Below are 144,179 nucleotides of genomic sequence, written 5' to 3' on the forward strand. Positions count from 1 at the left end.
ACTGGGATTAGAAAAACACTTTGGTTGCCTTTGAGTTCTTTACAGTCGGTATAATAGTTTGACGCCTGTTCACCAGTTCGTGAAGAAGACAAAGCTGGAACTGGAGAGTGAGGAAAGGCGAGGAATTGGTATTGCGAGGGAGGATCGGTAATATAAGAGAACAGGAGACAATCTCGGATATACTCAAGGTGGGTAGTGGAGAGCGGGTGAAGTGCAGAGGTGAAGAGAGCGCCGCTGTGTTCTCCGTTCGTTTGGGCGGGCGTGAAAGCAGGCGAGATACTTTGTGGAACTAGAGAGAATAGAACTGTCTCATCGGAGAGCAGCGCCTTTGTCTCAACGGTTGACAGCGCCTGGTACGAATCCAAACTGTAAATCACGGGAATAAATCTCGGAAGCGAAAAGATTAAAACGACGGTAAAGACGAGAGAGCTGTGAGAGGCTGGGGAGGGGGCGGGGGGGATAGGAACAAGGGCAAACCAGGGCAGACAAAAATACCACAGTCGCCCCCCAAACCTGCGCAAAGTTGGAGTAGAAAATCGAGAAATTAGGAACTAGAGTAACAAAACTTATAATTTCTTCCCATTGTTCGCGGATAAATCATCTGAAGAATTTCAAAAGTTATCAAGAATTATCGAAACGGGAAGGTGGTGAAAAACATGTGTATTACACGTGGCACTTATTTTGTTGACTGATAAATGGCGCGGAACGCAATGGCGGAGTGACGTCAAGAGTGCAGTGACGAATGAAAGAGACGATGCGCTTTGGGCGGAAGATTTGAGAGAGTTCTTTGTGGAATTTCGATAATTGTTTCGCGGGATATCGCGCGACTTCTGCGAACACAAATGGCGGCCGCAGTGACGTAATTCGATACTAAACTGCCAAGTGGTTGATTAATTACCTCACGTACATTCTGAATAACCTTATTTACTCGGATTTACATGTACCTCACACCCCGTTTCCGTCACCCGTTGACGGCTCTGCGGTGCAGCGGTGACGGAGGGCGGCTCGTGCCACCGCGCCGCGAGACTTTTGGTCGTTCCTAAGCCGAGCGATATCCTGGAGGCTGAGTGTACCGGCGTGGGGAATTACCAAGGGAAGCCATTAACCGGGAGAGCGGTACCCTTTGTGCTAACTTGATAATTCACCACCTGCTAACCGCGGGTCTCAGATGTGTCGAGGGACTCTGATTCGCTCGTATAGAATATCGCACGGAATCATCGGGGGTATCGAGTTCAGTAAATGTCGGTATCCAACTTCAGGGATGGAAAAAAAGACCAATCTCCCGCAAATCTAATTCGCTGAAACGCCTATGAATTACATTTGCATACAAGGACCGAATTCGAGCGGGTATAAAATGCTCATAGAACACAGGAACGGCGCAACGATTTCGCGTCTACAGGGTGCCCGAGCACAGACTGATCGCCGACATGCCCAGTAGCTTGTTTGAGAAATTTCGAAGCGAAACTTTTTCAGCGCGAACTTCGAGCGACGCATGATTGCCGAGTTTCGAGCGTTTTAAATTTGGCCTATCAGACGACCGTCACGTGATGCTGAGGGTGTGGGGCCGCGTCGCTGATTGGCAGAACTCGATGCTCTGTAACTCGGAAACCAAGCGTCGCCCAAATTTTTGGTCAAATAAACATCGGCTTGAATTTTCGCGAAGACTTCGATTCTGAATCGAGTCACCCTCTATACGCGAATGGCATTATAGAGAGTCCCGCCGGTTTCCCAGCTCTCGTGCCGCCGCTCGTTGTCGATTGAGACGTTCACTTGTGTGTGTTTCTGCGCTATTTGGAGAGGGCAGGAAGCTCACGCACACCTACTCGAGCCGAACAAACCAGGCTGCCGAGCCGCGCGGTTCAATCGGAACTCCACAATGATATCAGCGCATAGCCAAACAAAACGAAATATATTTCGTGCCCGCTCGGGCATACAACTTGGCCCCACCGCCGGCGATACATTACATTAAATCAACCAATCGCCCGAAGTGCAGTTGGTACTTTCCAGCCCAAAGTTACCCCGGAATGACGGCATAATCAACCCTCCCGCAAATCCCCGAATCACACTTGTTTTCACGCGCGGCAATTCTCAGATTTGCTTTTTGGTTCTCCGTACAGTCCTCGTTCTTTGTTTGTTTGCATTTCGAAATGCAATCTTACTTCAACCCTATTGGATTCAGGATGTATCCCCTCTCTTCTCTTCTTCTTTTCTGTTGAGGAAACGTTAAAAGGGTCACATTGAACTATTCAGAAGAAAAAGGAGCGAGAAAATCACTGTACTTATCGTGTCATAGATTCACGACAAAAAGGAAATAGTAATTACAATTTTCGTCGTATGATTGGAATATCAACTTGAATACGTTGGAGGGAAGGGAGAAGGGGGGTCTTGATATTGTCGGTCAAAAGGAAAGCTGGCTAGCAGGTACCAACATCCGCTGGTTATCCTTGAAAGTTTGAATCATGGTACACACGCCATTAACAAAATTAAATCCCCTCACCCCTCGGGCCTTTCGAGTTTTGAACGTAAATTTTCTTATTATCCACCGCGGGAATTCTCGATTTTCGCGTGTATCACACCCTTGTGTACACACATCTGGTATACATATGTGTATGCATGATGTGTAGCCTCGTCTTACAGCTGCCTTTTCGTTCGTGAAAGCAAAGGGCCCTGTGGCACGTTTCAGGCTAATTGACACGCGGATTTCTGACGTGCATATGCTTTGTGAAACTCACCCCGAACTCGCAGAAAATATACCGACTTAAAAGTATATGATACAACTTTGTGCAAGTATAATGTGAATTTTGTATTTATTTATATACATAGGTATCTATGCGTATAACGTTATAAGAACGTCTCAATGTTGGTGGAAAAATAAATTAGCATTCGGAAACTTTTTACCGCCGACGACTTGCCTTTGAATGCACACAGGCATACAGCTATATACTTACGGTTATATTTACACTACCTACAGGCATCTGAGTTACATTTCTCAATTTATTTCTTCGTAAGAAGAAAATTAAGAGCGTACAAGAAATTATCGGAGTTATACTTTTATCTGATATTTCCCTCTTCACCTTTTCGCCGCTCTGTATTCAGAGAAGATGAAGAAAAGGAAGAAGAAGGGAAGTTATTAAACTTGACAGCGTAGTTCTGAAATTAAGACACGATAAATGGTAACCTAATGCTTTCGGTTAATTTTTTAATAACTATTTTCCGCCCCGAGAGTTGACGAGAGCCAGTTGTTTCTCCCTTCTGGGTGCCGACCCTCGTCTAAAGCTTCCTCTCTTTTTCCCCCGAAAGCGAAGCATTAAAAACCGCGTATCAAGGGTGGATTAAACAGTATTTCATCACACTCTCTGGCGAGTTATTGTGGACTTAGTCCGAATCCTTTCCGTCACGGAGGGGGTGAAGTAACAAGCAGCCTGGCCCTTCAATGAGCCGGGGTAGAGAGGAGAGGAAGGGGAGGGTCGTTAGCGAGGAGCTCGTCAAGTGCCCGGCGTCAGAGTCGCGAGGCATTTAGCAAATCTGGGCTGCAGATCTCCTCTCGTCTCCATCCTCCGCCTCTTCGTCTTCTTCATCCCCATCTACTTCTTCTTCTTCTTCCTAGTATAACCTCCTGAGGAATTCAGCTCTGACCCCGAGAAGCTTGCAGTTCGAATTCCGGGCGCCAGGGTGGCTCATCCAGTTTTTATACTCGAGTCGACAACTCTCCGGAGAGAAAGTGGGATGGGAGGAAGAGGAGGGCGACGACGTTCCCCGGTATTATGCCAGGAGACGTCGTTCTTCTCCCCGGCTCTGTGAACCAGCCGCGGCGCTTCAGCCTACTGCCAGGGACTTAGTAGCTCTCGGCGTGCATTAACCTTAACGACCTTTTAGCCAGTTTTTTTCCACCGATTTTTTCCCCCACGGTTTCCTGAGATTGCCGTGTCGCAAGCTCAGCGCCTCTTAATGTTCGTTTTCGCCCCCCTTCCGCCGCTTTTCACGTGTGGCGGAGAGCCAGTCGTCACCCCAACAATTCACGGTGCATCGGGCCTCGTTCGATTCCCTCCTTCCATTCACGCTTTGTGTATTTCTTTTCATTTTTTATTACCTACTTCTCTAAGAATGGGACTAAAGGCAAATAAGTAAGACAGGAAGCCCGAGAATCGCTGGCTGAAATGCGTTGCTTTAAAAATCCACCCCAAACCCTCCGCCGCCGCGTGGCGAGAAGAGAAGAGAAAAGAGGATGAACCTGAGGTGAAGGAAAGAAGAAAACTTTACCGTAGTTGGATTAGTTGGCTCAGTTCGCTGGGCTCATTTTCTCGGCTAAAACCCGGGCGAAAGAATTCGCTATTTTCAAAATACAAACGTCAAATTTTTCCGAAAATTAAGAGAAAAACAGACACGTTATAATCAAGCGTGAAGCGTATCTTACCTCATGAATGAAGCAATAAGACTGAAAGTGCAGGAAGGGGAGATTCAGATTTCGCAATTAGCAAGTCTCTTGCAGCGGAATTATGCAGAGAAGTATGAAGAGACGAAGCTGATGGCGTTTTTTATTTCACCGCAGCCGTTCTCCGGCGACGTTTTGAATGCAGATTAGGGCTCTGCAGGTCTGCTTGGATGGGTGAAAATTTAAAAAAGTATGGCCGATTTCTACGCATGTGAACTTTCTTTATATACATACGAACCGCAGGTTGTTACGTGCCCAACGGCAGCCCCCCGCCCTCAGCCGCAAAGTTTAATAACATTTCTTCCAGTTTCTCGTCTCGTTTCATTCGCTCTCTTTCTATTCCTCGGCCTCTCGCTCCGCGATTTCTCACCTCTTGTTATGCATGGTATAGAATCCTGCAAGAAGAAAAAGGTAAAAATAAGATAACATGCGGGGTAAAATAAAATCGAGAATTTCGCTTATCGCACCCCGCGAAAGTATTGCGCAATGATCAATGCCGCTGTATCTTACAGTTGATTTCTTTATCGATGTTTCGCGAAAAAAAAAGTGAAAAATAAAAATTCACGATCACCGATCGAGTTTGGCGCGTGCGGATTTACCGTCTCGAAGCGATAAGACACCGAGTAATGAGTAATGGGCTGCTTTTTCCCGGGGAATAAGTTCTCATTCTTGGCGAAGAGATGGAGAAGAGTCGAAGGGGTCGAGAGGAGATAATGCGATTAATTTACTTCCAAGAATCGTAAAATTACGATGAAACTTTAAATTGGATATTTTATCCGGCCGAGATCTTTCGGATTATGCAGTAGTGTGTGTGCTTAACGGACAGGCGACCGTACACAGAGATCATTGATCAAAACTTGAAGATAGGGTTCGATTTCGAGCTGAAATTAACACGGGAAAACGAGCTACGGTAATGCTCAATTTCTTGAAATCGAGAAACGCGGACGATTCGCGATTATTCAACGATTCGCTGAAATCTTCAAATCACGCCTGAACAGCGTTTTCAATGCACGCACGCAAGAATAAATAAATAAATCAATAAATAAATGAAAAGAAAGAAGGAAGCAGCAATCATGGTGAAATCCCATCACTTGCAGCGCGAACGGATCGCGGGATGGGCTAATTAATCCACGTCTTCTCGACGGAACCGCGAAAGGGTGGCGCCAGGGCGGCAATAAGGGTGTCAAAGGCGTAAGCTACGGTAGCCTCGAAGGCTTCCAGGCTCGCCCGATCCGAGGACGTGGTCAGTGAAGAGGTGCCGAGGGTCGAGTGCCGGCCACTTCCGTTTGTAACCAGATCGGCTTCCACCCTGGCTGATCACGATCCTGCAGGATCGAGTGTGTCTGCTGCTCGAGGTCCTCGAAATGCCTTCAGGGAAAAGACTCCCTTCGGAACCGCGTTTAATTAGGGATTAATACCTCTCGATTAGCCTGTTCGACTTTGGCAATCGCATATACGTATTTTGCAAGTGCAGAACTTTCAGATTTTGAAAATTTTTTGGTCTTCATTTGATATTGGGAAGCGACAGGCGACAGGCGACGAAAGCTAAGATGTCAACAATTTGCGAAAAGCTCTTTTATTTGAAATGTTGAAAATGATTCATCTCAGGTGTTTTTATCCGATCTCAATGTTTTTAAACTTATTTTACTCACTGGCGAGTGCTTCACAAATTATCTTTTGAAAAATTTTGATGAATTTCACAAGATTTTAGTTTAGTCGTAACGTACAAATGTAATTATTGACGAAAATATTCTGTCGTACAGTACTAGTAAAAGTCTGATTTCAAATTAGATAACAAGGAATTTTTTATTACTCGAATCATCTTTTCCCCTGTACCGTTATAACAAACCTCCGTCAAGTGATTTTGAAATTTGGAAAAACGAATCACCCAACATTTAGGGAGAAATGAGGTATATACTGTGGGTAGAAACGCATGGATGGATTTGAAACTAGGTTGATCCGTCGTGTCTTTTGTGGGTTGGGGTCGTTTGCGTCGTGTCGTACCGTCGTCGACGGCTTTTGTTAGCGCGGCACTTTTTTCGCACGAAGTGGCGAAAGCGGGGCCATCATCATCCCCGCAAAGCGGTGGCGAACTGTCGGAGAAAAAGCGGACCTCTCTCTCGCTCTCTCTCTCTCTTTCTCTTTTCTCTTTCTCTCTCTCTCTCTAGCGGTGATAATGTGCAGCAGTCAGCCAGCCAGCCTCTCCTCCCTTCCTCTCCCCCAACGATGAATATTATTATAAATTTTACATCTCGTTGAACTCGCGAAACCGTCGCCTATATATCGCCGGGAATAAATGTATATTCCGTAAGCATCGCGAAAATCGACCGTTATATGCTGAATACAGTATATAATGTATATATCTATATTATAATAGAGCAAACTGCAGCGTATAGGTATAATAATTTTGAATCGGTTCAAAGAGGGAGCAAATCGAGGAAAGGGAGATGCGAAACTGAAACAGGTCATCGCTTTCGAACCGTTAATAATATAATTATTGTTATTCGATAAGAAATTTTAATTAAAATTCGATTCAAATGAAGGATCTACTTTATATATATATATATATTCTATAACTCGTGTCTGGACACATATAACACAATGTAATTACGTACCTGTAACCTGTTTTATTAAATAAATTTTTTCATAGTAAAAGGTATAATAAGTGTACAATACATAATTCATTCTATGTACCACATCTATTATACGTAGCTACATACATACAATCATGTACCAGTTATTGCTCAGCCATTATTACACGATCCGCTAAAATCTGCTGTGACAAAATTTCTATTCTCGAACAATTACGATATTAAATGAGGTAATTGATCTATTTGTGTTCGTATGTGTGTACAGAAAAATTTTGCAACGAAATATAAAATTTCAAGCTCTTTCTATACTGTGAGAAATTCGTAATAGTATTTTCATCACCGTCATAATAATAATAATAATAATAATAATTATTATTTTTGTTATTTTTCAACGGAAATATACTTCGGATGAAAAGTAGAATTTTACCTAAATCCCGCAATTTTTCCAAAGTGTAAACTTGAAGATTATAACAAGAACAAAGCTGAGCATCTTGTTTTTATTTTTATTTTCCTTTGGTTATTCTGGTTAATAGTTAAAAAAAATTTTAAAATTTGCAAACCGTCGTGAAATGAAATGGTCTCGGAATTATTGTTAGCGGTTGAGGTCCTTTGGAACTTAGTCAGACCTCCGAGGTGCGAGTAGAATTACTTATAGATAACCGCCGGAAATCGCGGGTCTTCCACGAATCGGCTATTATATACGTAGATATATATCCACATAATGCACGCAGTGAGATTCTCTCTCTCTCTCTCTCTCTCTCTCTCTCTCTCACTCTATCTCGCTCGATAGTTTGGTTTCGGGGGATAATTACACCTGGGTATTTGCCCGCTGCATACGGTTATTAGTCAGACCTATTACCTCGGGCTGTGCAAAGTCGAGTCGAGTAGAATAGATGCGGAATCCGAAACCCTCGATCCGAAATCAGAATCGCACGTCCCGTTCACCCCGATTCGGAAACCGATATAACTGCCGCCTGCGGCCGAGTGGAAGAAAAAGCTGAAGGTAATAGGCGAATCAGGAGAACCATCGCATCTAAGAATTAATCAATATTCTCTGTCCTCCTTATTTGCGAAAACAAGAATTATCGACGAGAAGATTTCCGTTTGCGCAAAAAGCTCGTGATGACTGGATCGAATTTTCTAAAAATCTGATCACTTTTAATCAAGTTGACTGTAGTTAAAACAGTGTACTAAATGTCACCCAAATCGATTCATTCATTTTCGAATTATTTCCAGACAAAAAAGTTCACACCTTCGTAAATAACTCAAAGTACCAAAAAATAAAAAGTCAAAAATTCGAAATTGATTCTCGATAGTCAAAAACGTCGAGTCAAAGTGAAAACTATACTGTAAACGTTTAATTTTCCAGAGTATTGTGAAACAGATTTCTTTTTGTCCGAAAATGAAGAGGAACGCGGGAGGTGAGAGGGGGAGGAAGAAGAGAGAGAGAGAGAGAGAGAGAGAAAGGAAGGGAGGAAAACGAAACTGACTGCAGGCCGCGCTGTAATATTCAGTTATTTCGCTCTCTAAATTCCCTCTGGGAATTTGCGCGACCCTTGAGTCGGGCGCGTCTGACTGAACGGCGACCCGGACTACTCGCAACTCCACCTTTGGACTCTCCGAGCTTTTGCTGTTGCTGTTGCTGTTGCTGTTGCTGTAGAGCTACACTCGCTGAGCGGCAGGCTCCGGTCGAGATTAGATTAGAGATTAGAGATCAGGCTAGATTAGAGTAGATTAGGTCAGGTCTGGCCGAGTTATCCCGGGCCATTCGCCTCCCTCCTTTTCTTGCTCGGTTTCCTCTTATTCAAAGCGTCGAAAAAGATCCTCCACACCTCGGCATTGATTATTCGACAATGCGTTTTCTACTCTTCCAATTTTATTTCATCATCGTACTTGTTTATCGCGAGATTTCACCTCTTATATTCCTTCAACCTTACCAGATAGAAAAATGTGTTTGGGGGAAATCGCTTTTAGAGTATGCAAGCGTAATTCCAGGGACTTATAACCCTCTTCAGGGGTTCCACGAATTATATATGGCGGCAGTACATCTGTGTGTGTGTAATACATATGTGCATCGTTTGAAGGATAAATCTAAAAACCTTACCCTCCATCACGTGTGAATTCACATGCAGAGGTGTATAAAATATGCGAACCGCTGCATGTGTGTATGTGTGTAGGCCTGAGCAAACGTCAAACCCTGCAGGGGCGTGGGGAGGGGGGGGGGGGGGGGATTTGATGCGGGTATCGCAGGTAATCGGTTAAAAGTTTTCGTTTCCGTAGGTCACGGTGATTCGAGTAACGCAAGTAAACGATACGAAGTAGAAGATGTGGCAGTGCCAAAAAGGCTGGCAAATTTCGTGCGTGCTTACGTAATTGAAAAATTTTAGTTCGATAGATAATGTTCTCGCATTCCATTGTCATGTGACAGAGTTTGTCTATATTTTTCAAGGGGGAAGTTATTTACAGTTATTAAAGTTTGGAGGCGAATTTTAGACTCAACAGATTTTGCTGATGAAAAGAAACGTCCTTTCTTTGAAACCGGCTTTTAAAAACAGAAGCTCGAGACTGGAAAGACAGAGGGAGAAATAAATACAGGAAAAAAAGTAACAACGGCTGGGAGCTCGCACGAGTTGCCGAAAAATAAATAAGGGAAATAGAAAAGCGTCGAGTCGAGTCAAGTCGAGTCGAGTCGAGTCGAGAGCTAAGGAAAGAAGAGGCGACCCGCCGGAATAAGAATGAGAAAACGGATAAAAATTACAAATCTCGGCCATTTATTTTGCCTCGAGTTCGTCTGCCCCTGACTTCTAGCTACCACTCTCGTTATAAGTAGCCACATACGTCACACACCCCCGACCACCTCTGCAACCCTACCCAGAATCCCTCGCAGTGTTATACCATGACCGGAAACCTCGCCGCGACCCCGATACGCCAATGACTCGACAGTATTTTCGTCTTCTTTGTTTTTACAACTTGTCCCGGCCTTTTTTCCTACTACTCCTTCCTTTTTTCGAGCGCAGGCGAGTGTTTAATTAATATTCCAGACATCGTTCGCAGTGACGGTCAAAAATCGTCGATTCATCGAGAGAATGGGAAAAGAGAGAAAAAAAATTGAATTAAATTCTGCAGGCCTTTACGCTTTCAAAAATACTCCTATGTAGCGGATCTTACTTTTTTTTGTCAGTCCATGTTATAAACAGATTATGCTGATGGCGAAAATGAGGGGAAATTCTTCATATCGGTATAGCAGATGAAAATATAATAACCAATTTAAAATTATAATTCGCGTTTCCGCGCCGACAAGTTGTGTTAATTAATGCTAGAGATATCCACTCAATGAGTATTATCCCTAAAAATGTGTATTAAAAATCTATGACGATGTTTTTTTGATTAAAGGTACGAAAACAAAACAACAAGTAATGAAATTGCAAGCAGAAGGCAAAAAGGGGTGAGGAAGGGGGAATTGGCGTTGTGTACGGGGGTGAATTTTTCATAAGGGTAAACGCCGAGACGAGGGAAAAAATCTTTTCCTGCACCCGAAGGCCGGTTAAGTCCGAGACTTATTCTAGGGGGCGAGGATACTATCTCCTGAAGGACTCGAGAATCCGTTCGCGAATTACTGAATGGTTCGGTTCTAGTCCCGTCTCGATTACCTGATTGCAGACGCGCCTTTCGCGGCGAAGTTTATGCGGATTCCTAGGGACCCGATGGCCTCAGTTTAGCGCCTAAAAACCAGCCCCTAAATATCTAACGAGGGTTGATTTAACCCCGAAGGCAAAGCGCTCCGTTATCTCCAGCGACCTGCAATCCCCTCCCTTGTTTTTCCCGCAAGCTCCAGAGCCGCAACTACGTCTTTCGTGAATTCAGAGATTTTATTATATATCGAGGATATCGGGATTTGCTTAATTTTTATATTTCGAGTGTTTATTTATTCAAGAAAATGAGACGTTATCGAAGATTTGTTTATTTTTATCTCTTTTTTTATATCTCACGTTTGTTCGGAACGCAAACACGTGAATATGAGATACAAAACAGCCGTCCCTCGGCTGCGAATCAGACATGAGATATTCCGGCTCTGGGGGAGTCTGGATGGCGCCTGCAGGACCCCGACGTCCCAGTCTGGATGGCGCCGCGTGAAACAGGATGCAGACATCACGACGCCCAGACTCGTAACCGTGGCGCCAGAAACTCTCTCGCCTCCCTCGCCATCAGTATACAGTCTTCACCGCATCCCCTCAGCCTCGCCGACGAGGGTCGAAGAGATATTTAGAGAGAGAGAGAGAGAAAAGGAGAGAAGAATCTCAATCCGACCTTAGTCACTAGGTGCGATTCGCAGTAATTTTTTTTATCGGTCATCTTTTTCCGATTTCTGTTTGCCGTTGTTATTCAATCTTGAATCACTCGCATCGATTGGCGTAATGGCAATATGGCGTCGTACCGAGTAATCAGCTGATCGCTTAAGGCGATTTATGCGAATACCAACGCACGGAAAAGTTCGCGCAAGTTAGCAGGTTTTCATTACATGACATTAAGTCGATATCGAGTAGAATACACGATAAAAACCACTTTTATAATCAAATGCGATTCACTTTGATACGGCGAATCATTTATCGACAAATATTCCATTTGGTACATCGATGAGATTAGGTGGCGGTGCAGTGAGCGGGAAATTCGAAAAAGTCGATACCTAGTCCCGACTACTTTACCTTTTCCTTCGCAAATAAATAGGCTGTAGTTTTAATTTCGTATCGAAATTGCGCCCGTTAGTGTCTTAAATCGTGGTGGGAACGTGGATGTTACTATTGTACGGTCCGATTCGAGAGCAATGTCTTAAATTTCGGGCCTACTTTCTCCGCCTTATCAAGAGCGGAGGTGTGAGAGGCGCGCAAGGCATTCCGAATTACGTTGCAGGAATGGAGCCAATATAGCATCGTTAAAGCTTTCTTCTTCTTTCTTTCGTTCGTTTGTTTCTTATACGCCCCAAGGATGGGTCCGAGGAGAGGAAGAAAGACAGGGTCGCTGAGTAGTCAACCGTAAGATAAAAGAAAATAAATAAAAAAATAAACAACCGAAATACGAGAATAAGAGAGAGATTCCTTCCAGTTTTTATTGCGCCTGCATGGTAATGTCATTGGAAGATTAACGTGAAAGTCTGTCAAACGATCGTAGAAGTGTTTCAAAGTCGGCGAAAGCACTGAAAAAATATCACGAAAATGTATAATTCGATTACGCTCAACGGCGGTGAAATTAATCGCGGCGGGATTTTTAGCATTTTAGCAATTCCACCAGCAGCTGAGAGGAGCGAAGTGTTGGCTGCATCGAGGCGATTTCCGGTTGGAGCTACTTTATTATACTTGACGCGAATCGCTCAAGAGTGGTCGGGGATTTCGCGAGCGTCGCGACGCCGCCTGGCCGGAGCTTAACAAGTTCCGTGCCTCTTAGCCACACCACTTTGGGACAAACTGAGCATTTAATTACTGCCTGTACGAGGTGCTTAAGCTCGATCGGTAAAATGGCTCGAGCTCCACCCTCGCGGACTCGAACCGTAATAATTTTTGACGAAGCGGGAACGGGGGAGGAAAAACTGACTCAGCTGGTCCACGCAGCATCCGCGAAATTCATCATCGAGAATGTGTAATATCCCCCGCATGTGCGTCGGGTTTCTCTACAAATTTATGCTCTTTTTTCTTTTACCCAGAGTCGAATCAGCTGCTCAGCGTTGAAAAGAATGAAAAAATAAAACGTAAAAACCAGCACTTCATTTACCTGATACAGCACCTGAGCACCCTTCTGTCTCTTCCCTCTTATTTTCCGTAGCGGCGAAACGAGGCAGAAGTTTCTTCAGCACACGTGGGGTATGAAGATTGACAAGATTGACAAGATTGACAGGGACGAAGCGGCATTTGTCTTGTTCTCAAGGGCCGCGCCCGCCGGCCTTGCCTCGATTCGCGTATCGCAGTTCGGCGCTCGTTCAATGATCGGCTTTCTTCCTTCTTTATTTATCCTTTATTTGACACGTGACGCCCGCTCAAGTAATAGAATAACGGATTTTGGCCCGAGAGATACGGCCCCGAGTTTCGCCGCCCTCTTCGCACCTCACTGACACACATTCGCATTTCTATCACCATTATTATTATACACGAGCGCGCATCCATAGCCGGGCTTTAAAAACAGCCCCTCAGTAGTCACTGGCAATTACGAACGTTTCTCAACAGATACCCGAGGTGAGAAAATATCGGGGCTATGAATTTCCGCGTTATTTTGATGGTTGCGAGACAGTAGAACCGGAATTACTATTTTCTTCGACCACTGTGGAAAGTCCTCCGTCACCGTTCACGTTTCGGCGGACATCGAGACGAACACAACGCACTTTTTCCGGTCGAAATTGATTGAACAGTTCGTGAAATACAGTGATTTGAAGAATCGCGAGACGCGTGCGACTTGCTACTCGCACGGTTAGCATAATACTAACTCGCGCTGATAGCGCAGTGCTAGTTTCTACCGCTAGAGCGCTACCGGTCAAATTGGAACTGCGATATCTCGGGACCGGTTGGTCCGATATGGATGAAACTGGGCGCGTTGGAACCTTCTGAGCACAGGCTGCAACTTTCGCACGAAAAGAAGGTTGAATTCTGTAGAAAGATGATCTTTTCATAATGTTAATATCTGTCAAGGAAGGCGATTGAATCTGTTTTCGCAACGCCGGATCCCTCGAGGCGAGTGAAGGTATTGAAAGGCGAGTAACGGAATAACCTGCCCACCCCCGAACAATCTGAATCTTAAGACCGCGGGGGATGAGCGGAAACGGGACTGGCCACGCGGCGTTTTAATTGCAGGTAGTTATAGAGGGCGTTTTACAACGACTGCACGGGGTGTAAAATCCGCTTTGATATCGGCGGGCGGTGTGTCTCGCTCGCGAGTTTAACCGCGACTTAACAAATCTAATTTCCGAACTTCCTCTCTTATAATTCCGAGGCGAGATGAGTCGGCGAACAAATACACCTACCTATACAAAAATGGCGCCTATTAACCGAGTGTAAAATTTCCAAGCATTACGTGGGCATCATAAAGAAGCTGGCGATACGCGGGCGAGGTGGAGGCCGTTTGAGGGTGCAAAGGCGGCTTCGCAAATAGAAGAAGAAGCGGCGAAAGAGAAGATTCTAATGATGCGGAAGCCCCCCGGGCGAGTATTCCCGATAACAGGAAAGCTAGACAGCCCTGTTCAGGGGCGGCGGATCGGGCCGCGGGATGCGGTTTCCGCGCAAAACCTGAAGCGGAGTCTGAAAAGAATGAAACAGCTACATAATACGGTTTCTACCGTCATTATTATTTCTTTCACGTCTTCGCAGCCGCCGCTTCGCCCACACAGACACTCTTATTTCTCATTTCTTCTTCCAATTCTTGTTTGCTTTCTCTTTTCCTCGTCTTATTCTCATTCTTAAACATCGCCGCGCGTCTTAAAGACTTTTATATCGGACTGCCGGTGCACACCGGTGGTACTTATAGAACTTCACATCGAGAATCAGAGAGCTGATATCGATTCTCTCGACTAATTTATTACTATCCGATAAGAGGTAAAAGATTCTGCCACCGGATGCACAGTCGTTATTATTTTCGACAGCCTTCCGCCGTCTGATCATCCCGCATTTCAGATCATTTTTTCCTCTTTTTCTTAACCCAGACAGCGCGGGAAGCTCAGCAATGAACTCATCCCGGCTTTGAAACTTTTTATAATTCATCAACTGTCTGGTGTAATGTAATGCCAATCGAGCGAGGATTCGTCCTCGGGAATAAATTCACCGTGACAAGGTTATCTCCATTTTATAATTAACTCGTGGCGAAGAACCAGACGTGCCTCCAGACAGATCTTGACGTAACCTAATACTCCTTCGCGAGTTCGACACCGATAGTACTACATTGTTATTGTCATAATATGATTGTCGAGATCAATTTTACGATTTTACATCCGTACCTCTTTTTTTTACACTGGATTAAACCCGCACGGGTGATTTGAGGCGTTCAGTTCCTGGCAAAAAGCACCGTGGTATTTCCAAAACGTCGCACAACGGAGGGAAGGAAGGAAAGAAAGAAAGAAATAAAGAGGCTCGCCTAAATTGTAACGTGTGCAACGAACCAGCTGTACCTGCACCAGCTTCAACGGATGGCAAAACGAGCGAGAGCGATGCGGCCATGAGGGGAATATTCAGTTCGTGAAGTGGATGGATATTTCAGGTTCGAGTGTAGCCGAGTGAGTCTGCTTTTCCGGCGTATTGGTAAGCCTCTGATGTATTACTGGCTGAGCTTGCGGAGTCAGCGGCAACCCAACAAACCGGACAATCCGATTTTTTCCTACCAACCAGCATTGGATAGGAGAAAAAGAGATACACCCTCCCGATGGGTACGGGGGAAGCGCGTGTTGTGCACGGAATGGGAATAGGACTTTTAGAAACTGAAATTGTAATCCCTCGACTGGAATTGGACTCGAAAATTTTTTTACGAATATAAACCGTGGCTCGCTCTGATCCACACACATGCTTTCATCCCTACGTTCGAGCTATCCTTGCCTCGGCGAAATTCGATGAGTCTGCACTTTGCTTTCAGGGACACATATAAAGGAAAAATCTAGGCAAAATCAGTTCTTTTCAATCCTACCACCGTAAATCCGATTAAGGAACGTTTGTCATCGCTTAAAATTACGCAATCTAATTTATCAGATAAATCTGCTGACGACTAACACTCTGTTCACAATTTCTCATCCAAGTACTGACACTCTTTTGACTGGACTGTTACATCCGATACATCCTGAAACTGGTGTCTCAGTAACGCCACCCAGCCTGTTTCCTTTTGGCTCGAAGTCCACGCGCGGCTAAAGGGCCTGAAAAACCCCAGTTAGCTCTAAAAGTTTCTAGTGGTTGGTCCAAAAGCTTCAGTCCCATCTGGAATTGAACAAGGGAAGTAGGTGGAGACTTGCTCGGCGGTAGCTAGACGCTGTGGACACAGAGGTCAGACGCTCGCAAGTAGCGGGACTCATTATACAGTCAGACCGGAGTCGCCTCAAAGGACGAATTGCACGTCTGTTCCACTCACTCCTGTTCACAGAGGCAGGAAGGAAGAGAAAGAGGGGGGAAAGGGAGGAGAGGGTTGAACCGGAAACCAGGCTTGTCCGTCTCTCCGATTATTGTCGGAGGTTGAGATGAGTACGCCTCTAGTCCGCTTTCACGGTATTCTCTCGTGTGCTCGGTGGATCCTTGTGTCCAATTCACGGAGAAAATTTGCTGGAGTGCTGCATCTATGGACGGGAGTTGATCAAGCACTGAAGAGGCTCTTCATTCTCGGGCATCCGAATCGTTCATTCGTACCTCCTAATAATTAATCGTTGCCACGACTATAGGCCAGAGGCCTTCAAGGTATACAGAATCTCACTTTTCCACACGAGTAGAAATTTCTCTTTGCCTGGCCGACTGCTGGCAGGTTTGAATATTTCAAGAAAGGCGACGAAGCGTAAGCGTGTAGAGTTGCCCGTTCGAGCTTTCTCATCCTCGTCGAAATCTGATTCTTCTCCTCTTCTTCTCGAGCCTCTCCGTGCAGTGAGTCCTTTACCCTATATTTATCCGCGTTCTCCGGTTTGTCGAGGGAAAATATTATTCCCATGTATAATGCCTGGCCGTTGAACGACGGAGAGGAAGATGAAAGGCGCTCGGCGATTTTGGCTAATTTAACCATCCTCCAACATTCAGCATAGTGTTACATGCATGCGGTGTAAGTAAGCACAGGGCGGCGGGTGCTTAAAAAATGCATAAATTTCCGGCCCGGAGCTTTTCCCGCGCGTTAGCATCATCATGTTGCAGGGTCGGGTGAGCGCGGGGGATTTCCGGCTCTACGGCTAAAATTTTTGAATTATGAACACGCACACGCATACCGGGACCAACACAAGCGGCTTCAGCACGCCGATTTGAATTATGAACGAAGAACGCGCCTCGGACCTTGTCTCTGCCGCGGGATCTCTCTCGGATTAGGTGCCCATAGACTACTCGCAGTTCTGTTACCCTTCCCACACTCAGCGCTTTTGTGGATACACAGAGAGAAGGAGAGAGAGAGAAAGAGAGAGAGAGAGAGAGAGAGAGAGAGAGAGGGGGCTGATCCTGCCTTGAATTACAGCCTTTTTACCTCTCCCGACGCACCCAGGGAAAGACCAAGATTACCAAATTACCCGAAGTGTTCGTGGGCAGCGTGACAGTAGAAAAAGTAGCTCGGTTCTTTATCAAAATCGACTTCCCAGCACCGGAAGAAGAGAGTCGAGAGTTCAGGACTACGTCCTCCATTCTCACGGATGAAAAAGCCACGGTTTGAATGAAATAACGTGCCAAGGACTTGTCGATTCGCAGTGCTGTTTAGGGGCGAGGATTGCAAGAGTTACCTACATACCTACACTAGTAACGGTGAGTGATGATATTGGAGTGCAGGGTGAGGTGAGGTGAGGTGAGAGCTACGCGGGGTTGCGTAGAGGACGTGGTTGTAATAACGACCTATCGATTTTCACTTAGAGAAGTCGGGCTGTTTGCTTTTATATTTTATTCAAGTTATCTTAGTGTCGGGTCTTAGTTTCGGAGGAGCTCCTCCTTCTCCTCCTTCGAGTCCTGGAATCGGCCGCGAAACCGTTGGTCGTTTCCATTTCTCCGCGGTATACACAGCTAGTCTACTATCACCCAGGTCTTATCATCGGGTTATTTACGACTGACAACCAAACGGCATTAAATTTCCATTACTTAAATATCGGCGTTTAATCGCGAGTGCGTTATTTATCACCATCACCATTCCCAACCCCCCGGCGATAATGACCCCGAGGAGAATTGAATGCGGAGTATTTACACTCGAACAAAATATTTACACCTAACAGGGGGCAAAAAGTCTTGGTTCTTCGGCTCCTCCTCCTCCTATTATCAACCGAATCGGAGAGTAAAAGAAAGAAGAATAGAGTCTCATTGTGTTTGTCAATCCAGCCTGAGCTAGCCGACCGACTCTGAAAGCGACCGGAGCTCAGTCAGGGTGAAAAGTTACGCTTTGTTGGCTCGGAACATTGGGACGAGTGATAAGCTCCCGAGATTTCATGGCACGTACCCGGGAAGTCTCAATAAAAATCTCGACGAAGGAGGAAGGAGAGGGAAAAAAGTAGTCAGGAAGAGTGTCGGTTACACGATATTATTGGCTTCGGTCGTGTGGCTCGATAAGAAAACTGTGTTAATCGACTCTCTTTTCCATATATTCAAGTGTACGATAGAAAGCCAAATGCAGAGATGAATTTGAATTCGTGAATGAGCGCGTTTCCAATCATTTAAATACATGTACTTGTGAGGGAGATGAGATTTTATTCGGTAGAGAGGCACGGCATAACGTGTGTGCTGTACGGTATGAACTTTTAATGTGCTTACCGTGCGGGGTGATGCGGTGAAGTGGATCGACGAGGTGGATGAGGGCTCATTGTAGGGTGGCGAGAGCGCGAATATAACGGCTGGAAGAAGCTGGAATATAACTTTTTGATATTCGAGCTTGGGAAAATATTGCCATTCGAAATCGTTTTCATTCATGGTCCACTGGTATACGGAGGGTGCAGGCGGGATAGAGCTGGGGATCGTAATAGCGGTGAATCGGCTCAACGCTCGCACAATACGAAAGAAGCGGCGCCTTTCCAGAACCCCCCGAATCTCCAAACCCTCCACTTCTTCTTCCTCAATTCAAATGAAAATTCAAACGTTTTTATTCACCGGTCAAACTTCGCGCGGTCAGGTTAGCTTATGGCCTCAGAAAGGTCGTGCGAAGAGTCAAGTTATCTGCGTTATACGGTAAGTTTGACTTTTTTTTTTATAAATTCGCGTTACGTCCGTTATGGAATATTGATTTTATTTGGGTCCTTTCCCACTCAAAGTTCAGATACACCTGAAGGGTGGTTATATTTTAGCATGATCTTGAGACGAGTGCTTGAATTATACACTCGTCGTTTGTACGAAGATATCGAATGATGTCTAATCAATTATAAACGAGAGTGAATAAAGGACGAGGACTGTTTCTTGAATGGTTTACTTGAAAAGTAAGAAGCGTAGTCGATGAAAGTAGAAATCCGAGTGCGTTAGTCACTGAAGCGGATGAGTGCAGGAAAGGTGCGAGAATCCAGAGCAGAGGAGAGTGGAGATAGGATGACAGGATAGAGTCTAAAAATAACTATAAGAAATGTGGGATAGTTAGCAAGTATTGGCAATAGATGGGGAAGACGTGTGGCGATACGCCGGACGTAACATTCGGAAGATTATTTTAATAAACGAGGTAAAGTCACTCGAGTTTCTTATTTTTTTTCTTCCTCTTTGTTGTTGTTCTCTACAGACAGATTCGATGTAACTCCCATATTGCCGATGGGATAAGATCAGAATTCGGGGAGGAAGTGGGCGGAGGCTTTAAGGGTCGTGGAAGCATCCCGAAAATAAGGGGATTCGCCCCTAAAAGTACCTCGACGAAATGTCTTTACTTCACGCATGTCGTTCGCGTAGGGCTTGCGGGCTTCGCGTGCTTGCTGAAGGACTTCCATCAATTCACCGTTTCTAAATTTTAACACAATTTTATTTCTCCTCTAGGTATGTAGAAAGTTTGCCGACGATGTTCAGACTGATAAATGTCTTCAAATATCAAGGGTTGATAGTTTGAGGGTGGTTTTTAGTCCGTGCACAGTGCATCGTCAGGGAACGAACGTCGGGTATAAATACACCTCCATTTATATACCACCTATGTACATACATAGATATATGTACATACCTATGCGTTACAGTGTTCGACACGAATTCGCCGCCGGTGGCTGTTCGCCGTTAGATAATTTGCATAACTGTGTTAAGGAGAGCATATTCCGTTTCAACAAAAACAAAATAACAACCCTGCAGCCAGGCAGGAAGCCAAAACTGCCATACAGGGCCGTGGACATCCTCCGCCCTCATCTAAATAACCAGAAATATTCTAATTCTATTGAATCTAGCCGTCCCGAAGTTCGCTCCTGGGGGACCCCGTCTCGATCCTGGGAATCCACCCACTTCTACCTTCGACTTCTGTTTATCATCCTTCCATTCCACCCCTCAAGACGTCACGCACATAATAAAAACTCGTTTGTCCAAAACTTTTACCTACTATCTGTCTCATGCGACACTCCAACTGTCAGTTATAAGGACGTATAGGATGTACATACGATCGGGTCGAAAAAGCTTTCCAACAGAGTTTTAGAAGGTCGCACTGAAGCTGTGTGAGACTCGTTAACCCAACAACACCAAACCCAAAAAGTCCCTGCGATAGGGGAAACAAATCTTTGAAATATCGAATCTTCAAAGGACTTCGAAGTCTTTCCAATTCATGACAGTGTTTACCCTCTTTAATATCCAGCTTGTTTATCTTCCCGGGCGGCGGTTCCATCACGCGTATTACATACGCAGATCGATTTTCATAGAAGGGAATGAGGCTGCAATTTTTTCAGCGTACCTACCTCTGTCAAACACACACTTACACGAACGCACGCACACGCCGGTACACGTATCCGATCGTGGCTTCCTGATGCTCTCCGAGGGGTGGGCGCCATTATAAGCGAGAGATTATAAAGGACCTCGTAATATTTTTATTACCAATCATTCTATCCGGCTTCTCTCCCCCCTCCGTCTCCTTTGCCTCATCGTCTTCGTCAGCACCGCGTATCTTTTCATAACCTCGTTATACAACCTCGTCCGTTGCACTTGTTGTAATCGGACGAACCGAACCAAACGACGCAGAAGAATCGCCGAGATTTTTCACCGAGTCCGGGTTTTGCGCCAAGTAAACGAGGCCATTTCGTGGCTCTCGTATTTAATTTTAAAAGTACTTTTATACCGTATTTTTTATTCGCCATCGGATGTAGGCGACCATAGAAAAGCTTGGTTACTTGCACGGCATTTCCCGTGACCCGATAATCGCACAGCTTAACCGAAACGATCAGCCGATTGATTTTTCGCCGCCATGCTGCTCGAGAGTTAGCGTAATTATAGAAATACGAAAATGCATCGAGTCTCGGGTAATCATACACGTGGTCGATTTGACTTATAGCTTCTAGTAAACATCCGTAGGCATATCAAAAATTTTTATCAAGCGATACAAAAGGGTTGCACCGAATTCAAGGAACTTGAGGCTAATTAGCGGGTGGGTAGAGGAATTTTTTCGTTTCCATTCAGGTTAGACTCTCTACGGACCGATCAATTTTATTTTTCCTACCCCAAAGTTCTTCTTCACCTTTTTCTTCTCCTTCTTCTTCTTCGCCCGCCATTTTCGGAACTGAGGATCAGTGAGCTTCTGATTCCTGTAATCAATCTTCATCCGGCTACTCGAGTGGTCGTCCTCGCCTCTGACGAGCGGTATTCGCTGCCCTCGAGAGCCGCTAGTTAAAACCCCGATGTAGCTAATAGTGTCTCGAGTTTCTGATGACATAAGTTTTTGATTGGTTTCACCGGAATTTCGAAATTTATTGATACGATATCGATAAACTTGCCAGCTCGGCTATACCCGTGGTAGCGTGGTATTAAATCAGCCTGACGATATTTTACCCCCATAAAAAATCGGCCCGAATCATTTCTAGTCGCAAGTTTGAATATCTTTTATATGCAAAAACCTATTCTTATAAATGTTTAGGCTCCTGAAATCTTTTTCCACCTTATTGTATGCAGTATTTTTAATTCAGGCACCGGAAGGGGGAGGATTTCAATGACCGTTGATGAGAAGGTTTTCCGAGCTTGCAGCACGGTGAAAGAAAAAAAAAAAAAGAAAAAAAAAGAATGAATAAAGAAAAGAAGAACATGATAAGAGGACCAGCGTCTCTATCAGAGTTTTGTATATGTATGGGGGTGGAAATCGAGTCCTTAAATTTCCATAGTGGAGTGAAGTGGGAAGCAAAGGAGGGGAGTAGAGGGAATATGAGGGGAAGCAACGCGTTGCGTCGCCGTCTCGTCTGCGAGCTTTGAGCTTCGTAAGCACATATTCCGCCCCCTTTCTCCTTCTTTCCTAGCATCCCAGAACTCGCCCGCATTTTATCGCCGTACTGTTATAGCCATTACCCGGTCCTGTAATTTTTTTTCTCCTCTTCCACCCTCTTCCGGTTCTTCCACCTTTTTCCTTATTCCACCCTGTTTTTCACCCTCCCGTCAAGTTTTCATTACGAATATATTTTCACGGTTACACGCGATGTTTATTAAAATTACTTGTGCTTATTACCAGCGGCCGGTGGTTATTATTATTACAAAAAGACACGCGTTCTCGGAGACATGCAGCTACGCGCAGCCTGGCAGACTTTCCAAAAATCTTTACCCTCGCTCGCTTTCATCGCGCATACTTCTTACCCCCGTCTTGTTTCACATTTACTTACTCCTGTTTTGCCGTATTACGGTCGAGTGCTCAGGCATGTGGATGTGCTCATAATGGATTCTTGATGGAAATTTAAACGCCAGGTACCCCGACCCTCCTCCTCCACTTCCTCCTCCTCCTCCTCCTCCTCTTCTTATTCCTCCACCCCCGCCCACGTCAAGTCTTGTAACCGGCACCGCGGGTCAATACTTGCAAATTAATTACCATACTCGACTCGTGCGTGGTTGAATAAACTTGAGCACCCGACGATGCAGCCGCGGAATATGAAGACTCGATATTTCCAACCCCCTAATCAGAAAGATGATCGGGCTTATAATTGAGTTGAATTTAACACCACGTAAGAAAGCGAATGAATTAATATTAAAAAATCCTCATTTATGCTGTACTGTCTTTTAATTCAAAGTTAAAATTAAACTCTTCATCCCTTTCTCTTTTTTCCAGAGATCACGGCTCATTTCGTTTTCGAGAATACAACGATGGGTTCAAGGATCGAATAAGTTGAATAAAACGATCCGCGCATCGGCGTCGGTGATTACAATATAACATTATGTTTATTATCATCATCGTAATTGTTGTTCGTTATTTCGTATTCGTTTACAATTGTTTTCCCTTAGTTATTATCGATGGTTTCGCGTAGTCCCCCTCTCCCCTTGTCTTTTTCTCTTTCTGCTTCTTTTTCTTCTTCGGCATCTTTCGTTTTCCTGACAAAAAAAAAAAACTGGCAACTTGGTTTTAAATACGTACCCAGAACTTATAGATAATGCTAAATTCCCATAAGAAAAACGTCGAGGGTATACGAATTGACACCCGAAGTTGAGTTTTTTTTTTTCGCAAGGGCATTCTCTTCCCAATTCACTATTAGCTTTTCATTTTATACAATTTTCTCTATACAAATCCTCCATTGCGCCCGTACATACCCGCGTGGGCAATATACACTTGTGCTAAACCCATACATATGTAATGCATACACCCAAGCGCGTACGTATTTACAAAAGCATTTTAATCCTCGACGCTTACAATATTATATAGTCTGCATAGAGTGTAATTATGTCGAAGCCCTCGCTTCACCCGAGCTTCCCCCGCATTATCACTATATTATTACATTCTTCATGATAAATTTCTCCCGTATACTCTTCGATATACAGCCTTAGTTTGCTGATCCAGATCTCTGTCTTCGTTTTTATAATTTTACCTATATGCTCAGATAATACTATACATGCGTTCTCGTCGCGGGGCGCCGACATACGTTTTCGTTTTTTCTTTTTTTTTTCTTTTTTTTTTCTTTTTTTTGGTGTAGATACATTACGCTAATGGATGTATATATTTTTTTGCGGTTTTTTTTCCCGCTTTTTCGTTTGTCTAATTTTTTCATTTTTTTGTCTTCCTTTTTTTGGCTACAAAAGTAATTGACAGAAAACTCGTCATTGGTTATCATACGTTATTTATATAATATATTTGCATATGTTTATTTATATAACCTATATTTATACGTGTGTGTGTGTTTGTGTGTCTGTATCATCATCATCATCATCATCGTCATCATCATTGCCGAATTTATTACAATATATATTGTTGCCGTATGTTTTACATATAACTATTATACATGACACGATCGAAGAACGATGCGAAATTCAAGAGGGAAAAAAAGAACCAAAAGAATCATTACAACAGTGTAAGAAATAAAGAACCGTAATAAACTTGTACGGACAATATTAGTTTATGAATGCGCGTAATTACGTATAAATTACCTGTTTGGGAAAAAAATTTGATACATGAAAATCGATTAACGAAATATTCTGCATAAATTACGAGAATAATGCGAACATATTTTTCATCATTCATCCGCTCTCCCATCGCTGAACATGTAAAGCTCTCTCTCGATTATTAATTAATTTATCATTATCATTATCATTATTATTATTATTATTATTATTATTACTAAGTATTATTGTGTGTCAAAAAAAGTTTTCATTTATTTTCCCTTCCCCCTAGCCCCACTTTTCATCTTTCTTTCATATTATATTCCATTATATATGTGTACAATGTATATGTATCTACATAATATAATATGAACTATAAATTATATTTTTGTATATAATAATCAGTTTTAATTTGCGGTATAGGCGAAGTCCGATGATTTTATCGTTTCATCTCAGTGTCTTTCTGTTTTTTTTTCCCGTCGTTAACGTTTTTCCTTTCTCCTTTCAGATCTCGCGACGTGTTTCCCTAAAGACATTTTTGTACCATCGGCAGGATCCGTGAGAAATAGACGTTTTTACGGAAAGAAATGCGAGAGAAAAGAAAAAGTATATAAAGAAGGAAATAATTACACGAAGATAAAAGTAAAGAAACTATGTAAAATGATATTCATACAAGAAAGAGAAGAAAACAAGAGAGAAAAGCGCGATATTTGCACATCATATATAGGTATATAGGTATGTATGTATGTACATGCACCCTGCACTAGCACGCGTCACAAATTCCAGTCAACACTATTGTTATTGGATCATCGGATTATTGTTATTATTATGTATGCATATATAAAATGACTGTCATTACACGACGTTGTGCGATAAGGATCCATCGTCCTGCCACTTGTTAGCTGGAAAGAAAAATTCGTCTTATTTTAAAACACTCATAAAAAATAACCGCCCCGATTTCATTTGTGGGTTTCTACGGGGTTCTATAACGGAGCCTACGGTATCGTTACCTGTGTAATGCATGTCCTTGGCCATCGACGGACATTTTGCGTCCGAGCGCTGCTGTGCAAGAAAAGTGAGAAAAGAGACATGAATAAAACGATCGTCGCTATTACATTGCGTATTGCGTATTGCGTATAAACGATTGCCGGTATATCGGTGGATTCTTATTGTACCGGTCGAAATTGAACTTACCCTGCGGAAGTCGATGTTCGTCCTTATGGTGCGATGGTGGAGTCCTTGCAAAGGCCTCGCGTTGTTTCCCAGGGGAGCTTTCGGGGTGCCGTCGGGTCCCTGCATGAGCTTCCTCAGCACGTAGAGCTTTCAGAGTTGAGAAAGATGCAAGGAATAACGAATCAGGTCATTATTTATTCAAATCTTTGACTGAGGGAGCGGGAACCGAATATCCTGTCGCTACTGATAAAAGGAGACGGACCCGGTAGGGGAAGACGAAACGAAAATGATAAAAAAAAATAAAGGGAATGCACCCTTACTTATTCACCCATAATCTTTTCCTTAGTTTCGTATTTTTAGACGATCCACAATTTTATTATTCTCTGCCAAAAAATTAATGCCATGAAATAATAAATGAGTAAACGAAAACGTGATTTTTGAACGAGGGAGATAGAGGGAGGAATTCATTCTGTTATTTTCTCACCTCCTGTGCCGTTATGTATATCGGCTTGTTGAGAATTAGCCAAACCGCGGTTTCCCAGCATCCGGGATGCGTCGTGCTTCCTTCGTACGTCATGTACCCGTTCGTTTTCGGCAGCAATTCCTTCACCGACAAGTGCCTCACCTGCGCCTTTTCGCCTGAAAAATAACGATACGAGGATTTTAAAAAGAATCGGTAATTCTGATTGAAAAATAATAACAATCGATTCAGGAATAAGGTCGTAAGTATGAAGTAAACTGATCAAGTGTCAATTCTTCCAACCTCCTCCAAGTCCGTCGATTTTACAAGCATTTTCTACTTATTTGAAATTTTTTTTAAACCCTGGAATATTAAAAAAATTCTTGAATTCCATCCAAAGTCTGCGAAATATTTGAAAACATTGAAATACATGAAATCCCATAAAATCAAGAATGCAAATTTGGTAAAAATCGAACAAAGTCATTTAGATTCTTTAAAAAATTCTCAAAATTTCGCTAAATTATCGCTAAATGTTGTAATAATCAAGTTTCCAAATCAAGGATGAACAAAAAAATCAACGATTATCAACCACCCGGTTGAAATTGGTGAATTTTTTAACCCTTCCATAAACCATGGGGAGCATCTTGGTGGCGCGTAGACAATGAGGGGGATGTGAAGAGGGATGGGAGCCGGGGTGCCGCGTGTGTTTCAATCAATAGGTTGTTAACACGGCAACGGGCAGCGAACATAAATCAAAAGACAATGCAGGGTGCCCCATTCCTTCTTAGGGGAGGGAGGTGGGGGGGACGGAATGACATCAGGAATCTAAGTGTCCCATTGTCATCGTTGCCTGGAGAGATGCGAATTAATGTAATAGCTCTTCTCGGCGTGTATTCAAACCCGTCCTCCTCCTCCTGCTTCTCCTTCTCCTCCCTCCTCCGCCCCTTTGCGCCGATGGCATCTCAAAGTTCTCGAAACCCTGCCGAGCTCCTGGCGCCAGCTTCCACGAGATTATGTATCGCGGCGATACGAGCTTAGCTAGCCGCCATGCTTCTTGTATATACACAGACAACAATGTTAACGTAATTTATTAGCTCGTCCCGCTGAAGATCTTTCGGGGGATGATGGAGAACGGATATCGTGGGATTCGCGTCGACCCAATGCGAATTTAAGGGATTTCCCATCAACAACCTTACTCGCAACGATGATTCTTGAATTCAATGTACCGCTGTTAATCGAATGATTAACACTGAATGATTTTAGCAGAGCTACTTATGCGGTTTTTTATTTTTTATCTGTTTTTCCAAAATCAATTTCTGTCGTCAAGGTTTCCCAAAGTCATTTGGATTTCCTACAAGCTTCATTTTCACAATGTCACCATTTTTAGTCCCTAATGTTGTACGAGCTATACATTGATCTGTTCCTTTTTTCTTTTTTTAAAGTGTTTAAAAGCTTCGTTTTTGCCTGTTTTGAGTTTTTTGTTCTATCAATTGTTCACCTTATTTAATCTCGCAGAAATATGTTTTTTGCAAGCTTAATTTTGACTTACAGTCACGATATTAAAATTAAGGCTTCTTTTACATGCGTTTCATATTTTATTCTTAAAATTCACTCTACGAATATCACTTGAGAAACTACGGCACCGCGAAATTTTCACTTAAAATCGGTATCGTCACAGGTTGAAAATGAAAATCCCAAAAGGAGAACAAGTCATCGATCGAATCTACTCTACTCCCCAAGTTATTTTCGACATTATTAAACCACGAGCTTGAAAAATAGTAAAACCCTAAAGTTTGAGAAATACGTTTTTGTTTGCTTTGAAAAAAAATTTTTCACCCTCTTCTTCCGCGCGATGGGTTCTGAGAAGAAGAAGAAGAAGAAGAAAAAGAAGAAGCAAAAAAAGAAAACGACATACGCGGAACGATAAAAAAAAAGAAGCAGGTAGAGAATTTGAAAAAGGAAATAGGCAAGGCGCGCGTAACGCGCGGGCGAATGAAAAAACCATTATTCAAGTTCTTCTCTCCTTGGCAAGTCCTGCCACCGAGAAAGAGGCAAAGTAAAAGAGAGAGAGAGAGAGAGCGAGAGCAAGTAGAGTGAAGAAGAGCAATTTTTCACAACTTGTTTTCGGTACCACTTAGGCAGCGAGCGGTATCTAGAGGACGACTAAGGTTCTGCTCTCGAATTTTCTCTCTCTCCTCTCTCTCTCAGCCGAGATATCTTTCTCCCGGTATACACACAAGCTAGCCGTGTAGTGCTGGGAGTGTGTTGTGTTCCTGGTAGCATCCTTTCCTCGTCGCCGCTTTTTCGCGCATTATATCCCATCCATGCCGCCACGATGCACAGGGTATACATCACCGCGGCGTTTCTTTTATTATTGAGACTGGTTGACATTATAAAGAACGAGAATGTCGGCCCGTCATCCGGTGAAGCAGCCTGCGCGAAGACGAAGAAGACGAAGAAGACGAACACGAAGAACCTCGTACCTACTTCTGTCGCAGGGTATGAAGAGCGAGCGAAGAGGACGAAGAAACGTCAAAGAAGAGGGTCGTTTTGCTATCCAGAGTGGATAAGAGCTGCAGAAAGCACCGGAGGGTTGTTGCATAATGGGGGTGAAGCGTTTCCCCCATACCACCTCTCTCCCCCACCCACACCCCCTCCACCCTCCTCCTGTGCTTCTAATTTTGGGCGGACGAGAAGATAACATAAAATGAAGAAAAAAAAATACAACATCTTCGATGCTCTTATATATATCGACACTCGGGTTGTACCGATTTTCCCCCTGCACGCACATATATTTATATATATATATATATGTGTGTAATATGTAACAGCGGACATTTCCGGAGACGCCGGTCCGTGAAATGACAAATAATAACGCGGAGGAGGCGAGACAGAAAAATATCAACCGACCTTTTGCCGCCTTGTGTACGATACACAAACACACGGGCGCACGACACGCGCGCGCGAGTATAAAGGGCGAGAAGAAAATCCGGGGATGCTGAGGCGTGCCCAGGATATGGGTAAAAGACGGTGAAAAAACACGGGCGAATGCACGTCGAGGGGTGATTAATGAACCCGCAAACGCAACCCCCGTTTTACTTATAATAATATCTCAAAGTGTCTCGTCGCGGAGTGTTTGAATTTAAGAGGGAAAACGTATAAAAGAAAAAAAAAACTGTCTTGTCTCGTGGATAAAGAGAAGAATAACGGAAAGTACGGGGGAAAAAAAAAAATGAAGAAAATCTGAAACTTTTCCTGTGTATGCTAGGAAGAAAAAAAAAAAAAAAAAAGAAGAAATAAAAAAAATAAATACTTGGTTTCAAGGTTATAATGACGAATCGTACGATTGTGTATACGTTTTGTAAAAAAAAAAAAGGAAGAAAAACTCGAGGAACTATAATTCGTAATCATAAAAATTCTTGTCTGTATTAAAGGGATATATGCTTGAAAAAGAAGGAGAAGAAGCGCGATGATATTAAAAGAAAAAAAAAGAAAAAAGAAAAAAAAAAGACACATATATGAATAAAAATCTCAACGAACAGCAGTGCGCACGTATATTCATTTCTCTTCTTCTTTACTCGGTGAGTGTATTTCGGTCTTCTTTCATCTCCGAGTTCCCGGTCCTATTATCCCCGCATCAGGTGTTCCGCAGGTAGGTTATCCCGAAGGCTCGAGACGCCGAGTCACGGTTAGATAACGGCCTGGAGGCGGGGTTATGTCGCGTGTGAGAGTGGCATTCATCGTCTTGCGTAATCCCCCGGTTTTGATGCCCGCTAATTGCACCCCATGCTTTCATACCCCTTTCGCCCCGGTTGCAGAGAACCGAGATACACGCCTTTCTTCCTTCTCCTCCTCCTCCTCCTCCTCCTCCTCCTGGCCACTCGGCTCTTATTTCTCTTCTCTTTCTCCGCTCAAGAATTTAACCCGAAGAAGTTCGTCTGGTGCCGGTTTTGCCAATTGAAACTCTTCCTGGCTCCTTTCATCTCACCCTTCCTTATTTCGTAACTTTTTTTTGATACTTACTTATTTATTCTTTTTTCTTCCCCTCGAGCTTTCTCTCCGCATAAAGCTTGCATGCTTCCATTTCTCACTCACCTTTGTACAGAACCTTGTTGAAGGTACTGGTCAGGATCCTTAATTCTGGATTCGGAGTGTCGCCCAACTGCAACAAATTAAACGAGAATACCGGGATTAATCGATGATTTTTTTGAAAAGAGCTCCCCTACGAGATGTACGATAAAACTGGATCGTTTTTCGTCACAAGTCGATCGATGACGTCACAAGTATTAAACTAAAACTTGTGCAACTTTTGTATTTTTGACTGTTCGGTGAGAAGAGATAAAAAAAAATCACTGTTAAAGTTGCATATTTTATCTGTAATGGGGCATTTCATCCCAATTCGGCCTGGGTCTGATCATCGACCTCTCAGATTTGGTCCGCGTTTTTTTTTTTTTTGCACCATTCTTTTGACTCGTAATAGCAATTAGGGTTATCTAAAAAATTTTGGACCAAATTCTGAGCGGGTAATGAATTTTCAAAGTTTTTTTTCACACCTCGATTGGGTGATTGAAAAATCTGAAAAAATTCTTAAAAATTCTGTGTCAGATATCAAAGATCGTAAACCAAATTTCATAACTTTTGGGCATTACCTTCAGCCGGTATTTTTTAGCTTTTTTTGAAAGAAAGAATTTGAAAGCATAGAAGCAGCGATAAATACACCGTGGATCCACTGCTTGAGTATTTATAACGATAGACTTAGATTTTTGAAAATTTTTACAGATTTTTTTAAACCATTTTTTCTGGAACATCGACGTAAAATTATGATCAATTGAGAGTAATCAGAAACAGTGATCGCTCTTGAATCACCTATACTTGACTAATTGTAAGTCAAGAGGAAAATATCGGAACAACAAAGAGTTAAGGAACAGGTTGAAACAACAGCCCAGACATGAATTTTCGTGGAAAAATTATTTTTTTTCTGACACAGAATCTTTTCCAATATATTCTAATTTTCCGATCCCAGCCATCGAGGTGTTAGAAACAAAAACTTTTAAAAATCCACGATGCGCTCAAGTATATTTTAAAAAATATGAAAAAATTAAACTGCTATTTAGAGACTGAAAAATGACCTTAGAAAAAATCGCGGACCAGATTTACGAGGTCGAGGATCAGGCTCAGGTTGAATCGGTATGGAATGCCTGCTATACATCAATTTTAATGATAAACCATAGGTGTAGAGAAATACTTTGTGATCGGTTAACCTCAAAGACTCGTTAACTCCGGCGGTTCGAGAGGGATCTTCGTTACCGACTGGGCATGTTGAAATTTTTTTTTTCTTTTTCTCCAAAGCCACGCGGTGCGAGTAATTCAGACAGATTATGGGCCGCAAGGGAGCCAAGGTGGCCGCCGTCGTCGTCCCGCGCAAAGTGACAGAGCGATGAGAGCATCTCTCTCCCTCGATTCCCAACCCCTGAAACCCTCGCTGTTAATATAACCGAGCTTTGGGATTCTCCCAAAACACTTAAACACGACCCCCCCCCCCCCTCCTCCCTCCTCTCCGCCAGCCGTCATCCCCTCCTTTTCAGCCACCGTTCCGACCGCACCTGAAAACGCGTTCGCGGCCCTCACGCAAGGAGCTTTTCGGCGACGCAACCCCGGCCTCGAAAGCCCGTCGAGTTCGTCTTATGAATATTAAGGACTCCTACTCCATCCCCTCGCTTTTCCGCCGACATTCACCCCTCAAGAAACCGACTCTTGGGAACGACTGTGCGGATTAGTAGTCGCTTACCACCTTGACAGTCACCGTCTCCGCCTGTGCAAAACCGATAACTTTTCTCGTCCCATTCTCGATTTTTTATTTTTTGCTTATTTTTTTTTTTTAAATCTTGTCTGTCATCCCCGAAGTTGAGAAAAACGTCGAGACTCGAGGGGGTGAAAATAATAATCGAACAGTCTGAATTAGAATCGAGTCTGTGATAATGGAAATCCCAGAACATCGAATTAGGTTCATAAAATAATCAGGCCCCATTTACACTATTTTACTGAATTGTTTATTGTGCAACTTGTGCTACCTTTGTTCCAAAAAAAAAAAAAAAAAAAAAAATCCAGAAATTGCAGGCAAAATGGGCACGTGAAAAAAAATTTTTTTAATTTTATTATCATATTTACTCCAGAATACCTACTTTGAATATAAAATTAACTATGTAGAAGAGGCTTGTAGACAAAAGGCGGGCAAAACGGGCCCCTTTATCAAAATTATGCGTACTTTTCTAAAGTTGTTTTAAAGGCGATATAAATATGTGCCTATATTAACTGGTTGGAACTTTTAACCTGAAGTTATCTATGTCACAAAACCTTGGGGTGAGGCGGCCAAAATTATCCCTCCACCCTCCCCACTTGGAATTGAATCGCTAATTACTCGATTGAATTAGCAGATCTGAAAATTATAGCTTCACGGTTGCTAAACGTTGTTATCTTAAGTTCAAATGTCCGTAAAAAAACGTTTGTCAATTTAAAAAAAAAAAAACAAGGAAAAAATATATCCATGGGTGCCCATGTTGCCTGCCTTCTATAACTTGTCAAGACATACGGTTGATCTAAGAGTTGAATGTTGCGGAATAAAGGAAATTATGAAATTTAGAAAACGTTTTTCAATTTTCTCAAATTTAACGCATTTTCAGGAGCCCCCATTCACCCCGTCCCTCCCCTATATATTCCTGAATATATAAATATTGTAATGATATTCAAAACGTTTAAGATTTTGCATTCGTTCGCGGTTCGCGGTCAGCACTTTTTCTCCTCTATGTTTCCTCGTCTTTTCAGCGTAAAAATCGCAACACATAATAACTGTCACAATACCCGAGCGATAAACGCATTATAGCCAAGCATTATGCATAAAACTCGAAAAAATTACGTACTTATATAAGTCGAAGGTTTTAAACACATGATGATACTGCAACTTCGTATCAGCATATTACAAATAGTATTCAAATATATAATCTCTCTTCCTTGTTTTAACCCCCGTGGCACGGCGGGGGTGGCGATATAATAAACGGGGATGAAGGTGATCTGTCATCAAACTTAAATCCTCCAGCGATTCTCGAGCCGCCACCGAGGCTCCGGGGCTTGATTACGCCAACTTGTAAGTCTCGTTCTTCTCGTCCACCCCCTGCAGGTATGTACAGGGTACATGCCACCGTGATCTTCATTATATTGTAGCCAATAACCTCGCGCTGGTTGCGCCATCTCCAAAATTAGGTAAGACTAACAAATCCGATATAAATTTTTCACGTTTTTTCTCCCACCCTGCTTCGTATATTTTTAAAGTTATAATTAAGTGATAAAGAATTCTATGTCACGAGGGAATAGCGAAGTCAAAGAATCGAGAAAATTCCGGACCGAAGAAGAATATTTTGTTATTCCTAATAAGGATCAGATCAGAAAGGAAAGTTTGTAAAATATTTTTCTTTCGTTTCGCTTGTCAACCGCGCGATATGCGAGGAGGGATTTTCACAGTATAGACAAGGGTGGCTCAAGATGATGCAAAGCAAGAGCGAAGAGAGCCGGCTAGACGTTAACTGCTGACGTAATTGTCAATTTAGACGTGCCTAGGAGCTGATTAAACCCTGAGGAGACCGGCGTCCCGCAGCTTTCGTGGTTCCCGAGGGTTGTTGGTATTTTGCACCCCCATATTCCCGGGAGACAAGTGCAGAACGACCGCCCAAAAGTGTTAAAGTGGTTCAACCTGTTCCGGCGATGCGTCACGTTTGTAAAAACAAACTGAAAGAGATGATGAGAGAAGAAGACGTGGGCGGTGGGGGGGGGGGGGGTGATTTTTTTTTTACAATTTTATCGAATCATTCACGCCACTCGCTGGCTCACTCAGCGCGTATAAGTTAATCTCGTGGCAAATTGCGTTAAAATCTGCTGGCTTTGTCTGGCTGACTTCCTACCGCTTCAAAATCAAATAAATCTAGATCCCCGCCCCCTCCATATCCACTCCGCTGTGATGGAATGACGTGGATATGAAATCAGAACTGCTTGACCTTATCCTCACCCCTCGAATTCGTTTCCGAGTTGTTAATTATTTATTTTTCACAGTTTTCGTACGCAAATCACGTAAACGAAAAACAACATGTTTGGGGTTGTTACCTGGACCATCAGGGAAACGGCAACCAATCCCTGGCTTTTGTGCTGCGCCTCGCTCATGTTGTGATAAAGCTCAGCGTTGAAGCCGTAGATTTGGATCTGAAAACATACGAGAAAAAGACGAATTCAGTGGGAATATTTTCCAAAAAATTGTAACGGTTTACATTGAGAGAGAGAATTTCACATCGTTTGAAGTCACTTCAAGTCCAACCAACTTCGCATACCTCAGGTACTCGAAGTTCGTTGAACTCGGTTGAAGTAATCAGAAATAAAAACTCTCGAACAAACTTGTTCAAACGAACTTTAGAAGTCGGTAAAAATTCAGGGAACTGTTCAAAGTTCTTTTGGGGTAATCCAAGAACCGCTAAAAGTTGTTTCATTGTCAGCTTCTTCAAAGTACACGGGACAAATACATAGAGACGATTCTTTAATCATAAAGTTCACGTTCAATGAAATCATACAGAGCTGAATTAGGTTCTTGAAATGATATTCCGCCCGATCCTAAGCCTACACGTTTAAATCAACCTGATATTTGTGTGATCTGTGGAAAAGAATGGGTAATTCCAGAATTGATTCGAGCTTCCGGAAACCGCCCGACGGCTCAGGATAATCTGAGAAGGCTTTAATTGTGGGGTAAGTAGGATCGATAAAGTGCGGTTAACCCGTTTCAATGTGGGTTGTGTAAACGGGGGTCGATTATGGGGTGAGGCATGCGTGATGCAGTCCGTTTCGGGTTGCAGAAATTGACAGAGCTTCGGCGCACGTAGCGGCCTAAATAATTAATCCATTCGCTGCATCGTTAGAGCCGCGTGAGTCTAGTTGGGAGATAGAATTGGCGAAGGAATACTTCCGGTTCCGTCGGGCGATGTCTGCAAGCCTCGGAAAACCAAGGGTAACGACTTACTCTCGAGAGGTTTTCAACCCTCTCTGGATGCGGTACTCGTACACATACTAAGAGAGGGAGGGGGGAGGAGAGGGAGAGAACAAGGCGCAAAGCGTTTTGGCGATTATGCAATACCGGAATTATTTAGGCAGAACAATTACATTCCCAGTCGCGAGTCGCGCTCTAATTGCGATGTCCATGCCTCGAGTGCCTCCGGGTTTTCATTACCGACCATTAGCGGAAACCGCCCACCACCACCTTCCTCTCGAAATCCTTTCTCCCGACGATTTCCCACTCCTCCGTTTCCATACCGTTCGATAATGATCTGCCTGAGCCTATCGCGCTGATACGGTATCAGCAAAAAGTGTCGAAACAGGGGGAAACTCATAACGAAACAAAAGCTCCTGAGAAGCTCTGAGTCGAGCCGATTTTTCCCTCAATCAAATTCAGCTCGATATACTTGGATGGTTTCACTACCCAAGTCCTGATATAATCTTTATCTCGATTTGGTTAGAGAAAACGCGATAGCAGACAGGCTTCAAAGATCTCACTGCGAGGCCAATTTACGACCTTATACAGTTCGGATTTAACTGGTTATTTCTATACGATCAGAGAGATAATCACTGGCGTGACGTGGGATTACTGATTGGTATACATATATTCAAGGGAATTGACGAATCACGAGTATAATGATGCTTCTGTACACTTTATTTATAGAAGAGACCGATCTATCAGCTATGGAGTGAGAGCTTAGTTCCTAACTGATATTCGATAACAATAGACAAATATGATTTTTTTTATAGTAGATAATTTAAAAACGATCTCAAACTAATTAAACATGATTCCAAACTGTTGCAACACTAATTTCAATAGTTTTAAAACTAATTCGAACGAATTTCAATTGATTTTTATCGGTTTTAAACGATTTTTAAACGGTTTCAAACCGATTCCAAGCTATTGCTCAGTGCTAAAAATTAAATCCAAGCGATTCAAGGCGATTTCCAATCAATCTCAATCAAAACTGATCTGCGATTTTTACGAGCCTATAAAGTCTCCCGCCGCGCCGTTTTCATCAGATTTGATTCGATTGGCTCCGGTATCGCTCTCTCAACTTAAGTGCCCTTTTCCACATTTCTTACCGGACTGTACGTCCCGCAGACTTTAAATCGAGGAAAAAGGCGCCCGTGCATGCGTGCCGAATGTTTCCGGGGGTGTTTTTCGCCTCCGTGGGGCGGGAACAGTTGAATGTCGATACACCGTGCGTCGAGGGAGCGTAATCCTATTACCCACCCCCGACACTTGACCCCCTCGTTCACACTGTTGGACAGAGAAAGAGCGGCCAAGGAGAAACGGACTGTTTTGATCGAGGCTCGGAAAGTGGAAGCAGGTGAGACGGTGCCGCCTTCACACCGGAGGAATAAAATAGAAGAAGGCTGCAAGGCAAGTTCGATCTCACTTTAAACGACCGTCCTGCGCTTTGAGACTTATTCCTGATGATCCGCTGACGCAGCGCGCGATTATGCAGTACGACTGAAGAGCCGTCGTCGAGGATCGTTCAACTATAAACGACCACTACAATTATCACTCCGTTGAACCAGACGTTGCAAAGGACGAGGGGGGACGTTGCAGCGTCGATCATAATTAAGCAAATTTGCATTGCTTCTCAAGAGATCAAGAGATAGGGCAAAAGAGAGGGAGAGATTGGAGGGGGGGGGGGGGGGGGGCGAAATATTTTCCCTGAGCTTTTTCATAGACGACGACTAGAAACTAATCTTTATACAGTTTATTCATTCCAATCCTAAGTTACCCCGAGTTCATCGTAGTTCGTCGAGCAGACGTTATCAGACGTTGAGCACGAAAAACAGGATTATGGTAAACATTCGGGAGTAGCAGGATCGATCTATGCATCCGAAGTTTAATCGTTGGCTTGATAGCTTCATAGAACACTTTGTATACGCACACATAACCGCACAAGAGATAGTTAAATCGAAGTCGAGGCAAGTCTGAAACTCACGTTGCGTGTCATTCCTGGAAGTTTAAAATAGCTGGCTTGTCGAACAGAACGTGAAATGATTGATCGGCAAATTAGCTTTTAGAGGGGAAAAAAGATAAGGTTAAGGATAAAGGGATTAAGGAATATACTAACGTATGGAGGAACACATTCTCCAAGTACAAGGTATTTTCAATCTCGAGGAGTAAATTTAACGGAAGATCACGGGGCTGGTATGGAATTCTTATTAATTCATGAGGCTGCTCTTCGGCGATGTGCCGACGTGTCGAGTGCACGGTGAACGGAAATTGAGCATCTCTAGTACCCGGTCACAGAGGATTCTGCAGCCCACGTATGCAGCCGACGCGTTACCAATACGACTGTGAATCTGCACTCGGCATACTCAAGACCCGGGACAATACTCCATTCTCGTCTTCGAGTGATAGATAGATAGACGGACGGGCGAGTCAGATATATGCAGAGTCTCTATGACACGAGCGGAATCTAATACGAGCCACCTTCTTCCGGTTATTCGATTCGCCGTGCCCTCCTTTCCTATTTCCACCATACGCTGCACTACTCGACGCTCAATTAACTTAGAAAGTGGAGAAGAGCATAGACTTTCCGTATACACATAAAGCTGTGGTGTATGTTTCAGCAGCGAAGAAAATACTACCGGCATAAAAAGAAAGATCAGAAATTGTGAGTTTAGCATGAATCGCAACGGATTTTTAGATCATATAAACTCTCGCTCGGAGGATAAGATCAGTAAATCGTCAAACAGTAAGCGGGAGTCGGTCGGGCCGACGCATCGCTTTGGGACGGATATTTTCTCTTTGATCAGAAATTCTGATGAACGAACGAACGAACAGAGAGAGAGAGAGAGAGGAGAGAGAGACGGTGGTGCAATGACGAGGCCCGCATTTGGATCACCCTGCACATCGTCTGAAAATTTAACACTCCGCTCGGCTGCTTTTGATCAGAGCTTTTTCTCCCATCGTACGATATATAATACCCGGATTCACAATTGTCACGAAAGTATTTTCACCACGTTGTCTGTTTCAGCCCCCGTAACATTCAGCTGTTTGCCAGCTCGTTTGCTTGTCTACACACATCGTTGATCGGTATCGATTGTCTACATCGGCGATAAGGAGATTCTCTGTTTACCGTAACGTGACGGTTCCTCCGAACGACAAGATCCCTCTGTTTTTTAGTGGCGATTGAATTAGTGAGAAGTGAAAATAGGCGGCAGAATTATTTCCGTATCCTCAAGGACTTCGTCAGGGTTTGTTGTTGCAACACTTCGAGATTTGAACAGATAAACATCGATGGTGATTCATTGAAACATTTCCATAAAGAGCTGCCAAACACCTGCGTCACGAGGCTACTTTTGATACCCACAGAAGTTCGCGTCGATTCTTTACCCTTGAGATAAACCAGAATGGATACATTATGCGACGCCGAAAGAGCTAAAGTCGATCTCGGTAAACATTGCTCATAAATTAAGCACCACGACGACGATGAAAACACTCGGCTACGATAGTTGTGTCTAACGAATTGTATAATCAAGGCAGCCGAGGTCAACAGGTTACCGAATATGCAAAAAGAAGAGGAGGTTCGACGTACCTAAGGATTGAAATCTACAGTCATTCACCCGGATCCCGCAAGTTATTCGACCTTTTCGTTTGTCTGTTACTTGGAGGTGACCGGTCGATCAGACCTTTACGAAAAACGTGTTTGACCATTAGCCATACGCATATCTACATGGCCGAGGAATCGGGCGCGTCCGTTTGACAATGAGAGGCGATACTAGCAGACAGCCGAAGTCCTTTGGCGTGATTCGGGCCATTACTAGATCGCGTTTGAGCGACAGTCTCCCCTGCTTGCGAGCCCCTTCATCCACCATCCACCATCCACCATGAACCATGAACCATGAACCAGCACCGGCCGACCCTCGTCCGCACTTATCGACCACGTGATCGAGTGCTGTCCTGCAGTACCCTCACCGAAGCAGCCAAAGCCTCCACTACATCACTCGACCTCCCCGAGCGTCGGGAGCAGTCCCGAACCTCCGGGAACCTGGTCCCTGATCCAAAAGCCGGAAGCGTATGTTGCCCGCTCGTTCTCGTAAACATTTCCGGAATTTCAAACCATATTGTTAAGTCATCGTTGATCAGGACACGGCAATGCTGTTGGAAGGATTTTCGTGTGGAGATTTCTAGAGACCATAATTCAGCGTCATGAATTACCTCTGAAAGTTACCTCTGTTCGATGTGAAACTTCCGAATTGAGTATAATAATAATTAACCTACAGCATTCCACACCGGCAAACTTATCAACGCCGCATTTTTTACACTGTAATTTCGTGCACGCACCTGCAATATTTTCGCCCAAACGTTTGCTTATAATTGACACTGATTCGGGTCATTGACCACATGACTTTTCAATGCCATCTACCGATGATAATAATAATAATAATAATAATCACTGTCAATACCCGTCATAGCCGATTTGGAATGTCCGCATGAGCAGTTTGGCTTGTGCGGAGGAATGGAGGGGATGGATTAGGGACCATCATTATACGTCAGCAGTCGTTTCAAGATGGTCAATAAAACACGAGCACCAGCTCACGGGACAAGGAAAACTTCAGAAAGTTTGCCGAAGCGCAACCGCAGCGAGTCTAAGGCTCAGCTTACCGATTTGGCATCTGTACGACGCGACGTGACCCGTGTTACCATTTTTCCAAATTATCACTAAGGTCCTCATCCTCATCAACATGTTAAGGGTTTGAACCTAACGATAAGTCCTCCTGATCCAGAGTTCCAGGTCTCAGATACGGTTGGTTAATAAAGAATGCCAGCTTCTTACCCGGCGAACACTTGGTCGAAACTGAAACGAGTTTAACGTGAATTCTCAGTTTTTTTTTCTCCTGATTTCATACCGACGAGACAATTTCACGTTTGTTTTTTTCTATTCGCAGTATAGATACCGTCTGCCTCGCTGCGACGTCATACCTACCGGTTTTCAGACAGCCGATCAAGTAACGCAAATTCTGCAAAACGGTGTGATAGACGAATAAACGCGTGTAGTGCAGAAATTCAATACCAACTAATTTTCGAACGCGGAGTCACGGGTAAGAAGTTGAATGTCAGGGTAAGAGACACGGTGCGACCTGTAAGGATATCGCGATTCCAGGGAACCGGAAAGGGGTTCTGCTGAGAAAGCGATCCTCTGAAGGTTGATGGAGGACCATGGAGAAGGAAGGTATAGAAAGGACGGACTCGAGGCTTTGATGCGGCTGAGGCTGGTCCGAAACGTTCCTTGGGGGATGAATCCGGGAGAAGGAGAGGGTGCGATTTATCTTCTGTCACGGGACTTTGGAAATCATTAGTTAAAATCGTCGAGGTCATCCTCGGTTTCGGTATTCAAATTTCAAGACGATATACAATAGTTACGACATTGAAAAAAATTCAATTAATATACCTATGGATAAACACATGTGTGGAAAAATAAAACTTGATTAATAAAATAAGTTTAATCTGCTAATTCGGAATTCCGTCTTCAACGCCTGCAGCATGAAATATGGAAATTGTGTAAAACGATGACTAAATTAACCATTTGCCCGCCATTTGGTTTTTACCGACTTTGCTGGCCAACATGGACGATTTAGTTTAATTACAATTAGTTTATAGGTAGAAATGGTTGAACAATGAAAAATTCCCGAGACACTGGTAAGTGAGAAAGTCAGGGTGGACGATATCGTCCACGTTGGTCGGCGAAGGGTTAACAGAACTTTGGCTAGTTTTTTTAGCAACGAACTATGATATTTGGCATTATATTAATACACGTGTGCTGAGGATTTCGGTTTTGAAAATCGAGGAAAGACGTGGTTTGAAAAAAGGCAAACAGTGTAATAAAATGCAAATCCTCGCTATAACACATGCAAAGTAACTTAATCCTAGAACAGTAAATCTAAATAATAAATGAAAATCTCCCGCCGCAAGAGATCTGCTCACATCTTCCTGTTCCGCTTACTTGTTGATTGTTGACGACTTTTTCGGAACTCACGAAAAATTTTTTTCGCCCACCTGATTCTTTATTAAAAAAACAGAGAAAATGAAACCCTATAGAACCCTTAATGATATGATGTATCCAAGAAATGGAATTTACAAGATTGGAGCGTTTTTTCACTCCCCGTTATCGAAATAGGTAAAAAGAGAAAAAAAAACGTTACCGTTCTAGGTTTAATAGACACGTGAAGCAATATTGTGTACGAATATTAACTAAACTGGTCACGATTCTTCGTTATTCTATATTTTTCTAAAAAATCGCTTACCTCATTCTTACTTATGTCATACAGGATTATATTTTAATCTCTACTTAAGTCGGATTGTTGTTTTCCTCAGTTAATTACAGACAATTGTATGAATGTGAACAAACTGAAGTCAATATAAAAGATTCAGAAACGAATACAGAGAAAGAAAATTTTTACCACGATCGAAGCAAAAGATAATAATTACACATCGTTAAAAAAAAGTGCTCGGATAACAAGATTCATTTGTTCGATACGATGGAGTTGGTTTTTTTGTTATCTCATCCTTTGTTACGTTTCTCTTCTTGCTCGTTGTTGATCACGGATTAATCGTTCCACAGCCTTGCACAAATTTTTCATTTCTTCGTTTTTTTTTTTTTTTAATTTTTTTTTTGTTTTTCAACGAATCGACTTATCGATATAACAATAACAATGGCAGCAACAATCTGCATCATTGTGACGTTCTCTTGCAACAGAGGCTCAAAAGCCATCACATTTCTGTACTTCGCACTTACGTAAGATTAAAACACAATTCAACAAAAAAAATTAATGGTAAATAAAAATGAAGAAAATAAAGAATAAAAATAAATTTGACGACAATTAAATCGGAGTCAGCAAAATTTTTCTTACTCCGTTCCTTTCTTCTCAAGCTGCGAAAATATGATTGGATCACAAATGTTCATAACAGGTATAAGAAATAAATATAACATCACCGCCACGCGCACTCGTAAATGACAGTTCAACAGGGCTGCGAGAGTCTCCTCTTAAGTGCGAAGCATGACAAAGCCCGAATAACGATGAAGTTTACAAGGAGAGCAGCGATGTTGGTCCAATATCGAGAGTCGTCCATGCACATTTCGCTCATGATCTTTTTCGGATAACGAAGATGACAGTAAGTGAGATTGTCGGGACAAGGCAGCTTCTCGCGTCCGAAGCCGTAAACGGCCACTGCCATACCTTCGACGGAGTATCGCAGGAAGCTGAGGTAGCTGATGTTGTACATGATGGCCGGCATGTGTTGGAATAGCGGAATGACCCCGGCGAGTGACAGCATCGCGGCAAGGGTGGCTGCTCCGAAGAAGGTACCGTTAACGGGGTTGAACAGGCTCCCGAAAAGCAGGCCGATAGACTCGGCAGTGAGCGAGGTACAAACACCGACGAGGCAGAAGAGCAGGAACCTCATCGGATCCAGGAGCTGACCCGTAAGGACGTAGCTTATACTGCAGTAGATGAGGGCGAGGCCAACCTGGTAGGGTATGCCGATGAAGCTAACCGCCGCAAAGTAGGTCCTGAGGTGATACCAGTTGTTGAAATGCTCCTTCTGGAGTACCTGGAGCTCAAGCGGGAACCGCAAGACGGCCGGCATAAGCGTCGTGTAGCTGAGAAAGACGGAGGAGCTAATGAGGAACCGGATATTGTCCATGGTCTTCGAGGCGTCGTTACCGGCGTCGCGAAACATGACGCCGAGAAGAATGCCGAGGAGAATGTTAAGCCCGATTTTCATCTGAACGTCGGTCCACTGTCTGCAAAGTTGAACGACGCACCGTTTCAGAAGCACCGTGAACTTGTGAAACTCGAAGACGAAGAGTTTGGTGTGTTTGGCGACTACCGGCCGCCGTTCAATCCACCCCAAATCGACCTGGTCGACCAACTCTTCGGTGAATTCGGGCTCCTCGATGAACTCGAGCTTGTTGCTTATGACCTCCGTGACGTAGTCGGCGGGGTTGTGATAGAGTGGACAGCACAGGCCGAGCTCCCTGAAGTAGGAAACGGTCTCGCCTGGCCGGCCTTGGTAGACGCACTTTCCGTCGGCGAGGAAGTAGACCTTGTCGAAGGCCTCGAAGATGGCGGCGCTGGGCTGGTGGATGACGCAGACGACGGTTCGCTGGTCGGCGGCTAGGGTCTTCAGGGTCGTGATACACTCGGAGGAGAGTAGCGAGTCGAGTCCCGTGGTGGGCTCGTCGAGGAAAACGACCCCCGGATTGTCGACGAGCTCTACGGCTATGCAGAGTCGCTTCCGCTGGCCCCCACTGAGCAGGTCACAACGCACATCCCGCACCTTGGTCATGTCGAAGGTCTTCAAGGTGTCCTCGATTATCGCGCGTTTAGCGGCTGCCGAGACGTGGGCCCCGAGCTTGAGTTCAGCAGCTATGTGCATCGCTTCGATTACCGTGAAGCTTGGATAGAGTTTGTCATCCTGTTGGATGTAACGCAGAGTCTTTCGGTACTCCTCAAAGTCAATGGGCCCCTCGGTCCCCAGGTACCGCACCTCGCCGGTGACGTTTCTGCGGTGAAACCCCGTCAGGATGTGAAAAAGCGAAGTCTTTCCGGCCCCCGAAGGTCCCAAGATGGCGGAGAGCTCACCGGACCGAAAGCGACCCGAAACACCCTTCAGGATCTGCTTCGTGCCTCGCTTTCGTGACTTGTGAGGCGTCGCGTACGTCAGTTTGACGAACTCGATGTCGATAGGCCGCGGCTTCGCCCAGTCTGCTGACATTGTGGTTCAATATCGTACCGAGAAGCAGAAGCTACCTCTCTCCGTCACGACGTTCGACGCGAGACTGAGCACACTAGATCGGTTCTTTCCGCACGGACGGTCAGAAACGTTCTCCAAAGGTCCTCCTCCACAACACCGCGCCGCGATCAAGGTGAGACGATTTTTGCCGATCTACCTATGGTTGCTGCTAGAGGAAAGGGGACTGGGAGTTCCGCGATCGGAGACTGGACTAGACGAGTCAGTTTACGACTAAACTCATCGGCACTTCGCATACTTATCTATTCCTTCCGTAGTGTAATCGGTCATTTCATTGGACCTAAGTTCTGTTTTCCTTAGCTTATCGATACCGATCAATAGGTCTCCTCTCTTGATCTGGTCACAAGGAGTGCTCATTGCTGATTCGAGGTCTGACTAGAACAGCGATTGGACTTACCTCGGCAGGAAAAGCGTAGTTGTTGATGCGATGTTCGGACCCGTGGTTATTGTCGAGTGCGTAGTGAATATAAATTTCTTCGAATTGATAATGATACGCCAGCGGTCCCCCCGTTATGTTAACTCGGACCTTGGCCTCACGGTCGGCTCTGAACACCAGCGACTGACCCGTGTTGTGCAGGTGACCGGAAACCTGCGAACAGAAACAATGCGACAAGTCCTTGAAAGGTGTTATTATTACCTCCACCTCGTCATCGGTGGCTATAATTTTCGTCACTGTGTAACGATGGAACGATATTCAGGAATTTATTCGGCAAGGAAAGAGAAACTTTTCCTTTTCTTTCAGATCTGGATGTGAGCCATCGTTCGAAGCTGGTGTTTTTTATACTCACCTCGGGCTATCACAAGTCGTTCTCATTCAAGGTTCGTATTTTTCGACACGCTTATAGAATGAATACGTTAATTTTCTAAACACTTAATGTGCGAGGTTCTTTGCCAGTATAACAAACAAAAAGTATCAATTTCCAATTCACGAAACTTCTGAAATCTAACCAGTGAAATTAAGCCTTGTCAAGTGTTCTTTCTTTCTTTCTCTCTCTCTCTCTTTATTTCCGGCAATTTATGACTTCAATAAAAATCTTGAAATTCTCCTTTTCTGCACAACATCCTGAAAATAACTCGTTACCTCTAAAACTTATCATATCCTCGGAATGAGATGATAATTACAAATATAAATAAATCACGAGAACGTTAAGACTTAACATTTGCTTAATTTCCTCTTCTCACAAAAATCTATCTGCAAAAAATAAAAAATCGTCCAAAGAATGAGAGTACGAATGAAAATGGCAAAAAAAAAAAAAAAAAAACGCGTCTAGTCAGACTGACGAGGATGAACGAAACAAAGAGCGAGAAAAAAAAGATGCTGGAAGTCGAAGATCCGTGTCGTAATAATTCAGCTGTGATAACAAGACGTCGCTAATTTGTCTTAGATGACGGGAATTAGGTGACAACGACGTTGACGTATTTGGAACGATAATCTTTACAGAGATAGCAGTGATGTAAGGGGGATTAATTGTCCAGCGAGTCTAATTTGTTTATTACAGTTAATCGCTCTTCACCGTCTAGATGAAATAACGAGTTTCAACCGATTCCCGACCTCGTGGATGCGTAGTGACAACATTTGTATGCTAATTATTTTTACCAGCGAGGTATGTTAGATGGTCGGCTCTATTACTGCAAAAAGATGTAACAGTTGATCATAGGTTTCATTCGGTTCCCAAAGGTCAGACCTTACACGTTTCTATTACATCTATAATCGCCGTTTCTTCGATTGCAGCTCCGAACCACTTTGTTTTTACTCATTCGACATTTTTACGAGTGTATTATTTTCGTTACGCTTATTATAGCTAGGAAATTCCGTCTCATTAAAATCAACCTGATCGTAAATATCAAAGTTAATATGCACTTCTTTATAACATTCACGTTTACGAAACATCGAAACTGCTCTGGCAGCAATAATTTTTTGTGCAATTCAAGAATTTTTTGTGCAATTCAAGATTTTTTGTTTTTAATGCTTATCGCGAAACATGCTATCCTTAATCGCTTGTATACATGGTTCACGAATGAACTTTTTATTCGTTTTTTTTTTTTTTTTTTGTTTTTTCTTCTTATTACGTACACGCACATCGTAAAATGACTGATTATAAAATAAGGATGAATGAAACCAATAGAATAAGAAATTCTAAGTATACAAGTATAATCCTCTTGTGTTGAAAAGTAGATGGATTTTATTTTACACCTGCTGCACACTTCGTGGACATTTTATTGTTTGCATTTTGCTACAGTTTGTCTGCCTTTTCTATAGTTTCGATATAGCATACCTCCTTGGAGCGTCCTTGGATTGCCGCGGTTTTTTAGCGTTGATAGAGTATTTTTTTTGTCTGTGTCCGTGTGTGTTTCATTTTTATTTCTGCCTTTTTTGAAAGGTTAGACTTCCGGGCCTTATTTATGAGTTTATTTCCGAAGCATCTTAAGACGAGAGTGCACTGCGAGTGCATTGTGTCAATCACTGTACGATTTCTGCCCTGCGCGTATCGTGTAAAAATTTTCTCATTCGAAGTTACAAGAGAGGGTCGTTTCATCAGGAAAAGAAAATGTTTTATGTTGTAACTGTTGTAATTTTTACCGTAACGATCGATTGCAACGATTTTAACCGATTCCAAGTGATTTTAAATGATTTCAGACGATTTTAAAGTGACTGCTTGCCAAAGCGGTTCGCGATTTCAACACGTAAATACCTCATCGGCTGATTCAGTAAATTTTCGAGGACAACGACCTGGCTGGTATTGTTTTTAAATATGGGGGCATATATATTATCGAATAAATACATCATTATATCCAATCGACAACGAAAACCCAAGTTACGGTCAACTTTTCGTCATAGACAAACAAGAAGCTTTAGATCATCGCTTGCAGAATAATTCAGAACTTGATATAGAAAGTAAGTTTGATAGATCGAAACGTAGAGCCGTGATTCATCCATTATTTTATCCGTACAGAATAACAGGTTGGCATCGTAATTTACTACAATCTGATAAAAAGATAAGTGCTAAACGCGTAAGGAGATCTGAATACGTGAAATACAGATTAGCTGTTCGTGAAAATAAATTAAACATATTTTTATTACTTCAAGAGTGCATCGTAGGTAATTATATAAAAGAGAAACAATATCGATTAAGATTCTGATTTGATAATAAAAAATCATCGCGTTCAGAAACAGGTTGAGAGACTATTTAGAAGGTATTGTGCACGATAAATAACATCAAAGTCAGACAATTTTTACGATGAATAATAATGCTGCTCATGCGCTAGTATGCTTAAAAGTTGTAACATAACGATGAATTAAAAAGCAATAAATTGCGAATCTCAAAAATATATTACGCATATATATGCCGATATGCATGTATAATAATTATTAGGATTGACACTGGCATTTTGATATTCATTGTGCAATTCAATATTCGAATGGCAAGCCAAGAAAACGAACTGCGATGTGGTGAAGAGAAAAGTTTATAAATCATACAAAAATGCCGAATGGTTGTCTTAAGCTTTGCTTTAAATATTTATAATTTAGACTATTTTATATCAGCCCAAATGGTAAATCATATCGAGATTGGTTTTTACCTTCTTCTTTTTTCTATGTATCTGTACTTTCTACACGATATGAAACTATTACTAGTTTTAATCCTTTTGTCTTATAACTTATTATACATGTATATGTCCCTACATTTTGAATTGCTATTGAACATGGATGTCTAATGAAGCTGTTTATTACTTATATGCCATCTGCCCATCCCAGGAGATAAAGAAGAAAGATGATAGATAATAACTGATTTGTATCATCATGTATAGAGTACAGACATATGAAAAAAGTGAGTAAATATATGTACAGCAACTATATGCATGATGTAGTTATCATTAAAGTTTTCTCTTTTTCTACGATGAGTAAGAATTTGTCAAGTAATTAAGAAACTGAAATCCTAACTTCAGATATTTTAAGTACATATGTATGACATAACGAGATGTAAATCGAACCGTAACTTTGTCGCTCCGTCTTGTTTTATTTTTCATTATTATTAATAAAATCTTTTTTTCTTATTGCTCGTGAATATATTATCAAAATTTTGTGTACTCTAATTAACGGTGTCATGGTCAACTTCAAGGCGCACGGTTTAATAATATTATACACATTAGATATACGCTTAAACTTATAGTTATTGTATACTTAAAATCCTGTTTCCTCTCTCTTTCCATCTCTGCCATATGATAATCAATATTCCTGATAATCAATAACTCTCGATTATTTCATTGCAATCTTCATATTATTACATAGACGCGAGACATGCGTATAGGTTATACATTGTACGTACATGCATACAAGTATTTCTATGATACATTGTATAGTATCCGGAATATCGAAGAACAGGAAAAATAATGAAAAGAAGAATGAGATAAAAACAATAACAATATAACAACTCTGTGTAGAACCGACGCAATTAACATAAGTGAATAAATATACCATTTTTTTATCCTACGCATTTTTTGCTCACCTGTATGTATTGACCAACAGAAGGTTGAGCTGCCGACGCGTTTAACGATCATTATAGACGGTAATGTGAATAAAAATATCAATTACAAATAATACTATTCGTTACGGCGGACAAAATACAAAACGAAAACCTAATAATACAAGAATTGATCATCTTTATCACCAGCATTTATACATTCTATCAAAGCAGTGTTACAACTTTTTTTTTTTGCATATGCGTCTGTAACATATCTTGTATCTTTTTCTTGTTATTTCTCTCATTGTTTTATTCATTTGCTTTATAAGTGTTACGTAAATCTGTAGGCTCACTGCGGCGACGATCTCGCATAAATGTAATAGAAGAAACTCTATTATCAATAAATTTAATTGGTCACTAAAAATATTCGATCTAAACTCTATCTTTTGTATTACTCCTTGAAAATATTATTGTTCAATAGTTTTATGCGTTACCTTGGTTATTTTAGTCTATTTTGTTTTGTTTTTTATGGCTATTTTGTTTCGTTTTATATATACCTATATATATATACTTCATTTTTAGGACCAGTCCTGCGAACGGGTAACCGGTTTATCCCTGCAGGATTTGCGAGTATTATATTCACTTATGTATAGTGCTTGTAACTCATACGGTTAATAAATTGAAATTCAATTTAAAAATCTCAGGCACTTTACTGATAATTTGCGCATAAAAGTTGCGCGTTGCAGGTATAATCATTGCAAATATATATATATACGTCATCAACGTAAAAAAACGCGGCAAGTGCAAGAGTTCTTATTTTGTTCGATACAATCTTTATTTTTACAATTTGTTTTCTCGAACTTCTTTACTACAGGCAAAGAACAAGATGAAGATTGAAAACAAAAATTAGTTTCTGGTCTACATGTTCCGCAAATAGGGAGAAAACGTCAGGAAAAAATTTTGGAAAAAAATAGCGTGAATATAGAGAGAGAGGAAATGAAGAAAATGAAATAATGTGTGTATGGGCGGAAATGGAACGAAGAAAATTTGCACGAGGCTTATATGTACAGAGAGTTTGGCACGAATTGCGATGGCTTTATCCCTCCTCCTTTTCCTCCAGCCCCAGCTGACATTATAAAAGCGTGACATTTTTTCACTCCCGGAACGGAGGTGAATATTATCAGGCATGGTGCCGCACACGCGACTCCAATTTACGGGCGACAAACGTTGTTCGGATACTCCGGTATATACATTACATATATATATATATATATATATATGGGGCATTCCGCGCCAACTGAAGAAACGCTTTACCATGAAATTTTTCGATTTTACCAGGGATTTTTTATGCGACGTTACGACCCCTGAAAAGCTTGAAAAAAGTTAATTTTTTTTTTAATCACTCGGCTTTACCCTATGATTCTTTAAACCCATCTCAAAAATACCCAAATTGATTTTTATGAAACAAGAAAAACAACGTTTGGTTTCCGAAATGAAACATTTTCACGCGAGATTCAAAGTGGGATCTGGTTTTTTTTTTCTATTTTTTTAATCACTTTTTCCATTGTTTTAATCGGTTTTCCTATCTTCATACTTTATGAGAATCTGTTGTGAAATTTCTAAAAAAATTGTGGGTGTATTTTAGAACCAGAGAAGTCATAAAAAATATTCGTAGGAATAATGCTTGTTGAAATTATAAAATATCATGGTCAATCGTTTACTGAGTTGGCGTGGAATGCCCCGTATTTACATATGTACATTACACTGTATATTATGGGGAATTAATTTGTGACGTGAAAACCATTAAATTTTCATCGATTTTTATGTCATACAAGCTCTGCTGTTCAGTTCAAAAAAGCTAATAAAGCTTGACGATTGATTTTTCAAATTTCTCAAATTCAAGATTCAATTTTCTAAGAACCGTTATAGAGACAAAGGTCAGGTTTCGAATGATTTTTCGAGGAAATCAATTTTGTTTATTAACGTTAGATTTTTTAATGTATCAAAGGGCTTGACTTAACTTTTCAGATCACTCGGAGTTCGAGATCGATTTTTTTATCAACTTCTTCTCTGAAGTTCAACAATTTGTTTTTCAAATTTTCCAGTTCAAAATATACGATCTTCTCAGTTCCTTCCCACGCCTCATGTATGTGAAATAAATCTTAAACAATTTGTGCTCTGCCTAATAATTTCTACACTGTAATTGGATTGAAATTAATCGAACAACGAATGTCGAGTTTTGGTATATATCTTTCCCTCTAAATTCCTATCTTTGTCTTTTTCGAAATGTACTCCTCCTCGGGGAGTGAAGAGGAGAGCTGGCGGTATATAGGAGGTCAAACAGGGACACGGTTAAAGGGAGAAGGGAAAAGGGAAAGGGGAAAGGGGGGCGAGCAGTTCGAGGGGCGAAAGACATACGTTCGACTCGTTCTATTGTTTAATTTAAGTGCCAAAGTTTTCAACCGGGTTAAATGGCGTATAAATTCGCAAAATGATCGGGGGATAAAGCCGAAGGTAGGTACTGTACGACCATATCCGGAGGGTGGCGTGATGACGTCAGCCTAGACCTCCGCAAATCCGCTACTTATAACAACCTACCCCCGAAGAGAAAACCAAAAAGAAAGCTCAAGAAAAAACTTTCCACCGCGGGAACGATTTTTCCTCACCCTGAAACTAATGATGTTACACTAATATATTGATACCGTTAGTTTTCTTTGAAACTCACCACCCAACGTCAAAAGATGTGCAACCGAAGCTACATTTTTCACAGCTATAATACATATTCAGAATGTATCTTCGGTCGCCTATATGTTGGCGTTGGGTGATGAGTTTCACAGAAAACTCCCGGTATGTAATATTATAATGTACATATGTTTGATTCATTGATAAACGTATATATATATATGCAACGATTTTAGAAAATCAATTGTGTTTGTGTGCGCGTGTGCGTGTGTGTACGAAAATTTTCACCCTCTACATCTAAAAGTTTTAATTCTATACATATAAGCTGTATTATTGTATTAAAATCTTAAAAATTCGTTGCACCCAGGCGGCTTCGACGCGAAGCACAGCGGCGGAAAGTTCGCTAATTCGATAACGAAGTTATTAATTATGAGACCGCCTATTTAGCGTCTAATGTACATATATACCGCATATATGTATTATATATATATATATATAAATATATGGGTATGCCTCTATGTATATATGCATATATACACACACTCTTCGCTGAACACTAATTTTCCATTATGGAAACATTTATTCATCACCTTAAACCGCGTGGCACGCTGGCTTGCAGCTGACTTGAACCACTTCTTCTTCTTCTTCTTCTTCTTATTCTTATTTTTCTTCTTAGTGAACGTATATAATATATATATATATATGTATATATATATATATACACACGTCAAGTATAAACGGACAGTTTATATACCTATATATAAAGTTGAAAACGTGTTAAGCTCGAGTGGAGAATTATCCAGACTGAAAGACGAGGGTTAATTCTGCTTGATTTTAATTTTTCGTCAGCAACATTTTATTTTTCATTCCTAATTGTTTTATTTTATTTTTTTATTTTCACGATTCTAATTTTTAGATCATACAGGTGCAGTTCCGTCAACTAGGTATGAAAAAAGAATAGTACGAATAAGAAGATGAAGAAACCAGGCTTATGGTATAATTGACGAATGTGCATCAGAAATTCCGTGTGAAATATGTCACGTCAAGATCAAAGCGTGTACAAAAAATTTTTTCCTGTCTTATTATTTATATGGGAAATCGAATTTTTGAAAGAGCTAAGTCTCCGATGCACTTGAAACCTTTTACCCAGTGGCATAATTTTTTTGATTTTTATAAACTATCAGATTTTCAGCTAGCGCAGAGAAAAAAAAATATATCACCTGAAAATGAAACACCCTAGTGTACATATATGCACGTAATAATACCTATATAGTGTATATTATCACGCACGCGATGTGTGTTTTTAGGGAGGATGGGGCAAGACTTGCAGGTAGGCTCGAGCAAGTTGTAGATGGATTCGAGAGAGCGAAAAGCCTCGTTGAAATTCTATTGTCAACGGTTTATCACCCTGCAACCCCCTGCCGCGAGTTAACAGGGATCCATCCACTCCGCCTCCCCTTCTTCTTCTTCCCATCCTCGGCGACCGACGTCTCTGCATCCCTCCCCCCCTCCCCCCTCCCATCGCCATTTGCCATTTACACGTTTACCGTTTTATGATATTACACCTATACGCATTGTTCGTTATCGCCTAAGCAACAGCAACAACAGCATCAATTCCCATCCCAGGAACTCGAGGGGGAAAAACTCATCGCGTGCAAGTTTTTATCGCTTGAAGCTGCATAGTCTTTTTTATACGCGAATCACGTGATATCGATTAGAGTTCTTTTCCCGGAATATTTTCGGTCATTCGAAAGAATATCGAGATTATACAGTATATATGGAAATTAAGTTTACTCGGTCTTTCCGGGTATACACCGTAGTATGTCGTGTTGCCTATCACTCAAGGGAACAAATATCTCTGATACAGGTGAAAAAATTTCATAGGTAAAAATATTGCGAGAAAATTTTTTTTTTGTTTACTACACATGATTACTCCAGTGAATATATTTTCATAATATTCGTATATATTTTTGCGCTCCCTACTTTCAACGCATACGTCAAGAATCAAAAAAAAAAAAAAACGAAAAAAAACAAGGAAACGAAAGAATGTTGTAGTTTTTTTTTTTCCTGACCGTGTTATGGAAATTCAAATAACGAGCTTCGAAATTATGCATTTTCTTAAACTTCGTCTTTTTTGTTACAATGGACATAGTCATTACACACTCACGAGTTTTTTTTTTACAGAATCGAAACGAGAGTAAACGTTCCTAACGATTCATCGGAAAGTAGTGTAAAAAAAAAAACCATACAAAAAAAAAAACGCTAAACCAAATACCGATCCAATCTAAAATCGACAGGAAGAAGAAGAAAAAAAAAAACGATGAATTTCCACCGCGCACGTTCTCCACTCTCAAAAATGAGAAAGACCGATGAAAGTGGAGGGGAGAAGAAAAAAAAAAAAAGGTGGAGAGAGAAGAGAAAACGAAGAAACTGACTTGAAACAAGATGGAAGCAAAACGGCGATGGAAAAGAAGTATAAAAGCGAAGAAGTAACGACGATCGGGGGAAAGATAACAGGGGGTGAACGGGGGGGAGCTGGGTGGGGTGGAGGTATAAGGAAGCCGCGAATCTTTCACCCCCAAAGGAGCCTAGGGGTGTATTCGGTCAGGGTTCGAACTGGCTTATATACCGGCGATCGATTCGCTTTATTTAATCAGGTCCAAAGGGAGGAAGGAAGAAAGGAAGGAAGGAAGGAAGGAAGGAAGGAAGGAAGGAAGGAAGGAAGGACGGACGGACGGACGGACGGATGGCAGGCAGGCAGAAAGGCGGGGGTTGGATTCCGGTGTGGGCTTGCAGATCGATCTAGGAGCAACGTGTCGCGTCGCGAGGACGAATAGGAAGAAGAGGAGAAGGTGGAGAAGGAGGAGGAGGAGGAGGAGGTGAAGGAGGAAGAGGGAGTCAGTCAGCCCAGGACGAAGGATAAATGAAAGGTAGAGCTATAATTTCCGGGCTCACCTTGTGCTTGTCAACGTGCAACGGACGCAGGTGAGGGTCGAACAGCAATTTGTCCGGCTCCACGTTTATCGGGCTCTGCCTTCGCCCTTTGCTGCACAGCGACCATTGCGGGTTTATCAGGCCCCAGAACGACGGACCTGAAACAGCAAACCGGATCCTTAGCTCAGAGAGCAGTCATTTTTACATGTTTTGCAAGATTCGTTTGCGTGAGAAATTGAAAAGTTTACTTTCAATTCGACAAAAGTTATCGGCATACGATTTTTTTTTTTATTTTTTTTACTTCCGTTTTTTTCCCCATCAAATCAAAGTAATATTCTCTCAACAAAATTCGATTCAGTCAACCTGACCATTATCCTTACACATTATCAACTCAGCGGATTCTTCTCACCAACTTTTTAATCAATTTACTACCTTCTCTCAATGCGAACTTTAACATGCTTCATATAAAAAGCGAGGCATGGATATAGAATACAAAAAAATAAATAAATAAAATAAAAAAAGAAGCTGAGAAAAAAAAGTTATGATAATAATCTTTCTGTCGCTCCCCCGATTCTCGGTTACCGCGGTTTGATTCCCGAAGGAACCGCGCATACACGGGTAAGAATAACGGCGGAGAAACTTTTCGAAATGCACATACATATATATAATATATATATACATACATACATATATATATATATATATATATGTGTGTGTGTGTGTGTGTTCGGGATTTGTACAAGGGTATACATCAAATATCAGTTTTGCCCTGCAAAACCGCGGTTAGAATATGAAATTTTTATAATCCAACAGGCGAGTCGAACTCTCGAAACTCCGGTAGAAATATAAAGAAACCTTGTAGAAAGAAAGAAGGCGAAGGAAGGGAGGGAGGAAGAAAAGAAAGAAATAAAATAAATAAGGGAAGAAAAAAATACACTTTTTACTTTTCACTTTTCACGGAGACTAATTCCCTCCTCGGACACACCTGGGGGACCTTGTGCCCTTTTTTCGACGTCGAGTTCCCACCGCCATGGTCTCATAATGTTTTAATCAGATTTCGGGGGAAGAAAAACATCGAAAGGGCACTGCCGTGGATTCTTTAGTTCAGCCCAGGGAAAGTTCCCTGCATTCACTTCGCTCGCCGAGCAACGCGCGATATAAGAGAACGAGGCTATGGATTATTGCCGAGGCAATCTTCCCGGATCCTTATTCCATAGTATACATATACATATACCCGATGCGTTCATTTATTCACTCGTTCACTTATTGATAAATATTATACTCTCTACACTCGGGAATCGAACCGAATTCTGAGAATGATTTCGGAGCAGTTGGGTGTTGTGAAAAGTGAAAAACGAGAAAAAAAAAAAATTAAGAAAGCGGGTGTATATATGTATATACAATTTTGGCGTTAGCAATTCATTCTGTATATAATATAAGCGTGCGCGAAAAATTGTGCCGATTTTAAACGTCACCGAGATTTGAAAAGTCCGACATTAATTCGGAGGATATATACCTATATATGAGGAAAAAGGGATGTGAAAAGATTGCGCAAGATGGATGTCGGGGGTTAATTTCATTGGAGCTGAGAAGCGAGTTTTCAGACGAGAGTGGGATTTGATTATTTTGCGCTACGGGTGGCGGAGAGAGGGAAAATCTCTTTCGGACTTTTTTCTATTATTTCCCCATCATTTGTCGCTATCAATCGATTAGCCATCCCGAGGCGAATAAGAATCTCAACGTTTTCACCCGGCTCGGCGTCATCAATATCCTCATTCATTATTGTCTTGACAGGGCGGCGAGGGTCCGTCACTCCCGTTTTCACTCTACTCTCTTCTTCTTCTCCTTATTTTTTTTTATTCTACTTCTTCTTTCGCCGTCCCGTTATAAGTTCCTCGCCCTATCGTTGTACGAAATTCGAAAGAATTTTTGATAGCATATCAAATGATATTAGTTTTGGTTTTTTCTTTCTTTTTTCACCTTCACGTATAGACCCTCGAAAATTTGAATGGAAACAAAATATGAAAAAAGGAAATGTTGGTATTTCGGAAAAATTGGAAAATGGAATTTTTTAATGCGTATCGAGCAGAGAAATTAAAAGTGATTGTATCAAATCTTTTCTTCTGTTGAATTGAAATAAAAAAATTAGACAAAAATACGACAGGCTTAAATACGACAGGCTTAAAACCACAGCAACATTTATGTGTTACAAAATCTGTGAAATTCAATTCCTTGTAACATTTGCAGATATCTTTTTGGAAGAAACAGAAAAAACGCGAACTAGTTATTCTGTGTCTCTTTGTGTTAGACACATACGAATCAAAAATTCTACCCAATTTTGACAGCGCGATGATATATATGGACGAATTACGTAATTCTTGAAGAGGGTTGGTTACCGAATTTCGCTGATATGTTTTATCGATTTTATTAAAATATCTGTCGTCCCATTAATTTGATTACTTATCAAGTATTATAAAGCGCGACAAAATTTTTGCTTCGAAAGTACAAAAATTGAAAAGCCTAATGTTAAATCACTTGAAAATAATTAAAAATCTACGATATAATTCGTCCGATTTCACTGAAGGATAGCTAATTTTAATCAAAAGACTATATTCTACAAGATCTGCACTGTAACAGAATCCATTTTCTTTCAGTGGTCATTTCGGTGTTTCCATTTGTTGACGATAACCGACATCGTTGTAATATTACGAAATTAAATATCCAACCGTACCAACGTAACGTAAAAAAAAAAAGTGTTCACGTAAGTTTGTAGAAAACAATCATCTGAACACAACGAAAAATTGCGGAGTGAAATCGACGAACAAAACTTACTAAATTACTGAAACAATTTTAAAGTTATATTTATATTTTTCTATTTTTAAATAGCTCTTCGCACCTTATAAATAAAACAAATTGATAAAGTCTAAAGACGAATCAACTTTCTTAGACAAATTCATACTGTAAATATGCAGTAGAGAGAGAAACACTTGTCCTGCAGAGCTTTTCCTCCCCTCCTTCGCACCCTCAACCTTCGACCTTCGACTCTCGACTCGACTCTTCAGTTTACTTCATCTCTGATCCGTGATTAGAATCAGTGCCAACATCACCGTCGTGGTCGTCGACTTTTCTTGCGGTGTTGACGAGACTCGACGAGACTTTGGGGTCGCGATGGGGGCGAGAGAACCGAACAAGGGAGGAAAGAGGAACTCTCGTGGCTTTTACCGCGTCCCAACCAGTTGAGCTAAGTGGTGAAAAGCTCCACCGACGTTTTATCCACCCCGCGACACGCGCCTCTGCTTTTGCTTTTGCTTTTGCTTTGCGTTCGCTTTCGCTTCTCTTCGTCTCCCGGTGAATAACAGCGCCGTATATGGACGGACGGTCACAAATATACATCCGTAACTCGATATCATGTGCATAAAAAATTTTCGTATCCCCTCGTTTGAAAATGTCGCAGGCTTTACTTTTACGTTCACAGTCAACAATTTCGCCGTTTTTATTCTTTTTGTCATATTAATTGTAGAAAAAAGATGTATTGAACTTGATTAAAAAAATCACTGCGCATACCGACATTTCTTTACTGAAAATCAAATTTCGTTGGATTAACAATATCAGAGAAATTACATTATCCTAGAATTGTTTTTTCAAATAAAATATCCACATTGCTTTATGAATTCTGTTAAACAATGGCTTATTTTATTTTAAAATTAATTAACGTTCGAAATGAGGAATTTTTCACTTTTAGAATTTTTCGGTGGAAAAAAAAAGATTAAAATGTGTTTGAATAGGGTGGAAAAGTAGTAATTTAAGCTTGGTCTCCCGTAACACACATACTATTTTGATTAGTTATTTCTACGCGATTAGTTTCAGCTCCGTTTAGCGGTTTAGACTCATAAATTGTCTAATTGTGATGCTGGCCCAGTAGTTTTAAGAAAATCATCTTTCGGTCACTTTACTTTTCTCAGTAATAATAATTTGTCTTTCATTCTGAGATTTATTTATCCAGAGAGATGATTTAGATATGAAATTCGTTTACTTTTCTTTACACCTGATAATTAATTATTGGTTACGGAAATGTCTCGTAAGCATTTAAACAAAAAAAAAAAAAAAAAAAAAGTGCAGAAAAGCATTTTCTTGGCTTGTCAGATTGGGGGGGGGGGGGGGGGGGGGTTGATTGGGGTACGTATAGCCATCCTATGCATGTGTCCGCGAAATATATTAATGTATGCATATGAATTCCTAACGGCAAACGCGACGAAAGGAAGAAGGTATACATAAATATAGAGGCGATGCTTTTAAAACGGAGAAAACCCGGCGCACGAACCTCGGTGAAAAACATCTTAATTGGACTCAGCGCCCTGCAGTTCTCCCTTAGAGGGAACGAAGCCAACCACTCTTGAGCTCTCGTCATTAGAACCGAGTCTATTCGCATCGAATAGCGCCTTGGTCGACAAAAAATACTCTACCTACCCGATGCAGATTCAAGTGCAGAGAATGCTTCAGGGCGAACAACGGATTGCAACAATTACCAAAAAATACACTGAGTATCTCTTTCTCTCTTTTGCTTGCCTTTATGCGAGGGTTGAATTTGCCAGCTTCTGTATGTATGCATGAATGCTCTGCGCGACTCGTGTAATCGAAATAGAAGTATAGGGAGGGGGGGGGGGGGGGGGGTTCATTAGGAATCGGAAACTGCACAATAGGGATCAGATTCTCATTTCGGGTGGGTTTAGAATTTCCCAGTTTCCAAACACTCGATTCGATTCGGATAAGAGAAAAAACGACACAAATAACTCTCTGTACAAATTTGTCAAGGGTAATTAGTAAATTGTCATTGAGCATTTCAGACATGTCGAAAATTAATGAGCGAGAGAGAAAGAGGGAGAGAGGGAGAAAGGGAAGAGTTAGGATTTCGGGGTGTGAAACGGGTAATAATCACACCGTCTTCAATTGTACAGAGAATGTGTAGAACAGAGATATCGCGTTGATGGTTGGCACAGTAATTGAAGCAGGTGTCGAATGAACTTTGCAGTGAGGAGGGAAAGGGGGGTAGGAAAGGGAGAAAAGGGGAGGGCAAGGTGTTGGCGAAGAGCTTGTTAGCCTTAGCCTCCCGCCGCACTTAATCACTTTTGCTAATTGCAGAATGATTGCTCGCGGGGCTTGAAGTTTCAATAATAGGGTTGTTTCCTTCCTTCCACCGCACCGACAACTTGCCGGGGGGTTGGTCTCCGCCTCCAGCTGCAGGCTTGGGCACGTGATAAATGTGATAATAGTCTTCCTCTCCCTACCGTGATAAGAAAGTAATCACTACTCCTCCGCGAGGTATCCAATTCCCGACCCCTCGACACTCCCGATGACCTCGCCTCGCTCCTTCAAATCCACGTCACGGGGTCACCGTCAGAGTATTCCTCCCATTTTTCATTGCAATCGAGAAAAGTCACAAGGTGGTCGGAATTTAACTTCTTTTCCGACGTGGCTACTTTTCGTCTTGGAGATTTACGAAAAATCAATGTCGATGTTGATGGTTTGAGCTTCCCAACCTAACCTAACCTAACCTGACCTAACCTACCCATAAATATCGTGACCTGAGTTCGTTCAACCTGAGTCACCCTGACCTAAGTTTGTTTAACCTAAGTCATCCTAACCTAAGTTGTTTTTCTCGAAACCGAAAACTGATGCCCACGAGTAGGTCTAGATTTTAGATCATCTCAGAATGACCTGAAACGTTTGAATTTTAGGACAAATCACAATAATTTGTATAAGATTCCTATGACAAATAAAAAAGAAGGAATTAGTGAATAAATAATTCACTTTTCAAGCGAAATTACTGACATGTTGTAACGACTTTTGGGATACCTTTGGCCTGACTGAACTTTGTTGGCAATCATTTTGTTGAGAAGACTTGCATTCGAATATCTAATTTTTCGTATTTTCTATTTTCTTATTTCCAAAGAGATCCGGTTAGCTCGAAAACGTAATAATTTGAAGAACAATCAATTCGGGACTATTTTGTAATAAAATTAATAAGTAGTGTCGATTTTCGGCCAACCAACCCCTAAAAAACTAAAAAAAAAATAGGCCTGAACAAATGATGAGTCGAAGTTTAAGCGTTTGCGTCATTCTTTAAGATCTAGAAAAGATTCCTCTCCAATTATCGCCAATAATATAAGCTCTGGATAACGAAAAAATGACTGCAATCATAAAAAATCTCCATCAAGAACAATTCCATTTGACTTTTGATGATCGAGAGATATTTTCTCGCGGATAATGCTTTCGGTACGATATACTTCCAATAAAAAGCTCGTCTTTCATACAACGTTCGCATGACCGACTGACTGACCCTAATTACACCCGCAAACACCAGCAGGCACTCTCCAAAGTTTGACAAAATTTCGCGGCACATACTCGGAACGGCGGCGGTTCGAATAATCGTTAGCCCCGTCAGAATGAAATTTAGATTCCGCTGTTTCTCCCTTCTGACTTCCCTCTCACCCCATTTAGCTCCACAATTATTTGGGAGTGATCGCTTCCGGGTTTAAAAATCGTGGACTAATTAATATCTAAGTTATTCGGTTCTGCGATCTTCTTTTTCAAAAATTTTCGTTTTAAATTAACATTACATTTTCTGATATTCAAAATCAGTTTTAAACTGACCTTGAAACTAAAAAACCATCCATATTTATCTGAAACTATTAGTTTATTAGGATCCAGGTATTATTTTTAACAAGTTCTGTCGCAGTTCGGCAAACTTTTACGAACAGAACAAAAGGAATGTAAAAAAAAAAAAAAAAAAAGTACCGGAAAATAATTTATGCTGAAAAATGGCAGACGGGGTGAAATTAATACCGCATATGCAGAAATAGTAATCTGGAGAACATGAGACGACGGTTTTTGCCTAGCTCATGCTGAGGGTGAAATTTGCACCCATGTTAAGTTCATTTATCTCGGTCTGCCGCAGCTATATGTTATATACAATATATGTATGTGCAGCAGGTGGATGTAGATGCTCGTTCTATTCGCCAACCACCCCTGCGTGTTGATGGTACGAGTTGAAATAAATGAGATTATTTAAATGGCGTAATTTAACGGTGCAGAGGATGCCTGTGCAATACTGCGCATCGCATATACATATCACACGTCCAGTACACCCAGAAAAGCCAGAGAATGGAGAAAAGAAGAAAAGGAAATCTATAATAAAAGAATATAGAAAAGCCAAAAAATTGATGCGCAATTTCTTTTAAAGAAGAAGAATAAAAGAAAAACGTCACATTGTTAGACTTATTCTATTTGGCAATTATTTTGATCCGCATGCATTGCATGCATCCTTGTTTATATTAATCCTATAACTAAATAATATTACCCATGAAATTTCCATACCAAACAGGAATGTAGAGTGGATGTGATGCATCTTGGAATGCTTGCGTCAAAATGCAATCAAAAAAAAAAAAAAGATTCTCAGAGAGAATAGAAAATTCATTGCCGAAAATTTTCGAGCATATCCGATACTCACCGAGCATCACGATTTAAATTCGATGTCGACCATAGTTTTTTACGAGATTTCAGTTTTGCGGGGTTCACTTTACCTGCGACGATTATTACAAAGAGATACATGGATTCTCGCTATCACTGCAAATTAACGTCAGGTCGTATATAACCAATCCGTTTATGACATGAATTTGATTCCTTTCGTAATATGTTATAGTAAACTAATAACTAAGCGACACGAATTTTTTTTTACGTGTCATTATACACTTTAAAGGGGTGAAATCACCCTCGAAGGTAAGGCGTGTCAAGGGGCGATTTGGCAGTTTCACCCACGAGAATATAATATTTTTTAACCAATCCAGCTAGAAAAGTTTTCTCATAACGAGAAACGAAAAATATCATTTTCTCAATAAGGAAAAAAAAAAAAAAAAAACTATCAAATCGCCCCTTGACATGCCTCACTTTGGAGGGTGGTTTTACCCCCTTAAAGTGTTTAATGGCAAATAAAAGCAAAGTACGTGTCACTCAGGTTTTAGTCAACTGTAACATACTACAAAAGAAATGAAATCCGAGAGATCGACCTCCGATACCTTTCTTGTAAGATAGGTTAGATTGCAGCTAACAATAAGTTGAGGCTAAGTTTAGCGAGGCGAAGAAGTAAATGCGTAATACTAATTCTCACATGCGATGTAAATATAATATCTATCGTGTAATCCCCGAACACATGCAGTATAGTTAGTATAAAAATTGATCCAGTAAACTGATGTGACTAGCAGACGCCCTAAAACCCCTTTGAATTTATGCTGTAAAATTCTTTCTATAGTCACTGGTAAAACTTGCAAAAATTGCTTGATCAAAATCAGAGCAGTTCGAAGGCGTCATAAAATTATAGCAGTTCTTCGAAAACCTTCATAAAATCTTTTAAATCAAGACGAGTCCTCTAAAATAATTCCGTTAAAATTCTGTACCTCTCTCTTCATTGAATAATATCATTTTCATAATAATATTCAATTATTATAACTTTGATTGAGTTGAATTTGAAAACCTCACCGTTGTGTTCAATTTACACCGTGATTTAAATTAACTAATCACCTTGAACGTGGCCAGTTTACAAATTAGCAAATCTATCAAACTGTCTGCGCACCCATTTTATCATATCAACAGCCACCCACAGCCCGAATCATCAAGATCAACGAAACGTAAGTAGCACCATTTTATTACAGCAGATCATTTTCCCTCAATAAGAGCTTAACCTATAGAGAAAAACTCAGCGTTAATTTCAGATGAATCGTTTTTAGAAATCTTATTTCAGAACGAGCGTTAAATTATTGTGGTGAGTTGGTTCACTCGTAAGCAACAATAGTCAACACAGTCCGTCACAAAAAAAAACTGTAAAAAAAAAAAAAAAATTCTGACCATCGAAAATTCTTCAAAAATTTATTTACATCATGAAACAACAATGCGTCCTCCCTTTCCTTTCAACACCAACCGTTTTCAGAAAAGACAAATTAGTATACATACAAATAGAAAAAAAACAATCTAAATGGTGAAGTTGAGAAAAATAGAAAAATTCATTCGCTCGTGGCAATTTAAAAATTATTATAACGTTTCGAGGTGAAAAGAAAAAAAAAAATTTCAATCATCCTGTATATTCCTTGTAAAATCAGCTGTCGTTTGACACCATGTATATATCTATGTGCCTATATGTATACCTACATATGTATATAACGTAGTTATGCGACAGGGTGGTTGGCAGGTGTTGAACGGTGGTCACCGATTCTCCTTCTACCTCCTCCTCGTTTTGGTATGCATGTATGCATGGAATATGCTCCCTCTCTCTCTCTCCCTCCCTCTCCATCTCTTCGTCTTTTCATCCCCCTCTATATATCCAGGGATGCCAACGAATCTTCCCCTTCGGTTCCCCCAAATCCACCCGGCAAACACGTTGGACGTGAATTCCCATCCGCAAGTTTAGGGCTGCACCACATCGGCATCGATATGCTGCGAATTTCCTCCCCTTCCCTCTCCGCTCTTACCCCCAAAATCGACACCTGGACAACCCCGCGTGCCGATCGTATACTGCACTGACCGCCGGACAAATCCGCCTACTGCACCCACCACCGGGCGAAACTCCGATTCCAGGGACCCTTTAACACCCCGAAATCCGACCGCGAATCTCCCATGCGATTCAGCCCAGGGCTTGAGCATTGGCCGAGTTCAACCCCTGGCGAATTATAGGGGGGGAAGGGGGGAAGGGTGAAAACAGGAGTCACGATATATTTCGATGGGGAATAAATATGTCTAAACATAAACATTGGGGTCGTCGTTGTTTTGGATTTTATCGAAATTCGAACGGAACGCTGTCCAAATTGGTTCCAAATAACTGAAAGGAATCTCCTGAAAAGCGTGCAATTTTTCAATGTCAATTTTCACAATCCTTCAGTGAGGGTTTTACGGTTAAAAGAGAGTTCTGTGCTTTGAAGCGGATTTTTATTTATTTGTTTCGAACCAATCTGGTAGGTGGCCAAGTCAAAATTCAATAAAACGTTCAAAATAAAAATCACCCTAAAACATATTAGCGGCTAAAACAGCACGACGGACAGGAACCAAAATGAAATTTAAAACAAAAAAAATGTAACAAGATAAAATTACACCGAGAGGAATTTTAAATTGCTGTCACATGACAGTCCTTAACTATTTACATTTTTTTACTATAACCGAAGAACATAGTTCGCGGTACAGAATGAAATGGTATAGAGTAAAATCTAGTACCTGTTTCTATTTTTTTTCCATTATGGTGACTTTTACCATATTTTCCTAGAACTAGTGACATAATTTAATTTTGTATGGCGATTAGTAGAAAATTTAGTCTTAGAAACTTTGATCGTACAAAATAGTTACTTTCACCTCAGTGTCTAGTAATTCCAACCATATCCGAACCGTTATGTTATAACGATACACATTAACGAAAATTTTCTAGTAGTTATGACAAACGAAATTCTCCTCAGTGTGAGTATTTTTACCTAGGAATATATTGTAATACGTTATTTACGTTGAAGGTACCTAAATTCTCTTCAATTTACTTCATCTGCTCATTGATTTATTCATTTTGTTACGGCTTCTTTTCGAATTTTTTGCAATGTTTCTGAAGGTCGATATTTTTGTTGTTAAATTTGTATAGACCACGGAAATGCGTATTTAAAATGGTCTGAGAGTTTTTGATTTGGAAAAATAATGTTTTTTGTTGTTGTTTTTTTTTTTAATAGTTGGAAAGCAAAATTTGCTATGGACTTGAATTTCAATGTTACTTCTTCTTCAATTCTTGTTTTTTCAAATCTTTCGATATCTGTATTATAGTGCAGTAAAAAAGTAATACGTTGAATGAAAATAAAGAACAGAAACCCGCAAGATTTTCAATTCTTTGTATATAATGTATAGTTTCTTGCTTCGTCTTCTTCTATCTTTCTGTATATTATTAAAATATTTATTAGGTATGTCTATATATAAATTAAAACTCGAAGTAATGACACAAAGGTGAGGCTAAAAATGTATAGTAAAGTACAGAAAATGTAATTGTCATATTATAGAATCTTCGAACACGCGAAACATTTGTTTCCTTAAATTTTGAGTATGCGGAAAATTGAAACGTTATAGAAAAGAATTCCGCTGAACTCTCATTCATTAAATTCCGCCGAATCTATAGCTTTCACCTTTCCATATCTGAACCTTTTGCATGTCAACAAAAAACCTTTCAATTATTAACATTTTCGATTTTCGCACTCTTCCTTATTAAGAATGCATCTCTTCTAAATAAATAAAAAAAAATCAAACAAGATCTATCAAATTGCAGACAAGCTTTGTTAATCCTTTGATCGGACTCGAAGCCAGTTCGTAACCATTGCTGCGGCTAAAACCAGGAATCCTTTCTCTCAGCCCGTCGAGCCGCGTCGCGTCGGTTGTAACAGCGTGTTTATACTGTCCGGGATTGGGTGTATTACGAGCAACACGAGCAATTATCTTAGTTAATTAACAAATTTACAACCATGAAGTTGTTGTAGGTACCCGCGCAACCGTTGCCGCAGCCTCCCTCCGCCCCGTTTTCTCCTAACCGAGGCTAGTTCGCACCGCAATTTTCTAAAAGCACCGCAACTACGGTCTGACGGTTCAATTATTCTCCATTTCGTCTATTTCATTTATTTTACTATCCCTTTTTTCTATCCCCCTTTATTTCTATACAGAGTGAATTCTTAACGACTGCATGGTCCGTCGCCTGCTAGAATTTAATGCGCACGCGCTACGGTCCGAGACCTAACCTCAAAAGTTTTTACAGTTGTCGCTGGCAGTTGTGCTCAATACCGACGAATGTCAAACCTTTTGAGGTTAAGTTACATCGCGGCGAACTGTCGTTTAAATTTATGACGGTTGGTCATTGGTCATCCTGGCAAACAGCCAAGATTGGGAACTGAAATGGCAGTGAAACTAAAACATCATGGCTGACTATTGCGTGCAACGAAGTGTTCATCCATTTATTTACAATCAGTGCTGATTTGTTCAACTTCCACAGTATTAATATGAAATTTCATCTACCTTTTAATTTTATTTTAATGACTCCCATACTTCAATAATTTATTTATGTGTTACAACTAAAACTGGTTTTTTTCTTGGCCACCAAATGTCATGGCCAAAGTGATCAGTTCCCAATTGTAGTGCGTGCGCATTAAATTTTACAGTCATCTTTTTCAGTCACCATTCACGAATTTAAAGTCAAATTTGCAAAATTTTAATTCGACGTAGGTATTTAATATACTGAAAAAAACTAAAAACATTCGAATTTTGATGAAAATTTGTACTCCAAGGTTTCTTACGTGGCCGATCACGAATCTAAGATCAAACTTGCAAAATCCGAAATGCAAAAACCAGTATACTGGGAAAAAAAGATCTAAAAATATTCGAATTCTGGTATAAATTACCAGACGGAGGTTTTTTGAGTCACTGATAACGAATCCAAGGTCAGAATTCCAAAATTTGTAATGGTAGATCAATTACAGTGGTTCAAAATTAATAAAAAATCGTCATATTTTCAAGTAACATGGTACCTATAAGGGCTTTTAAATCGTTAATCATAAATCTGAATTTGTAGTTCGAAATTCGAATTTGATGTATACGTACATTTTATTTTTCTGCGAACTTGAAGCGTGCAGCGTGAAAACGGGAAGTTCAAGGGCTGGCTCACGGCCAGCATAAAGCCGCTTGTTTTTTCATATTTCTCGCTGAACGAGCACATTTTCAAATCTACTTATTAGCAAATATCGGCAACTCATTTCTACCGTTTCTTTTAAGGGGGTGCCCTCTGGTCGATTTAAAAATTGTCGTACATATCTTCAGATATCAAAGTCCGCGTATTTTAAACGCAAAAAGGGCTTAACAGCCCCATTCTATGCACAATTCTGAACAAACAGACTTTGATAAATTTTTACTCGATGCAGAAGTAAAGAAATAGCACGAACACTACGAATTTACCATTGCGATTTCGTAGTTATCGTGTCATTTATTTATTTTTGCATCAAGTGAAAATTTATAACATTCTTTTTGTTCAGAATTGTGTATAGAATGAGGCTGTAAAGCTCTTTTTGCATTTGAAACACGCGGACTTCGATATCTCGGGATATGTACGTGAACGTTGAAATCGACCAGGACACTCCCTTAATATCCTTTGAAGGTCTGTTTTCCTAAATATTAAATTCAGCCAATCGTCGTATGAACTAATAAAAATAATAATCATGTCATTATAGTTGTAACAACGATGCGTGCGCTGGGTTTTTGGCACGTAGGTATAACTCGCGAGACTTGGTGATTCGAGAAAAGTCGAGAAGTCAAGTGGCTCTGTATGGAAGTATAAGGCGGGTGTACCTAATATAAAGGCAGCCGACGAGGCCAGGCCGAATATAAACATGCAAATGCGTCGAACCGTGCAGCCCCGAGTTTCTCTAACTGTGCACTTTTATGCCATGAGAGCTAGAGGTGGTGCAACCTCTAATCTCCAACCGACAGGGTGGGGGTAAAAACTTGGAAGGGTCAATAATGCGAATGGCCGATATATCGAAATTTCAAATCTGTGAAAAAAAAGTCGTCAAGTTAATAAACAGCGAAAATACTAACAACGACAAAATCACATTACAAGTATTGCTGTTGAATTAACGAATAAAATAAAACCAAACAGATTTCGTTGTTCCAGTTTCAACGACGAAGAGAAAATCAAAGATCGAAAATGGTCGATAAAATTTTTAACTCATATTTAGCGATAACTTATGATAAATTAAAACACGTACGGTATACTTTTCTTTCTTTATACAAAGTGTGAAGTTTTTTTTTTTTTTTCAAATTCTTCTTTTATCAAGGATTGTTTTCATACGCGTTTCCTTGATTTCTGAAACATTGCAATTCCCAGCAATTTTTTTTCGCGATTATACGAATGTATGCATGTTTATGTTAAAAAAAAAAAAAAAAAGAAACTAGTCTCCATGACACGTGACGACGAATCACTTCCAGCTCATGCACGACCCCGTTGCATAAGGCAACGCGTATAGTATATCAATCTGCTTCCTAGCTCTGCAGTCTTTTCAGTAACTCGCAATGAATACGTAAATCTACATATAGCTGTACGTGTATGTGTGAATATGCACACATGTGTTACATATTTAAAGATAAATACGGTTCGATTCTACAGAGATGATTTCTACGGAGAAAATATTCTACAGAAATATGTTTCTACAGAATATTTTTCCACGTAAGGAAATTCGACATTGATATCAGAAATAATCCTGTATAATTTATTCTACATGAGAATTGTTCTACAGGAAAATTATTCTACAGAATATTTTTCTACAGATTGTTTATGAAACTGCACACATTCAGAGTAATCATCGAATCGTTAAAATCATAATTTAATCGCCAATTTCTTAAATTTTAATTTGACTTAATTTAATCAAATTTAATTTAAACTACTTGTGTTGAATTTACATGTGTGTTGTGTCGAACAGGTATTGTGAAACTAGAAATCTAATGATCGGAAAATTTCTGTAGATAAATATTCTGTAGAACAATTTCCCTGTAGAATAAATCATGCAGAATTATTTCTGATGCGAATATCGGAATCGTTTCTGCGGTAAAATATTTCCGTAGAAACGAGTCTACAGAAAATATTCTGTGGAACATTTTCCCTGTAGAACAGATTTCTGGAAAATCGATCCTACGGTAAAAGAGATATTTTATGAGAAAGTATAAAACAATTAAGGGGATGAAAAAAGTAAAACGAATTCCAGAAATTTGAGAAAGCTGACAAAAAAGAAGAATAATTGAAAAGTTGAAAAAGAAAAAAATATGCAGGATTTATATACTCAGTGTATTTTGTTTACCCTTTCTTATGACACCGTAATACACGTAGGTACACGCATTAATTACTTTTTCACACACAATTCTTCACCATTTTCTCTTCCTCCCAAATACCAGTAAAATAATAATACTTGTACAATAATTCATGATTATAAAAAAGAAGAAAAAAAAAAAAAAAAAGGAAAAAAAAGATGCTCAGAGCTCGATCAGTTCCAATGGTGACGTAAAAACTTGTGGCATATAAGACTATAATGAGATTGATAAAGTAGAAGGAAAAATTCAATGACACGTGAGATTGTCACGCGTTTTGGACCATAAGCAGAATCGAGTAGCATAATAACGTTGCATAAACATACGACCATGTATATATATGGATGCTTGTATACTTGTACATTGCACCTGTGTGAGTATATGGGGCATTCCAAGCTAAATCGACCAGGGTCTGACCCTCGACCATTTGGATTTGGGACGCGACTTTTTATACCGTTGTGTCAGCTCTAAGCAGCACTAAAATTTTTTTCAGTTTTTTTCAAGGAAAATTTGTATTATTTATGATTTTTGAAAACCAACGTGTCTTCGGTTGCAATCTTGCAATTCAAGAATCTGAAAAAATTCTCGATAACTTTGTGTCAGGTATAAAAATTTTTAAGCCTGTACCCAGAGTGGACGAGCATTTGCTTCTACATCTTTTTGAGCTTTTGGAGAAAAAAAAAAATTTAAGAGAATATTAGAATAGAAAAATTAGCTATAGTCAGTCGATTGTAAATTACTACTCAGACGTATTTCAATACATGGCGCAAGATATTTAAGAATTTTTTTGCAATTTTCCGAAACCATTTTCATTTATGTATTGTTTTCAATTGTTTGTCCTTAAGTAATTGAAAAAAGAATTGAAGCGAACGCTGGATCCAGACTTAAGAATTTCGATATCTCAAACAAGACATTTGAGAATTTTTTTCCCATTTCCAAACCACGTCCAAAAAACATATTGATTTCAAAAGATCATTTCAAATGAAACAAATTGACTCAAGAAAATTGTGAAAAAAAAAAAAAAATTCCCGTCCTTTTTAGATTTGGAACAACAATATAAAAAAATCACAGGCTTAAATCCAAGAGGTCGAGAATCGAACGCTGGTCGCCGATTTGACGTAGAATGCCCGCTACACATATAAGCAGGAAAGACATAACGTTGAACGCATAATAAGTTACGACCGATCCGGCGATCGGGCAGGGGTAGGGGGTTAAAAAGGCGGGAGAGCAGTAGTTTTCCGCAACCTTCCGTCTAGGTATTTTTTACGATGTAGTCAGGAAGGCAGGGTGGCAGGATACCGGCATTCGCATGGCAGGGAGTCTGGCTTGGGTGAACCGAAACTGACTGCGGAGCTGATATATATATATTATATATATATATATATATATATATATATATATATAATATATATATATATACATACATAGAGCGGGCGGCCGGCCGGCCGACACAACTTCTGCTTTTTAAGGTTACGAGGTACGTATAGTAGGTACGTCGGTAGGTAGGTAGGTAGGTACGTACACGTATATTGCACATACACGCCGCATATCATGTATAATCCGCGCCGGTGGAGGAGAACGAGTGCAGGCGGGCAGGCGGCACCAGCCGTTACACCCCCTAACTCAAAATTCACCCCCGACCATCCGCTGCCCTCCTTCTTGCCGAAGGAACGCGTTTCGCGCCTGACGAGGCAGGATACCCCCCCCCCCCCCCCCCCCACTCCACCATTCCACCCGCCATCGCTACTCCTTCAAACCACCCTGGTTTTAATAAACCAAGGGAGAAAAATGAGGGAGCGTCAGAGACGAAGGGACGATCGGGGAAGATGGTGAAAATATGTCTGTACGCACATGTGCATATATATTATATGTATATTTCTATGTATAGAAAAGTATTTGTATGTAGAAAGAAACGACGAGTTTGAAAAGGAAAAAGTATAAAGAAGAAGAAGAAGATAGAAACAAAGAGAAGAAAATCCTGAGGGATAGAGAGAGAGAGAGAGAGAGAGAGAGAGAGAGAGAGAGAGAGAAACATTTGTACATGGCGGAGATTAAAAAATTTTCCGGTATATATGCCCGTACATATAGGTATGTATAATATACGAGTGGGACGATGTGGCGGAGGATCGTAAGTTTAAATTAAGAAAATTAAGAAATTTTCGGTGGAAAAATGTTTCCCCTCTGGACCCCTCTTCTTTTCACTTTTTCCTCACGCGGCACAATGTAATAAACGCGAATGGTAATGTAATAGTACTTTGTGTATACACGTGGACACGTGTATATCCTACCTACCCTTCCCTGGGTTGAAAAAAATTCTTTCTTTTAATTTCTGTCGTTGCTATGCTTATTATTTTTTAATTTTATTTTCATTTTATTTTTTAATGAAATTTTTTTTTTGTTCCCCTGTTCTACTAACATACCTGATATTCCGTCGTAGGTCCACCATTCTTCCCAGCTGGCTTGGGACTCTGAAATCAGATAAATATATGATTATCATTAATGAATGTTACGTAAAATTAAAAAAATTCTAATTATTGCATTCAGAAAATTTGTCCATTATAGTCATCTATGTACCATTGCTTTATATTTCGAATAATAGTATAGATATTACGGTTTGCTGTAATCACAATAATCTGTTTAACACTTTAAGGGTTACTCAAGACTGATCAAAATTTTGTCACGATATGAATTTTTTTTTTTTTCTCTTAGATACTGTACAACGACGAATATCATGGTAATACTGATATATTGAAGGAACTGAGAAACTGAAAAAAAAAAAATCGTTTGACTTTGAGTCTAGCTATTGAATAATTTACTTGGCTTGAGTCAGAAAATTCCCTTTCAGTCCGATAGATTTTTGTTTCGAACTGGGATTTTTTTTTTTTTTTTTTTTTAATCACAATGACATATTAAAATTATAAAAAAATCTTTTTCCTGGTTGTATTTGTGTGATTTTTTTTTTGTACACCGTTTCGATAGTTGAGAAGAAGAAAAAAGAAAATCTGCAACCGACAGGAGAGTATAAAATGAAAAGCGAAATTGGTGCGGAGAAAAAAGTGGATGGGAATGAAATTCGCAGTTTGAACCGATAGTAGCGTATATACCTATGAAGCAGCATGGGCGCATAATTTAAATTTTCATCTTGGCTCGAGAAGAGCAGCAGCAGCAGCCGGAGCTGCAGGAAAAAAAAGCGATTTAAGCTGAATTATCAATTTCTTTTTCACCATATACCTACGTATAAAACCGGCCGACTCGCTGGCTGCACGATAATACAATTTTACAAGAATACAGCCGAGGGAAAAATGGTTGAAACGATAAAGAAGAAGAGCCGAAATGCCGGCCGAGCGGTGGGAATCAGGAGGAAAACAGGGGGAGGAAAAGACAGGAGGGTGAGCATAATGAGAGTTAAGGCGATAAATAAACAGCTTTTAATAATTCAACTGCGATACATAATTCAGCCCTCCTATCGTCGAGGGGGTTGGTTGGAGAAAAAAAGAGGGGATGAAAAATAAAGAGTGGAGGGAGAGAGCGAGTTGCTCTCGGCCTCGCTGGCAAATTACAATATTTTTATGGCCTTCAATCTGTTACGACCATTGGCTGCCGAGAAAACGAGAAGGAGAAAACCTGCGGAAAGAAAATGAGAATGGGGACGAGAACGAGGAATAAGAAGCCGGCTTCACAGGGCCGCATTATACGAACGCACAGGGGGGCGAAAGGAGTGTGCAGAGATTGTGAGGGAGAAAGAAAGAGAGACTTTAACCTCCTGAATTTTTCTGCACTCATCCATGTTGATCGAATCATCGAGTAAATATTGTAAGGAAGCCCAAAAATTATCTTGTAAACGATTTTTGTTTTGGTTCTTCTCTGTCTTTTTTGTATATTTTATTTTATGAGGGGGGGGGGGGGGGGGGTACAGAAAGATCAATTGGTTAGTAAAAGGGTGACAGTGTCGGATTTTCAAAGACGCGAAATTCTATGTAACAAAATTTTTTAAATCTCAAAAGAAAATTCAATATGTATACAGAAGGGTGAATTTATGAAAACCAGAATGAAAAATGGTCGAAATTCTGATATGTTCTTACAATTCTGTATTTTGGTCGTTCTACGTCCTGACCTTTCGATTTAACGACTTTCCATATAACGAAAAATTGCGTATAAAGTATAATTTTACGTTTATAAAAATCGGCATTGTGACATTTTTAGTTTCTAATTTCTCGATATCTTCACCCCCACCCTTATTTTGTTACCCTGCGAAAAAGTGTTCCACAAATTTCAAGCCTGGCTGAAGAATAATAACACCGCTGCTGTGTTTTTCATGCGTGAAAGTAATGAAAAAATTGTTTTTCTTTTCTTCCTGTTTTCTTCTGCAATAATGAGGCGACGAAATTTGAGATGAAAAAAATAAAACGTTCTATAAGGGAAACGGACGTTGCAGTGCGGCCCGTCCCTGCAGCATGCGGAGAGCGGAAAGCTCTGCCCTCGTTCGCTGCATAAATTTACGTACGTTTTATGAAAATTACCGCCGTTGTACAACCGCGCAATACCTGACGTATAGAGAGAGCCGAAGAAAGAGAAAGCGGGGGGGGGGGGGGGGGTGGAGAGAGAGAGAGAGAGAGAGAGACGTATACGGTTACCAATCACGCGACTGTAGGTGAGAATTCCTGGCCAAGCACCATAGTTGGCGTGTTTTTTTTTTTTTTTATTATAAGATTTCGTGGATTTTGACATTTTCTCGAATATCTTCCAATTCTTCAAAAACCGGCAAATAAAGGTGACTGGGGCACAACGGAGTCCCCAAAAGATTCCGGCAAAAAAAATTTTTCTGACAATACTGTGATATTTATTAGCGATTTAATTGATATGTGTTGAATTGAGGTATGCGACATTCTTTTAGAACGAAAAAAAAAAAAAAAAAAAATGTTCAAAGATTTTTTTTAAAGATGCTATTTTAGATAAAAGCCGTTTGCGCTCCGGAATATGAATTTTTTTTTTTTGCCATCCATATTGATAGACAATCAATGATTTATTCAATGCAAGTAAAATTAAAAGATAAAAAGCAGAGCTATATACTGAGAAAAAAACAACAACAAAAATTGCAATATTTTTGGAAGAGCTCCGTGATGCCCCCGAAGTTTTTTTTCATCAAATTATAGAAAAATGATGATGAATTTGACAACATTTTCTTGTTCTAAAATCTTTTTTCACTGATTTAACAACGGTTCGTTTCAAGTTAGGAGAAGAAAAAATTGGTGAAAATTGTTTCATTTTTCACAGCATTTCGATTGTTTCTAAATTTTGTTTTCTCTTTTCAGAGTAATGTTAGTTATTGATTTGATGAAATGGCAAGAATGCCCGAGTCTGTCTAACGCCGTTATCTCATCTCATCAACTTGAGAAAGAGAGAGAGAGAGAGAGAGAGAGAGAGAGAAAAAAACTCCGGAAGAAATTAATATACAGGAAAAATAGTACCCTGCATAGAAATAGTAGTATAGCTATATGTGTGTGATTTAAGGGCGCAGTGGATATGGATATAGGTATTCGTTTGGAGCAGGGTTCGCGGGTAAATGGGCGAGGTGAAAGGAAACGGTTTTCCGCCCCACTCGACGCCCGTATAACACGACCCTACTCTCGACCCTCGAGTGCGGCGTACCTGCCCTAAGCACGCGTAACACGTGTGTCACACGCGTGCATCGCGGACACGGCTACACAAGCTTATTGTTAGCTGGCCGAGTGTCGTCAAGTGCTGCACAACAAGTTCCTAGCACCCTCGAAACGCTCAGTTTACACTACATTACAATATGTTCCAGATATCCATATACGTAGAAATAGAAGATTCGAAGAAACCTTAGGCAAAGGTGCTTCAAAAATCAAAAATACAAAAATCAATAATCAATATATTATACGAAAGACATGATACTGCTCGAGTAGAAAATCAAATATTTATTTTTGGGGTAATTGCATGAAAACTCGAGATAAAACGTTAGGGGGTTGCACCACCCTGAAACGGGGGTGACGGAGATTGTAAGACCTTCGAAGCAGTAGTAGAATTTAAACCGTATGGTAAAGATTTCGAAATGAAAAGAAAAAGAATGAGAGAAGATAATACAGGACTCGATGGCAGAGGTAAACTTACAGATAAGCTAATAGACGAATTGAGTGTTTATTATGGATTGGCGATAAGAAATAATTGTAATTCTTTAGAAGATACGAAGAACGCGATCTCGGCGACGTTTTATCATGAATCTTCTTGCTGAAAAACGCTTGTAAAAAACTACAAAAGAGGCCAGAAGATCAAGATTATCTCTCGAGGACCAGCACCGAGCTGAGGAAGAACCCTAACACGAAACAGGAATCGCCGATCAGCTATACAACAAGTTGAGCCACAAATTTTCAATGATTCTTACGGTTGAAGCCGCGTCAAAACTTTAAACGCATTTCTCTCGTCTCAAAATTTTTCGAATTTTTGGAAAATATAACTCAACAACAGCTATTCCGATTGATTTGAAATTTATACCATACATTTATTGTGAGACAATTATTTCAATCTCCGCCAATTAATTATCAATATTTTTAGATTTGAAAAAGACATGTAAGAAGCTGAAAATATGGTCTTAAAGTGTGTGAAGATAGAAATAAAAAATGTGCATTTGTCTTATTCTAGCCTCTCAGGGTGGTGTAACCCCTTAAGCGCCCCTGCAATTGTTATACAAAAATTTTCGTTTTAGTTAAATTTTGATTTGACGAAACGACGATAATCGTTGTCTATAACAGGGTGAAATTTTTTCAGCAACAAAGTGATAAATTTCAATTTTAAAAACATACCGCACGATGTTATTATACACCTGCGTCAGAGCCACGAGGGTTGCAGGTTTTAAATACACTTTTCGCGTGTTTTTCATTTCATCCGAATATATGTAAGAGGGGAAGAAGAGGAGGAGTTTCGACCCCTCGCGTGCGTTCCCGTAATCAGTTAATTCTTCATTGGATCGTTATAATTTAAATTTATTCTCTCGAACTATTACCACGAAGAAAATATTATTTTTCTCTTTCTCTTCTTCTTCTCATACTTTCCATTTCTTGCAATATTTCAATGACACGTTTGACGCCCAGAAAGCAATAACTCGTATCAACTTTTTCAATTCATTCTCTCAGTTCGTCTAATTCTTAACCTACTCTAGAAAATTCAAACGTATGAAACAATCGTGCTGCGTAGGGTGAAGGTACTATTTTTGGCCATCAATTGATCCACTCGTGGCCATATCCATTGCATGTATAAATAATGACCTGACCACGAATCGCATAAGAGTATTTGGTCGGCTTTGGCTGTCGTAAGAACAGACTTTTAAACAATTTAGTGGTCCAAAGTTGCACTGATACTTACTTGAAAAATGGTTCTAGTGATTGAATCAACAATCGAATAGGTTTCCAGCACCAGAAACAACTGAACCGCCATATATGGCTAGCCAAATATGGCGTACTGGCCTACACAAGCGTCATTTCTACCCTCATGATAATTTACACCTACAGAGTGTGTAAGAAAGGTTCGATTTTCTCCCGAACATATTGCATTTTCCGTCATATTGCTCCGTTTCTCTTCATTCACTTCCCCCGCGGCAATTTGCAATAGAGATTTGGCGAAAGAAGGGTGGAAGGGATTAAGAACTGCCCCCGGCCACTGCGCAGTTACACACAAAGTGGGATTTTCTGTGGATGAGAAACGTAGAGTAGAGGGAGGTGGAATCCTGCAACGACGTCGAAGTGAATAAGAGAAAATTAGAGAAGAGAGAGAGGGTGAGATTGTGAGGAACGGCGGAAGGGGGGGGGGGAGAAAACAAGGAAGAACAAGAAGAAGAAGAAGAAGAAGAAGAAGAAGTGGTTCACCGAAGTCAAATAAGACGGCGGCTCTACATGCGGGCGGAATTGTAAACCGTCCGTGGAAACTTTTCCGAGGTGGTTGGCAGCCCTGGTGGGGATGAAATGGAAGAATAAAATAGTAGAAAAGAAAAAGCGAGAGCTCGACGGTTCTTCTTTAAATTACATTTGGCCACTCGTTGGTGACCCTGCCATGTCAGAGTGACAACTCGTTTACCCAAGCCGGTGACCCTATTTTCGGTCCCCCGTTAATTTTAAACGCACGTTCCTCAAAGTATCCACACCGTCACTCCGATCTTCTTGTCCCACCGCTGTCACCGTTTTTCTGTTATGGCTAATGCAAGCCGGCTTGAAGCCTCAAAATTCGCTGCCAAACAGCCGGAAGCTGTGCTTTGATTGCCTTGTTTTTTGACATTTGACAGACGATTGATTAAAAAAAAAAAAAAAAATAATACGGATGACAAAAAACTTTCTCTAGATTCATCGACGTATGTATGTCATATAAATCGACACAAATGATCAACTACATTCGATATCGTAATTTTTGTCAACTTCTTCTTTTTCTCGATGAAACGCACTGTAAAGAGAGAATTTTTGGAAATCAAAGTCATCGTTGATTCTTTCAAACTTCGAAATGTAATTTTTTTAAAAAGTACATTTTCACGATTGAATTTGCCGAATTGTTAGAAGAGAATGAATGATCTTGCTTAGGAAAGAAGTTTTTGAATCCTTGTAAAATTTTTGCCTAGTCGAATTTCCGAGAGAAACGTTTTGTCGGTATATCAGAGAGCACGTTTTTTCCTGCTCCCCTTCTTTATCTTCTTATTCCGCGTATACCGTACTCTCTCTTTCAATCCCTTACTCTCTCACTCTCTGTCTTCGTCTTTTTCTCCCTCTCGAGGTCTCAATCATCCCCTAATTCTCTCTCCTACAGGAGGCTGCCGAGGGGTGAAAAACAAGGTAGTGCAGCGGCGGGGATTCCCGGGCGTCGAGCGAACCCTCGAGTAAAGAAGGGGAATAGGGTAAATAAAAAGCAACCACACAGGGCTGGCGATGAGAAAGGGGATGGAGAGGGGTGAAGAGGGAGAATTACGGTATGGGGGTTTGCTCGCCTCCCGAGGCAGTAATCCGAGCCACCGGCTTTATAGTTTTGTTTATTTCAAACTACTCGTTCAAGTTCCTTCTTTCGCGGCTAATTCACCCCCAAATGAAGCATCCTTTTTTGATCCCTTATCGCGTTGTTCTTTCTTTTTATGCCTGGAGATTTTATAATTCTTCTTTTTAGAAGAGCCAAAAACAACCATGAAACGTGAAAAGAGACATAACTGAGAAAATTTCTCCCTGTGAGTATATATCAAAAGCAACCAACAGGGATTAATTTGAAAAAGAGAAAAAATCATTCACAAATATCCCTTGCGATGTTATTTGCACTGGTCACAGTGAACACCAAGAAAAACCATCGATTCTATATCTAAATCAAATGAATATGAGAAAATTCGAATAACACAAGCTAGGGTGTCAAAAATTTCAAAAATAATACTGAACTGTCCCGTTTAAAATGGTTAGTTTTTGATAGTCTTGATCCGATTTTCATGTTTTTGGGCTTATTTTACTTGTTGACCGGATGCCTATGCAATATCACCCAACATTTGTAGTGACGTACTCAGACAAATCTGTTTCATTTACTCAGGACAAGAGTGTGGGTAAAAAAAAAAAAATGTCATACGATATTTGGAATTCTCTAAATCACTTTGAACATTTTCACAAATTGTCGATATTTTAAATTTGAATTATTCGAATTTGTTCACAAATAGTTTCATTTCTGTCTTGTATTAGGTGGAATAATATGATTCGTCTTCACCATCATTGGCGTAAAAGAAATTGCTGGTGATTTTTGTAAACGGTTTTTTCCATCTTCTTTTAACAACTTTTAATTCGTCCGATTCATCCCCAACCGAATCAAGATGTAAAAATTCTTATGAATATCTTTTCCTTTTCATCTGTTTCAACAATATAATTCCCCTACTTTATCCCCTCCCCTTCCACTTTCACTTTCATCCGTAAGTTCCAAGAAAAACGGGCAATTAATTTGTCAGGTCAAGGCTAATCACCCCGCTCGGAGCAATTTATCAACAGCGGCAAAAACAACGACGCAACAATAACAACAACGGCAGCAACACCCAATGACGAGGTGGTTAGATAAAATCAGCACGGTGGCCGGGCGTTTTTTTTTTCTCTTTATATTCTTACCCGGGGGTGTAAAGAACGCAGACAAGAAGGTAAGGAATGAATTTTTGAGTCGGCTCTCCAAGGCTCAATGCCTGGGATTCAGGATTCGCCAGACTCTGCAGGACTTTTAATTGGATCGCAATCTCATTTTGGCCGAGCAGACCTTTTTATCTCTCCACGGCGCGGATGCATCCTTCCATCCGTCGTAAGTCCTTAAGTCCCTTCCTTCTTTATTTCCTACCGCCTCCAAAGTCTTGGGAAGGGATTTCCTGCACGCGCCTGATCAACGAGCTAATCAAGACTCCGACTGATTACTCATTATCAACGCAAGAAATACGATTCTCCGGATCAGTCAAGAAGAAGAAGAAGAAGAAGAAAAAAAAAATCCGAGAAAGAATAAGAATTCATTTCACGGTGATAAAATTTAATCGCAAATCATTCCAACTTGTTAGTCAAACTTCTTTAAACAGAATAACAATCAATTTCCAAAAAGCAAGAATTACATCCAAAAGTGGTTAAAAATAAAAAACATTAGCTATAATTTTTGCTACAAAAAGTTAATTGTAAACTCTGCAAGCACCTGCATAAATTATTTTACATTCACGTGTGTGTTCGGAGATAAAATAAAAATAAGACTGGTGGTTGAAAAAAAAAAGTTGCAGTAAAAATCGGAATTCCTTAAATACCGGATATCCCCCTTCGTCGAAACATTATAGGTATACAAAGTTACACGCCTAGTTTATGGATACGTACATATGTATGCCTGTAAAGGGCTGGAGTATAAACCGTGTATTACACCCCCATCCGACCAAACGTGGAGTGTAAAAACGGAGTTGAGGTCAGGCTAGGAATCTTTGGAATACGCGGTTTAAAATGCAAAACCGTGAAGCAGCAGCAGCAGTGCGGAGTGGCGAGTTATTATAGAGGCTACAGCGGATAAAACCGCGGTTATTTCAGGTCGTCGCGGCACTTTTTTTTTTTTTTTTTTTTTTTTTTACTTTTTTTTCTTTTTCCTCTCTCTCTCTTTGTTTATTTTTATAATTTTGCGGTAAAACACACGTTTGGTACACGCGTATAACGACTCACTGTGGATAAAAAACGAAAGGTGGAAGAGAAAAGTGAAGCAAAAATGAAATCGGAAAAAACGGAAACCTGTTTTCCGCAGTTTTTGTTTTATTCTCGCCCCCCCCCCCCCCTACCTCCCTGACTCACCCCTCCTATTTTATGTCAAAAAAATGTTTCCTCTGTTCACTATACTCGCCTTTTTTTTTACCATCCTCTCCGGCGTATTTCGTATCTGTATGTGTTGCAACAACACAACGTTGCGCGTGTAAAATACTGGATTAAAGAAAATGTGAATTATGTATAGGTATTTTTCACACGACATGTAATGCATGGCACGGTTTTAATACGCTCGCACGAATCTTCTCTCTAACTTTTTTGTTTGTGTTTTGTACATACATTATGTGTAATAATTACACAAATTATAATTGAATATATATATATATATTGTATACATATATATTAGGGCGGTTCAGAAAAGGGCTTTATTTAGATTCCGCTCCTTGCCGAGATTATGGCACTTTTTTGCTGAAAAATAGCTCGCGCGAAATAGCTGGGCTGAGAAAATTTGTTTTTACTACTGCCTCAACGACGTCGAAATTTTTGAAAAGGCTATTTTTGTGAGTTTCAAAATTGAGATATCCTTAAATCCTTAGGTGGCTATGTTTTCTATGACGAAACAAAAGTTTTTGTAAAACCTGAGATGCGTGCGATTTTTTTCAGTACCGAAAAATCTATGTTGAACGTCGTAGAAACTGAATTTTGCAACTTTCCAATATTCAAATATTTCACTACGCCTTGACGTAAGTAAACGACTAAAGTGACGTTTATTTGTTTTTTTTAAATATCTTTACTGAAAAATGAATCATTCAAGACTTTAGGACTGTGTCCAGTATTTAATAAAGTATTCATTGGAGTAATTTTGAGATTGTTAATGGTTTCAAATACATTAATACACTTGTATATGGGGCATTCGCGTAAAGCGAAAAGTGAAAAAAATGTGAGGTTCGGAAATTCGTTCATATCCGGCGTGATTGTACTTTTTAAAAGTTACGAATGTGATCACCCATTTTATTTATTCATAGCTATGGGCTATGAGCCGAGAAAAAAAGAGCAGTGTAATATTTCAATATATCAAAGTTTAAAAAAATAAATTCTTACGAATTTCAACATAAATTTTTCTTGGCTCTTCATTCTCTTTTTTTTTCTACTCAACATTTTATTTTAACTACTAGCAGACAAAATGAAAATTCTATTCAAATAAAAACATCTTCTTTAAAGTCAAGAATATTTGTGAATGAAGACTGATATTATCTGACCTAACCTAGAACCTAACCTAACCTAACCTAACCTCCATCTATAAGAGTTTAGTCAGCGTTCTTATAAGTACGTGATCTCGTTCTGACTTTGCTGAAAATATCGTTACTTCTCCAAAACTATCAATTAAGTTGTAACAAAGTATAGCTTGAAACCTAGGAACGTATATGGAACAAACATAAAACAAACAAACAAACAAAAAAATAAACATCATTTTTATGCATTGTAAAATAAGATTTCAACATTACACATAGACCTATTGCAACATGATTTTAACAGACTATTATGCCATTGGGTGGTTGCAATACAAGGGGAAAATACTTACTGGGAGAAAATTGTTGGCAAAACTATTTCGGTATGTTTAGGAAACTATGTTACACGTAACTACGCGACGACAAGGAGAATTTAAGGAGACCGAGAAGGAGGAGCGGGAGAAACGAGGCTGCTTCGTAACCTCGGGGAGAAATAGGGGATGGTTGGTTGGCTTGTTGGATAAGCATACAGCGACGTGGTGCAGAAGGTGCCCTCCCTCCCCCCTCCTCCCCCATCCCACACCCTCACTCCTCACCCTCTCTCTACGCGATCCGTAATGAGCGGCTAATTATCAGAACCACCTGAAAACTAATTTCAATCATGCCGCATATGCAGCATCTAGAGGGCTAAATTCCCTCGATAGAATAGTTATATAACCGCTGCATGAGTCACGGTTGAATGTAACATAATTTTCGGTGTATTTTTTTTTTTTTTTTTCCCCTATAATCACTCTATCAATCTTCTCTTCCATTTTCGATATTATTTCGATTATAGTATATATACAGTATATGTGTAATTAAAAATTCAGAAGGACTTAGAAAATGAAAGGTTTGCGGTATAGAAATTTTAAAATTGGGAATATATGGTTTCTAGAATCATAAAACGTATGTATACGGTGAAAAGTCGGAATGTAAAAATGTATAGAAAATTTGGAAGATTCCGTGTTTTGTAAATATGTAAAATAAATTTCCGTGTCTTCGAAAATACGATACTTTTATCATCCTTTTATTTTCTGATCATCGTACGTTTTTGCCTTGAAGATGAACGGAGTAGAAATAAACGTATAAGGAATTTCATTCGGAATAATTCTTTCGGTCAAAGGTGCATAATAAATTAAAAAAAAAAAAGGAAAAACCTCGACTACTTTGTCCAATAATTCAAATCCATCGATTGGACAATTTCTATATAAAATTACGGAATTTCATCCATATTTCCAAGAATGTAAAAAACAACATCCGATGTTGTTTGTAACCAAGGAATCCGATTATTTTTTAACAACGTCTTCGAGTCGAGCTTGTTAAAACCTTGTTCGATTTGATGAAAATTAATTTCAACCTGATAAATTTTCATTTCGTATGACGAAAAAAAAAAAAATTTCAAGAAAAATCCGTATATGGAAAAATCTTTTTTCTCACTCAAGAACAAAAATCGAGATAAAATCCGGACAACGCTGCGAATATGAAAATCTCGAGTAAATAATGTGGGGAATTTCGAGGAGGAGAACTTTAAGGAGGGAGGAGTTTTCGGGGGCTAGAATAAGGATCCGGATCCCGGTATCCTGCAGGAGCAGCAGCGTCCAACGTCGGCCAAAAGCGTGCTGTTTGAGTATTTATGCGAGGCATCAGCATATTAAATTGCTTCGCGTTAAAACCGACTCCTCGATCCCACCCTCAGTGCATGCAGAGAAGGCTACTTCTAAAACGACGGAAAGCTTTTACACAATATTAAATTTTCGGCCCGTGCAGGAAGAGAGCCCCAAGCAACCACTGCAACCCTACCTGATACACCCTTCGACCCCCGCCCCGGCCCATTTCAGACATGCACGCCCCTGAGCCGCTCTGTAAGTTCGCGTCACCGAGGCGAAGGGCGCACGTCACAGATTACAGTTCCACGGGGATATCAGAAGATAAAAAAAAATATTAATAAACTCTGTAATCGATTGCTTTCAAATTTTCGACGTATTTTTATTAACAATTGTTGTTCGTTTGTTTTTTTTTTTTTCGTCCGCCAAATTTTTCATAAAGATGGGTAATTTTTTTTTTTTTTTTTTTTTTTTTTTTTTTTGCGAATACTTAAATAGTCAATAAATATACGCTAAATAGTTGAAAGTAAGTGATTGATCAGTTTCGTTTTTTTTCTTTTTTAAATCCCAATAAAATATAGGATACCCCTTTTAAGGTCGAATGTTTATTAAAAAATAATTTTTTCTTGCATAGTAAATTACTTATCGAAAGGAACGCTCCCAGTTTTTTTTTTGTTTTTTTCCTTTTTTGATATCTTTGTATCGATTTCACTTTACACTTAAGGGATACTTGTGAAATTCAATAATTAAAAATTTCATTTTGCTAAAGATAACTATTTTGCGTTGAAATATATAACAGTTATAGAGTATTCCAGAATTTCTTCAAGTTATTTGAATCAATATCTTCGTTTCTACGCAATGATTTTTGACACGGGGTCTCCAGCGACCCCGATACGACATCAGTGTTACGCACTGAACAAGCAGTTAAAAATAATCAAACTTGCATAGAAATAGAAACTCAGCATTAAACTTCCGGGGTGATTATAATATAAAAATCAAGTTCCCTCCCCATCCGACTACAAAGAAATTTGTGAAGGAAGTTGAAAATCCAGATAGGATCGATTTTTTCAATCGTTTCTTAACCCGCACGATCGACGATTCAATGAGAAATCAAGGTTTGGGGTCTCGCCTTAATCCTGCAAGGGGTTGGCGTATAGAGGAGCAGTGAAAACGCAGCACGTGAGACATTCCCGGCAATGGCACTGAATTTAATTAGTCGCCCTTACGTGTCCCGTGGTATTTCGTTATATATTTCGTATACGGTTACAGTGTAAAGAGGGAAGAGGGAAGAGGGAAGAGGGAAGAGGGAGGAGAAGCGGAGGGGTGGAAGGATAATATCCCGTGCGGGTTGTCGTCGCGTCGCGTCACGAGGAGGGCCGGGAGCAAGGAATATTATTAAATTGTCAAATGGTGCTCAGGGTGTTGTTCCTCGCATGTTTTGGCCCCAAACACAAGTTAGGCTCGCGCCTATGGGTTACATACGTGTATGTGTCATGTATATGCAGCACCTAGTCTAGTTTGCCGCCATTATGTATGGCCAGACTTGTAATTAGGTCGGTCATTCGCGAAACTTTCGTTATTTGCGTGCGGGTTACAATATAACCTGAATTTGAAATTAATTAACATGTAATCAAAGCTTTTTTTTTTTTTTTTTCATATACACCATACAATCTGACAAATTTTTTTATCCCACTAAGTCAACGTTCGATTTTCATCGATTTCATTTCATCACTGTGTATAATTATAATACTACAAACGCGTATGAAAAGAAGTATTAAGTAAATTCGACAAATGCACAAACACGTGTAAAGATAAATATAGAAGATGAATGATGTCGAAATTAATTTCGTTTATATTTTAATCTTCTATAATTGTATTAATTTTACAAAATTAATTAAATTTAATTACGATATTTTTTGCCGAATTTCGTAAGACGAATAAGGACGAAACGAAAAACCGAGAAAGAAAAGTAATTTTCTTGAGCTGTTTCCCATTTTTTTACACATTTATTTTTTTTTTACCAGCTTGTCTCCGTCTGCGATTTCTTTTACTTTCACTTCTTCGTTTTCTCTTCTCCCTTTTCTTATCTGCCCCCCCAAATATACGAAAGTATGGGATCTTCCTAACGCATAGTAGCTGCCCCCGCATACGCAGCATCCGAATGTTTTAATCTGCTAAGTGAATCGTGAGACCGCAAAAGAAAACATAAAATAAATTTATTTATATGATCACTGCGGTACGTATAAGCTTAATATATGTATTCATAAAACATGCTCGCGGTTGTTTATCATTTATAATATATACATATTTCTAAACCTATGAGTACGAAACAAGAACCGACAACAAGTATTTAAGTAAACAACAATAACTATACCGTTTATGAAAATTTGAATGAAGAATATCGAGATTGATTAAAAAAGTTTATTGAAATGTATCGGATTTTCTGCAAGATCCACCTTTCATTTTTCGTTCAAACTTTGCTGCACAGAGATTTTTGAATCGCGAAATTCAAGCGTCAGCAGGAATGAAAGGTTTCTGGTTTTTGGGGAGGGTGAAAAACCGAGCAGCTAGACAGAATTGACTGACGCAGAGAGAAGAGTGGAATTAGTTGACCGCAGTTTAAATTGAATTTAACACTAGTAGTAGTAGTAGTAGTAGTGTAACAGTAGTGGTTGCACGTATAAGTATATGTATAGTCGCATCGAACACCTTCGCAATTTTAACAATAGTAAAGAACGAAGTAAAACGGAGCGAGGCGGTGACGGATGAATGTAGAAAAAAGTAAAAGAAAAAGGGAAAAAAAAAAGAAAATAAAAGAAAATGGAGAGAGAATTGAACCGAAGAACGGAAGCCGAGAGATAACAAAGTGAAAAGAAAGAATAAAAAAAAATCCGGATCCATCTGCGGTGATTTTACAGAGAAATTAACTTTCGTAGAATTCATCACCGCGCCGTTTGCTTTTTATTTGCAAAAACTTCCTTTTGTCCCCCATTGCCGTGCATATAATATCAATGAAATCCCAGAGAGACGTAAGCGTTATCATTGCCGCCATGATGTTTAATTTTCATCCTCCCAAAAGCGAAAATTTTGCGACCTCCGCAATGAATTGCAGATCTGCGAAGAATTGGACGTGAAATTCAAAGTGCGAAGACGGAGGGAAAGAAAAGAAGGGGAAAAGGGAGGGATGGAGGGGGGGGGGAGATTTTTCTATTCTATGAAAATGAATAGAATCTAAAATTCTTCAGTTTCTTACGGCTTCTTTGGCTAATTTTTTTTTTCAACCTGCTCTATCGAAATCGAACCTGTTTATTAAAAAAGTTACAAGTTATCAAACATTGGGTGCATATGATACTTATAAATATATGTATTTTTTCAAATCACCTCAACGAAATTTATTTCATAATACAAATAAAAATAAAATTAATATACAGGCTCCATTACAACACACACCGTTAGCAAATTCCTTCATCTTTCTTATTTTGACAAAAGCAACAGCCGCTGTGGTTAGCGGGGCATAACAACCGGGGTCAAGGATGTATCAGATGTACAGTCTGGTGAAAAAAAAATATCAAAATAGAGAAATAGAAGACTATCTCTTTGGAACGATAAAAAAAAAAAAAAATTTTTTTAACCAACAAATTTTTATGGAAACAGTTCGGTGATTGATAAATACATATCCCAGTCGACACGAAGTGTGTTATTGAAAATCTTTCGTCAATTCCAAACCCACGCAAATCACGTAAAACAGATTTTCGATAAGATAAATTTATATATTTCTAAATAAATCATACATTTTTTGTAACTATATGTAACCTGTGTTCATTAAAATATCGTTTTCTTTTTATTGTTCCTATGAGCTGTCGAATTTTCGATTAGGTACTGGAAAATTTTATTTTTCCGGGGTTTGTTTTCTGCCTCGACTGTAGGTCCGATAGATCCTTAAGAAATTGACGTGGATAGTTTACGAGGCGGTTTGATTTGATTGAGCGGGTCGACAAAGAGGAGAGACAACCATACATAGATAGCATCGCAGCCTTATACGTACACGGATCGGTGTATATCCTATCCATTTAATGATACGCAGGGCGCAGAATAAGGGGCACGGCGGTGATGACGCAATTCGGCTCGTTTATATTCCTTAAAATACCTTTGGGGGAGGGAAGGGGTGGGGGTGAGGTTACGGCCATACGCTGCTCGAAGCCCAGGGGTCGAGGGAATTTTTGATTCCCAACGCCGGAAGTTTCAGACCCGGAAACAGGAAGCCAAACGAATGATTCAAAGCTCCTGATTTATATTCGTTACACCTGCTGCTTCCTCCTTTCAACCCCCAAAACCTTCCGAATTTATCATCAGCCTCAAGCTCCCACGTTTTCCTTTGATCCGCGCGTATATTTTTCAAGTACAGATATTTACGAATTGCACGTGTATGTTCGTGTGTGTGTGTGTGTGTGTGTGTATGTATATGCGATTCGATATATCGACAAACCTGACACGTTTCTTTTCGTTTCTTTTTTTTTTTCTCCATTTTTTTTCTCGATTCGATTTGATTTTATCGACATTTCGCATTATTGTATCCCATTTTAATTCATTACTGTATGTACGATGGATGATTCGTTTTTTTTTTTTTGTTTTTTGTTTTTTTTTGTTATCTCTATACATCTATGCAAAAAGTGTTTTTTTTACCTGCAATATGTGTTGGTTTATTTTTTTTCCATTTTACGTCTCGACATAATCCAAAGGTTACCACGATTGTAAAAATACGGTTTGCGAGTAACGTTTTATTTTTATAAGCTTCTGATAAAACAAACAGACTTTCTTTGAAAAGTAGTTGAAATGAGAAAATTTTGAATTAATACAAAATTTCAACCGAAGGATTAAAAATGTAAATTAAAAATATGAAATATTTTAGAAAATTGACAATAAAACTTGGAAAGAAATATAAATATTTAGAAAAACAAAGGTATATATGCTAGACATGCCAAACTCAAGAACAAAGGACGACAGAATCCCTCCTTAGCAAATCAACAGGCTTGTATCTGATCACCAGTCGTGTTTAGGTGGTGAGTTAGGTGAGTATGCGAGTAGTTTTTGGTGCATAATCCGATGACCTTTTAGACGCTGATGAAAAAAAAATATACTGTACCATTTAAAAAGAAAAAACCAAATTGATCTTCATCTGACCTTGGCGGGTCCATTTACGGAATATTTGTCATTCTCTATTTTTTCCCCCTTCGAACCTTACAACTTTTGTCCTTACGACATTTTTCACTCACACTTTTATTCCTCGAGATATTTGACTGGATTGATTAAAATGAGACACTCCGTATATAATACATGTATAAAGTAATGTACATACGTATATTACAGTACATATATAGAGTAGAATGAAATTACTACGTCGAACGCGTGATGAATAATGGGTTGAGCGATCAGTCGGGGACAAAAGCCTGAAATAGAATATTTTACCCAATAATGGGCAAAAAGTGAACGCAAATGCAAAGGACAAGTTTTTTCGCTAGGTTTGTGCAATTTTCATTATATATATATATATATATATATATATATATATATATATATATATAAACGAGATAAACAAATTGGGTAAAACGTTTTCGTCCCACGAGAACATGTCACATGTGCATTATACAATGTGGGGGCATGCATAGTACATGTGACAGTAATTACGGTGCAAGAGAGAGACAGAGAGATAGACGGAGAGAGAGAGAGAGAGAGAGAGAGCGAGAGAGAGAGAGAGAGAGAGCGAGAGAGAGAGAGAAAAGTGGATAAAATAGAAGTTCGCTGACCAGCCGGAGGGAAAAAAGGCTTAGAGAAAAGCAAGTAATCAAACAAACAAGCAAACAAACAAACCAAAAACAGATCGTGATCGTTAAGGCAAAGAGCAAGGCGTGTGGAAAAAAAATTACTATGCATTAACAATACGCGTGCGTTTCTACGAGCGTGTACATGTATCGATACACATATGAATGGATTGTGAGTGTGTGTGTGTGTGTGTGTGTGTGTGTTTGTGCGCGCGCGCATGTAAATGAGTGAGGAGTGAACGTCGTCGTGTAATAGCACGGAGTGGAAAATCGATCCAACCAATTTCGATAATGCAGCTCAAGTATCTAATTCCAATAATACAATACCATACGATATACCACGTATACTGTAATTTTATATGTGTATATATATATATATATATATATATATATATATATATATATATATATATATTCCAAGAATGCACGCACGTAAGGTTTTCTACATACATATAAACGTATGTACTTTTATTATAAACTCACACGTAATGTATATTATATATATATATATATAGAGAGATTACATAATATGGAAGAGCCGGTGGCCTAGGGCGTGTCTGGATTTGAAATATGAATGTTGGTCTATTCTTTTTTCTCCTATCTTTTATTTTCTTTTTCGTTCTACCTTTATTTCCTACGTTTTCGTTACTCCCTTTTGCCACGTCCAAAAGTCTTTATATGTACATTATACATTTATATATACAACATATAAACACGCAGGAATAGAAATTACTCTCTCCTTAATGTAATTAAGCCAATAAACGAAAAAAAAAGAGAGATAGAGAGAGAGAGAGAGAGAGAGAGAGAGAAATGAGAGAGTTAAAAATAAAAAGTAAAATAACCGAACCGACAAAAATAAGACACGAAAAAACCTCAACAATAATTATCGTTTCAGACAGATTAATTATTGTAATATTTGATTATACAGAATCCAACATTTTTTAATCGTCAGTTTACTTGTCTACATTTTTTGTTTTTTTTTCTTTCTTTCTTTCTTTCTTTCTCTCCTCTTAAAATGACAGCGAAGAGAATGTAATGAAAATCGAAAAACAAAAGAAACGTAAGGAATCAAGAAAGAAATTGAAAATTGAAATACATCGACGCGTGCAGAATGTTCAGCAAAGGGTGTTTCAAAGCGTATGTGCAATTAATTTCGTCGGAACTGGAAAGCTTGAAATTTATTGTCCAATTATACACAACTCGGACTTGTATGTGTGTGAGTGTGTGTGTTTATAACAACACACATATGGGTTATACGGACGAAAGGGTTTTTCCTGCAGCAATTCTCAGGGCGTCGTTACCTACGTCCGTATACTGACGAGTTTAAAGGGAAAATTGGGGATGAGTTTCGCAGGGTTTTCGAGGTTTCCGTTTCGGCCCGAATCACCGGCTGTGACACCCGCGGCGGTTCGCCAGATCCTTGTTTCAACCCCCGCAAACGACAGGTATACCTACATATATGCTATACATATGTATGTCATCCATATACCCATATGATGAAAGGGTCGATCACTGCGCGAACAAGTTAACGTCAAATTGGCGAGAAAAAATTCCAACCAATGACCAATAAAGTGGCGAATTTAATTATTTACTTTGTTTTTTTTTTTTTTTTTTTTTTGATTTTTTCTTTTTATGAAACTATCTTCAGGTGTGCAACAAGTAATATAATAATTTGGTTTATAATATAGATATATATATGTGTGATTTAGACCCGTTGAACCTATATTCGCAAAAATAACTAAACGCTAACTATATGTATGTATATAGTTAATTAACTACAGGCTCGAGTGATACGTTAATTAAAGTCGGCCTCTGAGTTTGAACGAGCGCGAATTTCCGGCAATAACAACAGGGCCCTCGATCTCCTAGATTCATTTCCAAACTGCAATTAAAACCGACAGTTGAGTACATAGTAAAGTGTATATATAAATATATGTATATATATATATATATATACAATACACACATGTATGCTTATGTAACGAAAAACGTGCTTCAGCTTCGACGCGGATGAAATTTATATTTTTTCCCCTGCACTGTTATTTGCCTCTGTTCGTGTGTCTGAGTTTTTTTTTTTTTTCTTTCTTTTTTTTGTTCAGTCCACGCTACGATATGATATTTTATTTCATTCCAACAAAGGAGAAAAAAAGGAGGGGAGGGGGGGGGTGGAGAAAGGAAAAAAAAGACAGATTAGTAATTGAAAATTTATAAAAAAAAAAAAAAATTGCTCGATATTAACACCCAAGGTTTTCGTTTAATCGTTTTTGTACATTTTTTCAATATCTAAATTTTATCTTGCAGTGTCGTTTATACGAGTTGTAATAGATATACAACTATCAAAATATACAGTCGGTGGTGGTTTCGCCTCAAATGAATAATTTGAAAAAAAAAAAAAAAAATTTACAAGACTGCACGAGTAGTTGTTTCGTTTTTACTTTTCTTTTGTTTTTTCGTAAATTTCAAAATTTCTTCACTCGACTCAGGTTCCCAAAAAGCGTCATTACGATCGGAGTTGTGCCTGCCTCGACTTTTGTGCGCGCGTAAAAGAGGAGGAAAAAGTTTCATCCGAACGGTGTTAAAATTGCAATGCTAACCGAGCAATATCGCGGATGTTCGACGGGGTGTGATAAGGGTGGAACAGTCGAGATTAGGGCGGCAAGGTGGACGAACAACAAGGGGTGTATACAACAACGCGCTTATATACATATAACATACAGAAAATACAAGAGAGAACTACGCGTGTGCAGATCGTGCTCGTCTCTTTATGGGGGTGATGAAAACGCGATAAAGGGATAAATTGCAAGAGGAATCACCATATTTCTCTCCCACTCTCTCTCTCTCTCTATCTCTATCTCTCTACCCATTCTCGTGGGGCGAGCGATGAACAACCTCTCACCCTCGTCACAGCGGATAGTGATTTTCCATTAACCCATTCAGTGCCAGCCAAACACCTTCAGCTCAGCCCCCCTTCACCTCTCTCACACCTCAGTTGCTGTCACTTTTCTTCTCTCGAGGTGTGCGATTTTTATTTTCTTTGCTTTCTCTGTTTTCGCACGCTTTTTTTTTTCTAATCTATATTGCACGCGCCGATATCAACGGGTTAATGTTTTTCAGTATAAAATAGAGATTTTTTATCTGAAAAATTGAAACTATTTGCTCTGTAGGTATATATATTGATGTATTTAGTACTATATATATATATAGATGTGAAGGTATATTCGAGATATTTTCAATGCAGAATGAGATTATGTTTTCTTTTTAGTAATAATATAAGCAGGAATAATAACAGTGGAAATAGTAAAAATAGTGGGTAAAGTGGTAATCATGGAAGTAATGACAATAGCTAGAATAGCGCAGGAAATAATATCAATAGTTGGAATAGTGACAATAGTGAAAATAGTGCAAGTAATATAGTAACAATAATGGGAATGGCGAGAAAAGTGTAAAACGTGCAAGGAATAGTGGCAATAGTGGGAATAGTGAGAATAACGGTTTATGAATAAATTCATTATATCTTGATATCTGTTTCGATTGCTTCCAATTTCTATTCACGCCTACCAAATCTCGTCTCGCGATTTTCCTATGAAAATGTAACCTTTAATAGAAAAAACCAAATCTAAAATGCAATAAAGAATTATCTGTATAATATATCTGATCCTGATTTTAAAAACACTGGAAAAAGGTTTGAAGGAATTAGATTTTTGGAGAACATTGGAAAAGACCTGGAGGGACAAAAAGGGCAGCACGAAGGAGAATCGAGGGACGGATTGAGAGAGGGAGAGAGAGAGAGAGAGAGAGAGAGAGAGAGAAAAGGAGGGTGGGAGGGGTAAAAATGAGGAAAAATGTATACGGCCTCTGACTCCTGACTCCGCTAAGCCCTCCAGACTCTCGGTTCGCGTGTCAAGCCGGCGCCGCGACGCCCGAAGCAACAAGTGAGGGTTATGGAGTAAAGAAATTTCAAACGAGCCAACCCCCGATCATCGCTGCCGCGTTCTCTCGAGTGAAAGCGACGTTTCTTTTAGCAACTTTTACTTACTGTTCTTTGTTCTTCGATTCTCAATTGTTATCTGATCCGAGGTTTGAAATTTTTTCATTCTTTACAATCTTATTTTACGTTATTTCATTTATAAGATCTGATTCAAGATTCGTAATTTCTTTTTCTCGATCGAAATTGTTCTCCCTAAATACTGTCTTAATTATTTCGTTCCACTTCGCGTCTCGTCTAATTGTAAGATTGGAATTGGATTTTATTTCTTCACACCTTCCGAGTGATTTCATTCCAATTTCATTTAAAACGCGCGTAGACAAAATCCTTCAAACTCTCGATCATTACCTACTACTATACTATATATACCGTGAGGGGGCAATAATCCCGCATATTAGTCGGATGTTATAAAGTATATTCTGGAATGGAATCGCGACGATTTCGAAGGTACAGAATTAGATATATACATAGGCATACGTATATATACATTTAAGGGTGCGATATCGCTGAGCCTTGTTCACAAATTGTCAAAGTAATAATGATCCCGCGGGAATTGGGAAAATTCGGCAAACTCCCGTTAGAGTGTTTTACCCTGGTGCTGAATGAGTGCTCTTAAACACCGTCGATAATCTGCAGGCTAATGTTATTCATTTTTTTTTTTTTTTCAATACGCAAACCAATTTCAACTCAGTTGCATAACTTCTATTAAAAAATGCACAAATATCAAATGATAATTTCTGTAGCATTGCAAGCGAAGAGAGAGAGAGAAAAAAAACTTATCAGTTTACTTCAAGTTCAACACGATAAAGGTGATGAGAAAAGTTGAGACACCTTCTGGGGGGATCTTATCAAGAGAATGCGTGTATCATCCCACAAGAATTATGATCTGTCTATCCACTTGCACATCATGCATGCACGCGGTTATACGTATTCGTGTACATCCCTGTAACATAATCGTGTAATACCAACACTTTGTATAACTATACGCATACACTAATCAACATTATTCCCACAAGAGAGCGAATGTTTTCCGATGCATAGACATTACATGTGTATATAATGTGTATGTATATGGGATATTCCACGTTAATTCGACTAGGGTCGAATTCACCTTCTGGGATTTTTTCCGCAATTTTTTATACCGCTATCTAAATTCTAAAAATTATTTTATGTTGTCTTAGATTTTTTCCACCGCAGCTCCTTATATGGTGATATTTTGACAGTTATTGTGAATTGATTGAATTAAAATATTCAAGGTTTCGGTGATAGAGTATATGTCAATTTTTATCATAATTTTGAAAAATTTCGCTATCACTGTCAAAATATCATCACCTAAGAAGTTCTGTAAGCGCTTGGGGGGTAAGAAAAATTTGAGAGAAATTGGAATGATATTTAAAATTGGAACAGCGATGTAGAAAATCGCGGAGCAAATCCAAGAGGGTAATGATCAGACCGTAGTCGAATCGAAGTGGAATATCCTATATAGATATCGTTTTCACTGGAGGAACGTCGGTGTCGGCGTTGAAAACGGTTGCACAGAGAACTCAGACGGCATTAGCGACTAGCGAAGGATTTGCGTTGTTAAAAAACAAGAAGCAGGAAGCCGGAAAATTCGATGAGTTAAAAAAAAAATTCCTCACGGACCTCAAAATCATATCATCGTTAAGTATTATTTCAATTACCAGAACAAAATATAATTTTAATTCTCAGTTGAGTTTGCTTGGAAGGGAATTTCTGCTAATTCCATTTTTTCCTTCCATATAACACCACGAAATAAAAAAAAAAACAAAACAAAAAAAAAAAAAAACACAATTCTCCAGTTCTTTATTATTTCAAACCACGTTATACCTTAAAAATTACGCTTCTGCGTTCGTTCAAAGCCGTCGCTTGCAGCATTCGCTGCGGGCTGCAGGATAGTATGGCTTACAGAGTCTCTCTCTCTCTCTCTCTCTCTCTTTCACACACACACACACACCCGCGAAGGGGGTAGCTATTTAGGAGCTTAACACCTCGAGAGTGGTCGAGAGTTGGGTAGAGGGAGGATGGAAGGGAGGTGGCGTTAGGCGTTAGGCGTTTGGCGTTAGGCGCTGCAACCACTGTGTCACCTTTATCACCTTTATCACCTGCTGCAAATTGCCCCCATTTGAATGCTAAGCCCTGTTCTCTCGGTCCCGTTGAAAGCTTGCTGTTTGCGCCCCGCGCGATCCGTCGGGAGTGGGAATATGGGGGGTGAAAAGGGGGCGACGCGACGTCCAGAGGCGTAAATGGATTATCAGACAATTTTAGCTAACAGGTCACACCGGCCACTTCTCCACATTCGAATCAGCGGCAGCAGTATGCATTGTTCGACGAGCGCCGTCATTATTACGGTTTTCCAACTAGCTTAGTAAGCTTCTTTGAAGGCAGGTTCAGACTCGGGATTGGGATTAGTCAGGCATTGATTCTATGGATTAAAGAGAAAAAAAAAAAAACCCTCGGGTCGCTTTCTCAGGGAATTTTTCTATGTTACGGTGTTTTTTTTTTGTTTTTTTTTTTTTTTTAGGTATACCTTATGGACCCAAGAATCGAGAGTAATTCACTTCGAGATATTTAAGACAGAAAATGAGACAACGAGGAGAAGGTACTGTACATCGTATTATAATTGATCAGATTTTAAGCTTCTCTTTAAAAACAAGAAAGGAGAAAGATATCCGATGAAATTTTCAACAATCGGTTCATCGAGGTAATTGACAAGCCCTCGATAACAATGTTGATACAAGACACTGTTTGGAAAAACGAAAACAAGTGGTTAATTTTGCTGACCCTGATGGGGCAGTCTAAAAACTTCCAGCTTGGATGCGTCTCGAGTTCACAAAACACGAACAAATAAGATTTTGTATTTGTTTTTAATTTTTCCATTTGTATAACGCGAAAACTACCCGACCAATAAAGATCAACGCACGCTAAGTAACGAAAATACAGAAACTTTGCCCTTCGATAAATACCAGCAAAAAAATCAACCACTACAACACGATGAAACCGAGGCAATGAATTGAATTTTCAAAAAAAAAAATTAAGTCAAGCTGTATAACACACCTACGTATAAAATTTTTGAGGAAGAGAAGGTGCGTCGAAGGATGTCCCTTGGATCACGTGGCACGTGGATATAGGTGGCAGGAAGAGGGGTTCCAGCGAGAGAACTTGATGGTCTCTACTTCCGGCTATAGAGGGCGATATAAATCACGTAGTGAATTTCCGGAAGTGGAAGCTATTTGCTCGTGAGAAGTCGAAGAGATCTGAGTTTCAGTAGAAATAAACTGCACGACGACGACGACGTTTCGTCCTTTCGGTAAAAGTCTTTCCGTAGTCTAAACGCAACCCGCAGTAGCTTGAACAAAATCCGCAAAGAGAATCATCGCTTTGAGTAGGTACCAAGTCACAATTGAAGATTTGTTCATTCGTAACCTAAGAAGAATGAGAAGGTAAAAAACCCGATGAACTTGCCGTCAAGTTGACGTTTCAAGTGGTGCACAGAGGATCGATTTTCGAAGGATCATCGCGCGCCTCAAGAAACGAGGCTTCGATATTCAACGGGCACCATGAATTGAAAGGGAAATAAAAGGGGAACTTTCGCCAAGAGAGCGATGCGCAGGTTGATCGTTACGGCAATGATGAATGGAAAGCCAACTGCTGTCGTTTGGTTTTCTGGTCTTTCATCACTAAGGAAAGTACGCGAGTTGCTTCCCAGCGTTTTTTCTCATTCCGCGATATCTTATGGCACATAAAAACACATTGAACACAAATCTTTTGTTACGTGTTAATTCAACCGTCCAGGAGGTAAAAACAACCCTCAAATTTTAAGGGATGCAACCCCCAAGGGTGAAAAAACCGTGCATATTATCGTCTGCTGATAGTGAATAAAGTCAATTGGTTTTAAAGAAAATTTTTTTTAGATTTCTCGGGGTAAAACTTGAGACCAGTTTTCACCCCTTATTAATCGACTAAATTGGCATTCGGAGATTAATTATGGCAATGAAGTTGTCGCTCTGACGAACTTTATTTTCAATTCTGAAACTATTCGCTCCGCGGTTTTCCCGAGGAATCTTTCATCCTTTGGCCGATTGTCCTGCACTACGAAGAGTTCCTAAGCCGCTCCTGTTAGGGCACTTTCACCACCCTCCGGGGGATTTTAACTGGCCTGCATAACGGGGCGGTTCGGACCGCGTTTGTGGTTAGGGCTAAAGCCAGGCCCGGGATTAGGCTGAGGGTCCAAACTCGATCCGAAAATTTTCAAATTACGCAACCCGATCCTCCGCCATTCGACTATATCTCGTTCAACCTGGCGCTACTCGTGACGGTATCCGGATGAACCGATGTTGACGAAATCTCAGGCCCGAAGAGCAACGAGAAAAATTTCTAATCATCTTAACCGCACATTCCTTAACTATTTTCATTTTTTAAAGCTTTGTTGAAGTGAAGGGAAAATCTGTAGTACGAGATACTATATTCTTTTCGATCACGATCCCTCGTACAATACTTTCTTGAAACTATCGCGATAATTCATATTAAATATGGTTACTTTTATAATAAATATTTTTGTAATTCGAATAATATTTGAAAAACGAAATGAACAGAAAAATAGAAATTTAATAAGTTGAGTAAAAATTTACTCTCCATTAAACGCGTCGTATGGTTGAATTGTATAATACTATTGATAAAAGTACCGAGATGGTAGTGCATTGCGATATATACATATATATATATATCAGTCCTGAAACAAGAAGATTGTGTAGTATATAATATACATACATATATATGTATGTATATCAGATCTGTTCCTGCGCGAGAATAATAAGTATGAAATAAATCGTTTTACACAAAATCCGAGATAAACGAGCAGAGAGCCCATTGTGCGAATTCAGCACAGGAAGAATTTTACATGTGGGGGTCTATGTATAATACAAAGCTTCGATTTCAATCTGCGCTTACTCTCGGCATTGTCAGTTTGACGTATGCGTGTACATATATGTATACATACATACATACATACATGTCGTTGTGTGTACGTGGTATAGGGTATAAAAACAGTGGGAAAAGCTGGCGGAGAGACGAGAGAAGAGAAGCCAAACAACAAATAGGAGAAAGAAAAAGAGGGGATGAATAAAACAATGGCAGACAAGAATGAAAAGAAGAAAGGCGAGGTATAGATAAACAAAAACAAAATGACAAGACAAAAAAAACACACACACACACACACACACACACACACAGAGGGAGTGGGCAGCTTTGTACGGGGTTTTAAACAATTTGGCGTCGGTGATGCGGGCGGTGAAAAGGGGTGAAAGGGGGGGGGGGGGGGGTGAAAGCGGTTGGTTCGAATTGTCAACGCTGCATGCAGTGGTAAAACGGATAACGAGAGCTAACTCTCGCGTGAATGCTTTTGCCGCATTTACCTGCTGCTTCAGAGACTCACATCGATCATGATCATCGCGTTGCGAAGAGTGGAGGAAATGAAAGAGTCGGAAGAGGAAAAAAAAAAAGAACACAGGGGTAATAGGAAAAAGCAGAGAAAGCCAAAAATCCGAATATTACAACGAAATATATTTTCAATAACAAAGAATCATTATACGCGTTTGATAATAACGTTGCATGGTCAGTTCGATATTTTTTTCTATGATATATATATATATACATATATATATATAGTAGATACATATATATAATAGATTTTTTCGAAAGGGTTAAAGGTTTCAAGACTGTGAAAAAATTGACACTTTTTTAATTACGAACAACCGATTATCCGAAATAAATGATAATACTAATAATAATAACAAACTTTGTCAAAGTCAGATTTTCGGAACTCGTTGGAAAATTTCCTTTTACACACGCATTCTCACTATATTTCGTACCGCAATGCTTACAAATCTTATGTACCTATATCGTAATGCCACCAGATGAGAAAATGAAGAAAAAAAGTATAATAAAACAGGGAACGGAAATTAAATGCTGGCGGGGTTTTCTGCATTCGTATACTATGTACCACTATGTGTGTGTGTGTGTGTACATATGTATACAATATCTGTGTGAGAGCGGCGGCGCAACGCCGAGCGGAGCCACCCTCCAGTCGAGTGACACTTTCGGGGAGGAGGGTGAATTAGCAAATGTACCGCGGAAAAAAGTGTATTTTTCAACAAACTCCGTAAATCAAGTACCAACTCGGCCAACCGAAGCCGTCCGAGGGTGTCGAGAGAGGGAGAGAGAGAGAGAGAGAGAAAAGGATATTTATTTGATCGCGGGATAGTAACCCTTAGCAGCTACAGACATATTAAAAATAAGTATGTAAAGTATAACGAATAAATAATATAGAATAGACAAGTCGGTGAAACGAAATAAGACGACAAGATTAAGATTAGACTAATCGTAAGCTGGCGGTGGAGACGGATTATAGAATAGAGGCGATAGGTGTCGGTACAAGAAAAAGAATCCAAGAAATCCATACACCCGGAGCAGACGCATTCCGCATACTCTATACATACATCGCAAAACGCCATATATCGTACGATTCATTCGTGTCACCCATGAACGTTCAGCCAAGGCACGCAGATAGCATTAAGGATGCCATCGTTAAGGAATGCGAGCCGGGTCAATGAACGCAAGGATCTCGCTACGTGTAGTCACAGGCCTTGCCTATTACATGAATCTCGAAAGATTGGTCCAGCACGAACAGATCTATGCCCGATCGAGTTAACTAGAGTAAAAGAAAGTAAAAGAAATTACAAGACTGAAGTTAGTAACGTTACGTGAAGTTAGTATTGTGCGATATCTGAATGACTTTCAAAGAGTTCGCTGTAAAAAATTTGAGTATGGTTTGTTTATCAGGGTTTATGAAATTTCAGACGATCCTGAAGTTTTGAAGTAACGATTTCTCCTAAAAATAATCACGTTTTTGGAGTAACGTTACTTACTTCACCCTCGTAAGACATTCAGGGAATTTCTAAAAAATCTAATGAGCAACAAGAGCCACACGTTTTACCGAGAGCAGACTTTGGGAGTTCGAGAGAGAGAGAGAGAGAGAGAGAAAAGAAAGGAAATAAAACAGCAGCCCGCCTCTTTCGGGCAAACAAGATATTCCAATTACATTTCAATCCCTCTGCAAAATTTCTCCTACACAAACGCAGGGAAAAAATCTCATTGCGTTTACAATAATCCGCGCGTCATAATGGCAAAATGAAGATTAAAAAATAATTATTTTTTTTTCTTTTTATCAAAACACTTAGAGCTATTCGAGTTTGAGGATATTAGAATTGATAGTTTAAACCAGTTAAAAATATCTTTTCGGATTCGAGTTCATTGCCCGAATGCTAAAAAAAAAAAAATTTCAAATATATACGATTATCAACAAAAAATTGTTGAGAAACTTTTGATAAAAAAAATTTATGATCGAAATTAAAAAATATAGCCACGATCTCGATTCAATAAACAAGTTTTAAAGATTGTGTTAAAACTTCAAGTCGATCTGATAAAAATTGATAAACGAATCTACGCCAACAGATTGAAATCGTGGTCGTTCGCTACTAATATGTGCCATGTCACCATTTTGTTATTAATCTCAATAAAAAAATTCTAAAATATTTTCGAAACAATCAATAATAAAGCCTTGATACTCAAATTGTTGTTTTCATTTTCTTCAAAAAGAAAAATCTCCTAAAAATAGGTATGATTTTAGGTCATCCAAGCTGTGTCCCCCCCTTTAATTGATCCTTAAAAATAAATTGCGAAAAGGGAGAGAAAAAAAAAACCGGATTCATTTCTATCGCATTGCAGGGACGTTGTTCGCTGTATATTATTCTTAAATCTAATCTATGCGGGTGAAATAAGATTGGTAGAGATGGTGCCGTGGACGTTTTTTTTTTTTTTTTTTTTTTTCTCTCTTTTCCCAAGTTTTGGTTCGGCCGCGTTTTATCCATTTCTTAATTCTCGAGCCTGACTTCTGGTAAATATTTGATCAACTTTTGAGCTTATTTTTTTCTTTTTCTCTTTTTTCGTCGACTTTCGAATGCCGGAGGACGACAACCCCTCGGGTGGCAATCACGACCCACGTATAGACGAATATAACCCGCACCCCACATACCTGCGCGCCTCTCCTTCTCTCCTTCTCCACCTTTTCGTGGTTTGGAGAGAGGCGAAGAGCGAACGTAGCCAATCCAAAGTTTGGCAAAAGCAATTCGGCCAGTTTCAAACGCCTAATTCAGCTCACGTATCCCCCCACTCAACTCGATCCCGCAACTCTCCTCCTCCCCCTCCTCCTCCTCCCCCTCCTCCTCATCCTCATCCTCCACCCTCTCCGCAGACCCGATGGCTCGTTACTTCGATATTCCCGGGTCATTATCACCGCAATACACGTCACTATTGGACCGGAGTGTAGAGTCGGGTGTTCGCATCGCTCGATTTCGTTCGAAAGATTAAGGATCGATCGAGCCGATAAATTGAGACGCAGAGGCTCGTGGTTAATTGAAAAAGAAAATAGAATGAGGGTATAAGTGTAGAAGGATTGAAAAATAGATGAGTTGCAACATCGAGTTTTCAACAATAGCGAATTCTGTCGTAGAGAATTTTGAAAAATTAGAAAAGTCAACATATATAGCGTAGATTTTTCAGTACAAATCCGACGTTTCTTTCTCGTCTTTCGAATTCCTCCATATTTTTTTAATCGAATTAAATTCGCGATTCAGTCTTTGTTTCGTAATTACTTAATTGAGAGATAATTTTTTACAGGGCTGTACATCTGACCGATAAAGTCTTTAGATCTCAGACGTAGGTATTGGAAATGGAGTCGTGAAACAAAAACACAAAAAATAATCGTTAATCTGGTTTACACGAATAGCGAATCACGCTTATAATTATCATCGCGTCATTCTCTCACAGCCTCCCACTGACATCGACAGGAAGCGAAATGCGATCTCGTTTCCCCTGATAATTCAGCACTCTTCCTTCCTTCATTCTTTCCTTCCTGCCTTCATTCATTCATTCATTCATTCATTCATTTTCCTAACCCTGCGACTCACGCTGTACAGAAAGGAACAAAACAAGGCACGCAGCCTCTTCCGCTTGCATTGACTTTGGATAAAAATTTTGTTTCAGAATATAATTAACACGTGCACAATGAAAAGTTTCACCTTATCACTTATACCCTTATACACAAGCTCTCTTTCTCTCTTTCTCTTTCTCTTTTTCTTTCGCTTTCTCTCCGAGTGGGTGGATGAATTTCACGCCATGGAGGCAGGTTCGAAATTTGGAGAACATAGAGAGAGAAAGAGAGAGAGAGAGAGAGATTGAGAATAGGGTGGAAGGGGCGGTGTATATACAGGTATTTAAGGACTCTGTTCTTTAAAAAGTCGAGCATTTTCCCTCGGGCGAAGCTTCTCTTTTTTTCTTCTTCTTCTTATTCTTGTTTTTCTCTTTCAGCTGCCGCGGAAAACGCACCAGGCGTCGATCTTAACAACCCCTAAGAAGAGCCAGACGTAGAAAACACCCCCGTCTATCGGCTCGCCCCCTTGTTTACATATATATATATATATATATAATTATATATACACACCTACCCACGCCCATCGAGTTTATAGTGCCAAAGACTTCTTCCCCAAACTCTTACACTCATACTTCTCCCTCCTGAAAATAAGGGATTTTTTAAATTCAACACATTTTTCACCTGACTATACGCCCCATGCATCTTTAATATGCGCGACAAAATTTCTCTTGTTTCCTATTTTGTATACAGTATAACCGCAAAAAACAGCCTAAATATTGATAACATTTTATATTTTTTTTCTGCCACCCGCTAAATCATTGTTGTTACTATTATCATAATTATTATCTGATGTTTCTTGTTTATTTATGTCTAAGAAATCGAATTATAGTTAGAAGGTAGGAATGATAATTTATTAATCGCAGCGAAAGTACACCGTTTTTATAGATTCCTCGTTTTATTCTAGATCTTTAATTTTTCTACACACGTATATTTTCGTCAATTTAATTTTTCGTATTTTATTTTTTTGCTAATTTGTTACCTACGCAGCGCTAAATCTTAGAATAAGGTTAAATTATTACTGCGGCATATAACGAAGGAGGCTGCAAAGTAAGCGAACGAGCGAACGGATGCGAGTTACACGGGCCACTGTGTGCAGCAGCAGCAGCAGGTGTATATGTATATATGTATATATGTATATATGTATATATGTATAAACGGTAGGAGATGCTGCCATGCCACGCCGGTAAGAAAGTTCCTCGTTATAACATCGAGGTTCCTTGCGTCTTTTGTAGAATATTATGCTATTATACGAGAAGCAAACTCGCTCACCCCTCGACTTCCAGTTCCACTTCCATCCCCTCTGCATCGCCGTGTCCGTGTCTTGGACAGACCGTTACTGACGCCTGGCGAGGCGGGTGAGAAGGAAGGAAGATAGGAGGAGGGTGAAAGAAAATAAACCTGAAATTAGAAGGTGAATGCCGTATCATGACGGAGAGGAGAGGAGAGGAGAGGAGAGGAGAGGAGAGGAGAGAGGGGGCGAGAAGGGGAGAGGGTAAAATGGAAGAATTAAGGCGCGCTTCTATAATTATAATGATAAGCAGGAACGAGAAACGAAAAGATTAAGATTAAATTCATCTCACATGCGATAAGTGGTGTATTAATAATCTGGACTTCGTGTTACGGCATTTCGTGATAACAGATATTTCATCACGTATTACATATTACATATTTCATTAGGCAGTGATGATCAATTTTGATGTTATATAATTCCGCTGTTGGTTGTCGATCGATACAATTGAGATTTGGAATTTTTTTTTTTTTTTTTTTATTATTTCTCAATCATTCATTTACTTTCTCTTATTTCGCACGCAAGATACTTTTCACTTTAGATAAAAGTGCACTTAGTCAACTTTTTTTGGCAAAAGCTGTGTAATAGACAATAAGGCGCAAACAAGTCTGCATGGATTTTATATGCTTATAATATACATATGTGTATAGGTAAAGGAAAAGTAAGTGGCGTGAAAGAAAAAGAAGAAGAAGAAGAACAGAAGCGGAACAAAAAAGAATTGCTCTCTACGTCGAATCTTTAGGCCCGAGACAGAAGCAGCTTGTAAAGTTTATACCTAAAAGCTACTTGACATGTTTTTTTGTTCCATTTTTTCACACATTTATTCGTTTTTTTTCAATTTCCTGTCAATCGAAAATTATAAGAAACACTTTATAAGAAAGGCGATGAAAACGAGTGAAGAGAAAAAACAAAAGCAACTTTTTACGGGTATGTATAAAAAACGTTTTTAATGATTAGAAAAATAGATGTATAACTTCGAGTGTGGAACAAATTATAAATCAGATAAGAAAACCTATAGGTCTATCATTAAAACAAAGAAAAAAGTGTTAAAAAAAAATTAAAACTTTGAATGAGTAACAAAAAAACTCATAATTTGTTCAATAATAAATTAATAAACTCGGAATGCGTTCAATTTAGAAACAGTAATAAAGAGGAAAAAGTATCAGTTTGTTAATAAAACATTGACTACTTATTTTCGGTTGAACTAAAAGTTCAAATTAAACGGTACATGGCAATTTTTGATGTCTATTACAGTCTACATATGGTTTTAAAATCCAGTAAATTTTAAATTTTGTCACTGAGCCGATTCCGAGATCATTTCTTTAAAAAAATTCGAGTTTCAAAAACGTAAAGATTCGTTGAAATTAGAAGAAGTGATTTTCGACCGAAATGAATACTTTTCGTGCATCACCAAAGGTGTTGAAAAGTAAAAAAGTCTGCATGATTGACAAAAAAAGTGCTGGTCCTTTTATTTCTCCTGTTTTATTGTAATAATCTAAAAAGGTATGATCGACAAAGAAAACTTTCGACCCTTACAGTCAATGTTTAATAACCTAGGAGATCGAGGAAAATGAGTAGAAGAGGGCAGCAGCTGCTGGTTGGCAAGCCAACTAATTTCTTCAAATCTTATTCCATTGTACGACGTATATTACACGCATATACATATATACAATTTTGCACAACGGCAACGATCTTATAATACAACGTTATTATACCCTGCACAGCTGGAAGGGCAAGCTCAGGCCATTTTTCGACTCAAGTTACGAATTTGCATTCGATTTTTAACTAAGAATAAACCGTAAAAACCTTCTACAAGGGCTGAAAAAAGTAGATATAATATAACGGTTCTGAAACATAGTCGAAATGTAAAAAAAAGTATTCCAGAAACGAGAAAATGTTTTCTGAAAACTTTTTTTACGTGATAATCAAATGGGAATTTTATTTCTGGAAAACTTTTTTGCATTTTCTGGAACTCTGGTGGCGGGAATTGGAACTGTGTTCCAGAAGCGCTATATTATATTTACTGAAAAAATTTTATCCAAATTTTGAGCTTATAATTCAAGTCAAACGATTTGAAAATAGGGAATATTTATTCATAAGATTTCTTCGAACGTTCGTTATTGGTGTATTACGTCCCATCCGGTACACCTAATCGCGGCCGCGTCCCTTCCGCGCAACTAATTACCGACACGAAATTACCATAACGGCTCTTACCACAAGTTCTTAGATCTTGGATTACAAAATTCTTGCATTCATAATTCTTGTGCATCATATTCTATCCGTTATGAAGCAGAAGCAAGCTGGTAGCTATGCAATGCTAAGCGATATATATGTATATGTTTTCACATCTGAACGGAATATCTTCAAACGTTAACCTGCACACAAGATGCGTAATCTGAGATTCGGATTAATAAACTCTCGCAACAGATTTTTGACACAATAAGATCAATAAGGTAAACCTGTAAACTGAAACGCGGAGAGCATGAGACAGGAAATTCATAAGCATTTCGCAACATCCTCTATTCCTAAAAATGCGAATAGACAATATATATATATATCCTGTCAGCACCCACCGATTGGCCCTTACAGACCAATTGTCTCGTGCTGACTTCCCTAAAAACTTAACTCATCGATGACGAACTTCTTCTCAAATCCCTCCTACCTTTGTCCTTCCAAAAATCCCAAAAGACAGAAATCCGAACGAAATTTAACATCGAAGAGTACAGAATTAAATTGAACTCAAAATGAATTTGGAATTCACGTGCGGTGTGCAAATCGAGTAAAATCAACAAACACTTTGATTCAGTAACTCCGAACTTCAGTATTGCTACTACACATAATTAAACAATTTTACAAGTGAATAAAACTTTGTTGAAACGTAAAGCTAAGAGTCGAACAAGAAAAACTTGTTATTTATTAAAAACTGTGTGTACTTTAATTTAAATTGTTGTGTAAAGACCGTTATTTCAATTACGCATAACGATAGTTGGCAAGACCATAAGTGTCAGTAAATGTCGGTAAGGAAATCTGTATCGAGAACGAACCCGTTATATCTGCTCATTTGTCATAGAAAATAATTGTATTGTAACGAAATTCAGAAATTTCTCTTGGCTCATTAATTCACTTGAATTTTGAAAAAATTTTCAACAACAAAAATTTGTCAAATTCTATTCTCGGCGGTGATATTCTATAGATACGGTATCGAGATGAAAAAGTGTGTTTGAAGTAACTCTCCGCGGGTGATAATGTTATTCAAGCATCCGGTATCAACGAGTGAAAAGCTCCAGACTTAGAGAGCAGATTTTCATTTCCGGCACCCCTCGACAACACGCCCGCTGCAGCAGTGTCAACACGGCAGTGTTCTTCTTTATCGACTGAGTCGAGTTCCCCCTTCCCACTATCAGCCAACTCCACAAAGGCACTTCGAAGTTACTTCAAGAGTAATTTTCAATTCTTTTTGTCACCGAAGACAACCCTAACATTTCATTTTCTCCCTCCCTCGAACTTGAAAACCCTGTTTCTCTGCCTTAAATAACTCGAAATTCACTCGTGTATATATAGGGAGACTTTAGATAACTTTTAAAATGACTCGGAATTACCTCAAGTAAATTGGCAGAATACAGTTATTGTAAGTGATTTCGAATGATTTTCTGTTGCTTCACTTTCGTCGATTTAAAATAACCTTAAGCGAGTGTTTAACAAACTATTCTTTCTCAGGCCACATTCAACCGGGTGTATGCAACGTAAGATTTCGAGTGTTTCTAACTTCTCAGTATCTTTTTATGTTTATTTTTTTTTTTTTTTGTTCCAGTTTTTCCAGTTTTCTAAGTATCTAAATTTATACCATTTCTTATGGAATATTGGAACAAATAAATTATGCCGCAAAGACTGGACAAGTAAGGCTGAGGTTTAAATTACGAGTCTTGAATAATCAATCACTCAACTATTTCAATAAATATTTACTGTTTGCAATCTTTGTTTTTTTTTTTGTACTATGAAAATAATTTGCTTCTAAAATCCACATGAAAACGTGAATCCTAAATTTCTGATTCTCAATGAGCTGCTAGAAATCAAGACTATAAAAGCGGCTGCATTTATAATATTCTGAAGTGATTATCAACGAAATCTGCGCACCTTAAAATAACCAAATGATAATTAGTTTCACAATTGATTAACAAATAAAAACTCGGTAAAAGACTGACTCTTTTTTATATTTTAAAACAGTCTGAACCACTTGCGAATAGTTCATAAAATTAAATGAACGTTGAAAAGAGAGTCGTTCCCTCGTTTCTACTTCGCACCCTGCGAATTCTAACCTGAAATTTGAAAATGAGGCTGCAGCACAAGGGAGGTACTGTACGAATTTATATCCTCGATATCCTTGACCCTCGATAATGACTTTTAATTAAGGTGGATATCAGTTACCAGCCGGTCGATGTATTATCGAAAAAAAAAAGGTAAGATTAAGCGGGGATTAAAGGCTCACCGCGGTTCTTGCTGAGGGGAGGAATTCGATATCCGGTTTATCATTCCTGTTTCCCATTGGTCATTCCCCTTCTAGCTAAGAATACTCCAGACCGAGGCTGTAATCCTTGGATATTTTCATACAGCCGCAAAGTGATCGTTTAATCTTTACGTCAAAACCGCCATCACGACGCGACGAGACGTGATCATTAAACGATACTGATGAGAAAACGGGGATCGAAAATCTCCCTCGAAACCAATTAGTCCAGTCAAGAAAGACATAAAAATAGCTCAACCTGGAAATAATTAGGGAGAGCGATTTTCTTTTTTAAATCCCGGGTGTGTGAGGGGGGGGAGGGGAAAGTTTAATTCTCGATTTTCCGGAAAATTCCGCCATTGCCTTCGCCGCAAATCTTGATTTAAAGGCGAAATTTTGGGGTTTTTTTTACAAATAACTCGTTAATTTACAACTTAACTTGATCTATACACTTTCAACCATCCCCCTCGAAGTTGAAAAAAAAAATAAAAAATCGCTCCTCCTAATTATTTCCAAGTGAATGTCTATCTCGAGTGGACTAAATTCGAGTCTTGAGATGCGACTTCATCTCTCCACCCTCAGTTTCGGGACACAAAGTAAGTAACTCGACAAATCTGATTTCGCCGTAATTTTTCTAATTTAGAATTTACGAGTAGGTAAGAAAGTTTTTACAACTCGATAAACACATTCTGGATATTATACATAAGTATAATGGAAGTAATTATGTTTATTCGCTGAGATAATTTCTAATAATTATAAATAAAATTTACTCATTGATTGAAAAATAACTCGCAATCCATATATTGATGTAAAATATAAATATCTTCGAGGGAATTTTTTCTTTGAGATAATCAGATAAGTAGATAAAAAAAAGAGGATTAATGATCCTTAAATGGATATGAAAAAGGACAATATAGTGAACAATATTTTGTCCTCTACGTTTCAATGCAGACTATACTGGCGTGTGAAAATAGAATTGAAAAAAGATTTAAAAAATACGCAAATCTCGTTTCTTCTTCTTGTTTTCGGAAAAGCTGAAGAAAATACCATCTCTTAATAAATGGCGGTGAAAACCGCGTGTATTATAATCTTCAAGGGGAAAAAATGAAACGAAACGAAACCAACCGGCAGCCTTCATCGTGCATCCAAAAGCTCGAAAAGCTTCGAAAGATGAGCAGCAACGCTCGGCGCCTTTTCAACGAGAAATTGCACTACCTGCACCCTTCACAGCAGTCTTTCAGAATCCACCTTAATATTTCGCTCATTTTATTCCTAGGCTCGATTCCTTTGTTAAAAAATTTTATTTTTCCTCTCTTTCCCCCGTTTAAAGAAGCCGGAAAACTATAAAATAAGAGATAAAATCACTGGGAGAAGAAGCTCAAAGCGCTGGGAAAAAAAAACAAGATCAAAAATATGAAACAAATTAATAAATAAAAATAAACTTTCTCCAGAAGTTTTTATATTATACATTGTATTCGGTACAGTGTGCAATAAAAATGTTTCCCGCCACGCGATTTCAGTTTTTTTTTCTTTTTTTTTTTCTTTTCAATTTATTTCAAAAATTAAATACATCTCAAATGTATATAAATAACAGTATAACGTGAAATGAAATAATTTAAAATTCGGTAACGAGAACTGAAAAAAGAGCGAGGAGGGGGGTGGGAAATTGATTTCCGGTGACTGAGACAGAGTTGTTTTTTTTTTTTTTAAATATTATCTTTCGTTTTTCATCGTTCTTTCCGCTCTCTCTTCCTCTATCTGTCTATTTTCCTCTCGTTCTCCAATTCCGCGCAACGTGGGACTCTATCAAATCAGGCATCGCGTATCTATCCCCCCCCCCCCCCCCCCCCCCCCCCACTCCCATCGCAGCTACGTCAGCAGGTTTTGTCGGGTTTCTATCACGAATTTGTGAGCTCGAAGCGAGAGCGAATTCGTCCTACATTCACACGTTGCTCATGGACACTGAAACCATACGTAACGGTGCTCACATATATGTATTTTATCCTCCTATGTGCGCATATGTATACTCTAACCTCCACATTATATATTATAATGATAAACATAAGATATGAAAAAATATAATGCATTTGAATCAAAATTGGTGTCTCTAAAATTGGAGAAAACAAAAAAACCTGCAACAAGTACGTCCCTCAATTTTTTCGCGCCACTATTATCAGAGTTTTGGATTCATTCTTTTCGATTCTTAATTTTTTTTAAATTAGTTTGTTTCTAATTCTCAATCGATTTTGTACGTGCATGCGAATCACTGAACAACGATACGTTTTTTTTTTATTATACTGTGAAGAATAAAAATTTTCCGAACTGACTTACCTAGTGACTTATTCTTGCCTATATACATACGTATGGTTATATACAGTATAGTATAGGTATATAGGGTATAAGTAAAATTATGTAACACGCGTGCAGTTGTAATAAGGCATGCGTGCCAAGGAAGAAGGGCTGTGTAAAATATGAGTATAAGTCAGGGTTCTTTTAACGGGTGTGGCTCAATTTTCTTATGTACACAGTATACGTTTATGTAGCATAGATATATATATATATATCGGTGCATGTGTATAGGTTAACGCCTAAATGTGCGGTTTCATTTTCTCGGTTATTTTATACATATATCTTCATACGCTATAATTAGATATCGGCTTGGGTGTAATAAAAACAATAATAATAATAATATTGATATTAATGAAAATGATAATGATGATAATAATAGTCACAATAATAACATACATCAGACAGCATCGTCGAAGAAAGTGGAAGAAATTCGAGAACGATGAGACGAGTAACGTAAAAAGGGGATGAAAAAAGAGGTCGTGATAAAAAAAATCAAACCAGAACACGGAATTGTTATTATTACACGTACCGGTCAAGATGAATTTTGAATCTGGGTTCTAAAGGACAAATTTTGATTTTTTCAACGTTACTAATAAGAGAAAAAAAGATAGTTTTATTAGATGAGTTTCAGTTTGCTTTTTATTTTAATTAACACGCTGCTACCTGCTGCTTATATATCTACTATCGACCAAAAACTTCGAGACTTATTTATCAACGAAAAAGAATGAAGATTTTCGTTATTATTCCATATACAGAATCAAAATTTATTAATTCAAATCAAAACTAAAATAAAATTGTATTTTTTTTTTGTTGACTCGTGTTATTATCATTTTTATCATTTTCATTAGATTCTTTTACGTTAATTATCGATAATATAATGTAGATAGAATAAATTTCACTCACCGATAATAACGCTGGCGAAAACGCTGAGGAGACAGAAAAATCGCCTGCACCGCAGATATAACATTTTCGTACGATATTAGAAACGATTATATTATACTTTTGATTGATTTATCTCTTTTTTTTTTTATATTTCTAATGTCCATCGACGTATTAAATGCATTTGTAATTATCGTATAAATTTCCACCACCTCCGTTTCCTTCACTTATTGTTGTCGCCGAAACGGCAGCTACGTTCACTTTCACACAATTTTTATTCGTATCTTCTCTGATTCTTTTTCACGATTTAAAACGAATTTATCCTCGTTTTATTACAAAATTGATTTTCTTCAACGCTCGAGAATTTTCGCTGATGATCTATCAGCGCTGAATGCTGATATACAAATCCATGGATCTGCGATCGTAGTTTTAACGACGCGCTTACGCAACGCCGCGGTTAAAAATTTGTTGTTTCTTCTTTTTTTGTTCTTGTTTCGCTATTGCTATCATTCCGTATCACTAACAGCTACGCTCTATTAATCATCGTTCTTCTCATCGTTGTTAATTTTCTCACACATTTTTATATTATTCATATTACGCTCAGTTATTTATTGCATCTGCTTTCGCAACTCGACACCGCAGCAGGGTTATCTCATCGTAAGCAATTTATTTGCTTCGGTGTATGATATACTATATACATATGTTTTTTTATACATATATATATGTATATGATGACATATCATATCACCAGAATTAACAGTGTAATTATCATGATTCTCATATTACGCATAAACTTGTCGTACACAACTTGGGAAATTATTACGAGTTGAGAAATTATCTCTCGTTGGGTCAATGTTGGAGTTAATTTTTTTCAATCGTACCTTTATGGTATTCCCAAGGATCTGACATCATTTATAGACAGTCGCGAAGAACATTGGAATCAAAACGAGAGAGAGAGAGAAAGAGAGAGAAATGAAAACGACGAACGAATGAGAGAGAAATCAACAACCGAGGATAACGAAGAGAAAATTAAAAATAATACATTTCAAAAAAAATTTCTTAAAACTTGATTTCGTCGTTCGTTTAATCGGTTCGACCGATAATGATGCCGATAGTAATAGTAATAATAATTATGATAATAATAACAATGAGAATAACACTGCATAACGATTTAAAAATTCTTCAACGATAAACCGTTGTTAAAAAACCGACTATCATATCATGGTAAAAGTTTATCATCTCGATATGAGAAGTTTACTAAAAACCATCGTCTCGTTCATATTAATTTCCATATGAAAATCGAGTAAATAAATGAAAAAAAAAATATAATATTAATAAAAAAAGTAAATTATCGGACTACAATTTAATTATTTTCAATTTACAACCGCGGCAGTTTTATTGAATTGCTGAGTAAAAATTCAATTAAATCGAAACCATTTCCCGCAATTCGTCTTTAGGGGATTTTCGTTTTTTCTAGGGTATTTATCGGGCCCTCGTATGACCGGAATTTCGGACGCGAGGCGACCGTCTCTCCCGGAGTTTTCGACGGGCACTGACAGCCGGCGGGCGTCGCGACGCCGTCGACCACGTTTCGCGCCCCCACCGTCAAACGGACGCGTCGTATCCCCACCACTCGGAGATACGCGCATGGCGGCGACGCCGGGCGTCGCGGCGCCCTTTTCGGCATTCGCCGGGATTCCGGCGGCGCGACGCGCGACGCCTCGCTGATCCCGAATTAAACTAATGCCGCTGCTGCTGCAGGTGTAGTGCACTCGGAAATTTTTCGAGATGCTAGAAGGTCGATGCAATGAATTATTTTGTGACACGCAAGAATGGATCATTTTTTTTTGTATTTTTTTGCGTTTTCGTAATTACGTTGGGCCTGAGCCACTTTTCGACTTTCCGTTTCTCTCTTTTTACAGAAAAAAAGGAAGTTACTGGGATCATTCCGAAAATGAAAAGTTGACTTTTCACTAGATCTCGTCTACTAGTCGTATACATTGAGTTCAGTGTTTTGTTTTTTGGAAATATTATTCTGATTCGTATTCGACGACCTCGCTGATCTCCGTACAGAAGATTAGAAAAAATTTAAATAATTATTCACCACGGTAGAACGATTTTTGTGCCATTACAGAGTAATCATTTTGTTTTTCTTAAATTTGACTTTGGATTAGTAAACAGTAACTTCGAAAACCCATCATATTTGTGAATTTATATAAAAATTAATGAAGGTTAACTACTTTCGACCATTTTTTTTTTTTGCAAATTTGGAACCACTGTAAGAAGATTTCTTACGTTGAGGATCGAATCAAAACTTTGTGTGAAAATCGTTCGATCAATTTCCAACAATTTGGTGTAAGTACACAAGTCCGCGAGAGTTTTCTTATCGTTATCGTTGTCGTTCTTCCTTTTTCTCTTCTTTTGTATAAAGCTACCAGGACCAAAATAATCCAAAAATAACCAAAACAAAAATGATTAGATAAGAACTCTATTGAACTGGTGACAAAATAACTCAAGATAAAATAACTTTGACAAAATAATTCAAAAAATTCCAAAACACCAACACAAATATCCCAGTAGAAAATAATTCAAACAGTCATATGTCAGTGAAAAATAACTCAAACACTCGAGTAGTTCGTATCTCTTGTGTGTGTTGCGATTTTGGATATCGATAGAATACGATCATTTATAAAAACTTTGGCAAAGTTGTAACAAAAGCCGAACTTGATCTATCCTTTATCACTCGAAAATAACTGCTATTGGATTATTTGAGGAACAAGTTGAAGAGCAGTAACTCTGAGAGCACAGACACCGGCAGCGTAATTCGTGCCTCTTGTGTGTGTTGTTACTCCGGATGAAACGATATAACAAAGGCGAATTTAACGAAAGCAACATCTCCTTTAGTTTCGTCAGTTGAATACAACACGGATATGCGTATTAACGTCCACACTTTCACGATGTCAGGTGCTCACTCATTGTAAACAAGATCACATTGTATAAAATATATGCACGAATTATTTCATCCAGGGATATTTGTGTTTGAGTTATTTTCTACTGGGATGTTGAAGTTCGAGTTATTTTGTTCGATAGACATGTAATCATAAATATAACCCACACACAAATAACACATTTTAAATTCAATTAAATTTGCTGTAATTTAATTTTACGCCGGTTCTAGAAAATGAGTTATTTCTGTGCGAATTATTTTCGTCTTTGGTTATATTTGTGTAGGTTATTTCTATCGGGCGTTATTTTTCACTTGGTTATTTTTATCATCGTTTTTTCTGTGGTCTTATCTTGTCACAGGTTATTTTTTTCTTCCGAAGTTATTTTTCTGTCAGTGTTTTTTGTCGTGATTGATTTTTGTGTAATGTTTTTTTTTTTTTTTTGTCGTGTATTATTTCTGTCTTCGGTTATGTTATTTATTTAGTTAGTTAGTTATTTTTCTCTTGAATTATTTTTTTCAGAGTATTTTCGTCTTAGTTTATTTTTCTGTCAAATTTTCTATTCTCTTGGGTTATTTTTTTAAATATTATTCATGGCATGTTATTTTTGCTTGAGTAATTTTTACATCGCTTATTAAATCCCTTCACTCTGTACAGTAACACCTGTACGTAATTTTGATTTCCGGTATTCGTCGTCAGTCTAACCTCATATGAGGTAAATCCAGCCCCTCGTCCGTCCTTTTTTCAACCCTTCGTCCTCTCCATTCTCGCGTAATACAATTTCACATCACAATATAACGAATAAGGTGATAAGAGAGCTCCGCATCCCTAATTTGAATATCTGCAGTCGTAATAGCGCGATGCCTGAATCAGGGAAGTTGGTTTGGGGGATGAAAACAGAGTCGGAGAGGAGAGTTTTACTTCCGTCGGCGAACGAGTCCCTCCCTCCCTCCCTCCCTCCCTCCCTCCCTCCCAACCGACGATTATGACCCTTTCAATAGTAGCTTTGAATAATCCTGCAGAGCGGTGATAGAGATGCAGCGGAGTGCCTAAGTATTCGCGAAATGCTCGCCCTGAGCGCCATCATCGTTTGCCCGCGGATATAACGCTGAGGGAAAACGCTGAAGCGCCTCTCGATTCCCTCAACTTTGCTTTACTTCAGCAGGATCGGTTCCCTGCTAGCCGAGATGATCGTCGTCGTGCAGGAGTGTAATACACAAGCATGGAAGCGTAATTTGAGAGCGGTTGGTAAATGGGGTAAATGGTAACAAGTTTATCCTCAGCCCTGCAACTCCTAAAAGGAGGCAAATTCAAGAGCGCTTTTTTACTTTCTTCACTTTCTTCTTTCTACTTAAATTCACAAGCCCCGTTTTATTCTTCTGATCGGCTTTCTTTCACATCGACACTTTGAATTCTCACCCCACCTTCATCTGCTCGTTTTTGCATATATGTATGTACCAAAAATTTTCGCACAACTTTGTAGGAGAATATTTTTTACTCGATTTTGTTAATTTTTGTTACGAATTGTAATCAAATTTGCCGTTTGATCATGATCATAATCGTTGTAACATCTATGCAATGTTTGAAATTCGAATATTTCACGATCATGCTAACACAACAATGAAATATAGTGTTTTGGCGAATTTGTAAAAAAGTATTCTTCTGACATCAAACACAGTATGGATATTAGATTTTGAACAATTCTGTAAGAATTTTAAACGTTGTATATTTAATATTTTTGTATTATTTAAAATTGCGATCTTCACAGCTTATTGCTGGGAAGATAATAATTTGATACGTACTCAAAATGCGAATAGATATCGCAATAAAACTGACAAAAAGTATGGATTTCTGGTGGCTTCTAATCTAATCTAAAACGTGTAAATTGATTCAACAGCGGCAATTTATAGTTGGTGGGGATAAAACCGTAGATGGATTAGAAAATATATATATAATAAAAATAATTCCGTCTAGCGGATTTCCGTCCTTCCCTTCGTTTTCCGGTCTTATCACATCGTGACATCTGGTACTCAGAAAAAAGCTTGATCAATCCAAACAAGATTTATTCAAACGAAATTTTTTCAGTGTTATGCGGTTGATAAAATTCTTATTTGATTTGAAAAAATGGCTCGTTTACCATTTTTTATTTACCATACATAAATCGGTTTTTTGAGTCAGCAAAACAACTTATTAACCATATTACGCTGCACCGAACAAAGTACATACTTATTGCTTTCGAAGAGGAAACTTTATACTATGTTGAATCCGAAAAAAAAAGTTTCCCCGAATCAATCAAGTTCCTTAACAAAAGTAGACAATTTTTTTTTCCAAACAACACAATTTATTTCTAAACAACTGTTTTATCCCATTCAGCGTAATCAAATAAAACTCAGTCAATTTAAAAAAAATTTCTTCCTTCAAATCGAACAAAGGGATGATGAAAAAAAATGTTTGTGTTTTTTGACAATAAGTAACCTGAGGTTTTTTTATTCACCAAGTGTAGCTGTTTATCTAAAAATTTCCCGCCCATATTCGTTGTCGTTTACGCAGTTCCTCCGCGGGTTATCGCGTCTCGGAATGGGGAAGGGGGGCGGGAATCTGTTCCCAAGGATGGGGTGAAATTCGAGAATAAACCCCAGGCTCGGAGGGGCGGCGCCATAAAGGTGCCTAATCTCTGCGCGGACACAGGAGGAGCAGCAGCAGCGGCCGAAGTGCCGCCAAAAAGACGTGTGCACGCGTGTATCACGCGTCACGTACACAAGCACGCAACGGGATCCGCGATTCCACCGCTTACACGCAGCCAAACGGCCCCGATAAGGAACCCATAGATTTATAGCCAAGGGTGCGGACGCAACCCGAATCCGCGCCTCTCCCGCCTCAAATGGTTCCAAAATTGTCAAAAAGCCCGATAGCGCGAAGCGATTTACTAGCCGTGGTCTCGAAATCGCTTATAATTTCGATCCTGCACTTTCCACCCTTCGTTAGGGCTCGAATTTCGGTTAAATTTTTACGGAGGCGATCTTTTTCTTCTTCGAAATAGCAGGACAAGATGGTATGAAAAAGAAATTTTTATTCCCAAAATTAGTCGATTTTTTACATTGAAAAGTTGCAAACGTTTTTTTCTCGTCAAGTAAAGTGATGAACGTGAAAAAACATTTTCGTCGTGAAAATTAACCGAAAATATTTTAATTTCACCGGAAGAAATTATAATTTTTCTCCCATGAAAATTCGAACTAAAATTTCCCATTCAAATATTTAATATAATTAACAAATCTCCGAATCAATTGGTGTTCAAAAACACGTTAACAACGTATCAAAATCTATTTAGTTGTCACCGAAACGAGCGTTTAAAAAAACTAAAATTTCAACTTTGCTTCTTCTTGAGTGGAGTTTTATTCTTTTTTGTGCTATATTGCCACAAAATTTCCTGACTTTTACCTTACTTCTCGGTTTCCCTAAACGGTGTTAAAAATTTTAACCATAACAGTGATAGTTTCGTATAAAAAAAATATCCTCCAGTCTGTCTAGATTGATTGTTTAATTTACAGTATTAAGATCGGAATTTTTCAAAGTTGTACATGAATCTAGTTAAAAAAAATTTGAGTCCGACACCGAACAAACAATCCAACCTAATTAATACGTGAATCCTTTTTATCCCACTGCACAAATTAATGAGTAAAAATGTTTCTAACAAAACGTAGATTCAACAAATTAAAAAACCTCATCGATTCCGCAAGTAAAAACGTTATTTTGTTATTGTTCACCTCGATGTAAATTGGAGGGTTGTGTATACACGTTTGAAATCAAATCGCTACAACAATGTTTAATTTTTTTTAGGTATGTGATTCAAAGTACTAGGACCAAGTAAGTTAGAAATAATACCCCCCCCCCCCCCCCTCCAAGTTATTTTTTTTTTCACCCAAGTTATTAAGCTCGGTCACTGTTATACCGTAATAAAAATAAATTTGATCGTATTTGTAAAAATGACTTTCCTATTGTTTCCTTCAACCCTCCAGACAGCTTTGCCCCGAAATGACGTTTCCCTGTTTATAATTGCCTGCAGAGGCATAGCACGGCACGAGCACACAAGTAGGTTATATAACTCGCGATTAGGTACCTTCTCTCGGTTCGTTGGAGCCGTTCTGAAGCCGGTCGAGAGGTCCGGCGAACGAGAGGAAATTTGGGGCGAAAGGAGACTGGTTTGGTTCTCCTCTCATTCTCTCATTCGAGCCAGCATGGCATGGCCCGACTCTCTTTCGGTCCGCAGCGTTGGTTTTGGCTAAACGAAATTAGGCGGGTATTTCAGGCAGGCGTACAACTCGGCCAGAATTTACGGCGAGGCTCAATTATGAATGAAAATGAAAGTCAACCTCCGCCTCGAGACGAAGTCGTTCTTAATTAGAAGTTTATCGTGCGTTTGAAAATCGAGATATTTTTTGCCAATTTTTTTCTGCCCGTCTTTCTTCGTCTTCTTCTCCTTCTTCTTCACGAGTGTTCGCCGAATCATTTCGTTATATGCAAACTACGGTGTCTATCCTAGGAATGCAAAGTCATACAAAAAGAGAGCGAAATTATGAACAACAGTTTTCGACTCAAACTCTGGTTGATAATTATAAATCGTTTGGAATATTGTTTCTCATGAAGAAAAAAAAAAATGCGCCGAAACAGAATATCTTCCTTTGTCAATAATCCATTCGATACTCTTATGATAATATATTTCTTGATAAAAGTCGATATGACTGTGCAATCTTGAATAATTATAATTCTAACGATCCAATCCTTATGATAAAAAGAAAAGAAAAAAATAATATCAATCATTGTCCGGGTGATGTTTCAAATGATTGTCTTCTGAGTACAAGTAAATCGTCGAATAGTGAAATCGGAAAAAAATGAATCTTTCACGTGTAAAGCTAATCGCCGATTTATGATATATAATTTTGTGTAATGATCGAACGATTCCACACTTACAAAAGGACTAAAGTTCCTCTAGAGTTGTTTAAGACCAGAGAATTTCATTTAATTAAACACGAATCACTTAATTAATTCTAAATTTACTTCAAATCGATGGATCTTTTTTTCAATAGTACAATCAAATTTTTTAGATCCTGCATATATGAACAGATCTTTCTTCTAGATGCAGAATTAATTATTCCGCGGCATAGTCCGTCGGCTGCTACAATTCAATGCGCATGCGCTACAATCCGAAAGCAGTTATTTGCCAGGTTGACCAACCGTCGTAAATTTAAACTATACGGTTCTAACCTCTAAAATTTTTACAGTTCTCGGTATTGAGCACAGCTACCAGAGACATCTGTAAAAATTTTTGAGGTTATGTTCATGACGGTTGGTCACCCTGGCAAACAACTGCTCTCGGATTGTAGCGCATGCGCATTAAACTCTAGCAGACGATGTTCCACTCAGTCGTTAGCAATTCACTCTATATTATATAAAGCGCAAAACATGAGACTAATTCTAATCTACATGTCCCGACGATTTACTATCGGTGAAAACCCGCGTGACTCTTCATCCGTAAAGGTGAGACGTCACAGCAGTAGTTCGTATACCTTGAAAAGCATAATCCTGAAATTAGCGGGTGTATAATATGCGAGTCGCGTGCGCAATTATCTCCGTCTGATTGCACGCTTGGCACGGAAGCTGCGGGGGATGAAAGAGCTGCTGCGCAAAGGGGGTGAAAACGAGGGTATTTCTAGATTCAAAAGCAAATAATTGAATGCCAAGCAATGTCGCGGCTTTCTTTCTTGTTGTCGGTATTTTATTCATTTATCAAGATATGTAATATTTGACGATTTGTATAAAAGAGGAAATGAGGAGGGAAATCGCTGGGCGAAGTGCGAATAGCGAACGAGACGGTGAAAAAAATCTGACCATGCCAAAGGAACGAGTATGTTTTTCGGGAAATGGAACGAGATGTGTATCGAAACTTTGATTCACGATTCGTAATTATTTTTCTAGATCTGATTTTTTTTTTTTTTTTTTTTGTAGAAAACGTGTAACTACTCACCTGATTTTTTTTTTTCAAATTTCTAAACCCAAAAAAGATCAGGAATAATTCACCATAGGATATACGAGATCGAGATAATGATTTGAACTAGCGGCTTAGAAAAATCCCGTCGAAAAAAAATTTGAAAAAAACGAAAGTCGAATTGAAAAAGAGGAAAAAGAAATTGATCCGAAATGATCCGAGATGAAGAAATTAATCGATTTTAAACAACGTTAATTTTTCAAATATTTCTATACTGGTTTTCTCAAATTTTAAAATATTCAAAAGATTGTCTACAATTTTGAACCGATGTAAAAAGAAAAAACCATAATACATACATCTATTAAATACAACCTGTCGTTTGGAATTCTTTTTGCATTTGATATCTATACGAAATTAAAAAGATTTATAAAATTTATTTGCAAAAAATATTTACAACCCATTCCTATAATGCAAACGCGTGATTGAGTGACAAAAAAACATCAAAATTCTTACCTTTGTTCCTCGCCTTCGTAATTTTGGAAATAAGGAATGCAGCAAGGCTCGAGTAACCCGATCCTCGACGTCTTCGGCTCCCCTACACACAGAAACAGCATTGTTATACACACGCTCTCCGATCCGGGGTGGAAGTCGGCGGTACTTAGCCAGCCCCGTTAAACTCGGGTTGGGGGTTGAGGGTTGGGGGTTGGGGGTCGTGTATAGGGTTTCGTCCACGTCCTGCCCGCGCGGTTGGACGTGGGTGCAAACAAACTTTTCACTTAGCCCCCCGACTCACCCTCAAAAAAAAAGGGAAAAGAAAAGGAAAAACAACCCCCTCGCCACGTCCTCTCGCCACGAACGCAATTCGACAAGTTACGCTCGTCTTACACGACACGCCTTAATTTCGCGTTTTTATTATCACGCACGCTGATGTAGGGACAAATTCCATTCGTTGTACAGAAAGAATTCTTAACAAGCCGTTAAGAACAGTCTGAAAAGTCCGTCGTCTGCTGGAATTTAAGGCGATTAGGGTAAGGATTTGGTATAAAAAGAAAACACCTTGATTTTCACCATTTTTTTTTTTTTTTTTTCTATAGGAGTATTACAAGGACTAGGTTGGATTTCAGATTTTTTGTTTTCTTTTTTTTTTTTTTTTTATCGAAAACAAAGTCTGAATTTTCATTCCACTTTTTTTTTTTTGTGTTCTTTTTTCGAAACAATATGTTTTTCGAAATATTTTCCTCCGATTGAATAGAATATTTTAAGAAGATCCTTGATTATAACATTTTCTATTCTATGACCAGATGATTTTGTAACATGTTTATATTCATGTGTTAATAAAAATATAGCTTTTTTTTTCTTTTTTTTTTTCGTTCCTCAGAAGTCGTACTTTTGTTCACTGAGTCACCATTTTCCCAATCTTTAAGATTCTAAAAAATTATTCGGTCTTAGAACAGTTTTATCGCTGTTAAAAAGAATGTTTTTTTTTTCTTTGTTTTAATTTTTTTAACTCAAATAACGGAATTGCGTACTGATTAATAGATTCGAAATAAATTATATACTGTATTCAGCGTCTTCAGTATTTGAAAAATTCAGAATTTTATTTCGGGATCGGTAAGTGATAATAATAATAATCATAGTAATAGTAACAATGCGATGATGACAATAGAAATTGCAAACCCATTAGAGAGCGCAGCTCAATACGTATCGACGTTTTGCGGTCGTCGAGTCGATTTGCATTCAACTTTACAATATTCCACCCCTTCGAGTTTTTCGCTTTTTTTTAATTTACTCTTTCCCTCTCACTCTCCCCCTACCCCTCCCTCTCACTCTCTCTCTCTCTCTCTCTACTTTGAAAGCAAAATTTTCCTCTTTGTTCTCATTTTATTTTCAAATCCTTTTATTCTTGTTCTACTTGTCCATTCGCCGTTATTACCTTCGTTAGTTTAACTACGTGGGTACTAGAGGATTATTTTGATTGGTCACCGCGGGGTTCAGGTGGAAAATGGGGGGAGGGAAGTCGAGTCGTTCAGGTGCTCGAGCCGTTTTAATTGTTCGTCCGTCGAATCGACGTTGTCGTTGTCGTTGTCGTTGTCGACGTCGATCGACCGGGACGACGCGACACTTGAAAAAGTAACGCCGCAATATTCGTATTGTTTTCACGCCATTATTATACATATCGGATGGTATGTACTTGAATAAAAAAGTACAGACTTGTATGCAAATTTATTACCATTATGCCAACGAATAAAAATCATGTCAAAAGTTTCGAAAAAAAAAAAAATTTCCATTTTCCCAAGTGGAACCTTGTAAAAAGTTTGTTTGAGATTGACAGAAAAATTTTGGGAAAAGTCGAGCGTTCTACGTTATGTGGAAGATCGTCCTCATTTGATTTTTCACTTTCATTTTACATTTTTTCGAATCTACAAAGAAGTACGTTGCAGTACTTTAATTATGTTTTCTTTCCTGAAATTCATTTTTAACAAAAAGGTCACGATACGTAATATGAAGATAAATCGAAAGGGAATCTAATTTTCCTAAATTAAAAGTTCATATTAAATTCCAACTTTACAACAAGATTGAATGAATAATAAAAAAATCGACAGACACACTCCTCAAATGTCAACCGGAGACTTAACATTACAAGTCTGGGTCTTCTTTACACTTCAAGATGATATTTGATTGACCTAAGCAATAAAAAAATAATTTCATTCGCTATTCTTCATAAATTAAAAAAAAAAGAGTATAAAATAGCGAGAAATCAAATGAGGACGATCTTCCACGTGATGGAGAACACTGATCCTTATTCTCATTTCTTTGTTTTTTTCCGTTTCACCGCTCGCAGAGCTTTCACATCTCAGTTATGTGTGAATATGTATATATACATATAATACATATAATACATGTTGTATGTATATAAATCCGGCCTTGTTAAAATATTCTCCACTAGGACGTTACATACTATATATATATATATATACATATGTATATATGTATATGTATGTATGTATGTATGTATGTATGTATAAAAGTATATACATCTGTAGTATCAGGTAGAGGCGAGCTGCTGAACGAAACGAAACGAAACGAAACGAAACGAAACGGAGGGAGAAAGAGAGCAGACAGAGAGAGAGAGTCCAAAGAAGGATATGAAAGATCCGGTGGCAGGAAAATGGCTCGAGATAGGTAGTCGTTCGCGGCTTATACCCAGCCAACGCGTATATATATATATATATATACATATATATATATAGGTGTACGTGTAAGTGTAGGAGGTACACACACTATAAACCCCCTTCGCGAAAGATTTAGGAGATTATATTCGTTGCAGGATGGTTCTGCAGATAAGGAAGGCGAGATGAGCCTCCGCACTCTCTCTCCCTCTCTATTTCCATCCTCTTTCACTTTTTATTACTTATACCCTGCACACCGACTGCGCAAAGTGTGAAAAATGAAAATAATTTTCTTTTTTTTTTTCAAGTAAAAAAAAAAACTTTCAAAAAAGCAATACGGTGTTTCTTTAATTTTTTTTTTTTTTTTTGTACACCAAATATTTCCGATCGTCGTAGTTGAAGGAATTTGAAAGAAGTATTTGGCGCGATATCTGTTATAGATATAATGCCGCGTATGGTGAAACGATGATATCAAAAATTGAATGATACGGTGTAAAAAATCTCACACAACAGAATGGTAGAAAAAATAAGAATTATTTTATTTGATAGTCGTTTTTGAAATTATAACGTTTCGATCGAATAATTTTGTATATATTAAGACTGTACACAATTAGCCGATTGAAAATATTTTAAATTTTCGACTCGTGAAAAAAGTAATTTGCAAAGGTTCGAATTTTCATATTTTAACGCAAAACATGTGCGATCGTAAAAAGTTTTGAAGAAATATTCTCACAACCGTGTTTTCGAAAGTGTATACATATAATCACTGTGTTTTCGAAAAAAATAAATAGCGATTTTTATAAAATTTATCATGCATAAATGCTGAATGAATTCAAAAATCACATTTTTCGTTTTTTTCCGTAACACCCTAATCTAGTACCTATATACACAAGAATGCCAAGAGAGAGAGAGAGAGAGAGAGAGAAAAAAGAGGGAAAAAAATAGTGGAATAAAAATGCGAAAAATAAAAACTGTGAAAAAAGTTTGATAGAAAAAAAATAAAGTAAGAAGAAACGTGCGAAATACTTTCGTAGCAACGTATCGAAAGAGAGTTGAGTAGATCGCACGTCCAAGAAGAGATCTAAAACTTTTGATTACAGAGAATAAAGAAAGCCGAACGGATTGCAGATGTGCCGGTGTACGCAAGGTAAACAAGAGATGAACATAGGTGTGTGGATGAATCATCGATCATAGATCTCTGTCTCTGTCTCTTCATTCAGAAACAGGCGTCAGGTGTAATCAGGTGTGATAGATATATATATATATCATAAGTGTGAAAAGAATTCGTTAAAAGCTGCTTTCGTATTTTGATCTTCGATCCCCCACCCCCCCATCCCCTCTATTTTTCAAGTTTTATCGATATACTTGATTTTTGATCAACACATTATTTTTTTCTCTTCTTTCTCGTGCCAACCAATAATTCTCTATCACGATGAAACGCAATTTTTTCCAAAGAATCGTTTTAATCACCCTTGAGTATTTCGCATCTGTATAAAAGAAAAAAAAAATTCATCCCTCCACCCTGCCTCCTTTTTTGGTTAATCGTAATTATTATTATGATCCTCCTTCGGTTCGGTTTACGGGACGTAAAATGAGGTGCGCATGCAACTGCGTGCAACGATGCATACTATTATATGTATACATATATCACGTGATATATAGAAATACACGGTACGTATTTTAAATATGGATAATTGGTGGGAAAATCTGCCGATCGACGCGACTGCAGCATCGGAATGTCAAAGGATTAATCACTGCGCATTTTTAATTACCGAGTAATATAAGTTCTATATATGCATGTATAAAAGTTGATCAGACGACGATAATCAAAATGAATAGAAAAAAAACGAGTATTTATAGATATAGATACACGTGTGTGTGTGTGTGTAAATTGTATAAATATTAGGCCGATGTTTTTTCAACTTTTTTTTTCAAAAGAAGCCTCGAGAAACCGGGAATTGATAGTAAAATTTTAAAATGAACGTTTAAGGCTGAGAGTGCGTTGAATGAATGAATGAAAATGCACTTGACTTTAAACGTTCGTATCGAACACAAGATGAACATTTGGGTGTATAATAGTCTCAACCTTTTGGGTAGCAAATTTTCTCATCTACACAATGAAACCAAAACCATCTTCCCATCTTTCATAATTTTCAAGATATATCGGTTAGAGTATTTGAAAAATTCAAACCCGATGAGTCACTTTTTAGAATTTTACTACCGAGTTACGGTTTCACGAGGTTTCGTTTGAGGCTAAAAACTAACTTTTCAAAAAGTACGTAAGAAGAAAAAAAAAAAGAAAGTTAGGAAAAGCTGGCTTAATATATACCGGATATCCCAGACCACCCGTCCACCCCTTCTAAAATCTGGAGAACTGATTTTTTCGAAAATTTGAAAACCAAGTATGTCTATAATTGGTCTGCCCTATTGAATAATGATATTGACGACCTCCAGTGTAGACCGGATGTGCGTTTTTTAAACCGGAAGTCCATTTTTTTTTAAGCTACATGCATATTTTTAAGACAGATTTTGATTCTATGTAAAAAAAAATATGCATCCTTTGTTTTCAACATTTTTTCCTGAAACGTCATTCTTGACCCCTAAATGATCCTTACAATTTAACTTGTGATCGGTGCGGACGAAAGCTCTATTGATCTCAAGAAATCGGATTGTAAAAGAATCAACAGTGTTTTCTGGTCATTCTCAGTCGCTTCGTAATTTTGCAACTTGCTTATTTCAGATAAGTTTCGATAGAATACGAGAAAAAGGTGGAAAGGTGGGCTGGGAGACCTGGTATATACATATACACATACATTGTTGGATTTGAAAATTTACCGATTATAAACCTTATCGGTAATTGTAACTGTTTGATGATCGAAAATTTCATTCATAAAAAAAAAACGATATTTGCAATAAATACGAGAAAAAAAACAAAAAAAAAAAAAACAGTTCGATACAGCGGAGTAGAAAATTGAAAAATAGAGCGCAGATAGTTGAAAAGAAAAGGAATGAACCAAAAAAAAATTTGTCCGTTCATAATTTGAAAGTACCTAAAAAAAAAAAAGAAGGGCATGAAGTGAAAAAATACGAGGATACGTTATAAAAGTATATAAAAAAAAGAACTCTTTCCGACATTAATTACTTACGAGGAACACGTGTTTAAAACGCGTTGCCCCGTAGCTTTATATGTATATTACGTACATATATAAATAGATGTGCAGGGCCGGCTCATAGCGTGAGCCAATGAGGCACAATGGGGGTGCTAAAATGAAAGAATAATAGTCAACAATGTTATGACGAATGAATGTTGTGTACTGTTGTAAGAAAATTCATTTGTTAGTTCTCCCTCAAGTGATGAGAGAAAAAGTATTATTATTGAATAACGAAAATATAAATAAAGTAGTCAGCAATCAAGAAAATGGCGAAGTAAATTGTTAGCAACCGCACATTTTCAATATCCTGATCGCGTATGCGACAATTTCTCCAAATCCCCCGCGCTTTTTACTTTCCATGATAAACGATTACCTAAGTCAAAAGTTCTCGTTTGATAACTGATTGTGAGAAGAACCAATCGAGTAAGTAAAAATATTTAATTAATCCGAGGAGGAAATATTGTAAATTAATACGAATTAACATGAATTAAATGGAATTTAATTACATTACGTAAATGAATTAATTCGAATTGATTGGAATTAGGAAAAAAAAATGATACGAAATTAACGGAATCAATCCAAAATAATTCGACTTAATTTAAATAAAGCACAAGTGACGAAAGTTATTCCGAATTAATAAAAATTCATTTAAATTAACCTGGAATTATCTCAAAATCACTCTGATTACTCTGATATAGTAATTCCTGTATGAATTTTATTTCACATGTTTCGACGAATGCTTACTTTGTTTGCCAACTGATTGGCAAACTAAATCGACTCAAGGCACCCCGACCCTTAGAGCCGGCACTGTAAATGTGTATATGCATGTTAAATTTGAATGATTAAATACTCGTGCCTATGTATTACAGGAACCTATTAAACGCATCGTGTGTATAATAATAAACGTTTCGCTGTGTAAGAAAGAAGGGCGATAAACGCGCGGTGGTTTCGCACACCTGAGAGATGATCAGTATTATTGCGAGATACATTAGGGTGGCGCAAAAAAACCGACTATTTATTTTTTTTGAGTCTCGTGTGACAAAATGTTAGTTTTTGATGTTTTAAGAGCCCACTCCAAAGGACAGTTCAAATAAAATTTTTTAAGAGGTCGTTCCACATTTTTTAAAACGTCAGAAATCGTCAAAAATTAATTTTTTTTTATTTTTCTTCTCGTTACGGTATAATTTTATAGACAAAAAAACAATAAGTTTCCGAAAGTTTCAGCTCAAAATTAGAATTTTGAAAGGTCGCTCATAATTTTTTTTCAATTTTTTGGTGCATTTCTTTAGATCTTTTCGAGTGACCTTTTAATATTCATATTAAAATTTCATATATTTTTTTTCTTCAATTTAACAATACACCACGACATGAATTAAAAATCAAACAAAATACTGAAAATATAATTTTTTGACGATTTTTGACATTTTTTAAAATTTGGAACGACCTCTTAAAATTTTTTTTTTGAGCGCTCCTTTGGAGTGGGCTCTTAAAACATCAAAAACTAACATTTTGTCACACGAGACTCAAAAAAAAAAAAAAAATAGTCGGTTTTTTTGCGCCACCCTAATGTATATACATAGACATGAGTTATGCGTAGGTATACATATACATAAATGTAAATTCTCTACCCGGATCTCTACTGCAGGGCGTGGGAATTTCGGGTGGTTTTTTCTCTCCCTCTCTCTCTCTCTCTCTTTCACGAACCTCTGCGCATTAATTATTAAATCTCGAAAACTTGATTCTCTCTCTCGAGGGAGACACACAGAGAGAGAGAGAGAGAGAGAGAGAGAGAGAGAGACTCGTTATCCGGTCCGGTTTTCAGGTGCTTCATTGAAAATTAAACAGTTCTGCCAAAGTTTTTGCCCTCGCGGACATTTTCGAGGCACCGGCGAGTGAGGATGCAACAAACCGAAAACCGGAAGTGGCCACCCTTGACTCGTTCGGCAAAGCCGGATATGATATATTATATTTTCGAATTCTATATGCATATTTGGCGGCAATTGTTTTTTTATTTTTTTTTTTCATCTCAGCCACACGTTTTCTTTCTTCCTTAACGTTTTTGACAGTTTTTCTTCCACTCTACGATTCTTTTGTAAAACACCTTGTATTTTTTACTTATTATACATACACTGATTCGATGGTTAAATGTCATTTTAACAAAGAGAACTTGAAGGAATGATATTTAAACAAACTTGTTGTAGATCAAATAGAAAAATAAAAATTCAATCAAACCTCTGTTGTTCTTTTTATTTTTCATTAATTTCCCCTCTCTTTGTCACGGTATGATAAACAAATATAAGAAGATAAGAAATCGTCGATGTTCAATTCAGTAAGCATCTTAAAGACCGAGAAACGAAACAAAAAAAATTAAATAACCAACTCAAAATCATCATCTTAACTTCATTTTAACCCTTACCAAAAATATTATATCAATATGCTACGTGTTACCAACCGAAAAAGGAACTATATTTCCTATCTTAGGACATAACAACAAAAATAATAATAGAAACAACAAGAATAAAAGTAAAGTAAAGGGTCTCTGGAATCGAGTCGACAATGATAATAATTATTCAAGGTACGCGCGTGTTAGCCTATACACATAGCATAATATGTATTCAGTATAACTATATATTTGTATTAAACCCCTCGTAAAAAGTGCAGCTTGGCGGTAGCACGGATAGTTTTTGCTCGAAAATAATTTGTCGAACAATTTTGTACCCGTATAATCATTTGTATGCTCGAACATTCTGCTATATATATATATATATATTTATATATTATATATTGCATATCTTTCGTCAATTTTTTCCGCCTTGCCAACTTCACCATGAATCGAGATAAAATCGTCCCCGCTTTAAAGGACGAAGAGGAAGAGATTAAAAATTGAATGACGTCGTTTCGTAACGTTTTTTTTTTTTTTTTTTTTCTACCGAGAGATCAAAAAAATTTTTACAATACAACGAGAAATTAATTTCATGTAGGTATATATAATGAAAATGTACAACAGGACTGTAGAGAGACGAGAAAAGAAGAGAAAGTTAAAGCGTGAGAGTGAGAGAAACGAAGAAAAAGATATATATATACGAGATTTTCGACAATTTTTTTCTTGCCACCAACAACAAAAGTTAGAATTGAAATTAAAAACGAGAGTCAAAAAAGAATTAATTCTACACTCTCGACTGGCTCGGAAACTTGATAAACGGTATGAATATGTGATTTGACGATGTGAAAATTGAGAAAATTTGACAAAATGAAAAGTGTAAAGAGAAAAAAAAAAAAAAAAAAAAAAAAAAACTAAATAAAAAAGTCGAAATAGAAACGTTAAGTATCGGAAATGAAGCTATTATATACGTCTTTGCGTCTATCTGCACTGGACAGGAAAAGAAGGAGGAAAATTAGCAAGTGCTGATGAGTAATTTGAAATAAATTATCATAAGTTTAAAACCCTCCACGATTTTCTCTCACACTTTGTCGAGGGATAATCTCTGGTGAATTGGCAACTGTTTCCGTCGAGTCTGAAGCCCCTCTCGTTTTCTGAATGCAGCAGCAGCACCAGCAGCAGCAGCTTCTCCGTCTATTCAAAGGTACGTATAACGACGATACATAGGTATATACGTACAAAGTGTAGGTATATGTATATGTATACATCATAGCAGAGAGAGAGAGAGTGAGAGAGAGAGAGAGAGAGAGAGAGAGAGAGATGGCTGGTTTCGAGGCGCGGATAGCTATTGCGCGCGTTCAAACAAAGTTAAAGTCTACTTTGCATAAAATTATTTTAAAACTCCTTACCCTCCCTCCGTTTTTCCCCGCCGCACCGTTTCCTCATCCAAAATTTCCAGCTGTTACTGGCGGTAACTTATTCCAAATTATTTCATTCATGGTCTGACAGTAAATGCGTGCGGGCGTTTTATATCCGGTTTTTTATTTTTTCATCTTTTTTAATTCCATTCTATTTTATTTCATTTATTTTTTCTTTATTTTTTTTTCTTTTGTGGAAAAAATTACACGCCTATATAACTGGTAAATTAGAATTAGATGGTAAAAATTAGATGGTAAAAAGGTAGAAAAAAAATTCGACCCACGTTTTCCTTCAGATTTTTAAAAGTGGGCATTCGCAATCGACTTCAAATGTTTCTATAAAAAATAAACGGTTGAATGAAAAAATTTGAAAAAAAATCAGGACCTGTTTTTTACCGAGTAGAATGTTAGAAAAAAAACGTAAAATGATTTTGAGATGGTCGAGGCTTAACACTGGTCGAGTTGGCGTGGAATACCCCATATTTACATTTCATGGTCCCGTGAGTTTCATTTAATTATGATTATTAAATTCTCGAAATAGCAATAATACCCTCTTTAAATTCTCTGAAAAATTTTCCCGCAACAAATCTATCGATAATAATACTTCAGCCTCTGAGTTTTGGCAAACTTTCGACGTGCGATTGCTTTAAAAAATTGTACGCGGTAAAATAATGTGCTATAAAAGTGGAGAAAAATAAATAAATAAATAAATAAATAAATAAATAAATAAATGAACGTACCGATACGAAAATGACTTAAAAAAAAAAAAAAAGAAGGCAAAGCCAAAATACGATCCACCGGAAATGCTCGTTCCTTTTGATCGTACGTGCGCATCGTGCATCCGCCACTTCCGGCAAAGGGAGGTGAAGGGTGAGGCGGAAATGCGGCGGGGCGAGGAGCTGACTAAACATATTTCTTGTTCGCTCCGGCGTTTTTCCGTCTGACCAAGCGCTCCCTCAACCTCCGGCGAATATCATCCCGCCCCTACACACCCAGGGAGAAAACTACCCCCTGCAGATCTATGGCTGTTACACCCCGCTTATGAATGATAACCGAGGAATGATCTTCTATCTTTAATCCGTGGGTGTGCATGGCTCCCCTCCCCCCCCCTCTCTCTCTCTCTCTCTTTCTCTCTTTGTGTGTGTGCGCCACGTGCCCCGATGCTCGGTATTAATATCCGCCCCTGCGCCTTCGCCCCTGGCTAGTCGTATAACGGGTGGCTTTGGATAGCTCGATTTTCTACACGCGAACCGAATTTTCGGTTCAATAATCGTTCGGATAAACTCAAAATTCATGTATTTGGATATACGTGAATCTTATCTAAATCACATGCATGTGTACGTAGTTTATTTATACTTAGTGGAGTGCTTTCATTTTTTATTTAATCAAAATTTATTCAAACGTGCTAATTCTTTTTTCAAGATAACCAATTTTTCGATATCATTTACTTCTTTTTTTTTTTTTTTTTTTAATCTTTCTTTCTCTAATTTTATTTGTTCTGTAGATGCAGAAAGAAATTTCGTTGAAAAACATAATCAAGTAGAAGCAGATATAAAATTTTCATAGTAATATTATACTAATTAAAACTTATATACGGTTAATGTTTGTTTTATTTCAATACATAGTAGTTGTAATTGACTACATAAACTATGAATCGATTCCAATGTATCATTCGTTTTATGATTAATTATATACGTATATATTAATTATATACATATTATGCTACTGCGAAAAATTTTAAATTAAAAATTCCACAATAATGAATTGACATCTATCGAAAGCGTGATAAATAAATTAAGGGCTGATATTTGTAAATTATATAAAAATTTGAATTCTTTCTTCAATGTATAATTTATAATAACAAGTTTAAATTTATTCTCTTTTTCTTTTGATTCTTTGCCATTATTTATACACTCAATGATTTTTCTAACGGTTTATATCGTTATCGACGGTTATTACATTCTATTAGCGATATTGCAACCGCAACCGCGAAAATCACCACCCGTTGTGTTATTTGCCCAGGTTCGAGTCCCTCTAGCACACGCGCCTTTACGAGCGAGAACAAAAAATTTATAACCCCGAGATGGTATTGAATTCTTGGTAGGCGCCGACCGAATACTGATTATCACCACTGCGTAGGTATGACCCGCGTTATAGTCTATGCACTCTACCTTATATACATATACATACATATACATACATGTACCTATATACATACGTTTGAAATTTTCCATCGATGAAGTTTGGCAGGGAATCGGAAGTCGGCGAATTCGTATTTAGGAACGCAAAGATATATGTTACAGAAACGATTATTATAAGACAGTCCATGCCAACCGAATATATTGCAAAAATTGACATTTTTAATTTAGCTGGAACTTGGCTATCTTCTTGTATTCTGTGAAAAAGATTCCTCGATTTTTTTTCTAATTTTTCCGTCAAACCGCGTTCCATGAGATATGAATTATTGAAAATTTCGGTGGTTTTTTTTTTTTTTTTTTTTTTTAATGCTTATAACTTAGCGACAAATCCGTTAATTTGAATTTTTCTTTCTTCAAATTGTTTGTTTTCGAGTATATGTAACCTTTTGAAAATGTAATGCAAGAAAATATGAAAAGCTTTTGTTCTAAACTTTTTCTTTTTTTCTTTAATTTTAAGATTAAAACTTTGTCGTACACGTGAGTGTATCGATCGATAGTTTTTCCTGAGCAAAAAATATTCTTTCTATATCACAGAATGCAAAAAGACAGGAAAGGCAAATTTTCGCAGTAAATTGGTTTAGCTTGGTCTGCCCTGTATATTATATATTCAATTTGCACGAAATGGGACGAGAGAGAAATTTCAAAATAAAACAAAATAAAACGAAAATATGAATAAATTTTAATCTCCCAGATGCCGAACGAATGGACAAATAATTTACCGAATTTGATTGATCCGCCTCGTTACATCCAGCAGCTATTACGTTACAACGCACGCACGTTGATATCGTGTATCGAACGAACCCTTTTTAATGCGTGAATAATTGCCCGTTACGCGTTTATTATTATCAGACGTAAAATTCAACTCACCGGGTGTAATATCCAATGCTCGTGATCATAGAACAGAGAGGGATTTTGGCCAATATCGCTCATCGAACGAATAAGAAATGTTTAAAATATTTGAATTCTCAAAAAAGAACAATAAAAATATCATAAATAATGAAATTCATAATCCGTTATTTATACATGATATCAAGAAATATTTACAATGTATTATCCATTTTTATTTTTCCGTTGTTACACGGAATTCAAAACTGACTTTAAATCATTACAATACGAATCATAATATTATAACAAACAGCTGTCTTCTGAATTATATCAATCAGTTATTACAAATCGTTTATAAATATCTTTTTTTAATGATCTTGAAGCTGATAAGAATAAAAACTATTTGAAAAAATTTGAACTTTCAAAAAATAATACACCAATAATAATAATCGTAATAGAAATAAATCGTAAACAATTTCAAATTATTTCAGAAACTTTCATATATAAAATCGAAACATATTTCAGATATATTATTTATATTTAATTCTCTGGTTATTATATTATATAGAATTCAGAATACTAAAATCAAATTTATTCTAATGGTAAATATAATATAACAATCTCCACCTGTATTCCGAATGATTGTAATTCATTGTTTTAAACTGTTTAAATTTAGGAAAAAATCATTTTACATACTGATGAAAATATTTTACAAATCGTACAATAGGTGTAGTTAATTTCTTGAAGTAACTATCACTGAACGCTGTATATATATAAAAAAAAAAAAAAAAAAAAAAATCCTTTTCTCTTTTCTTCTTTTCACTTATAACTCTCAGTGAATAATGTACGACGTATAACAATCGAGAAATGAGATTTGTACGATGAATTTCATATCGCGCGAGTATACATGATAGCTGTCAAAAGGGGGTCGAGGAGGGTTGGAATTTCTGTGGATGTATGTATATACACGGTATATCGGATTTTCACTGAACAAGAATCACAGCTGGGTGTACAAGGTGAGGGTGCAGAAACGAGAACCGACATTATCATCCCTACAATACAATATTCAAATATAATCCTCACAATATTTTCAAAATCACGCTACGCCTCTGGAAAAGCTTGACGTGCTTACTTATTTATTGAATAGCTTATGTGCCCACATACACACAATTAATACGGCTATCTTGTTATTTATACTTTACACCTGAGACACGAGTAGTCAACGTTTCGTTGTTCCAACTGTTTTCGTCATTATTAATCCAATTTTGTAGGTGAAATTATTAAAACTGGCTTGTTAAAAATGGATTCCATGAAAGAGCCGAAGGAACGAGTTAATCAAATCGTGCTGATTTCGAGTCAGCCAATCCTACCCGTTTTTACCAAACACCGAGTTTTTTTTCCCTCTCGAATCTTGATGCACACCGTTCACATACCACATTTACGTACAGTTTTTTCTCCAGCCTCTTTTACAGACATTTTTCATTTTATCAGATTCTTTCTGTTCTGGGAATTTCGCGCATTATATATATATATACGTTACGAAATATCCAACGTTGCAATAGTATAACGAACTTGGAAAAAAGTAATAAAGAAACAAGAAAAAAAAAAAACAAATAAGCATACGATCGGGCTGTAATTTATACAGATATTTTAATACCGTTTTGAAAAAAATCTTATCATACGCCAGATCAATGCTGACGATCGTAAAAAGATAAAAATCGATTCCTTGAAAGAGGAGCTTATATTCTACCAAGCTTGTATCACCGTTGTATTAAATAGTAAAAAAGTATTTTGTAATTACACATTTTCGAATTACTATATACGAAAGTAATACGTAATTAAATTCTCATCAATTATACCCGTCGCACGATTAATTGATGATGAGAGTTTTGCGTGATGAAAATTGAAAAAGGTATCGTTGATATTTACGCGTGTTTCAAATACACATAAGAAAAAAAAAAATAGTTTATTCATACCCGGAATGTGTAATTTGATACGTAATCAAAAACTTACAAAATTGATTACATTATATCAACAAGCGAATGCTTCGATATAATCAATGACTCGTCCATTTCCGAATAACCATTATAGTACAAGAAAAATAAACATGAAAACTAAAGCAAGCTCAAAAAAATTTGATCGGATTATCTTCAACAATTTATAACTAACTCTCGATCAGGCAAAACCTTATCGAAAAAACCGTTGATTCATAACCACAAGAATACATCGCATCGTGTGACAAAAAATTGATACAAAAATTTGAAAATCCTCAGGAGTGCAATGAATTCTCTGTTATAGCATAAGTACATACTGCTTGCAGAAAACCATCGATATCAAATGCAAAAAATAAACTTTTCTATCATCAGGTTAATGATACTAAAGTTAACCCTAAATATCTCCGCAAAATCAAAATCAAAATGAGAAAAAAAAAAAAAATAAAAAATAACGAAACATTAACAGTAACAATAACAACAACATAAGGCAAGGATATGTCTCATTATTTGACAATTTGCAGCGTTGCGTTGCAGCAAAACTTGAAGCAAAGCGCGGGAAAATAGGAGGGCGAATGAGGGACTGACCGCAAAGTTTGAGTTAAGGGGGGTCGCAAAGTGAGTAAGTAACCCCGACCGAGTAAACTTGTCAGGGTACCTCGACCCAGTTATGCCAGCGAAGGAAGAGGATGGAACGATCCGCGGTCTTCCTCCACCTCCACCCCCACCCCCACCCCCACCCCCACCCCCACCCCCACCCCCTCCCCGCCCTTCACCGCATCGCGGGAAAACTTTTCCCATAGTTTTACCCACCGAAATGTCTTTGAATTACTCGCGAAGGGACGAAAAGTTTGCACCTGCAGGGCTTCGTGGTCGAGCCGTTCCTTCGTCCTTCAAGATCATCCTTATTATCCTTCGGCATGCGACGCGACAATTATCAGCGACAATTGAACTCGGAGAAAACAATAAGAAAAAAAGATTTTCACGTTGGAACAGAATATTTTGTTGCAAGTACCAAAATTCGTCAAATAATTATAAATATACGATATATCTTGATTTTAATTTTACAGCAAAATTTAATGGAACAATACTTTCTTCGCGATATTATCAAAATATTGAAGCACACTTTTTGATAGATTCAACTAAATTGCTTTATAAAATTTATTAAATATATTCGGTGGATAAGGATTAGCTCAATTAAGAAAAAAATAGTTTGATTAAATTTCTTTATTGCGTCGACGCAACGTTTACTGGATTGTATATTAACCCTATAATTAAGGGTGGAAATGAAGTTGTCTCTAGAACTTTTATCTCTGAGTGACTTCCTTTTTTCCATCAGTTTTTCTCGCCAAAATTTCTTTAAGGTACCTTTAAAGAATTGTTTTTCCTCTTACGGGGTTACTTTACTTCAGTTACTGTAGCAGCAGTTTCTTCAAACGGATCTGTGCGTACGACAGATTTCTTAGAAATTTAACTAAAGTAGACGAACTTCGAGAAAAGGTTCGTGAAAATATATTGAAGGAGCGACGTTTGTTCGTATGTACGAAAGAAAATGGAAAACGGAGTATCAACAAAGTATCCGTCGGAATAACACAATTCTTTCTTTTATATATAAAATTGTTTATTTTCGCTTTGCTTCGCGAATAAACAACAACAACAACAACAACCAAAAACAATCACCAACTCTTTCCTTTCAATAAAAAAGGGGAAAAGATATTATTAATCGATAATACAAAGAATCAATTAGTTTTTCAATTTTTTTTTATCTCTGTTTTCTTCTCCGTTTATTACAATTAATTTCATGATACTTTTGCTTCTCATCTCGAGAAAAAAAAAAGAAAATATAAACAAGTAATCATGAATTCCTTTCTTCTAATAAAAAAAGAAAAAAACAAAATTCAAAATCAGTTATTCAAGGAATCGAAATTTTTCATTCGTTTATTTTTCGATTTTTCTTCTCTCCTTGTCTTTCCTCTTCCGTTAACGATCAAACATGTTGTTATTTTCATTTCGTTCTTTCATCCTCCCGACATATTCTGTTTATCTTCATCCCTTAAATTCTGTCCCAAGGATATCCAGCGTCAATTATGCAAATTATAATATACCCAAAGCTTCGTCGAAACTTTGCACGTAATAATAATAATATATGTGAGCCTAAATACTTGTATCACTTTGAGTGTAATTGATCGTATCAAAGGGGTCGACATACAGGCGGGTGTGAGGAAAAGGAGGGTGAATCGGGCGAAGGGGGGGGGGGGGGGGGAGAAGGATTTTGTAATCACTTGAGTCATGAGGCAGCGATCTAATTACCAATTAGGTAATGAACGAAAGTGACTTATATTAATTAATCCCTCCCCCCCCCCCCATCGCTCCCCTCCACCCCCTTTTTTCCACCACTCGGGCAAAATGGAAGGTTGGTGGCGGGGAGGGGGTGAAGCGCTTGTTAGACTTAATAGCCACGACTGCAGAGCCACGCAGTGGCCGTCTCTTCTCCACCACCCCCCCCCCCCCCCCCCCCCCCTCCCCCGCAGCCCCTTCACCTTCCACCCGAAATATATTACTTCATTAAATTTAACCGCGAGATAATATCGCCGATTTTACCTACCCCACGTATTCATCGACGTCTCTTGCTGCGTGCTGTGGCGATTTTGGCTTGGCCTCGCTTCGCCAACGGTTAAACGGTAGATGCGGGGTGAGTTACAGCCGAGTTACCAATTACACCTATCTATAACCGATATCGTGGCCTCCCCCGAAACCGTAAAAAGCTCGACCCATCCACCTGCAGGATATGATTCTCTCTCGCGGTTGTACGCGGTTCGTGTGGACTGGAGGGATCGAGTGTGTATGTGGGTGTAATATATGTACAATGTACATACGTGGATTCATCTACGTACCATCGATCAAAAAACGTGGAATACCGCTTATCTTGAGCGAGGATCGATTTGGCCAGGGATCCGGGATCGTCAACGTTTTTTTCCGAACAACGAAAACGTAAACAAAGTAAAACGCGTAAAATTCAAAATACAGAAATATATTTACGTACGATTTTTTGTGCATTTTTTTTTTTTTTCGGCGTTCAAAATTCTTAAGTAAAATCAGAGAATACAAGGATTCGGAAAATTGTGAAACTTGATTTTTACTTCTTTCGCGCAAGAATAAAATTTGTGTTTTGTTGTACGCGATGTAAAAAATTTTCGATTGACTATTTGAATAATGATATTTATTTAAAATTAGCTGTCAACCACGTTTTCGATGCATCGTACCATAATTCTGCCTTTTATTTTTAGAAAAAAAAAAATAACGTACCATATATCCAATTTCGACGAAATTCATTGTTCATTTAGTTTGTGAATCGATTATCTCCGAATTGCCTGACGTAAAATTTTCATGGCCGAAAGAAACGACTTACGTAAAATCAATGCAGGGAGCACAGGTTGAACGAACTAATATTATCATCAGATAATCTTAGCAATTACATAATTAAGTAATCAATAATCTAATCCATTTCACGATCAGATTATTAATCACTTAAAAATATTTCGATAAAAATTTACGGTTTACAATTTCTTTTTACATCCAATCAATCATATGTTAACGAAACTCATATTCAATATGATTTTTCATTTTAAATCACGGTTATTTACATTTTACCGTTTTCAAATTTTTTTAAATCTCACACATGCGATTCTTTAAAAAATCAGTGAAATTCTCGTTCCAAATATCTCTATAATGACGCATCAACGAAGCAAAAGATAAAAAATAAAGAAAAAAAGGAAAAAAATCCAACACAAAGTAAAAAATTTGTAAATTTCCCGAACGAAATCGAGGACGAAACAAGGCCTCTCGGTTCACGATCACGAACCAGCCGCCGTAACGCAAAACCGCCACGAGTAGAATCGAATATCGGCGTTGAATGTAGAGGAGTCACGGGTGTCTGACCATATCAATCACATTACTACTGCCGGTGAACGAGGGTGCGAACCCTGCAGGGTCTTCACTCGTCGACCCCCGTTTGATGGCTTACTCTGCACGTACATTCCGCTTTACATGGGGAACCTGGGCACGCAGAGCCGCCTCTGGCATGTCTAATTGTTCATCTCTCACCCGATTTTTTATGTATTGTTTCCTTTCATGACGTTGTTTTCGTCGTTGCTGTTGTTTTTGTGGATGTTATTGTTATTATCATTATTGATTCACGGCCTTCCCGTTCACGTCTGAATTTGAATTCGAATCCATTGTCAGACAGGTTTTGCATGCATGCTTATACACTATAGATACATATACAGTGTGAATTGCTAACTACGGAATGGTCAGTCAATTCCTATAATTTAATGCGCATGCGCTACAATTCAAAAGCAGTTGTTCGCCAGGGTGACTAACCGGTATGAACGTAACTTCAAAAACTTTAACAGTTGACGCTGGAAGTTGTGCTCGAGACCGATAGCTGTAAAAATTTTTGAGGTTAAGTACATCGCGGTGAATTGTCGTCTAAATTTATTGCTGTTGGTTGCCGTGGTAAACAACTGTTCTCGAATTGCAGCGCATGCGCATTAAACTGTAGAAGACCACGGATCATTCTGTTCTTAACAATTCATCCTATATATGAATTATGCATGTACATTGTACATACATACCTACATATAAACCTGTTGTTTTTTTTTTCTCACTTAGTCTCAATCGGAAAAGGTTTTTTTCTGGCTCAAATATTATTCTGTATAATAAATATTTTGAGTTTTATAGACTTTTTTTTTGTCGTTTAGTTCGTTTTTTTTTTTTTTTATGTTTCACGAAGATTTGTTCACAACTTATTTGCCAAATTGTGAAAGTATTTTTGTTATTGTTTTGTTTTTTCGCTTAACATTTTATGGATAATTTTTACACACCAAACTTCGTTTGTACTATAACGTTGAATACCTATACCCTAATCTGTCTATAAAAAGTACAATAGATTTCAATTTGAAAAATGATGCAGTGAAGAAGTGGAATTGTAAAAAAAGGCTTGAAAAAAGAAGACGAAGAGAAGGGATTAAACGCGACCGAAAAAGGAAATCAGGCACGAATTTCACAAATGGAGGAGAAGCAATTATATTATTCTCCCTTCTCTCTCTTTCTCTCTCTTGCTCTCCCTCTCCCTCTTCCTCTCTCTCACTCTCTCTCTCTCTCTCTGTCTCTCCATCTGAAATTGAGGTTAAAATTTCGATCGACCATTTGCACAGATCAGTTCAATCGAGTCTGATTAAACCTGGACAAATGTTTCGTTTCGGACTCCATTCTCGCGTGTTATATATACCTTTGGGCTGTCCCGAGTGCATGAGTACACCAGAGATTTCAATCACTTCGAAACACGCTATCGATTCGCACGGATTCGCGAATGTTTTTTTTCTCCTTCCATATCTCTCTTCTTTCCATTCTATATATCCTTCTCGGATGTTTTCTTTTCTCTTTTCTCAACATATACTGCATATACAAAAGTTTGAGAAATTTTGAAATTTCAATTCAATAAAGAAGTTACGCGTTTTGAAATCTTTTTGTACATTTATTCTCCAGATATTTGTTTGCACAACAGATACGCTTAAAAATTGTAGGTTCAATTTAATTTATGATACACCTGCACGCACTGCACTGACATTTTGTAAATCTATCGATGATATTCTTAGTACAATCATTTTATTTCGTAGATCCTTCAGCTTCCGCTAACCAGAGATCCTTACTACAGCTCTACGCAGCCACACACCAATCCGAATATCACTGCAAAAATTTCACTGATGCAAGGTTATAACTGCAACATTATTACAAACTAGGCTGAACTAGGCTAGACTAGAGAAAGGCTGGTCGGGGTCACGCGGGGTTTTCCGGAGGGGGTTGGGGGCTGATAGAGGGGTTCAAAAGGGGCGAATAGGGGCGAAATGGGGGGAGGGGGAGGAGGGGGGAGGCTGATGCGAATTGAATCATGGGGGCGTTTTAGCGGGAACGTGAGCGGCGTGCGAAATTCAAATCCTCACCCCTTTCCGGTACGGGGATGAAGGGAGTGAAGGGGAGGCGGAAGAGAGGGGATTTCACCTAGGCATTTGTACCTAGGCACCAAGGTGGGTGCGGAGAATCGCGGGGGTTGTAGATAAAGATATAGGTATATAAGGTTTCAGCTTTAAGGTATAAGGTATAAGGTATAAGGTATAAGGTAAGACCTGCACCTCTCGACTTACTTTATTCCATGCGTACCAGTCACATTCTTCCAGTGTATTATCATTTTACTTTTCTCCTTTTCCGTGTACCTCCATGCATCTACATTCTACATTCAGTTTTACCTCTTTTTATTTCTTGTTATTGCTTTACGTGTGTTTCTAATTCTTGTCCAACATTGCCACGGGCATAATAATTTAAGTCTTATCTGTCTTTCCATCTCTTGACTCGCTATTCGCGCGAACAGCTCCACCTGATCCTCGCTTATTCCATTCCATTCCATTCTATTTCGATCCTGACCTCTGCATCTCGCGTTTTTCTTCTTCTTCCTTCTACTTCTTGCCTTTTTCCATTTCTTTTTACACACTACTCGATCCGCCACGTCGCTCCTTATTCATCCACGGGACTGCATCGATTTTTAAGCTTGTTCACCGAACCGAGTTTCACCCTCCCGTCTTCCCTCCAATGCTCACATCACCCCCTCACCCTCTCTACTCTCTCTCTCTCTCTCTCTCTCTCTATCTCTCTCTCCCTCCACACGCCCGCCCTTTCTGAATTTGCTCGATTGAAAATTTACCTGATGTGACTCGCGTACCGAACTCAGTTTCAGCCGTGAAGAACTTTACCTTGCACACATATCTGTATCTACATCTACATCTACACCTGCACTCGCAGCCTTTCGCCATATTTTTCTTAGTTTCTCTCTTTTCACATTCTCCAATATCTCTTGTTCCTCAAGCGTTTCTCGTTTTATTTTGGTTTTTCAATTTTGTCCTTTCGACTTAGGTATACGTCATAGATCATATTTCCATTGCAATTAGGTACACCGATACGGTAAACGTTCCTCACTGTCTCAATCGCTCGCATAAATCGTGATTTTTTTTTATTTCCTTATACCGTTTTTGACCAGGTGTTGCCACGTTCGAGAAGTCTAATTGTTTCGTCGATCAATTATTTGTCAAAATTTATAATACAGCTCCAACTTTATTATTTACCGCAAGCATTTACAATTCGTGAGATGAGATACTAAAAGTATCCGTAATATTTCTTGCTATAAGGAATAATATATACAAAATAGAGCTTTACGTCGATTATCGGTTTGACTTGGAGGGAATGATAAAAATAAGAAGAAGAAAACGAAAAAGCGTCGAAAAAAGAGGAGGAGGGAGTGCAATGTCGAAAGGTCCTGGCGCCCCCCGGTGAAGTAGAATTTATTAAATTCGCATCGATTGACAGGGGTAGCAAATGTTTGTCGTTCGAGTCACACCTTTATTTCTTTCTTCCGCCTCACTTGCTCCCGTTTTCTCTCTCTTTCTCTCATCTCCCTCTTCTTTCGCCACCTCCAGACCGCCGATTCCCTTCATCGCCATATTTGTCCTTCCAGAATTAAGTCAGGTTGATTTGCTTTATCCAGTTTCTTCGTTTTCTCATTTTTGAAAATTTTTTACCCCTCTTTCTCTCTTTACACTTTTTCGTATTTCACTCTTTCGTACGAAGAATATTCCGCGTGAAGAAAAGGAGACGGAGAAACTTGACCGTAAAAACAAGAGGCAAAGATATTCTCACTTCGTTTCCTTTTCTTCTTCGTCAACCTTTTTTTTTCTACTATTGTTTTCCGTTCTTTCTATCCGTTTTCTCTCACCTGTTTTAGCCTAATATTTATACACGTAACATACGATGAAAAGAAATGTATATATAAATGTAATAAGAAATTTTCGAAACGTGAAAAATATATCTAGATGTATGATGTATGCGCCGTGCATTCGTACACGAGGGTTGAATTTCTGACGAGATAATTTCGGGCCACTTTATACACTCGGAGGATATTCTTCCACCTCCATCGACGCTGTAAGAAAAAGAAAATGATCCAAAAGGTGTGTCGAAGAGAAAGAAGAAGAAAAAAGAAAATTGATAGACGTGTGTGAGTATGAGGAAAAACAGAGAAAAAGAAGCACGAGAAGAAAAGGATCAAGAGAATGAAATGGTCTGTTTGAAATCCTCTAATAAACCTGAAAATTTCTCTTCCCTCCTTTGTCTTCTTTCTGCTCCCCATTCGAGTCCTTATTTTCTTTTTTCCCCGTCTTTTTCTCGAACAACTCGCCGATCATTCGCTTATTTCCGTACATTTCGTAAAGGTTTTACCTTCCAGCATATCCTCTCGTCTATCGGTGTAACAAATTCTTCTTCTTATTCAATTATGCAATTATCAAGTGAAACGAGATTCATTCGACTGCGGACGTCTCTTGGAGACTTTGCTTCATTTTTACTTCGAATTATTCTCTTCTGTACAACGATTTACCGATCAGTTCCTTATAACTATTAACTATATATTTTTTGAACTACATATTTATATATATATTTTTCTTACTTGTCGAGGTAACTTTACGAATTTAATTGCCAAGTCCTATCACAGTTCAAGTACTTTGCCTTTGGAAAATAAATTTTTGCTCCTTCTCTACGATTTTAGTATGAAAAAAAAGAACGAGAAAAATCGAAAGCAGAGAGGGAAAATGAAAGATTGAAATACGATACGATTCGATATTTTTTTCAATGCCTTGCGCCGCAAGGAAAATTAGCTTGTATCTACGGAACACGAGCTTCTCAAAGCTCTCTCGTCCCTACTTTTTCCCCATTTTCCTCCCTTCGCATCCTGCTTTTAATGCCGCTGCTACTGCGCCGCTCAGTTACCTTATCCCTAAGTTTACTTTCGATCACTTTTCCACTCCTTCCCCTATTTTTCGACGGCTTTACACGCACGCAGAACGAGTATAACGTGTTATATATAGAATGAAAAATTCTCCAGTCACTCAATCACTCGTCTACTCGTCTATCGACGTAAAGAAAAATATCAGCTCGATCAGGATCAAATTTCCCCGTTTTTTCCAGCCTTCTACGATCTTAGATTTCTAATTTTTTTCTAATCATCCACTCGCTCTGTGCCACAATTACAATCATAGGACAGTCGATTGGTTCCCGGATCATTTTTGTTTCTCATAATTTTCTCATATTTCGTATCATTTGAAAACGAAACGAATTAAAAATTGAAACGAATCAATTATATAAATCGTAACGAGGCGAATAGTACAAAAAACATTTATTTTTACAAAAATTTCATAATGTAACCGCAAGTGGTTACAATTTCGCGTAAAAATATCACGTGCGAGCTTACAAAACGATTTTTTATACGATGAAGTATCAGTGAGGGTGAAAAAATCTTCGGCTTCTCGGAGCGGAAAGCTACATTATAGGTATATAAACGGAAATTGAGACAAGTGCCTTCTTAAAACTGGAGGCTGGATTTAGAGTGCCGCTCTCACTCCGTTTCTCAGGCGCGGGGATTGAGTA

The 144,179-nt window shown here is 38.7% G+C and overlaps 2 protein-coding genes across 5 annotated transcripts; both read right to left on the reverse strand.

Annotated features, from left to right (window-relative positions):
• Positions 1–24,941: 24,941 nt before the first annotated feature.
• LOC124410069 (carbonic anhydrase-related protein 10) lies at positions 24,942–110,839 on the reverse strand. 4 transcript variants are annotated; one of them, XM_046888184.1, is made up of 10 exons: positions 110,617–110,839; positions 71,031–71,078; positions 53,728–53,864; positions 44,028–44,219; positions 33,916–34,011; positions 29,860–29,926; positions 25,789–25,943; positions 25,326–25,451; positions 25,142–25,193; positions 24,942–25,051 (listed from the first exon to the last, which is right to left on the reverse strand). In XM_046888184.1, exons 1-10 carry the CDS (start codon positions 110,678–110,680, stop codon positions 24,987–24,989), a joined length of 1,002 nt encoding a protein of 333 aa, XP_046744140.1. In that variant the 5' UTR covers positions 110,681–110,839; the 3' UTR covers positions 24,942–24,986. The 4 variants fall into 4 exon arrangements, with proteins under 4 accessions (XP_046744140.1, XP_046744141.1, XP_046744143.1 ...); XM_046888185.1 differs by having other exon boundaries at positions 25,142–25,190; positions 110,617–110,838; XM_046888187.1 differs by having other exon boundaries at positions 24,947–25,033; positions 25,142–25,190; positions 110,617–110,838.
• On the reverse strand, positions 41,724–43,830 carry LOC124410068 (ATP-binding cassette sub-family G member 1-like). The gene has a single exon (XM_046888183.1). The coding sequence runs from the start codon at positions 43,592–43,594 to the stop codon at positions 41,837–41,839; it is 1,758 nt and encodes a 585-aa protein (XP_046744139.1). The 5' UTR covers positions 43,595–43,830; the 3' UTR covers positions 41,724–41,836.
• Positions 110,840–144,179: the final 33,340 nt, after the last annotated feature.

This window comes from Diprion similis, chromosome 8 (assembly GCF_021155765.1).
Source record: "Diprion similis isolate iyDipSimi1 chromosome 8, iyDipSimi1.1, whole genome shotgun sequence".
NCBI lineage: Eukaryota > Metazoa > Arthropoda > Insecta > Hymenoptera > Diprionidae > Diprion > Diprion similis.

Coding starts and splice junctions, on each gene's coding strand:
- LOC124410068 (XM_046888183.1), bottom strand. CDS start 43,594: ATGTCAGCAGACTGGGCGAAGCCGCGGCCTATCGACATCGAGTTCGTC.
- LOC124410069 (XM_046888184.1), bottom strand. CDS start 110,680: ATGTTATATCTGCGGTGCAGGCGATTTTTCTGTCTCCTCAGCGTTTTC. Junction 53,865..71,030: donor GACCTACGACGGAATATCAG/GTATGTTAGTAG, acceptor TTGCTGTTTCAG/GTCCGTCGTTCTGGGGCCTG. Junction 34,012..44,027: donor ACTACGCTTTTCCTGCCGAG/GTAAGTCCAATC, acceptor GTATGTTTTCAG/ATCCAAATCTACGGCTTCAA.